The sequence below is a fragment of the Stenella coeruleoalba genome (genome assembly GCF_951394435.1).
Source record: "Stenella coeruleoalba genome assembly, chromosome: 16".
Classification (NCBI taxonomy): Eukaryota; Metazoa; Chordata; class Mammalia; order Artiodactyla; family Delphinidae; genus Stenella; species Stenella coeruleoalba.
This window is the reverse complement of record NC_137162.1, coordinates 36,346,788-36,475,711: the sequence shown is the minus strand read 5'-3', so window position 1 is coordinate 36,475,711 and position 128,924 is coordinate 36,346,788. Positions and strand designations below refer to the sequence as shown.

The following is a 128,924-nucleotide window of genomic DNA, read 5'->3' as shown; positions in this document are numbered from 1 at the left end:
TTGTTACACCTAAATATTCAAACATAAAGTTTTCAAATTCCTACATAATTTAAGCTGAGTAGTTTAGGAAGCACTTTACATCAGAAATGCAAATAGAAGATTTAGCAATGCAGTATCTCCAAGGACATATTCTCTCCAGCTTGGTTCCCAGGCATGGTGAGGAAAGCCTGAGCCAGGTGGCTCAGACCCAGGTAGGGCAGAAGTACTGGTTTGGGGACAGAAAGTCCTCCACCTGCTTCCTTTCTCTCATCATCGTCAGGCTGGTGCCCTGGATCAGTTACACCCTGCATGTGGTAGAGAGGAAGCCAGGAGGCATCTCACAGGTGTATGGGGGCGGGGGGGGGGCGGTTTCAGAGGTGAAATTTTGAGGCGTGAGCTATCATGTGCTCCAGCAGGGAAGTTGAACAGATAATATTTGGAAGAGAGGGAGGGAGGAGAGTGCCACAAGGCACTCTCTCCCTCTGTTCATTTTTTTATTTACTAATCATTTATTAAGCATGTACTATATTGTAGGCAGTAAAACAAATGCAGGGAGTACAAAGCCAAAATAAATGTCTTCGTTGTCCTCTAGGGGCTTACAATTCAGAGAGAGAGGGAGTGGAAAGTCAATGTTCTCCATCATAAGAATAACCTAGGGAGCTTTTTCCTTTTAAACTTTCTGTTGAAAATAACACACATACAGAAATGTACACATACCCTAAGGGTAAAGCTCAGTGAATTTTGCACAAATGAACACCCTGTGTAGCCAGCACCTGATCAACAAGCAGGACATGACCAGTAACCTAGGAGAATTTTTAAGAGCCAGTTTTGGGCCGAGGTTCATAGACCTTCAGTAGGTTTGGAGCACAGGAGTCTGCATGGTGATGATGGTGATGATGATGATAAATATTTTTTAAATTAAAGAAACAAAACAGTAACTTTTTTCAAAACAGGATTAAAAAAAAAAATGCAGATGGTCCTTCCTTGGAGCAACAATGAATGAAACAAAGTATGTCACCAATGCCATGGAAGGGAATTCCAGAGGACTCCAGAGAGTGAGCAATGATGGAATAGGAAGACAGAGGAGGAAGATGGTGCTGAGATGGATGTTAAGACATGCTTCAGAGAGGAAATGACCCGTAAACTGAATTTTGAACAATAATGGGATTTCATCATGGAAGGTGGAGGGAATTCCATTCAGAACTGAGGGAGTGGAGACTCTGCAGGTGTTTTGAAACCATCTGGCATGTTTGGGAACCTGCCAGGAGTTCAACAAGGCTGAAACACAACCTACGAAGGGGGGAGGTAAGTGATGGACAAAAAGGTTAGATGGGGTCCAAATCTCAGATGGCTTTCTGCACCATAGGAAACAATTTGGACTTTATCCTGAAGGCCATGAGAAACCATTAAAGAGTTTTAGGTTGTGGAAAAACTACTAGATTTGCATCCTGGGAGGACCTCTGGCAGCAGTCTGGAGAATAAAATAGGGGAGGAAGTTCCTAGCTGGAAAGCCTAGATAGAAGACTACTGGAAACAACCAGGAAAGAGGTGAGAAGGGACTGAGTGAAGGACACATCATTCAGAATGAGATCATCAGGTGGATTTAAAAATTATTTAAAGAATCTATAGGATTTAGTGGCGAATTGCAGGGTGAGGGAGAGGTAAGGCTAGGATAATTTCTGTGTTTCTAGTTTGGGCAACTGGGAATGTGGTGGTTTCAGCATGCAAGATAAAATACGCAGAAAAGGAGCAAAATCTTCTACCTATATTCTCTCTGGGTTTTATACTTTAAGAAGGGTGAGCCTTTAAAAATATAGATCTGATCATGACATTCTTGTACTTAAACTTACATTGATATGTGAGCCGTATCAATATTTGCCTATCTCAGTCTAACTCAACCCTTCCTCCCCTCCCCTCCCCCTTCCTTCCTTCCTCCCTTCCTTCCTTCCTTCCTTCCTCTCTCCCTCTCCTTCCCTCCCTCCCATAAAAAAAAGGGACATCAGCACTATTTTTCTATTACTCTAAATAAGACTTGTAATTTACTGTTATTTTTTGAAGACACAGATAAAACCTGTCCACCATGCCATCATTACACATCACTGTAGAAATTCTAGTTCCTTGCTAAAATGGAAATAAAGCCAAATTTGCCCAAGTTTCTACCCCTTAATAGCCACACAGATGACAGTATGAGCTCGGAGAAAGGGTACTCTTCAAGATATAGTTTAAAAAGAATTACTAGAACTTTAACTGCCAGAATTATATCGACCCAAAATGACTTCTTTTTTGCTTTCTTGCCTTTTTGCTATCGGTGTTGGTACCTTTCTTAGAGATTCGCATGGGGCATCTCACACAAGACACTATTTTCGAGGACAGTGCTACTCTCAATGACCCTGCTTCTCATGCTGCTTTCTTCAGGACCCTGGGGAGGAGCGCTGCTGCAGGCAGTCAGAGGCCACCAAAAGCAAACGCACGCTGCTCTGGTGAGTAACGTGCTGTGGGGAGATTCTGATGACCCCTGCATCAGAGCCTCCCTCTTTTCCTTTCTTCAGAATTGAGCAGCTACTACACAGCAGGCACCAAGCTAAGTACCAGGGGTACACTCTTAAGCAAAAACCAAGTCCCTGTCCTTATCTAGATTACAGAAAAGACAAGCCTTAAGCACATAATCACCGCAAGAGCAAAATAAGTGCATTCCGCGAAGTGCAAAAAAAAGGTAAGACTTGGGGCTTCCCTGGTGGCGCAGTGGTTGAGAGTCTGCCTGCCGATGCAGGGGACGCGGGTTCGTGCCCCGGTCCGGGAAGATCCCACGTGCCGCGGAGCGGATGGGCCCGTGAGCCATGGCCGCTGAGCCTGCGCGTCCGGAGCCTGTGCTCCGCAGCGGGAGAGGCCACAACAGTGAGAGGCCCGCGTACCGCAAAAAAAAAAAAAAAAAAAAAGGTAAGACTCCTGGTGCCATGAGGGCACACGCCAGGGGGACCTGGCCTAGTCTTAAACTTTAGTAGCTGAAATGATATTTAAGCTAAATTCTGAATATCGAATAGAAGTTAACTAAGGTGGGGGTGGAAGTGGAGGAGGTATTCTTACCATAAATATGGTAGGCACTTGCTGACTGACAGGATGAATTGACCCTGTCCCTCTCAATAGGGCAAATCAAAAGTAAGGAAGATTATTCACTGGAACAAACCATTGGAGAGGGTTCAGGCCAATCCCATTCTCTTTACTGTTTTTCTATATGGGTTGATGGAGCATTTTCTACTCGATACTGTTGTTGCCTATTTTAGTTTTTTGTTGTCGGTTTGTTTTTTTTGTTTTGTTTCTGGTCAACAGAGGTGGAAAATATATCATTAGCAGCTGCCACCACCAGTAATAACCGTGTGTACAGGACTGTAGCCCACCTCACATGAACCAACTTCCTGTCAGTCACTAATATTTTTTGAGCAGCTACCAATTATGATTTGGTGAAGGGAGGTGGAGTGTGGCTGCCTAGAAATTTGATAAGCTATAATCAGAGCGACCCCAAGTACTGGGCATAAGTTTAGGAATGGAGCTGGGTTTAGCAAAATGATAGTAGTCTTCTTATCTAACATTTATTGAGTTCTTACATGCCATACACTGTACTAAGCACACTATTAAGTGTCATCTTTTTTAATTAACACAGTAGTCACTTGAGTTGGGTACTGTTATTATCCTCATATTTTGAAGGAGAGAACTAGAGCTTAGGGAGGCTAACTTGCCCACTTTCACACAGCAGGAAATGTATAACAGACATTTGAAGTCAGGTCTGGGTGGCCCTAGAACCTGCACGTTTCATAACTCAGCCACAGTGCCTCCCAAAAGGTGGCATATCTCCGGTCACCTGCAGACTTTACGCCATGGTTGTGAACACCTGATACAGTATTCCACTGCCCACACAGCATTGCTCTTCACAACAATTACTGGGTCCCTTTATTTCTCACTGAAATGTTTTTGCAGTCTAGTATCTTAAACTTTTGTCTCCAAAAGAGCCTTTTTTCCCTTTTTATTTTTTAAATTATTTTTTAATTTTATTTATTTATTTATTTCTGGCTGCGTTGGGTCTTCGTTTGCTGCACGCGGGCTTTCTCTAGTTGTGGCGAGCGGGGGCTACTCTTCATTGCAGTGTGCATGCTTCTCATTGCGGTGGCTTCTCTTTGTTGCGGAGCGCAGGTTCTAGGCACGCAGGCTCAGCAGTTGCGGCACGTGGGCTCAGTAGTTGTGGCGCATGTGCTTAGTTGCTCCGCAGCATGTGGGATCTTCCTGGACCAGGGTTCGAACCTGTATCCCCTGCATTGGCAGGCAGATTCTTAACCACTGCACCACCAGGGAAGTCTGTCCCATTTTTTAAAATTAATTAATTAATTAAGTTTTGGCTGCATTGGGTCTTTGTTTCCCTTTTTTAAAAAAATGTCCTAGAGGGCTTCCCTGGTGGCCCAGTGGTTGGGAGTCCGCCTGCCGATGCAGGGGACACGGGTTCGTGCCCTGTTCCGGGAAGAACCCACATGCCGCGGAGCGGCTGGGCCCGTGGGCCATGGCCGCTGAGGCTGCACGTCCAGAGCCTGTGCTCCGCAGCGGGAGAGGCCACAACAGTGAGAGGCCCGCATACCGCAAAAAAAAAAAAAAAGTCCTAGCTATTACCATTCTCTATTTTATATACTTATTCAACTAATATTTTTTAATGATGCTACCATGTGTAATCCACTGTTCCCAGTTACAGTGATGAGCAAGGTAAAAAGTCCCTCCCACCATGGAGCACACCTTCCTCTGGGGAGGTGGGCAGGGGAAGTCAGAAAATAAACAATTAAATAAATAAATACAGACTGTGTTAAGTAACATAAAAATCAAATAAAATGATGTGAAAGAGAATTATTGGAAGAAAGGAACCAGTTTACATGGGGGTAGTTGAGGAATCCACATTGATACTGGTTCCTGAAGGTTGAGAGACTGAGGTGCGAAGTATCACGTAGAGAGATTTGGAAGAGCATTCCAGCATATGGAAGAGGAAAAAAAAAATGTGTACCTGTATCTGTATCTATATCCATATCCATATCTACATCTCTGGGTGTATGTGTGTGTGTGTATATGTATTCATCTCTTCGACACCAAAGTTCCAATATTTGGGGGGATGCTGGTGAAGAGGGGGTATGCACATTCCTTTGAGAATGATATCAGTGGAAGGGACAGGCTTTGATTAGGGTCCCAGCATTCAGGGCATTCAAATTTGTCTTATAGCTTCCCTGTTGTCTGGGCGAAGTCTCCTATGAATACTGAAGTTTCTTCAGCTGCAAGTGATAAAAGCCACTTTAACTCATTTCCTCATAAAATGAATTAGTGCAGGGAATTGGGTAAGTAAAAATCGCTGGAAAGTTTGAAGGAACAGCCTCTAGGCTGGGCTCCCAGTAATGAATCCCAGAATCCCACCACAGGATCAGCTTCCTAAGGGAACTTCTGTAAGGGAACTGCTACTTCTTGTACAACAGTAAACCAAGAAATCAGGGAGGGCTTCCCTGGTGGCCAGTGGTTGAGAGTCCGCCTGCCGATGCGGGGGACGCGGGTTCGTGCCCTGGTCTGGGAAGATCCCACATGCCACGGAGCGGCGGGGCCCGTGGGCCGTGGCCGCTAAGCCTGCGCGTCCAGAGCCTGTGCTCCGCAACGGGAGAGGCCACAACAGCGAGAGGCCTGCGTACCACAAAAAAAAAAAAAAAAGAAAGAAATCAGGGAGTCACTGCTCCTACCGCCGGGTCCAGGACTGACTGTCTCAGGCTGAATGGAAACCTACAAAATTCGTGTCCTGTATTCTGTCTCTCCAAATCCATGATTGTATTTTTGTTTTAATTAATTTACGATTTAAAAAAATTAACTTATTTTAAAAACCACTTTATTGAGCTATGACTGACATATAAAAAAACTGTATATATTTAATGTATACCACTTGATGAGTTTAGAGATAATTATATACCTGTGAAACCATCACCACAATTTTTCACCACAAGTTTTGGCATAAACTTACCCATCACTTCCAAAAGTTTCCTTTTGCCCTCTTTCCCTACTATTACATTATGATGATGATGATGATAAGAACACTTAACATGAGATCTACCATCTTAGCAAATTTGTAAGGACATGCTATTATTAAGTATAGGCATTACGTTGTACAGTAGATCTCAAAGACTTAGCTTGCATAACTGAAACTTTGTACCCTTTGACTAATACGTCCCCATTTTCCTCTCCCTCCAGCCCCTGGCAATCACGGTTCTACTCTCTGCTTCTATGAGTTTGAGTATTTTAGATTCCTCATGTAAGTGGTATCATGTAGTATTTGTCCTTCTGTGTCTGGTTTATTTCACTTTGCATAATGTCCTCTAGGTTCATCCATATGTTGCAAATGTCAGGATTTCCTCTTTTATAAAACCTGAATAATATTCCATTACATGTACATACCACATCTTTTTTTTATCCATTCATCCATTGATGGACATCTAGGTTGCTTCAATATCTTGGCTACAGTGAAGAATGTTGTAATTGACATGGGGGTGCAGATATCTCTTCAAGATCCTGAGATTAATTCCTCTATATATAATCCCAGAAGCGGGATTGTTGGATCATATGGTAGTTCTGTTTTTTAAGTTTTTGGAGAACCTCCATATTGTTTTCCGTAGTAGCTGTACTATTTAAATTTAAATAGTAACATGTGGCCACTAGCTACCGTATTGAGCAGCAATGTATACAGTGGGGATAACAGTGGTATCTACCTCATTTACTTATTTATTCAACAAATACTTATAGAGTATCTTCTGTGAGCGCCTACAGGTATTGTGCTAGGGAAAATATCATGAAGCTTACAACCAGTAAGGCAATCAGACCCATTTAACAGGTGAACAAATAAAATCACTACAGTTTACAGTTAGTAGTATAAAGGAAGTAAACAAGATAGATAGAGCCTTACAGAATAATAGGGGGTGCATTCTTTAGATGAGGCATGAGAGGAAACCTCTTTCAAGAGATGGTGTATGATCCACACTACCACTACCTTCCAGCTCAGCGTAACCACGTGACACAACTCTGGCCAGCGGGAACGAAGTGGAAATGAGCCAAAGGATGTTTCAGGAAAGATCTGGGTTTTTTTCATAGCAAAGGAGCTGGTGAACCAATTTGAGAACACTCCCAAAGGGCAAAGATGAGACAATTTGAGCATTAATAAGGATAATAACTGCAATGTATTGAAACTCATCAAATATGTTTAAATCCAAAAGTTCATAAAGACAACTTTTTTAAAAAGGCTGACTGGTTATCATTGGAGAACACTAGTGAATCAAGTCATTATTTTGAAAACTGGTAAACTAAGGAAAAGAATCAAGCATTTTATCTTTCCTTTATTTTCTGTACCCATTGAGTAACCTAATAATAAAGGCAGGAAGTTTCTCTTTATAGAAGTATTCCAGCTAATAAATGAAGAAGGAATGATATAATTAAAACATCACCATTTTATAACATAATTAATGGAGCTAGGCAGTCATCATCAAAAGCTGCTATTATCACAAAGAGAAACAATCAGACATTAGATGCTTTCAGATAGCAGAACATAACAAAAAACCTGAATCTAATCAAACCTGTAGTTCCAACTATGAACTTATAAGATATAGAAGACAGAGGACACCATCCGGATGCAATTAGGAAAATCCAGATTGTAGGAAACTGTACAAGGCAAATGACCTGGTTTCTTCAAAAAATAAATTGAGAGAAAACAAAAGAAAGGGGATCCTACAGATCAAAAGGGACTTCAAGGATATATCAATTGCAAGTAGCAGTCTTATTTGGATACTTTAAACTATAAAAAGTATGACTTTTATGGGACACTTGGAAATTTGAACACTGGATATTTGATGATATTCATGAACTGCTAATTTTTGTGTGATAATAGTATTGTGGTTTTGTTTAAAAAGGAAGAGTTTTATCTTTTAGAGATACATAGTGAAATATTTGGGGAAAATGATACAGTGTCTGGGATTTGCTTCAAAATAATAAGGGGAGAGGGGGAGTGTGTGCAGAGGGTATAGATGAAATATGACTGGCCACAGATTGATAATTATTGTAGTTGCATAATGGATCCATGGATGGGGAGTGTCTTCATATCATTCTCTTTGTTATGTTTGGAATTCTGCGTAATAAAAAGTTAAATCAGAAGTGGGCTTTGCTCCTTTACTCTCCTCTTATTTTGCCTTGAAGATAGAGTTAAGGCCTTAAGGTGTACCAGCCATCTGTGACCATGAGGCAGCAAGTATGAGGTCAGACATGAGAAGGACAATACATGAAGGATGGTAGAGCTGAAAGACAGAAAGAGGCTGAGTCCCTATAAGCTCATGGAGCTGTTGTGCCGGCCCTAGAATGCCTACTTCTGGAAATTTTGTTATAAGAGATAAACAAACCTCCACGTGTTTAAACCCCTCTTGGATTTGCGGGCAAGACCGTTCTTAGATCATACTGTTAAGATCCAAAATATGAAAAGCAGCAATCTAGGTGAAGAGCAAAGCAGAGGGCATCACAGTCAGAAGACCCTGGGATAGTGAAGAATTTGGAGCTCACAGAAGGCCTGTGTGACTACAGCATGATGAGGGAGAAGAAGAGTAGGGTAAGATGAGGTTGAAGGTGTAGACAAGGGCTTGAAGGCTTGAGGCACGGTAGTCTCCGGTAAGCACTTTGGATTATTCTAAGCATAATGGGAAACCCGTGACAGTTCTGAGGCAGACACGTGACAATAACTGATTTATTTATGTTTAGAAAGATAACTCTGGCCGCTACATAGGAAAGGACAAGGGCAGGGGCAAGTGGGAAAGCCTGGAGGCAGCCGTCCAGATGAAAGATGATGGCAGTCTGGCAGTAGAGATGGATAGAAGTGGGCAGTTTTGAGACTTATTTTGGAAGTAAAATCAACAGAAATTATTAAATAAATTTATGAAATTAGGGAAGGGGAAAAGTCAAGGGTGGCTCCTAGTTTTCTGGTTTTAGCAATAAAGTAGAATTGGACGAGGTAAACTTCATATGCCAGTTGGATATCCTAGTAGGTATGTCAATTAGGCAGTAGGGATGTGAGTATGGGGATGGTAAGAGAGGCCTGAACTATAGATATACATTTGGAAGCCATCAGCATAATATTGCATTTAAAGCTTGTGATGGATGAGATCACCTAGGGAAACAGTGTAGGTTCAGAAGAAAACAGGACCCAGGATCGAAACTTGAGAAATACTAACATTGACACCTGGAGCTGAGAAAGGAAAAAAGACTGAGGATGGAGACTCTCACAAAGGAGAAGGAAAACCAGGTGAAAATCTGGTTTGGTTCACCATAAGGTATCCCAGAAATTAAGAGCAGGGAATATTTCGTAGTCCAAGTGGGCCTCATGCTGCTGAGAAGTGAAATAAGAAGATAACAATAAAGGAGACACTGCTGTTGATAATAAGAAGGTCATTGGTGACCCTGACAGGAGCAATCTCAGAAGAGTGGTGGAGCTGGAATCCAAATCTGAGTGAGCTGAGGAGTAAATAGGTGGCGAAGGAGAGACGATGTGTGTAGAAACTTTCTTGAGAATCTGCCATAAAGGGAGCAGAGAAACAAGGCAGTAACTGGAGGGACTTTAGGTGTCAAGTTTTCAAAGACAAAGAGATACTGGAGCCTATCTGAATGCCGATAGAATGATCCATTGGTGAGAGTAAAAGGCGATGGGATTTAGAACACAAATGAAGGACTGGTCTTTAATGGGAGGAGGGGCACTTCCTCCTTGGTTGAAAGAGCAATGGAAAAGTAGATGCAGATGCAGGGAGAAGTCTAGATTTGGTGACTAAAAGATGACATAGTTTCCTTCTCTTTTATTGGTGGAATATGATGTGAAGTCATCAGCTTAAAGTGAGGGAAAGAGCGTCTGGGGAAGGTGTGAAGAGAGAGGAAGGGTATAAAATAGTGCAAATTCCCCTTACTTCTGAAACTGCCAGGCAGTATTTCTGAAATTGCCAGGCAGTGTTGAGAGACCTCTTGAGGATGGTGATGAGGGATTTAAAGTTATTTGTGAGATGCTCAGTAAATATAAGCTACCATTATTCTTAAATGCCAGTTAAGTAAGGCTCACTTAACCCTAATAACATACCTACAAAGTTAGGTGTTATTACCGTCATTTCAAAGAGAAAATTCAGTGTCCCCAAATTCATTAAGTTGTCCAGAATCATACACTGGTTTAGGCGGTGGAGTGGCATTTGAACCCAGACTGGGTACCCATAAAAGCCAGAGCCTCCCCCACCAAACCAGGTAAGCTGAGGTAGCATTGTCATATCTAGCTGCAGAGTGTCTGGAGCACCCTCTGCAAGTTGGAGGAACACCAGCTTTCACAGATCACGCCTGGTCCTCTGAGCTAAAGCAGTTGAAGAAAATTCTGCCAGGGTAAGTTTTCAGATGCCATCCCTGTTGCTGCTCTGCAGAGGTCACACATGACTTTGAATCAAAGTCAATGCCAGTAACGAGCTACTATATTTTTACACAGGAGCCAATTCAGCAGCTAGGGTAGGGATGGCACTTATTTTCACCCAGTGTTTCTCATTCAAATACCTGTTTCAGATTCCATGGTGGATAAAAAAAGGTTTCGTTTGTTTACTGGCATTAAATAGCATGTATTCTGCTCCTGATTTTGTGGATCTGGAATCAGGACAGGGCTCAGGGAAAATAGCTTGTCTATTTCATGATGACTAGATGGTTGGGATGATTCAACTGGGGACATATATCTGAGGCCTTAATTCTGATTGCAGTTTAGTTCCTCAGTTTTTCTCCCCATCGTGTCTGCTGGAGCTGAAATGTCCAGGATGACTTCCTCCCTTCCACGTCTGGCGCCTAGGTTGGGGTGGATGGAGCAGCCTGGGCTGGCTGGTCATCATTCTCTTTCCACATGATAAGTCTGCTGGGTGGCTTGGGCTTCCTCACAACATGGCAGTCTCAGGGTAGTCAGACTTATGTGGTGGCTGGCTTCAAAAATGTATATTCATGTTGTATATTCTATATTCATATTATAGAATAGTATAATAGTATTTTTATTGTTTTAATAGCCACTTTTGAGCTATTACAAATAATGCTGCTGTGAACATTTATGCACAAGTTTTTGTGTGGGTACCTATTGACATTTTTCTTTTTTTGGCTGGACCCGCGGCTTGCAGAATCTTAGTTCCCCAACCAGGAATTGAAACTTGGCCCTTGGCAGTGAAAGCGTGGAGTCCTAACCACTGGACTGCCAGGGAATTCCCTCATATTGAGTTTCAAAGTATAAAAATGCACAGGGGGATGAGGGATAATTTTGGGGGGCAGTGGATATATTCTATATCATGATCGTGGTAGTGGTTACATAACTGTATATATTGGTCAAAACTCATTAAATTGTACACTTAGATGTATTTGTATTCAAATTATATCTCAGTAAAGCCAACCCCCTAAATAAAGGATGGAACTGGAGGGGGACAGATTTGGAGGCGTATTAATATATATAATGTTTCAACAATATACCAATATCTTCACATACATTTTCTCAATAAAGCAAACAAAAACTATGATCATTTCAATAAGCCAGTGAGATAAGTAAGAAGATATTACTGTGTCCATTTTAGATATGAGGAATTTACACCTGCATAGTTTGGTTGTGTGGATTGTCCAATATCACAGAGCTGCCAATTGGCAGAGGCAGAATTTCTTCCACCATTTTTTACCTCTGAAGTTTTCAAATGCTTAATCAAATTTGCTTACAAAAATTGAGGGAGAAAGAAGCTACACCTGTACAGATTTCATATTTGGACACAGAATAAAGAAGTTCCCCCACATGCTGGGTCTTCCATGACCTAAAATAAAAAATGAAAAAAAGTGATGACTCAAATCACAACTAGAACAGGACCTCTGAAAAGCAAGAAATTTAAAAATATCCCACCTTTGATTACAACGCTCTTTTAAGTTGCTCTAACACTTGAGCTTTGATTTTATTGAGAATCGAATGTTCTGTATCTCTTCCTGCTCTTACCAGGTTCTGTGGGTCCTATGCTTACGTGCTCAGATCCTTTGCCTGCCGTACCTCTACCCTGCTGCTGGCTCCTGAAGGCCGGCTCTCTCAGCATCCAGGGGCAGCTGTCTTCCAGCTGGCTTAGTCAATGGGAGGCGCTGGTGAGAATGGCAGAGTTGTCTTCTCCTTCCCTTGCTGCCTTGGGAGGCATCTCCCCGAAGCTGCTGCCCCTCTTCTGAGTCTCCAGCAGGTATGGGACATGCCTGTCTTGACTTTTTCTTCTGCTGGGTGATCGTAACTCCTGGGATCTGATGATACCACCTTCTCGCTGCGTCTTGCCAGCCTAAGGATGGTGGTGGCTTCTTGCTGTTGCTAAAGTCTGTGCTGCCTCGCTGTCCTCTGATTAGCTTCGCTGCCTCTTCTTTCCTGTACCAACCCCCTCTTTTGAGGGATGTTTTACAATAGACCATCTGTGATATTGACTTAGGATTGGGCCTAGGACCATACCTGAAAATAGTTTTGTTCTTTTTTTTTGCGGTACGCAGGCCTCTCACTGCTGTGGCCTCTCCCGTTGCGGAGCACAGGCTCCGGACGCGCAGGCTCAGTGGCCATGGCTCATGGGCCCAGCCGCTCCACGGCATGTGGGATCTTCCCGGACCAGGGCACGATCCCGCATCCCCTGCATCGGTAGGCGGACTCTCAACCACTGCGCCACCAGGGAAGCCCCTGAAAATAGTTTTAACCACTTCCCTTGGCATCCATTTCTGGTCCACCCTTCAGGCATGTTTAGATATGACATTCATTATTCCATTATGGATGGGTATATTTGTGTCATCAATGCAACCCCCAGAAGATTAAAATTTATTTGTCATATCAGCTAGTCTGCAGTCATCCAACAGCTGAAATAATGTATTTAAAAGTTCTGGAATCTCCGAGGAAACCTTAAGCTGCCCATTGGTCATAATAACATTTAGCATGTTAAATTAGTACAGTGGAAATTTTATTAGTCAGCATACTTAATACTAGGTTCTGTAATAAATAAATCCAAAATCTCAGCGACTTAATACGATAAAAGTGTATTTGTTGTTCACAAAGAGTTCAATGTTGTCAGCTGGGGGTGTCTGCTCTGTGCAGTTAATTAGGAAACTCGTGTTGCCCTAGATGTTGACATCAGCTAGCAGAGGAGTGACAACAGAGAGGAATGTGGAGGTGTTTTAGGAACCAAGACTGGAAACAGCATACATCAACTTTGTCCACATCTCATTGGCCAGAACTCAGTCACGTGCCCCTCCACCCACCCACCCCAACTGCAGGAGAGCCTGAGAAATATAGTTTAAATTAATGCCTGGGAAGAAAAAGAAATGACCTTGGAAAACACATGGTCAGTCTCCGCCACTATTTTCCCTTTTGGTCAATAACTTTCCATTTCATCCTTCCTCCCACTTACAGAATAAACTCCTCTCCACCCAACCCGCTAGAACATTATCCGAAGTCACTGCTGAATCCAGATCAAAGCCCTGGGTGATGCTCAGTCAGCTCTATCTGGTTCACATGTGGTTCTTTTTGTTTGAGAAATTTGTAAAGTAAAAAGAGGAGTCATCTGCCCCCTGCTCCTTTCTCCTCCCCAAATATACACTGGTAAGCAGAGACAAGGAACTTCGGTGTCCCATACGGAAAGCGAAGAAATGAAAGACAGAAAGCCGACAGTGGTTCAAAGCGGTAGGTCAGGCACTGTGACATCTCCCTGACCAGGAAGCACTGGGAAATGTCTTTGACTGGACTCTGTTTCTCCTCTACGAGAGGCATTGTTTTGTCCATATTTTTCTGTGACCCCTGGTTCCACTCTTCAGGAATTCTCTTCGTTGTTCATTATCCTCTGTGGCAATATCTGAAGTGGGTGATAAGAGGGTAAATTATTTCCGGGACTATGCAGATTTTGGAGTCTGCTTCCTTCTCATGGAAAACTGGGAGTCCGAAGCTGGTTGTTGTTTCCTGCCTTAACTAGGCTTTGTCCCAGACTTCTGTTTTCTTTGGAAATACTATTTCCTCAGAAACCTAACAGGCTTCCCATTGATTTCCTTCTAGACAGTTCCTCTGCCACAAACTACAGCCCAAACACTTTCCTAGACATAGTTCTCAATATCCTTTCTGTCTTTGTTCCCTTATCCTCATGCCTCCCTCTTTTTACTGGCAGCCACCTTGATGCTATCAGGTTGAAAGGGAAAGCCACGTGTGACGTGGCTTGTGCCAAGAGGTCGTGGTGACTGAGCAGTCCTGTGTTGCTCACAGTTTTCTCACTCTTATTTTCTACTATTTGGGGTCTAGAAGTAGTCTACTTCAAGACCCCCAATTTATGTAATTTTCCTATTTTCTTTCATTTCTTGCTGCAAACTACCAAAACTTGCCAGTCACTTGTGGCCAAAATGCACTAACAGTTTGATTCCTTCCAACTGCTTCTCTTGGAGCCAGCAGTCTGTAAGCATATGGCCTTCCTCTCAAGAGAGAATTTTTGCCAAGTGTTTTGCCATGCACAGCATGGATTGCCACCTTTTCTGCCTCTGGGATCAGTTTCCTTTCTTCCCACAACTGGCACGCTAAGCCAGTGCCACTTATTTTAGGTTTTGGGTTTTTTTTTTAGGAGTACCCCACTTCGAGGTCCCATTCGTGGCTTTTGTTATAGTATTATTGCTAGTTGCATAAAAAGAACTTCCAAATCTCAATCTCAGTACCTTAAGACAGCAAACGCAATCAAATTCATTTCTCACTCCACAGTCCAGAGTAGGGGTGAGGGCGAGTGTGGAGAGAGGGAACTCTGCACCGTGCAGTCAGAGATGAGGCTCACAGAGGCTCTACCATCTTCAGTGCATGACTCGCAAAGGTGCTCTGAGTATGGATATCCAGCCAGCAGCTGGAAGAGGACAGAGAGCGTGGACGATCACATGGATGTTTTAGGAGTTAGGTCTATGAGAGGTGCATCACTCTGCACACATTTCATTTGTCAAAAGCCAATGATATTGCACAGGAGCTGAGTAGGTTACATAAGTGAGTTGAATGGGAACCAGGATGAATTCAGGAAGTGCATATTCTTTCTAAGTGGGTGGTAGCCATTCAACTCCAACTAATTACTGTCACGCGGGAATGCAGGGTTGCCAGATCTGATCTTTCTAGAGCAGCCAGAAATCCAGATTCCTATGTGAAGTCTTGTGATGTTTAAATGTTCGTGTGATAAGACAGTCCCTGAGATGATCTCCAATGATCTCGTGTAGTCACTTGTGTAGTCACAAGTGACTGTATGTCCTTGTGTAGTCACTTACACAACGTATATCACTGTGTCAGGGCTGGTCTGAGTGACCAATAAAATATGACGGGATTGATGATATGTGACCTGCTTCCAAGGTTAGGTCATAAAACATATGAAAGACTGTCTTGCTTTCTCTGGGATTACTCACACAAGGGGAGGTCAGCCACTGTGAAATGAGGACAGTCAAGCAGTCTGTGAAGAGGCCTACATGGGGTATAACTGAGGTCTCCCATCAACAGTCAGCACCATCATGCCAATCATGTGAGTAAGCCACCTTGAAAGTGAATCGTCCATCCCTAGTCAAGCCTTCAGATGATACAGCCCCAGCCAACATTACATCTGCAACTTCACAGGAGACCATGAGACAGAACCACCCAGCTAAGACACTGAGATAATAGACACTGAGATTATTGTGTTTTAAGCCACTATTTTTTTTTTTTATATTTTGTTGCTCAGCAATAGGTAACTGATAATGGTCATGGTCATAACTCACTTTAAAAAATTTTTAAAGTTAAACATTGTGTATAAAAAAATTTCCTTCTGCTGAATTCAGGCTACCAGTCTATAATATCTATAGAGAAGAAAGCAAGAAACAGTGGGCTTCCATTTTCTGATTCTTGCTTGCTTTGAACTGAACTTTTCAAGCATCATAAATCCAAGAGGAAAAATGATTTAATGAACTGCATTACTTTTGCCAGATTCAGAAGGACTTGTGTTCAAACATGACTCCACTACTTACTAGTTATGAGACCTTGGAAAATTTACTTAACCTCTTTTGGCTACAGTTTCCTTATTTGGAAAAGAGGAATAACAACAGGAGTACTTCTCAGGAAAAATTGTGAAATACTCTGAAATGAGTATAAAAAAAGATTAGTGGGTGTCCTATCTAGTTTATTCATCCAGATTATCTCTGCATTTCACTGTCTTTGAGTTATTTCACAACTTTATAATTTGTAGAAAACAGAGTAATGCAATTTTTTTTTTTTTTTTCGGTACGCGGGCCTCTCACTGCTGTGGCCTCTCCCGTTGCAGAGCACAGGCTCTGGACGCGCAGGCTCAGCGGCCATGGCTCACGGGCCCAGCCGCTCCGCGGTATGTGGGATCTTCCCGGACCAGGGCACGAACCCGTGTCCCCTGCATCGGCAGGCAGACTCTCAACCACTGCGCCACCAGGGAAGCCCTAATGCAAATGTTCTTATTCATAGAAATGCAAATTGTGTCTACTGGTATGCAACTGATTACTGTCCCATGGATAAAGATCAGTTTTACACCAATAAAGTAAGTTCATTTAAGCATTCCTGATGGCTTAATGTATTTGCTCTTTGGATTCTCATTTGGACTGGCTGTAACATCTTAGCTATTATATCATTAATTGATATGTTAAATAAAACCAGAAACATACGTTTATTTTATATTTGAATGTGAGTCATGATTCAACTTCAAAAAAATTTACCCTTTGACAGACATCAGAGTGCTGTTATGATGAATAAACAAATCAATGCATGTGAATCCCTTAGCACTGTGCCTGACACAGAGTGTTCAATAATAATTAGCTCATTTTATAATGCTAACGAAAAGTGTAGTGAAGAAGCAATGATGTGAGGTCACCAATTTAGATGAAACAAAGGTCCACTGGTCCACCTATTCACCCATTCCTGTTTTCCCAAAAGGATACTCAGAGAAAACAACTGTGCCAATCAACAAAACCGCAGTCAAAATGCTAACCAACACAGTAATTACACAACAAGACCTCTGAAAAACCATCTAACCTATCCTATCCTGATGAGAAAGATAATACTTACTTTGACAGTTGCTGGTAAGGCCTGCTAAAGTAACACACATGGAATGGGGTTACCGTGAATGAGCTGGAAGGGGTGTTAATATGAAAACAGATTTAGAAAGCACATGTCTGAGTGTTCTTTCAACTCTGTGCCTCCTGGTAAGTAACTGAAATGCCTTAAGTGGGCCAGGTATAAGGAACAGCTCTATCTATCAATTTTTGTTTTAGATAAAGATCAAATATTTAACAGAGAGAAAATTTTTTATTATAATGCCAACTAAAACTTGTCACTTGCCATCTGCCTCTGCAAGGATTAGGTCACCAGCCACTGCAGTCGTTGACCTGCTTACCCTGAAAGGAGTTCAGGGTGGAGATCAGAAATGAGGTACTCTGTGCTTCGGGAAAAACTGGCAGAACAGGTCTTCCCATAATTAGATATTTTCAGGATATTTTATGAGCCCGATTTCTTGCATCTCCTCACATCTAGAAAAGCACTAAAATCATTACCGGAGACATCCGCTCCTCGTGACCAGCAGCAACCTTCTCGTGACCAGCAGTAACCTTCTGCCAAAATATGTGCCTGGTTGCATGTATCCCTCTTCACCAAAATCACATACATATACTGACCTCTTTGGAGCAGTTCCTCAGAGCTATCTGAGAGGCTGTCTCCCAGGCTACAGTCTTCATTTTGCCCCCAATAAAACTTAACTCACGATTCTCATGTTGTGCATCTTTTTTTCAGTCGACATGAAGAAGAGAACAAACCTGATGATAACTGGAAACAGATACTCTGGCTTAGCATCAGAGAAGCAGTATGGAACGGAATGGTGTACTGGAGTAGGGGCAGCTCCAGTCAAATGGTAACACCCAGGAATTCAGGCCACGGTTTTGTAAGAGCAGCAAGAAATCTCAATTATTATGGGATATTTCTTAGCTCAAGCAATTAATTAAGCGTCCAAGCCAACGAATCAAAACACATCTACCATTTCTTTGTGACCTCTGACTTAGGCCATGATGTTTTGGATGTGCTCTGTGGGTGGCAACCGCTTGTTGGTGACACTCATCAGGAGTTGCTTATCACGGTTTGATGCCTTACTTACTGGCATGAGTAGAAGATGAAGTGTCAGCAGTCATGTTTGCTTATCAGACTGGGATTGCTGGTAGTCAACGAAGAGAATGAATAAGTAATATTTGTGGCTCTGCCGTCAGACATTGGACGTTTTGTTTTGCCCATCACACTTTGCTTTGTTCATCATACTGTGTGAATGGGGGAAGAAAGAGTTCTGGATATGTTCAGGAAGCTTTGTATTGTAGTAGAAAATAGATGCCTCTGGAGTCATATAGACGTAGATTTGAATCTCAGCTGCACTGCTTAAGAGCTAACTGACCGTGGATCATTTGCTTAACATCTCTGAGCTTCAGTTTCCTCATTTATGAAAAGAGAAGACCGGGTGCAGAAGGAACCAGGCTCCTTTAATCTTCCTGCCCTGCCATCTTTAGTATGTGGCTTTCTGTCCCTAGGTTGCAAGCTGGCTGTTGCATCTACAAGCATTCCTTCTGAATTCCAGGCAGGAAGAAGGGGGGAGAATGAAGGTTAAAAGGCACATGTCAGCTGTGTCTCTTTTATCAAAATTCAGCAGTTTTCCTTGAAGTCACCTCTAGCAGACTTTTGTTTACTGGCCATATTCGCCACCTCTGACCGCAAGGGAACTTGGGAAATAAATTTTTTTTAGCCCATAACATTTCCACTTACTCATACAGCAGAGTTGTTCTATGAATGGGAGATTGGCTCCTGGCTTAAAAAAACCCAGCAGTATCTGCTAAAGTGCTCAATAATCCTGGATATTATGTTTATAATACTTTTAATCTCAGCTAGTCTCTCTCCTTTGTCATTACATCCAAAGTGCTGGGCATATGGCACGCACGTGCACGCGTGTGTGTGTATATTCAGTGTGCTTTCTTGCTCATTTAACTGGTACACCAGAAGTATTTTCTTCCCACTGAGATTTAATAAAAGGCTAAAAATTTAAAAAAAAAGAAAGAAAGAAAAAAGAAAGGGCACTTTTTACGTAAGGAACTATGCCAAGAAAGTACCTTTGGGTTTTCTTTTTATTGAAGATTCTTACAATAACCAAAATCATTATGATAATAGCTAAAAATTTACTGAGCATTTATGGTGTGCCAGAGACTGTGCAAAGTTATTTCTATTCATTATAACCACCATAAAAACTCTATAAGGTAGACTGCTTAAAACCACACAGCTAATACACAGTGGAGCCAATATCTGAATGTGAATCTGTCTGATTCCAAACTGCTCTTTATCACCTGTCAGATTGCGAGATATTCCTCACCTACTTCTGGAGATTCTTTCCAATTTTATTCTAAAGCCCAAATCTTGGCCTCACATTTGGCCAATATCACAGTAATAATTGCTGTAGGTTAAGACTCATCAAATTAGTGGGACAAAGTTTGATGAGAAACAGGATATATGCATATTTAAAAAGCATCTCCACACGAGATACTTATTAATTATAAAGAGAATAACAGGGGCTTCCCTGGTGGCACAGTCATTGAGAATCCACCTGCCAATGCAGGGGACACAGCTTCGAGCCCTGGTCTGGGAAGATCCCACATGCCCCGGAGCAACTAAGCCCATGTGTCACAACTACTGAACCCACATGCCACAACTACTGACGCCTGCATGCCTAGAGCCCTTGCTCCACAAGAGAAGCCACCGCAACGAGAAGCCCACACACTGCAATGAAGAGTAGCCCCCGCTCGCCGCAACTAGAGAAAACCCGCGCACAGCAAGGAAGACCTGACACAACCAAAAATAAAATTTAAAAAAAAAGAGAGTAACAGTAACTTTACAGTGGTGAAATCAGGCTCACAACACCGTAGCCAAGTAATCAAAGTCAACGTCACTAGTAATGAGATACACCAACATCACATGACTCCTCAAATGACACCCTGAGAAGGACACAGCATCACTTCTGTAGTATTCTTTCCAAAAATGCATAAGCTAAATTTAATCATGAGGACCTCAGACACACCCAGCTTGAAGGATATTCTACAAAGTAACTGGCCAATATTCCCCCAAAGTATCAATGTCATGAAAGACAAAGAAAAGCTGAGGAACTGTCTTAGCCTGAAGAAGACAGAAAATATGACAACTAGATGCCATATATGATCCTGGATTGGATCAAGGACCATAAAAAATCATTAGTGTGACAACTAGGGAAATTTGAATAGATCTATATATCAGTTAATAGTATGGTATCCAAGTAAATTTTCTGTTTTTCATAATTGTACTATCATTACATAATTGTGTACATTTGGAAACTAGGTGAAGGATATATGATAACTGATTTTTGTTTCCTGGTGACTTTTTCTTGCATCTTTTTATAAGTCTGAAATTATTTTAAAATGACAAATTTAAAAAAACAAAACCCTTATCTATCCCAGTTCACCTGGTAAAGGTGTTTACTTATCAAAATTATGTCTGAACTACAAGTCAGTGGACTGCAAGTACATCTCCACCAGCTTTCTCATCTGCTCGGCATTCTGTGTTCTGTCTCTAAGAGGATGCCCTGCTCTATGTCCAGATGGTACCATGCTCAATGGTGCCAGATATAAGAGAGAACTATTTACACCCTAGATAGCATACATTTGTATATTCATTATGACAATTTTCTGGCAAATGAGAGAAAAATATTTTGTGCTAACACAATCAATATATTGTGACAGTTTACCATCATATGGAAGTAAAGTGTCTTGGGAAGGGCACTTTTTTTCTAATTCATAGTACGGGTTAGCAGTAGCCCTGCACTCCATTCCCTTCAAAGTCATCAGCAGGGTACAACCTCTCTTCTAGATTAGATCTAGTCATAGGCCATCTCCTGAAGGAGGGATATCCCCTTTCCTCATCTCTCCTTCAGCTACAAAATGGAACTTTCTCTTAGATTTTAAAATGTCCTGGGGTGTGACATCCCCAGGTTGGTGGTGGGAAGACTACACTGACCAGCCAACGTGTGAAGAGGAAATGCAGCAGGAGCAGTTAGACCTCAGAGTTGTAAGATGGATAGGTGATTCTCAAACTTTTCCCTAAAGGTTCCTGAATAGCAGAGAAGAGTTATATCAGGTAGGATGCTTTGGGCTGCAAGTAACAGAAAACCCAGTTCAGACTAGCTTACACTGTGAAGAAATTTATTAACAGGCAATCCAGAGCTCAAAAGGGCTCCAGGCCCAATGTCATAAGGGCTGCACTCCATTTCTTTGATATTCTCTTGGTTCAGTATTCCTTTGTGTATCAGTTTTGTCTCCAGACCAGAGTCCTCACTGTTAATAAATGGATTACAGGAACAAGTAGGGACACACATTTCTTTGTTCATGTTCTGTAGGAGAAAAAGACCTTTTACCCATTGTACCACAGAAACGTTTCCCTTCAGTCTGACTGGGCCAACTTAGGTCACATATCCACTCCTCTGCCAGTAACACTCCCCAAGAAAGAGCTGTGCCGTGAATGATTGAAGTCTGAGCTCCTAAAGCATGCAATGGCAAGGTTGTGGGATTCCCATGAGTGGTTTAGAGCAAGATATACTCCCAAAGCTGGGGATGAGGTTAAATTTCTTTGAGTAATGGGCCTTCTGAAGAAAGAATGGATACCCGAACAAAAATCAGGGCTTTGTCAGGGAAAGGAATGGGGACAATTGACATGGGGAAGTGAATTCCTGCCCCTTGTGAATCAAGAATGTTGGTCCAACATGACCTACAAATAGGATGTTTCTTTGTGTGTCTTCTTCCTTTTTAAATGGGTTATACCACTATGGAAAATAACAGGGAGGGTCCTCAAAATATTAAAAATAGAGTCATCAGATGATCCAGTGATCCCACTGGGATAGATATTTGGGTATATATCCAAAGAAGTTGAATGCAGGATCTCAAAGAGATATTTTCACACCCATGTTCATGACAGCACTATTCACAATAACCAAGAGGTAGAAGCAACACAAATGTACATCAATGGATGAATAGATAAACAAAATTTGGTTTATAGGAATATTATTATCCACCCATAAAAAGGAAGGAAATCCTATCTCAAGCTACAACATGGATGAACCTTGAGGACATTATGCTAAGTGAAATAAGCCAGTTGCAAAAAGACAAATATTGTATGAATCACAAAAGACCATCACATTGCAAATATTGTCTGCATCACAAAAGACCATCACATTGCAGGATGCAATGACATTTCACAAATGTTAATATTTTCTCTTCTACCACATTTCATTTAATTTAAAAAATCCTTTTCCTGCTTTATCTTAAAAATCATATACATTTCTTGTTCTATTCCATAATTCTGGACTGGGTTTATCTAGAATGAATCTCCTCTTCCAATTTTGTCAGAAATTGGTTACTTTAAGAAGGTATTTATCCTGTGGCATCCAGAAACCCCTGGCACTTAAGCCACATTTGAGAAGCAAGGTATGGAATCCAGAGGAATGGATTTTCTGGAAGACAATCCCTCTAGTTAAGTGAATTGTAATGCAGCCATATGATAGACTATTAGCCATGAAAAAGGCTTATGAAGAGTCTACTTTTCAAATGGGGGAAATACTTATTTTACAATAATAAGTAAAAAAGAAAAAAGAGAATGCAATGCCGACCATGACTATAAAAGAAAGAAGTTACAGTAACAATAGTGGGAATCTGAAACACATATATAGGAAGACACCCCAAAAGAAACCGATGTAAATGTTAACAGTGGTAGCCTTTGGCTGGTGTATCTTCAGGAGAGTTTTTCTTTGAACTTTCAATTTTCTTGTTTTTGTTTGTTTGTTTGTTCCATAATTTACAACACATCTAGAATGTTTAGTAAAGGAAAAGTGAACTGGGGTAAACACAAAAATTGTGGGTCCAAGGGTCTCACTTATGAAAACATAAACATTATAACCACTATTTTGGCTGTCAGAGGAATTATACCACCTCCCACCTCCCTGCTTTTTTATTTTTAATGTGTTTTTGACAGTTGAGGTCAATATAAAAATACCACTGTATACATAAAAATAAAGATAGATCCAAAATTAAGTTGTTCAGTTTTCTCTGTGATTTAACTCCTTGGCCATTTAACATTTTATATCTGAGTAATGACAAACTATTCCTATTAACATTGCAAGTAAATTAATTTAGAACAAAATTAAATTCTTCGTTGTTTGAAAAAGGATTAAAAGTCTTTCATCTAAAAATACGAAATTATTGTTCAAAGGGATATAATTTGAAAATCTGTAAGCACATTTATGTGTAAAAAAGTCATTTCCTTTTTTTTTTCTTTTTTTTGCTGTACGCGGGCCTCTCACTGTTGTGGCCTCTCCCGTTGTGGAGCATAGGTTCCGGACGCGCAGGCTCAGCGGCCATGGCTCACGGGCCCAGCCGCTCCGCGGCATGTGGGATCTTCCCAGACCAGGGCACGAAGCCGTGTCCCCTGCATCAGCAGGCAGACTCTCAACCACTGCGCCACCAAGGAAGCCCAAGTCACTTCCTTTTAACTCTCCCTTACATGACGCATGTACTAAAATCTGAGAAAGTGCCTGGGTTTGTTCCATTTAAATGCTTTTTAATAGTGTTGTCATTCTGTTTCTGGCAAGCAAAGCTTTACATAAGCCTAAAGATGCAGAAATTCTAAGATTAGAATAATTTAGCTTCTGTCCTTGGGACACACTGTTTGTCTAGTGTAAGATGATGGAATGTCCCTGCAGGTGAGTCAGCTCTCGGCTCGGACTACAGACTCTGCTAAGACACTAGTCCCTGGATCTCATCCACTCGTGATCTCCATCAATGTGGTTACAGGGCCACTCTGAGCTAGAATCTGCAGCTGCTGCTCTCCCCTGCCCAGGAGCACCTGCCCTGCAGCGACTGGAGCTTGGTCTACCCATGTGTGTCCTAGTCAGGTGGTGTTGGTCTGCCTCTTACTACTGCGGGCCTTTGGGTCAATCAGTGACTTAATTTTTGAGGCAGGAAAACTTACTGAGAATCAATTTTTCATATTCTCTATATCCTGTGCTCACCACTCCCTTTCTCAGCAAAAGACTCATGGTATTTCTTGCCTTGGGGTTTTTTTTGCACAAGGAAAGCAGATATTTCCATGGAGCACTTTTTGTTTTGTTAAAGTTCAAACTCTGCTAGAGTCTTCTACACATTCTTTCTTTTTTAAAAAAAATATTTATTTATTTATTTGGTTGTGTTGGGTCTTAGTTTTGGCAAGTGGGCTCCTTAGTTGTGGCTCGAGGACTCCTTAATTGTGGCATGCCAACTCTTAGTTGTGGCATGCATGTGGGATCGAGTTCCCTGACCAGGGATTGAACCTGGGCCCCGGCATTGGGAATGCAGAGTCTTATTAACCACTGTGCCACCAGGGAAGTCCCCTACGGATTCTTAGAAGGAGAAAGGGAGACTCTTCGAGGGCAGCAAGAAGGAAAAGACAAACACACCTGTCAAAATGGGGGTCTGTGGGTGGGAGGATTCCTAAGATCTGAGTAGCCTCGGTGCAGTGGCCGGAGGAGGAAGCTAGTGCTCAGAGAGGATGGCTGTGAGGTGGGATGTACCTTGACCTGCCCCAACCCCTCGAAGATCCTCGACATCGCAAGTCACACAGAAGCCATGGAGTGGCTCACTCCAGAGGAAACTTTTCTAGTACAGAAAATGGGGATCCAGCAGATATACATGCAGTTGGAAGAGAGGGGACAGGACAGGCCCTCTCCATGCGTTAGCACACTGGGCAAGAACCAGAATCCCGAGTCAGGTCCCTGAATGGCTGAGATGTCATTTCCTGCCATTCTAGTGGAGTCATGCTAGGAGTTAGTTTTAATTAAATTTAAGAAAATAAAATAACTGGACATTTCTTACTCATTTGAGTTTGTGTATATTCCTGCTATGTCTGTCTGAGCTCCTATTTCTTCATCACATCCTGGAGATCAAACACTTGCCTCATAGCATCACTGTAAGGATCAAGCCAGGTTAACATGTGAGGGCCTGGGAGAGTGCCTGGGTATATTTAGTAGGTGCTCAACTGCTGTTGATTCTCTAAAAAAATTTTTTTCCTTCTCTCCAAGATGGGACTGCCAGAATGAATGGCAGAAGTTGGTATGGGGACCTACGGAAGGCCTTGGGCTAGGGAAGGTAGAGGGGCAATGTTTTTAACAGTAATAATAGTGATAGTTACTTTTTTTTTTTTTTGTCTATTAATTGGGGACTTTTTTTTACTGAGGTATAAGTTGATTTACAATATTATACGTTTCAGGTATACAGTACAGTGATTCATAGTTTTTAAAGATTATACTCCATTTATAGTTATTATAAAATATTGGCTATAGTTCCTGTGCTGTACAATATATCCTTGTAGCTTATTTATTTTATACACAGTAGTTTGTATCTCTTACTCCTCTACCCCTGTCTTGTCCCTCTCCCCTTCCCTCTCCTCACTGGTAACCACTAGTTTTTTCCTTATATATGTGAGTCTGTTTCTTTTTTGTTATATTCACTAGTTTGTTTCATTTTTCAGATTCCACATATAAGTGATATCATACAGTATTTGTCTTTCTCTGTCTGACTTATTTCACTAACCTAATACCCTCTAGGCTCATCCACGTGGTTGCAAATGGCAAAATTTCATTCTTTTTTATGGCTGAGTAGTATTCCATTCCATCCGCACAGCACACCTTCTTTATCCATAATGATAGCGAGTATTTATTAAGAACCTATAATGGGCCAGGCATTCCTGGACTATAAATCTTGTCAATGGTTTTTCATCTGTTCTGCAGAGCTCTAAGATTCCATAGACTCTTAGAATCTTAGATTCCACAGAATCTTAGGGTTGGATTCCATTCCAACCCCAAGTTCCTGAGGGTCTCAGGAACTGCAGTGAAGAGCCAAAGGGAGACCAATGAGTTCACATGCAGGGCTGCTTCCTCTACTTCAACTAGATCAGTTTTGCTTTTACCCGTTTAATATGTTGATCCTCTACATGAGATCTTGTTTGAAAAGTAGTATGTCTCTTAAAAATGTTGGAAAACTTCTACAGAGATATTGGATCAATATGGCAATATTAACAAACACATGTTCAACCAGCCTTCCTCCCCTGATCTAAACCCTAAAACTAACCTAAAAGAGATATATATATAGATATAGATATAGATATAGATATATAGATATATATAGATATAGATATAGATATTTGGAGGTCATGTTGACTTACAAGATGAATTACTCTAAATGGATCAAAAATTCTGCAGAAATTGCTGAAAGACAGAAAGTAGAACTGGGATAACACTGAAGGAGGGATCCACCGCCCAACACTAAAGAAGAGGGCACCTGTAAGTTGTGAGTCAGGCTTCAGTACTGCTCCAAGCTTGGGGAAAGCGAATACAGGGACGGGAGGCAGTCCCAAACGAACATTCAGTGTGATTTTGGTAGCATTACAGCAGTAGGAACAATCAGGCAGTTCTTCTTCTCCTTCCACCTGTGCTATGCAGCAAACAGCAAAGGCAATTCCAATGGGACCCCCTGGGCATTATAAGCAGGATAGTAACCAAGAGGTGTGTGTACCCCAAAAGAAAGTGGGAGTTCCCGTGCCCAGAAGACGAGCTACTGATCCACTCAGTCTGGTAGCATGTCCTGCCTCTCCCCTATAACCACAGGAAGCAGAAACATTGAACAGATAAGCACTCAGACATACAGGAAAGGCTAAGAGACAATTGAAAATGCAAACAGAAGGATAACCGAGAATCACCAAACATTTGAAGAAAAACAAAGAGGAGTCCCAGAAGGAAAGAATGGAGGGAACGGAGAAGAGGAAATATTCAAAAAACAACAGAATAAAACAGCTCATTGTCAATGAAAGATATGACACCTCCAATGAAAGGCCCCATGGGCGCTGCTTAGAATGAATAGAAAAACAAACAAACCCCAGATCACGACTAGACACTTGATGGTAACATTTCAGAAAAGCTCCATTAGTAACTTGCTTTTCTGTTTCTAGTCAGTCTCCTAAAATTTGGTCACTTTATTGGACAAAGAAATTTTTTTGGTATTGTGTGCCAAGATGATTTGAGTTGGAATATTTTTTAGCAAAGGAACCTGATACTCTTGGTTGACTGACACAGCCAGTAGTTGAGCCCCATGCTGGATAGTATGAAGATGTGGCAAGAGGAGGCTGGATAGGCTAAATTTATAGTCATTGAATATAGATGTTTCTTTTTGTCCCAAATGATCTGTTTGGTACTTAATCTGCCTAGTTACTTATTGCCCCACAATGAGTAATCAGAACAAATGAAATAAAACAACCCATTTCGGATCTGTCCCAAACACTCCTACAAATATCCCCTAAATATCCACTCATTTGAATGGTTTTTTTTTTAACATCTCCACAAATTGTACATCCCAACTGTGACTCAGAATTATTGTTAATCAAGTTCAGAATTAAAAACGTATTTTAGACATTCTACTGAAATATTTCCTTCAACTTAGAAATAATTCATTAGAATTTTGAATGCCTTTTAAGTGTTTGTGGTTTGGGCCCTATATCATGTGTGATTTTACGAGTTCTTTTTGGAGAGCCAGCTTTTCTCCCTCATTCTTCTCATCCTCTCATCATATTTGTTCAGATCTTCATTGAACATCTAATATGAACTGAAGATGGTTGATTCAGTCCCAAGTCTTTCGTCTTTTTCCATTAGGTGCAAGAGCAGTCCTTAGGACTGAGGAGTTTACAAAAATAAGTAAAGCACAGTTCCTGTAAACCCAGAAGTGTTTAAAATCTAGTAAATAAATGTGAGAAATGTATAAAAGTCAATGAGGATTCTCTCCCTCAGGAGAGGAGATCATATTTGTTATGATCTAGGCCATGGTCATGTTATTTTTCTACATGGGTCTCTCCTGTAAGATTGTAATAAGAACTACCATTTACTGGTACCTTCTGTACCCAAGAGAAGCTGGCATTTGATGACCTAGACGGGTGGGATGGGGGGAGGAGTGGGAGGGAGGTCCAAGAGGGAAGGGGTTTATGTATACATAGAGCTGATTTACTTCGCTGTACAGCAGTAACTAACACAACACTGTAAAGCAACTATACTCCAATAACAAAAAAAAAAAAAGAAAGAAGCATCAGACTCAGAAAGGTCCGTTGACCTTGTCCAGTGTCACAAACTTCTAAGTGACAGAGCCTGGAATTGACCTGTCTACTTGACAATAAAGCCCTATTTATTTTTCCCCCAGCTTAAACATACTCTTTCCTCTGTCTTGAGCATACATTCTATGTTCCCACCTCTCCCTTTACTATGGTCCATTCTCCTACTTTAGAAAAGAAAGGCATACGCTCACTTATCTGGAATCTTCTTATGGTGCATTGTCCCAAGATGTAAAAATCTCCTGGTTACCTAAGAAAGGGACAATTCAAATGACTGGGGAAGCCTCCTTGAATAATTAATCAAAGCACATAAAAAAACTGCCCAATGCCTGTCTTCCTTATACATATTTCTGATAAGAGCAAAATGTTGCTTTAGAACCAGGGTATTTGGGCTGATGTTGGGATATTCTGAATTAAATCAGAATGGGTAGTGGGGGTGACTGTACTTCTGCCCTTTTTGGACTGCAATCAAAGAATGCAATGCCCTTGAAAATTCTATGAGAGCAAAGCAAACACAGCTGAAAAAACTTTTTAAAGGAAAGCAATTCTTTTCAGATATTTCAAAAATACTCATCCTGGCCCTTGTCCTTAGCTAGAAAGGAAAGCACCTTCAGATAGCCTATGAACGGTGGTGGTAGCGATGCCGATTATTTTTCAGTGTAACTGGATTTTTTTAGGAATACTAAATTTTTAAAGATACTGATTAACACCCACAGGTAAGATTTTTACAAGATTTTTCTCAGATTAGTTGTATATCATCCAATAAGGGAGCTAAACCCTATTTTATCAAATCTAGATCATGAGATATTTATTCTGATTATAGTACATTCCCATTTTATTTCATCTTCTGAATTATTTACTTTTTACTATCTCCTAATAACAACATGTGAATTTGCTAGCTGCTGGACCAATTAGTTATTAGCTATGTGACAGGGATGGGCTATGTGCTCATCAGCTGGGCTTCTTCTTCCTGAGTGTGCAGGAAAACCACATTTCCCTTTCTCCCCTGCAGTTAGATTGAGGCCACATGCCTGGGTTCCTATCACAGGAACATGAGCAGAAGTAATGGACACCACTTTCCAGGCCTCGTTATAAACTCCCCCAGCACCATTATTCAAGCTCTCTCTTTCCCTTCTTCTGGGCCCATGGAGTTCAATATTGCAGATTACCAGATGAAAGGAACCAAGCCGCTATTTTGAAGACAGCTGCCCCGGAGTCACCCTACTTTCACTGGGGCTATGAAATGAATGACAAATAAAACAGTGTGGGGCTTCCCTGGTGGTGCAGTGGTTAAGAATCTGCCTGCCAGTACAGGGGACACGGGTTCGAGCCCTGGTCCAGGAAGATCCCACATGCCACAGAGCAACTAAGCCCGTGCTCCACAACTACTGAGCCTGCGCTCTAGAGCACGTGACCACAACTACTGAGCCCGCATGCCACAACTACTGAAGCCCGTGTGCCTAGAGCCCATGCTCTGCAACAAGAGAAGCCACCGCAATGAGAAGCCCGCGCACCGCAGTGAAGGGTAGCCCCCGCTCACCACAACTAGAGAAAGCCTGCGAGCAGCAGCAAAAATAAAATAGATAAATTTATTAAAAAAAAAATTAAGAAAAAAAACAGTGTGGAGTTTTTTTTACAGCAGCTAGCTTTAATTACCCTGATTAATATAAACAGTGTATACTTTTATTAAGCATTTCAGATTTTGAATCATGTATTGTACATTTCCTAAAGAATATCATACCTGCTCTCATAGGTCCTGATTCATGCATAACTTCTACTCTTAGCTGGGTACTACATTGTATTACTGCAGATTAAGTAATGAAAAATGTATTACTTTGTTTCAATGAACTAATGTAAAATTAATTATATGAGAGTTGTATCATTTTAATCTTGATTGCTTTTAGAAATATATTGTACAACATGGATTCTATAACTTCTCAGTGTTTTTGATACTATTGCTTAAATGAAATATTAACACATCTGAACTGAAAAATAAAATAAGACTTTTTTTTGACAGAAAATAAGTCGGATTTTAGTGAGTAGCTTGCAAATGAGGACTGGCTTTGTCAATTAGGTCATATGGCTTTGTCATTTGTGGTCTGGTTGACCACAGGATAGGACCACTTTCCATGCATTCAATGAAGGAAAGCTTTAAGTTTTGACACAACTATATTTAAAACATGTGATAAGTTTGTAAAAAATACTGTATAAATGTATAAATTTGCAGGTCCCTTTACTGTATAAATTTGCAGGCCCCTTTACGTCTCTAATATTCTATAACTCTGTGACTAAAGACTCAGAAATATTCTTTTAGATGACTGAAAAAAAAAGTATCCAAATATGCATTTCCTCTTTTTCCCCTTTCTCATTTCCCTTCTTCCCTCCCAATATCACTAAGGCTCTGTTGGCAAAGAGCAAAGATTGTATGTTTTGAGGGATTTACTAAAATTGGTCTCATTATGTATCAATTAATTACAGTAATTCATTGGCTTCCCTCAACCAAAAAATAATCAAACTATTCATGACATCATTATTCTCTCTAGTAATTGAAATCTGAAAAGCATATAATAAAGATAATATTTTCTAAAATAAAAAGATGACATTGGCACGATCCTGCTTCCTCCTTCTGAGGAAGCTAGAATCTTGAAATAGCTCATCAGAAACAGAAGTCTTTAGAATACAAAAGTTGACCAGAAAGGCTATAATTGTTGTTAAAAAATATGTATGTGAGGTCCACTAGCACCGCCTTGTGCTATTTATAAAACAATGCAAGATATGATGTATAAATAGTACTATTTTGGTTTTAAATATTTCCATTTTGGTAACAGAATGTTGTGGTTTTTCATATTTGCAGTGAGAAAAGGTCCTGAAATATTAATGCTGTGTTTTTCTTTCTTGCCCCACACTTCCGTGTAGTTACATGTATCCATGTTGACTTGTGGACAACTGAGATTGTTAGATCATGGATTCAAAGAGAAAGAGACATTTAATATTCAATTGACTGACTTCCACAAAAGGGCAGAGTGGGGAGGGAGCCCATGTGAGATGGTTGCTGACCAACCCTGGAGAGCTATGTGGAAGGGAGGCCAGTGACTGCAGCCCATCCCCACCATTCAAGTGAGCATGCCTCTTTGTGTAGAAGAGCCACAGGTGCTACTGTCATCACTGTCAGGTCATCACAGCACCTGCGCTGGCCTCTTAGCTCATCCAGGTGAAGGATGTCCACCTGTGTCCTACGACTTTGGTAGCCGCCCACGTGAACTGCTGTCTGTTAATTTTACCCTTGTTAACAGGACACAAAACATCTTTTCAAAATAGTGTGAGATCCTTCACCACCAGAGGACATTGAAAATGAAGAAGAAAGAGAAGCCACAGTTTTGGCACTTGGAAGAGTCTGGACTGGGAAACCCACCTCTGGTGTATGTGTGTGTGTATATATATTTACATGTATATATTTATATTGGAGAAGTATTAGGGTCTTAAGACTAAATGAGATGGCATATAGGAAAATGCATAGTACTAATTCATCTATACATCCAATTAATAAAATTTTATTGAATACCTAATGATATTTATTGAGCACCTACTATGTGCCATGCACTGTCCTAGGTACTAGGGACATAGTAAACAAGATGGATGAGGTCTCTGTCTCATAAGCTTGCACTGTGGTGGGGGAAGACATAGTGTAAACAGATAAATAAGGTAATTTCAGTTATTGTAAGTGTCATGAAGAAAGTAAAAGAGGCCAACTGGATTGAAAGTGACTGGTTGGAGGGTGAAGGGAGCAACTGCAGAGAGGGTGGGCAAAGACAGCCTCTTTGGGGAGGGTAACATTGAATAATGAGGTGGACTTAGTCATGCAGAGACATTTGGAAGGAACAGACAGAGGGAACAGAAAGTGCAGAAGCTCTCAGGCACATAGTAGTTTAGCATGTTTTAGAAAGATGGCAAAAGATGCAGACTCAGGAGTGGGGACCCTCCTTCACTAAGATGATGGGGTCTTACAGCTGACACAGAGTAAGTGCTTAATAAAGAAATGTGTCTTTGCTCTGACACATTACATTAGAAAATGTTTACTACAAATTTAAAAAAAGTTTATAACGAAAAGCTTCCCCTGCCCACAACTCCAGCCCTGCTTCCCAGAAGCAATCACCCTTATAATTTACTTTTGGTTCTTTTGACATATCTTTGAATATAGCATGCTCCTAATGTTATCTCTTCATGTATCAATTATAGATATTATCTATTTACTTCCTACAATGACAGAGAAGCATTTAGCCAAGAGAATTATGGTTATTTTTCTGCCTCTACTGGTTACCTTTGCACCTATAAATAATAAACTTCTATGTCTTGTCCTTCATATCTTGACTCCCAGATCATGAGACTGAGATATTATAGACCTAATTCTTTCTGCTGCTTCTCTTCCTCCACTTTTCCCTGCATGTCTCTGCTGGGCACAGCCTCCTATGCCCTATAAACTTTAGTAGTTCAACTCTTTTTAGCAGTTATATAGGGCTCTTCATGCTCTAGGTCCCACCTACTTTTTTCATCTCCTGACATTATCCACTTTCGCTATACTCACAGTTTTACAGAACTATGTACTTACAGTTTTTGTAAACTTTTGTGTGCTCTTGTCTTTTTTCTCATTGCCTCATACGTTTTCATCGCCGGGAAGGGCTTCCCTCTGCAATTCACTGGCAAATCCCATTCATTCATTTTAGCCTACATGCCACTTTATGACATCTTCCTTGCTGGATGCCATTTATTAATTAAATACAAAAAATATTTATCCAATGGCTGTTATAGGCAAGGCACTGTTCTAGGTGTCAGGGCTATAGTGGTCCTAGACAGACATTCATGAGCTTGCATTCCAGTGACTTAATAAGCAGACGATGAAAATAACCACCATAATGAAACACACGATGCGTCAGGACTTTACTAAATAACTCACAAATGCTATTTTAATCCTCACACCTTTATGGGACTTTAAGAAGTTAAATGTCTTTCCTGAGGTCACTTCCTGTAAGTGGCTGAGCTTATATTCAAACTCAGATCTGCCTAACTTCAGAGGTGTCACTCTTAAATCATACTCATTCTGCAGCTATTACTCCTTGTACACTTCTACCATAACATGACATCTGTCATACTGTTTTGAAACTGTGCATGGCGTTCCCCATATAAACCACAGGACATAAAAGAATTACTTGTGTCACTATTTTTCCGATTTTCTCAGGATGGTACAGAAGTAATACCGTTCTAGAGACACAGGAGTGAAATTAATGCATTACATACAGTGGGTGCCTTAGGGATTAACTCTTGAAATCTCAGACTGAGAAAGGCTTGCTCTAAACTGAAGACGTCTTAAGGGTAGAGATACCTGCTGCATAATGGGTGCTCGACAAATGTTCATTGAACCTGTTATTCAAATCTTTGTAATCAATACATATCAAGTTTTGGGATTGTAAAACTATGTTTGTCCTGCGTTTGAAGGTGGCTTTGCAGCAGGAGCTAGGCACTCAGTCTTTTTAATAGAATTCCAAGGGTGTTCAGTCCAAACTTTAAGAGGCAGTAGAATGCAGTGGTTAATTGCACAGACTCTACAGCCAAACTACCCAGATTCCAATTCCAATTCCGTTGTTTACTGTTTATACAACAAATTATTAGTTAACATGTGCCAGCCACTTTTATAAGTACTTTACAAACATTACCTGAACTAAACCTAACACCTCCACGTGGCAGATACCTTTACTATTCCTCAATAGTGCCATGTCTCAGTTTTCTCCTCAGTTAAATGCAGGATACTAATAACAAAATATAGGGTATGTAGGATTGAATGAGTGTAAAGTGCTTAGAATAGCATCTGGCACATAAAAAGTTAGCTATTACTACCAGTAGACGCTGTGACCATCGGCTTGACATAACTTAACAATTTTTTCATCTTATGCTAATGTTCACTTCAAGGGAATTATTTGGAATGGGGACTAAATCTTAAGCATCTCCCAGTCAAGCTGGCTCTATGTTTCTAAGGGAAAACCCAGTGGCTGGTGCTGAAATGGAAAACGTAGGAAAAAAGTACCTCTGAAATCCGTCCAGTCTTCTGCATTTGCTCAGGCATCTCCCAAGTCCAAATTATTGTCACCTCTTGCTGGGATGCCTGCAATAGCCTCCTAGCTGGTTCAACGGCATTCTCCTTGGCTGCCTCTATTCTCTGCTCCAGATTAACCTTTTCAAAACACAGAGGCAAATTGTATTGTATGGTGCGCACGCTTACAACAGTCCATTGATTTCTCATTGTTCTTAGAATAAGGACCCAAATCAGTAACTGAGCTGACTAAGTCTTGTGGGATCTAGCCTTGGCCCTCTCCGTGGTATCTACCCACCCCAGGCACGTCAGCCTTCATTCACTGTTCAGCAAATATTTATTTGATCACCATGCATTTATGGAGTCATTGAGGATACATCGGTGACAGAGAGAAACAGTTTTTGTACTCATAGAACTTACCTTTAGGAGGTGGGAGAACAACAATGGCAACAAAAACCAGACATATAATAATTATTATAAAAAATATAATAATTGCTGGTTGTAAAAAGCAGGAAAATGGAATTGAGCCCGCAAATAAAAAGAGGGTCATTTGAGATAAGATGGACAGAAAATCTTCTCTAAGCAGGTAACATTATATAGATGAGATGTAAAGGAGGAAGAGAAGTGAGCCACACGATGAATGGGGAGGAGAGAATTCAGGTGGACAGAACCCATGCAAAGTTCACATATGCTGGAAACAGCCTGGGGTGTTTGCAGTACCCAGAGTAGATCAACTCACTGCACAAAGGTAAGAAAGTGGGGAGTGAGATTGGCTGGCGCCTGGTCCTGTAGGGCCTGGTAGGCCATTGTAAAGAATTAGGAAGTTTTTTCCCTCTTCTTTTTATTTTAGAAAAGCTCCAAGCTGTTTTGAAAAGTTGAAAGAGTGGCACAATGTACATCGTTACACCCTTTATTTAGATCCACAAATTATTAACTTTTTGCCACATTTGCTTTTTTGGTTCTATTTTCTCTGTTCTTTTGTTCTCCCTAACATCTTTCTATTTTGTTTTTGTTTTATTTTTTCCCCAAATCTTCTGAAGGTAAGTAGTTGCAGACACTGTGACACTTTGCTGCTAAATACTGAAGCAAACATATTCCCAAAACAAAGACATGCTTCTACATAGTCACAAATTATCACACGTCCAAAATTTAATACTGATTCAGTATCATCTACGTTGTAGTCCATATTTGTATTTCCACAATTGTCCACAAATTGGTTTTTGCAGTTACTTTTTTTTTTTTTTTTTTTGCGGTACACGGGCCTCTCATTGTTGCGGCCCCTCCCGCTGCGGAGCACAGGCTCCGGATGCGCAGGCTCAGCGGCCATGGCTCACGGGCGCAGCTGCTCCGCAGCATGTGGGATCTTCCCGGACCGGGGCACAAACCCATGTCCCCTGCATCGGCAGGCGGACTCTCAACCACTGCGCCACCAGGGAAGCCCTGCAGTTACTTTTTAAAAGATCTATGAACCAATCAAGATTCATGAATTTCATTTAGCAACACCTCTCTCCTGACTAAAGCAATCCACCACCTTTTGATTTTCTCTTTCCCGAACACTGACATTTTTGAAGAGCCTGGGTCTGTTGTCTTGTAAGATGCTCTACCTTCTGATTGTTTCCTCGTGATTAGATTCAGGTTAAACATTGCTGGCACAAACAGTACCAGGTGATAGACAGTCCCATTACTGGTGATGTTGTTTCCTCACTGGATTAAGGTATGTCTCATAAATAAATCTCTACATTGTAAAGTTACCTTTTCCCCTAATTAAGAGTTAATCTCTAGGGTGATTCTTTGAGATAGTGTTAATATCCTGCTCCCCAACAACCTTTTAGCCAAGGGTTTAGCATCCTTTATCCATTGTTTTAGTATTCTTTGATAAGCTTTATCTATGTCAATTTTTACAATGGGAGTTGCAATATGGGGAATATTTTATTATTCTTTTTGCATTCATTAACTGGCATTCTTGTGTAAAGAAGAGATTTTCATTGTTAGTCCTTTTCTCCCCCATCCACCCCGCTAACGAAGAGGACTTAAAAAATTAAACCTGGGCTTCCCTGGTGGCACAGTGGTTGAGAGTCCGCCTTCCGATGCAGGGGACACGGGTTCGTGCCCCGGTCCAGGAAGATCCCACATGCCACGGAGCGGCTGGGCCCGTGAGCCATGGCCACTGAGCCTGCGCGTCTGGAGCCCGTGCTCCGCAACGGGAGAGGCCACAACAGTGAGATGCCCACGTACCGCAAAAAAAAAAAAAAAAAATTAAACCTGTTTTAATCTATTACCATCATTATTCTTATTCTTTTTGAGGTTCAAATTGTTCCAAGCATGGTTAGTGGAAGCCCCTTTAGGCCAGATCCAGTGTCCTTTTGGAATGACCCTATTAATCTCTAAGGACTTCTTTGCTTTCTGACAAGAATGTTTTAGGCTCACTTTATAATTTCCCTGCTCCAGTCCTGGAATCAGCCTTTTCTCCAAGGAGTACTGGTTCCTTTTAGTGATAAGTGGTATTTAGAAACCATTTGTGTGGCTTGGTCCTAGGGGTGCTCATTGTTACTGGGGTGCCAGGGCTTCCAGACCTTCAGGCCCTCTCAGTGGACCCAATTAAGATAAAATAATAATAATAATAATGTCATTCTACTACCAACTCAAATCCATCATCCTGGGGTTCTTCCTTACTTTCTATCATACCATATTTGTTATTTCCCTTCTCCCACAGTGAGAACCCTGGTACCAAACAACATGAATATATTTACTCCTTTGCTTTTTCCTATAACACATGTATAATAGATTCAAGATTACTAAACCAATACCACTTTAAACATCAAACCTACTAAACCAAGTTATTGATGTCTTTACATTTCTTTTGCTCTTACATTGGATCCCACAACTCCTAACTCCAGTATATAGAGTACTACACTCAAGTTAATTGAAGAAGTTCTTTTTCTCTGTGTGGCTATGCTGACAATTTGATATACAGGTAAGTTCATCTCTTTCTTTGTGTTAAATTTTAGGGCTTGCTTTTATTTCCATTGTTTTAGATTTAATTTTTTGAAAAGGCAAAACTCTTTTTTTTAAATTTATTTTATTTATTTTTGACTGCATTGGGTCTTCGTTGCTGCACGTGGGCTTTCTCTAGTTGCGGTGAGCAGGTGCTACTCTTCGTTGCAGTGCTCGGGCTTCTCACTGCAGTGGCTTCTCTTGTTTTGGAGCACAGGGTCTAGACACACGGGCTTCAGTAGTTGTGGCACATGGGCTCAGTAGTTGTGGCTTGTGGGCTCTAGAAAGCAGGCTCAGTAGTTGTGGTGCATGAGCTTAGCTGCTTTGCGGCATGTGGGATCTTCCCGGACCAGGGATCGAACCCATGTCCCCTGCATTGGCAGGTGGATTCTTAACCACCACGCCACCAGGGAAGTCCTCTTTTTTTAAAAAAGAAATTTATTCAGAGAGCCACACTCCTATCACTAATCCTTGCAAAATATTCCCATCTCCTATAGATAACCATTTTCAACTAATTTTCTGTTTTATAGTTTTTGTATTTCTATCTTCAAAGATAGGCCAAAAATGGGTGTGTGGTATACATACATGTAAGTATGTAGACTCTCATTTCTCCTTCTTGCTTACACAAAAGTTAGCATACTTTGTATATTCTTTTGCACTTTTTCTTCACTGAACCATATAAATATTATTTTATTCTAAAAATGCATTGAAGGGCTTTAAGCTAGGGACTGACATGATCATTTCCATTTTAAGATTGGTTTCGTTGCCCTATAAAGAATGGAGAACAGGACCTGAAGCAGGTAGACAGATGGGAGGCTGCAGTGGTCAGAGCAATGAAAAGGGAAAGGAGTATTTATTTCACTTATAACACAAAAGTACAACAGATACATTTATGAGCTAGATGAGAGTGGTGAGGGAAAAGGAGGACTCAAAAATGATTCTTTCTCATGAGTAACTGGGTAGATACATGGTGGTGTCGTTTACTGAGACAGAGATTTGGGAGGAGAGGCTTTAAGTTTTGGAATGAAAAATCAAGGTCCCATACTGAATACGTTAAGTTAGAGATGTCTGTTATACATCCAAGTGGAGATGATAAGTGGATAATGAGATATTTGCTTTTGGTTGAAGTTCAGAGGAGAGGTCTGGGGAGGATAAGGAATTTAGGAGTTATCAGTATAAAGATATTTAAATCCATGGGAGTTGATGAGTTTGCCAAGAGGAATACTGCAGAGGAGAGAAAAAGGTGGGAGAGAGGGGAAGCTCAAAACCAAGCTCTGAGGATTCCCATAATTTAGAGTTTAGGCAGAAGAGACAGAAAAGAAGACTAAGCTGGGCAGCTGGTAAGGTTAAGAGTAAACAAGGAGAAAATGACCTTTTGCTGATCCAGAGGCCAAGTGAAGTTTCAAGGCTGAAACATTTAACTGTGTGGATGAAACAAACTGTGTGGAATGCTTCTGGGAGCTAGAATAAAATAAGACAGAGAATCCATTGGATTTTGTATAGTATTTATCCTGCCCCTGTGCCTGGTATTACATTCCTTATGCCTGGAGTGCTTACTCGTCTCTTTTTTTTTTTTTTTTTTTTTTTTTGCGGTACGCAGGCCTCTCACTGCTGTGGCTCCTCCCGCTGCGGAGCACAGGCTCCGGACGCACAGGCTCAGCGGCCATGGCTCACGGGGCCAGCCGCTCCGCGGCATGTGGGATCCTCCCGGACCGGGGCACGAACCCGCGTCTCCAGCATCGGCAGGTGGACTCTCAACCACTGCGCCACCAGGGAAGCCCTCCTCTCTTTTTTAAACCTAGTTAACGCCGAATGACCCTTGGAGATCCAGATCAAACATTATTTGTTCAGGTTCCCCTGTGACATAGTCTTTCAGCTCTAAACATTTCTTTCAAACCACTCAGTACAGTTGTAATTTCTCAATTATTTGTCTTTGCAATTTTTTCTCAATTATTAGAATATAAGCTCCTGGAAGGTTAGGGTCTGTTTTGCTAGCTCTCCTCCACTGTTTCAACTGACTCCTAGCCTAGTGTTTGGCACATAGAAAGTTTTCAATAAATATCTACTGAACATAAATAAATGTAGCACCTGGAGCTGGAAATCAGTAACAGCTAGCAAAAGCAATAAAGGCATTATGAGGTACGGCAGGAAGGGCAGATTTAGGGGTAGAAGTGCCTGAAGGAGAAATGGAGACTTTGACACAGCGGCCCCTAAAGACTTTGTTCCAGCCGGAACAGTAAAGCACAGTTTTATTCTATCTTCCCTCCTTTCTTCCCTTTCACACCTACTTTCTCTGTTCATTTTTACTCCTGGTCCTGCATCCTCTTCTCTACTCCAAACTAGCTCACCACAAATATGATTTTTTTGTGGATAAAGAAGGCAAACTGAATAAGGAGGCAGTGGGAAGTTAGAGAAGGAAGGGGGAGGTTATGGGAAATATAAATATAGAATAAAGGAAGACAGTAAGCTCATCAAACCAGGTACTATTCTACAAATGCTACTAACCAAGTAAAAGGGTCAAAAATAAGATCACATGTGAGAGGGTGGGTCTTGAAGTCATTCAGCTGAGTTTAAAATCCCAGTTCCACCATTAATAGCTGTATGCCTTTGAGCAAATTACTTAATCATATGAACTCAGTTTCCTCGAAACCTATAAAAGGGGCATAATAACAGTACCTACCTCACAGGGTTGTTCTCAGGATCAGTACGACAATCAGTTTTAAATGCTTAGCACCATGACTGGCACAAGGTAAAGGCTCAATTAACGTTAGCAGTTACTTTTCTTTAAAATGAAGTACAGCAGGGAGAGATGGCCTAAGTAGTAAATACTTGTCATATGACTGTAATAACACCGCATCAAAAGAAGAGGATCACTATAAAAGAAGCAGATAAGATGTACTGGCACTTACATTTCGGGCACAGCAAAGACCTTGCCTATGCATGGAAGATAGAATGTCACAGTACAGCGCCTCACGCCGGTAGTTGCATTATATTTTCAGAATGGCAAAAACAAAAAGAGAAAGAATGCTTTTGAAAATCTTTTCTGGGAAAAATGTATCTCGTCCACGAGGGCCGCTGTGGACGACAGGTAGGCTCATGCAGCGAAGGAAGTGACCCTCGGAGTGCGGGCAGCGCTCATTCTAAGTGACTCTCCCGATGCGGAGCCTATTCCGGCCCGCAAGGACAAGGCCTGCCATTCGTTGGCTGGTCCCTAGTGTAGTCGCGGGGCTAAGTGTGGCAGCTACCTCACCTCGGGGCCTCCGCCACGTCTTTATTGTCTCCAGGATGGAATCCGAGATCCGCGCCGCCGCCAACAGAGGGTGGTACCCACCGCAGCCCCGAGGCAGCGCCCTACCTAGCCCGGCAAGCAGAGCCCCAGGGAAACTCCGCCCACTGGCCGCTCACCAGGCCGCTTCCGCCCATTGGTCGCCCGGCATTCCGAGCCCCGCCCCCAAATTTGAAAGCTTGTCCCGGGAGCGGGTGGGAGGGAAGCCCACAGCTCTAGCCGGCTGCGCTCCGGGGCGTCGTTCCGGAAGCTCCGCCCACTCCCAGCGTTCCGTTTGAATTTGAAAACGAAAATAACTCGGCGCTGCTCCCAGGTTGGGCCGGCGGGGCAACGTTTGCAGGTGAGGGTACGCGGAAGGAGGTGGGGGACTGCTCACCTACCAGGTGAGGTGAGGAAAGGTCTCAGGCAGTGTGAGCACCTTCCGACGGGGCTCGGGACATCCCTGAGGTTACTCTCAGGAGCTGGGTTGCGGAGCAATGAAGACGCCTGGGCCACCGGGTGCGCTTCTGTGGGGGGTTGAGCCGTTGTACTCGTGTTAAGGTTTAAATCTGGTCTCCGCCGCTTATTGGCTGTGTGACGCAAGGCAACGTCTTTAATCTTTCTGGGCCAGTTTCCTCATCTGTAAGAGGGGGTAATAATAGAACCTACCTCTTCGGGCTCTTATGAAGATAAAATGATAATATGTAAACCTGTTAGAAAGTGCCGGTGTATAGTAGGCACTAAGTATTTGCAATCATTAATATTTTTATTATTGTTGCTGCTGTTAGTGTTGAGGATCAGGCGTCCATTGCCAAATCTGGTGTCCTGAATCCCTAAGGTGAGCAGTTTGCTCGGCAAGTGACGTGCTGTTATTTGGAAGGGATGGGGGCCCTGTGGTGGCCGTCTGTGCAGTTATTAACAGGCTGCTGCCGGTGCCCAGGGCTCGCCCTTCTTGGGCTTTGCAGTGCTAAGCGGAAGGGGGTGTGTGTGACGAGCGCAGTGAGTGCTGTCATCGCCCAGTTTGGGAGGTTTCCCCCATCTCGTTCTACTTTTTGGCTCAGTGATTCCTGCCTGGTGCAGTTCTTTAATATTCCTTACTGATGGACTAATTGACAAAAGGTCATGCCTTATAGGTTAGCTTGTTTTTAATCCCCAAGATGATCAAACTCAGGTTTGTTTTTCTTCTTAAAACAAGGTAGCATGTTCACCCCGAAGCAGCATAACAGTGTGTACTTTTTATTAGATATCCAAGACCTGAGACTTCAGCTTGCAAAATAATATAAAGGACTCATCAGTTGTGAAGACTTTTTTTGAGACTATATTTTGTGGATGACATTCAGAAACGTCATTCAGTAGCAGATTTTATTTTTCATCAGTCTTCAACCATGAAATCTCACTGGAGAGAAGATAAAAGATGCTGTTTCTCAGTCGTGGGAACAGCCTTCCTAAATGAGAAATGAGGTCTTGAACCTTGCTGTTGCTAAAGATAATATCAGAAAAGAGTAAGACCAATTTTTTTTTTTTTTTTTTGCAGAGAGGATTTTATTTATTATTATTAAGCCACTATACAGGGAGTTTTTATCACTACATAAATCTCTGAATTTGTTGTAGGGGATACAGAGTAGTATAAGACAAGGTCCTTGCCCTCAAGAAGTTTCTAGTCTAGTTAGGGAGGCCACACATAAGTAGAAGTTAACTAAAAGTACAGGAAGTGATAGTACATCTCATTAATTTTATAATTGTTAAGAGGAAGTTTATTCATTGAAAACTGAACATATGAGCACGTACAAACTACTGTAACCTTACTTTTTTAAGGAGGTACAATATTCTTTTTAACTTAGTAATTTCATAAAAAATTTATCAATATGTTTTTTTTTAACCAAAAATTAATTGAAAGCAAAGATTAAAGCTTACCTTCCAGTTTCTTGGGCATTTCTATGAAATTTGAGTTATGAAATGTCAAGCCAGTACTTTCATATTTTTGCACACTTTCCTCCCATATTCTAGATCAGTGTTTATTTTTTATTCTATCAGATACTTTTTTTCTTAATTTTCACCCATAAATTGCATATTGGAAATACTCTATCAAACTGCATTTAAGTAATTTTCTCATTTTGATTACATCACTGATTATACAATAAAAAAAGCAATAAAGATATTAAACTTACTTAATTGTATGATTGGTGATCTTGTAGTTTGCTGGGTTTTGTTGAAGGTAAATGTGTAATTTCTTTAACTCTTTTTGCAATTTAGGAAAAACAAAACCAAAAACAGCCCTGTTGTATTGAATTTGGGGGTTTCAGGACTGATCAAGGAAAAAGATACACCGCAAGGTGGCAGTAACGTATGAGGAGCTTTACTGGGGTAGCACTTTGACAGGCACTTTGCGTGCTTGGCAAGTTGCCCACAGCATGAGACTTTCCAGAGACTAGAGTGAAGGGCCAGTCACCTAGAAGGGGAAGAGGGGAATTGGGGAGGGGTGGGGGTAATAGGAGAGGGAGCTCTCTGTAAGTGATATATTGCTCAGCAGTACAGTAGGGAGTCACTATGTCAGAGACCTCCAAAGGGTAGCAGTGGCTTGGGGTCTTATAGTCCTGGCTTTTATCTGTGGCTAGCAGATGGTTGGGTGCAGTTTCATGGGATGTGGGAACCAGTTGGGCTCTAAATGGCTAAAAATGAGCTTATTTTGGCTATATGTAAAGCAAACAGATGTGTAAAAATTTGAGTTTGACACCTCAGTGGGTTTTTTTTTTTTTTTTTTTTTTTTTTTTTGCAGTACGTGGGCCTCTCACTGTTGTGGCCTCTCTCTTCCCGGACCGGGGCACGAACCCGTGTCCCCTGCATCAGCAGGTGGACTTTCAACCACTGCGTCACCAGGAAAGCCCCTCAGTGGGTTTTTGAACGAATGATCTTGGCCTGCTGTGAAGAAGTAAACAATGCAGGGCCAGTATACAGGGGCCATCTTTGGCTTATTTATTTAACCCCCATGGTTGCCCATTACTAACTACCTTCTTGAACCAGGAACTCTAGTGGGCAGTCACTGTTCTGAATATTTCATAATATTCAAAGAATAGAGTGCTCTCTCCATTTCTCCCTGGTATTGTTCGCCTAGTAGATTTTCAGTAAATATTTTAATGTTAATATTTTATCAGTGAAGATTACCCCTAAGTTTACCTTTAAATTTAGTGACTTGATGTTTAATTTAGTTGTAATAGTTTACTGATGCATTATTCCATGTTCGCCTTAATTTTTAAGACCTGTGATGTATCAGGTACTGTTTTGAATATGTTCACATACGTTATTTCACTTTTTACTTGCATTATGTGGAAGAATTCAGTTGAAAGTAATTGTCCAGATTACCGACTCCTAATTGCTAAAACATTACAAAGTCTGTAAGTAACATTCTTCAGAAGACACTAAATAACTAAAATAACACAAGGTTATAATTTACTCCGCCCTTACTGTTTGATTTCTGAGAGGATTTCAGGCAGAGTCTGAGTGTTTTATACTCTCTTATTTTATGGGTTACCTTTACTCATGAAATCTCTTTGGCTGAATCTCCCCATAGGTTGCAGCACATGAATAGTAGTGGTAGGCTGTATCCAGTATTATTTGATTTAAAATCTGTAAATAATTGTCTTTTTTCCTTTCCATGGGTCATCATGTTATAGATGAAATAGTCTAAAGTTTTCCTTTTGGAAATGTAGTTACATGGCAAGAAGTAGTGGGCTGGACTCACAGACTTTATAAACTATGGATATATGATTTATTAAGGTTATCTAAGGAAGTTACTGTTATTCTTGCAGAATGGAATCTAATGTAAATCAAGATGGGGTGCCTAGACCATCTTATGTTTTCAGTGCTGACCCAGTTGCGAGGCCTTCGGAAATAAATTTTGATGGCATTAAGCTTGACCTCTCTCGTGAATTTTCCTTAGTTGCTTCAAACACTGAGGTAAGTACAAGAAAAGTATTATGTTGATTATCATGATTGAGAGCAAATGGGCACACACACACACACACACACACACACACACACACACTTGTGGACAGGTACAACTAGAGCAGAGCTTTCCAAACTTTGTAGGTTTAAGGCAAACTTCTATCTCAGCAATTTTTTCATGGTGCCCTAAATACATAACAGTTCCTTTTCACGTAGTAGGTGCAGACATCTTAATGACTATTTATGCCCTGACTTAGTAGCCATTTGAGAAAAAAATAACTTATGAAGTTTTTAAATATTAGTTTTCAATAACCACGGTTACTTACTAATGGGCAATGTGTGCATTTGGGGTGCTGCACAACTTCTCAAGCTTTGGAATCAGATTAGACACTGCCACCTGCATTTCCTGTTCTTCATTGTTTTGGGGTCGTACTTGCTTTCTATCACAACCACCACTGGAAAATCCAGCTTCACTAAGATATGACATCATCAAAAGAAATAGTGTGATCTAAGGTTGAAACTGAACTTCTTCAAGCTAATAGTTCGTGGTGTTCAACATGTGTCAAGTACTGCTGTGGTTCCCTCAGAAATGTAAAATATTCCACTATGCCCCTAGGAACTGCAGGCCTTAGTTTAAAAAATAATGCAGATTAAAAAAAATTAACTTAGTAGTGTTTAAGAAATAAGTCTTTCTACTACTCTACCTACTGTCACTATGTTTGCTGTGTTTATAGACTTTTTCTTATACATTTACTTTCAATCCATTTATATTCTATTTATTACAGATTAGATTAGTAATTTCGATGCCTTAGAGAGATGGACTAACCCATTTTATAAAGAAAGATGGAGGGGGAAAGAGGAGTATAGGGAACATATATAAAAGGATAATAATTATTTAATACCCATCATGTGCTAGGCTCTTCTACTTTAGCTCATTTAATCATAGATAAAGAAGAGAGGAAGGGATAAATGCCTCTTGGTGTATAAATGGAATTATACATTACTAGACTTTTGTGTGTGCCTTCCTTCACATAATACAAGGGTTGGTAAATAATGGCCTGGTTTTATAGTTCCTGTTTTTGTATTGCTTACAAGCTAAGAATGGTTTTTATATTTTTAAATGGTTGAAGAAAAAAAATCAAAAGAAAAATCACGTTTCATGACGTAAAAATCAAATATCACGAGTCATATTCATTGGTTTACTTATTTTCTAGGTCTGCTTTCGCAACAGAGTGGCAGAGTTGAGTAGTTGTGACAGTCTGTAGACCCTGTAGAGCCTAAAAATATTAAGTGTTTTTTCTTTACACACAAAAAATTTGCTGATCCCTACTTAGCATGTTGTTTTTGAGATCCATCACGCATCATGTGTCAGTAATTTGTTACTTTTTATTGCTGAATAGTAGTTCGTTGTGCAGATATGCCACATATCCATTTACAGTTTGATGGACATAAGAGTGATTTCCATTTTGGGGCCATTATAAATAATGCTTCTCTGAATGTTTATGTGCAAGCCTCTCTGTGAACTTATGTTTTGTTTTCATTTCTCTTGGGTCGATACTTAGGAGTAATTGTGGGTCACATGGTAAGTGCATATTTAACTTCATAAGAAAACTGAAACTGTTTTCCAAAGTGACTGTACCAGCACCAGCAATGTATGCAGGTTCCAGTTCTTGCACCTCTTTGCCAACACTTGGTAATTTTATGAGTGTGTAGTAGTACCTTGTTGTGGTTCTAGTCTGCATTTCCCGAAATGAGCACTTTTTCAAGTATTTCTTGGCTCTTCCTATACCTTCTCTTGTAAAATGTCTCTTCAAATAATTTCCCTACTTAAAAAAATTAGGTTGTTTGTCTTATTACTGATTTGTGAGAGTTCTTCATGCATTGTAGATACATATCCTTTATCAGATCAATAGTGTCTTGATTAATAGAGGTTTTTAATTTTAAAGAAGTCTAATTTAACTTTTTTTTCTTTTACGGTGATTTCTTTTGTAAGTCCTAAGAAATCTTTGCCCAAGGTGGTGAAGGTTTTTTAAAACATTTCCTTCTAGAAATGGTTAGAGCTTTTGTTTTAATGGTTATATTTGTTATCCATCTTGAATTAGTTTTTATGTATAGTTGATGTAGGGATACAGGTTGATTGGTTTGTTGATTTTTTTTTTAACCTCCATTTATCTAGTTACTTTAACATTATGTGTTGAAAAGACTTTCTTTTCCCCATTAAATTGTTTTGATGTCTTTATTGATAATCAAATGGCTGGGTATCTATGTGTGGATCTATTTCTGGATTATTCTCTTTCATTGACCTATTTGCTTATCCTTATGCCTATACTTCACTGTCTATTTCTGTAGGTTTATAATAATACGTGAAATCAGATAGTATGAATTCTCTAGATTTGCTTCTCTTTTTTAAGAATATTTTGCCTTTTCTAGGTTCTTTGTAAATATATTCATAAATTTTAGAATTGACTTACCAGTTTCAACAAAACAGCCTACTGGGATTTTTGACTGGGATTGCATTGAATCTAGAATCAATTTGGAGAGAATTGCTATTTTAATAATATTGGAGAGTTTTAATTCATGATTGTGGTATATTTCTCAATTTATTTAGGTCTCTAAGGTTTTAGCAATGCTTTATACTTCTTTTGTTGAAGGCCCGCGTAGGGGCCTTCAATATCTTTTGTTAAATATATTCTTAAGCATTTCATGGCATTTGATGCTATTGTAAATTATATTTTTAACAGCTTTATTGAAGTAAAATTAAGATACAATAAGCTGTACATATTTGAAGTATAGTCTTTGACAAGTTTTGACATAATGCATATGCTTGTGAGAATGTCACTACAGTCAAGAATAGTGAATATTTCCATTACTCCTGAAAGTTTCTTTGTGCCTCCTTGTAATCCCTCCCTCCCATCACACCTCCAAGTAATGGCTGATCAAACATTAGTTTGTACTTCTAGAGCTTTATAGAAATGTCATAAAGTATGTACTCTTTTCTTACTAAGCATAATTATTTTGAGTTTTATGCATGTTGTGTGTATCAATAGGTAATTCCTTTTTATTGTCCATTGTTTAGATATGCCACAATTCATTTATCCGTTTATCCGTTCACTTGCTGAGGGACATTTGTGTTTATAGTTTCTGGCTATTACAAAGCTTCTAGGAACTTTTGTGTACAAATCTTTATATGGACATATATTTCCTTTATTTTTTTCCCCTTGGATAAATACCTAGGATTGGAATGGCTGGATCATTTTTAAGAAACTACCAAACTTTTCCCAAGTGATAATAGCATTTTATATTCTCAGCAGCAGTGTAGGAGAGTTGAGTTTCTCCACATCTTCACCAACACTTGGTGTCGTCAATCTATTTATTTATTTATTTGTTTTTAAACAGACTATTTTTTAGAACAGTTTTATGTTTACAACAAAAATGAGCAGAAGGTACAGTGATTTTCCATATACCCTCGACCCCCATATAGCTTCCCTCATTATTAACATCTCCTACCAAAGTGGTGCATTTGTTACAACTGATGAATCTACTCTTGACACATGATAATCACCCAGAGTCCTTGCTGTATAGTTACATTGTGGTTCACTCTTGGTGTTGTACATTCTGTAGGTCTGAACAAACGTGATGACAGGTAGCCATCATTATGGTATCATACAGTGTATTTTCACTGCCCTAAAATTCATGTGTTTCACCTGTTTGTCTCTCCCCCACCCCCAGTAACCACTGATCTTTTAACTGTCTCCAAATTGTCGCCTTTTCCAGAGTATCATATAGCTGGGATTATACAGTAGCTATTTCAGATTGGCTTCTTTCAGTTAGCAATAGGCACCTAACGTCTTGTCGTGGCATCCTCCATGTCTTGTCATGGCTTGATGGTTCATTTGCTTTATTTCTAAACTATATTCCATTGTATGGATGTACTGTATCCATTGTATGGATATTTTTATGTATTGGTATCAGATAGATATTTGCATTTACCTTATGTCTAAAGATGTTGAATATGTTTTCATGTGGTCATTCATTCACCTATTGAAGGGCATCTTGGTTGCTTCCACGTTTTGGGAACTGTGAATAAAGTTGTTATGAGCATTCATGTGCAGATTTTGTGTGGATGTTAAGTTTTCAGTTCCTTTGGTTAAGTACCAAGGAACGTGATTGCTGGAGTGTATGGTACCAATATGTTTAATTTTGTAAGAAATTGCCTAACTATCTTCCAAAATGGGTGTAACATTTTGCATTCCCACCAGCAGTGAATGAGAGTTCTTGTTGATGCATATCCTCAACAGCATTTGGTGTTGTCAGTGTTCAGATTTTGGCCATTCTGATAGGTGGGTAGTGATACCTCTTTTTAATTTGCATTTTCCTGATGACATACAGTGTGGAACATCTTTTTATATGCTATTTTTCCTCTGTATATCTTATTTGGCAAGGTGTCTGGTAAGGTCTTTGGCCCATTTTAATCAGTTTGTATTCTTACTGTTGAATTTTAAGAGTTCTTTGTATATTTTGGTAATAGTCCTTTATTTGATGTATATTTTTGCACATATTTTCTCCCAGTCTTTTCATTCTCTTTACTGTGTCTTTCACAAAGCAGAAAACTTTAATTTTAACGAAGCCCAACTTATCAATTATTCCTTTCATAGATCATTTCTTTGGCATTGAATCACAAGTCATTGCCAAAGCCAAGGTCATCCAGATATTTTAAGTTATTTTTGTGAAAGGTGTAAAGTCTATGTCTAGGTTAATTTTTTTGCATATGGATGTCCAGTTGTTCCAGCACCATTTGTTGAAGAGACTGTCTGCTCCATTGTATTGCCTTTGCTTCTTTGTCAAACATCAGTTGTCTGTATTCATGTGGATCTATTCCTAGGCTCTCTTCTGTTCCATTGCTTCTGTTCTTTTGCCGGTGCTACACTATCTTGATTACTGTAGCTTTATAACATGTCTTGAAGTTGGGTATTGTCGGTCCTCCAACTTTATTCTTTCAGTTTTATGCTGGCTACTACGGGTCATCTTTTTATTTTTAGTCATTCTAATAGGTGTGTATTGGTATCAAATTGATATTTGCATTTACCTAATGTCTAAAGATGTTGAATATGTTTTCATGTGGTTATTTGCCTTTTGTATATCTTTGGAGAAATGTCAATTTAAATCTTTTGCCCATTAAATAAAATTGGATTGTTTTCTTATTGACTCTTAAGTGTTCTTTATGTTTTCCAGATACATCTATCTATCAGATATGTCCTTTGCAAACATTTCCTCTATGGCTTGTCTTTTCATCCCTTAAGTGTTTTTGGAAGAGAAGTTTTTAATTTTGATGAAGTCCATTTTACCAGTTTGTTCTGTTACTATTGTGCTGTTTGTGGCGTATCTAAGAAATCTTTACCTAACTCAAGGCCACAAAGATTTTCTTCTGTGTTTTCTTTCAGAAGTTTTACAGTTTTAATTTTATATTTAGGTCTATGATCCATTTGGAATCAATTTTTTGTATAATGTGAGGTATATATTCAAATTCCTATTTTTTATTGCATATAGATATCCAGTTGTTCTAGCACAATTTATTGAAAAAACTATCCTTTCTGTACTGTATTTCCTTTGCACCTTTGTCATAAATTAAATGCCCTTGTATGTGGAGGTTTATTTTTGAATACTCTATGTATTCTGTTTCATTGATCTTTTTGTCTGGCTGCCAGTACCCCACTGTTTTGATTACTGTAGCTTTAAAATAAGTGTTGAAATCAGGTGGTAGTGTTAGCCTACCAAATTTCTTCTTTTTCAGAGTTGTTTTGACTGTCCTAGGTACTTTGTATTTCTCTGTGAGTTTTTAAATGAGCTTTTAAATTTCTTCCAAAAAAAAAAAAAAAAGCCTCCTGTGGTTTTGATTGCAATTCCATTGAATCTGTAGATCAGTTTTGGAAGAATTGACATATTAACAACATTGAGTCTACCAAATAATGAACAAGGTGTATCTCCATTTATTTTGGTCTCCTTTACTTTCTCTGAGCACTGTTTTTTAGTTTTCAGTATATAGGTGTTTCATATCTTTTGTAAGATTTTTCTCTAAGTAGTTCATAATTTTTGAGGTTATCCTAAATGGTATCGCTCTTTAAAATCAACTTCTATTTCTTGCCAGCATGTAGAAAAACAATTGATTTTTGCATTTTGATCTCCTATTATGCTACGTTGCTAAACTCATTTAATCGTTCTAGTAACTTTTTTGAAGATGTCAGATTTCTGTATGTTCATGTTGTCTGTGAATAAAGATGATTTTATTTCTACCTTGCCATTCTGGATGCTTTTCCTTTTTTTTCCTTTTCCTCCTCCTCTTCCCTTTCTCTCTCTTCCCCCGCCCTTCCTCCTCTTCCTCCACCTCCTTTCACCTGATTACATTGGCTAAAACCTCTAGAACCTCTAGTACCGTGTTGAATAGAAGTGAGAGCAGAAATCCCTGGGTTGTTACTCATCTTGCTACTCATCTTTGATTCAGTCTTTCATCATTAAGTATGATGTTAACTATAGGTATCTTATAAATGCTCTTTATCAGGCTAAGGAAGTTCCCTTCTATTCCAGTTTGCTAAGAATTCTTATTATGAATGGATGTTGAATTCATATATCACATTCAAGTCATCATTCAAATGCACTTTTTTGCATCTATTAGAGATAAAAGTTTCTTCTCATTCTTTTAATGTTTTTATGTACCCTAATTGATTTTTGAATGCTAAACTGACCTTGCTTTTCCGGGATAAACCATTTTTTGTTAGGATGTACTATCCTGTTTTACATATTAGCTAATATTTTTGTTAGGGGATTTTTGCCTCTTTTTTATTCTGGCAGAGAACTTTTATCCAGAATATATTTAAAACAATTACACGTTAATAAAAAGAAAACAAACAGTCTAATAAAAATGGACAAAAGATTTGAACAGACACTTCACAAAAGAAGATATTCGTAGGGTCAATATGCACCTGAAAAGGTGCTCAACATCATTAGTCAAAAGGGAAAGGCATAAATTAAAACCACAATCAGATACCACCCTCACACCCACTAGAATGGCTATAATGAAGAAGACTGGCCACACCACCCATTGGTGAGCATGCAGAGCAACTAGAATGTTCATCCATTGCTTGTAGGAATAGAAGATGGTACAACCACTTTGGAGAACATTTTACCTCTACTTTTTTTTTTTTTTTTTTTTTTTTCCGGTACGCAGGCGTCTCACTGCTGTGGCCTCTCCCGTTGCGGAGCACAGGCTCTGGACGCGCAGGCTCAGCGGCCATGGCTCACGGGCCCAGCCGCTCCGCAGCATGTGGGATCCTCCCGGACCGGGGCACGAACCCGTGTCCCCTGCTTTGGCAGGCGGTCTCTCAACCACTGCACCACCAGGGAAGCCCATGCCTCTATCTTAATTAAGGATATTGTTTTGTAATTTTTTTCTGAGGGTATCTTTGTCAGGTTGTGGTGACCAGGTTATGGCAAACTCAAAATTCGTTGAAAAGTGCTCTCTCTTCCTTTATTTTCTTAAAGAGTTTGTCTTTAATTTGTGTGATTATATCCTTAAATGTTTGAGAGAATTTACCAATGAATTACCAGGGTTTGGAGTTTTTTTGTGGGATTATTTTGTTTGAATGTAAATTTAATTTCTTTAATAGATACAGGGTTATTCAAATCGTCTAGTTCTTGTGTCTTGTTTGCTGAGTTGTGTTTTTCAAGTCATTGTTTCCTTTTTTAAAAAAAAAAATTAAAACATTTAAAATTATTTTTTAAAAAATGAACTAAGCTCATTTCTTCCTCAAAGGAAGCAGTAAAGAGAATGCCATACAGCAAAAAAAATTCTAAGTGTGTGATGCAATTGAGCATTTGGGTTAATAGACTATTCTGGTTACTTGTGATTTATTCTACATTTCTGTGTTTTAGTGACTTAGAGCCTTGTTATTTGTATTGGTTTTAAAGGTTAGGATCTTATGGCAAAGAAGCATATTGTAAACTTCAAGTATAAATATAGAAGACAGAGGAAATTGAGTCTTTTGTGGTATTTTTGTTTTTTTAAAAACAGATTTATTTTTCTTTAAACATATAAAGTGGTTAAAAACAGAAGAGTCACTGTTTGCTTAGAGGTTTTGTATAATCTCAGATTGTTTTATAGCAATCAACCACTTTAAAGAAAGATGATCTCTGAAAAGCCATATTTTTTATTTTTAAAATATTTTCTCCTTTTAAGGCAAACAGTTTGGAATCCAAAGATTATCTCCAGGTTTGTCTTCGAGTAAGACCATTGACACAGTCAGAAAAAGAACATGAGTCTGAGGTTTGTGTTGAATTTAATATGTTTTACTTCCATTAAATGGGCAAAATACCATTGTTTTAATTTACTTATTGTTAGTTTTTATTTATTTATTTGTGTTCTAGGGCTGTGTGTATATTCTGGATTCACAGACCATTGTGCTGAAGGATCCTCAAAGTATCCTTGGTCGATTAAGTGAGAAAAGCTCTGGGCAGATGGCACAGACATTCAGTTTTTCCAAGGTAGGTACCCATGTGAAATGGAAGATTTTTCTTTTCAGGAAAAGAAACTTGGCTTAGGCTAAATTGCTACCTAATTATATATAATGAACTATATACAGCTTGTGCTCATGAAACTTAGATCTTAGGTACTGGTATTTTTTTCTCAATGGTAGGACTCAAATTTCAGGTGTGTAAATATATAATTGGAAGTGAGAAAATCTTTGTAGAGTTCTTGCAATCTTTTTTTGGTGGAGGGAAGTATCCTTTTCAAAATCTAGATGAAAAGTTATTGGTTGGGGGCTTCCCTGGTGGCGCAGTGGTTGAGAATCTGCCTGCCAATGCAGGGGACACGGGTTCGAGCTCTGGTCTGGGAGGATCCCACTTTGCCGCGGAGCAGCTGGGCCCGTGAGCCACAACTACTGAGCCTGCGTGTCTGGAGCCTGTGCTCCGCGACAAGAGAGGAAGTGACAGTGAAAGGCCCGTGCACCGCGATGAAGAGTGGCCCCCGCTTGCCACAACTGGAGAAAGCCCTCGCATAGAAACAAAGATCCAACACAGCCAAAAAAAAAAAAGAGTTATTGGTTGGGTCAGATTTCTATCTTGAAAGCTTTTTGAAAGTAGTTAAACTAGCAGGTGTATTTGTGGGAATTGGGAATATGGCAACTTTTAAGAATGAATCTTGTAGGACAAATCTTTTAAATATTAAAAACATGAAAGGGTAGAACTCATTGTGGATATTAACTTGAACATTCTAAAAAGATTTTTTTAAAAAAATGCTTGTTTAGGTTTTTGGCCCAGAAACTACACAGAAGGAATTCTTCCAGGGTTGCATTCTACAGCCAGTTAAAGACCTCTTGAAAGGACAAAGTCGGCTGATTTTTACTTATGGGCTAACCAATTCAGGAAAAACTTACACATTTCAAGGTAAATAGTTTTATTTTTGCTAGAAAAGAAGAAAGAGGCACTAATAATGTACTCATTTTCATAATACTTCTTATAGTTATGTTTCCATTGCCTAGCATATTTGCTCCATTTTTAATAGTAATAGCATATTGAATGTGTATTGCCAATGGCTTTTAATTCAGATCGACTACTTTACCCATATGTAGAGAATTACATGATGATAAAAACTCAGAAGGGGGCTTCCCTGGTGGTGCAGTGGTTAAGAATCCGCCTGCCAACGCAGGGGACACGGGTTCGAGCCCTGGTCTGGGAAGATCCCACATGCCACGAAGCAGCTAAGCCTGTGCGCCACAACTACTGAGGCTGCGCTCTAGAGCCCGTGAGCCACAACTACTGAGCCTGTGTGCCACAACTACGGAAGCCCACGCACCTAGAGCCCATGCTCTGCAGCAAGAGAAGCCACTGCAATGAGAAGCCCATGCACCACAACGAAGAGTAGCCCCCGCTTGTTGCAACTAGAGAAAGCCCGTGTGTAGCAACGAAGACCTGACGCAACCAAAAATAAATAATTAATTAAAAAAAAACCCTTAGAAAAAGGATTGATGTGACATAGGGAATTAAGCATGGATAACCAGGGAAACACTTTATATTTTATTTTACTTTTATACTTTGTGATAATGAATGATAGCCAATCTTAAAGCCTGATCTGAATGTAAAATTTCAGGTTTTGCATCAGAATAATAGTTGATAAAATGTCAATTATACAGTTAAGACCAAAATGATGGAAAACCAAGTAATCCTTCAACTTCTCTCACTCTTGTCTCAGCTTTTTACTCTTGCCTGTTAGTGGTATAAGAGGAGACTTGGTAGTTCAAGAATGTTTTTTTCTAAGAGAGTATAAAACAAAAATTCTTTTCATAGGCACAGAAGAAAATATTGGCATTCTACCTCGAACTTTGAATGTATTATTTGATAGTCTTCAGGAAAGACTGTGTACAAAGATGACCCTTAAACCACATAGGTCCAGAGAATACTTACGTTTATCACCAGACCAAGAGAAAGAAGAAGTAGCTAGCAAAAGTGCATTGCTTCGACAAATTAAAGAGGTATGGGAGTATTTTAGTATGTAAAATATACATAATCCTGACCTTTTAGTAGCTCTTTAGTTTGTTTCAGCCTATATTGGACTGTTTTGTGGTGCTTGTGGCTATTGTCTTTTCTTTTTGAGAAAAGTATTAAAAGCTTTTTTGAAGTCATCTCTTCTTATTTCATACTGTACAAACAGCAGAAATGTTTAAACAATACAAATGTAAATGGTTCTTAAATCTTTTTTGGTTGCTGTAGAAACAGCAACTTTCTATATAATGATTTTTAAAAATTCTTTTTTTTAATTGTAAAAGTAATATGTATACACAAAAGCTAAACAAGAGAATGTGAAAAATAAAAGTGAAAATTTCCTATAATTCCATTCCTGAAGAGAAAACCAATATTAGCAGATATGAACATATCCTTTTTGATCTTTTTCTCTCTGTACACACAAAAAAATCTATGTACAGAGCTTTCTGTATGTATCTATATATACACACAGAAACATAGTCATATATAGTTGCATATATCTTCATATCTTTTTCTCTATATGTACGATATGGTCTTTTTTTTTTTTTTTTTTGCGGTACGCAGGCCTCTCACTGTCATGGCCTCTCCCGTTGCGGAGCACAGGCTCCAGACGCATAGGCCCAGCGGCCATGGCTCACGGGCCCAGCTGTTCTGCGGCATGTGGGATCCTCCTGGACCGGGGCACGAACCTGCGTCCGCTGCATCGGCAGGCGGACTCTCAACCACTGCGCCACCAGGGAAGCCCTGGTCTTTTTTTTTTTTTTAACAAAAATGAGATTTTATTATACAGACATTCTGTAACTTGCTCTTTCATTTAACATGTCGTAAATCTTTTACTACCTTAATTCATGTGTCTTATCTGTTAGGTTATGTTTTTTCCTCTTTTCTTTCTTCTTTTTAATAGTTTTTTATTTAATAAATTTTTTTTTATAAAGTATACTTGTCTATTTATTCCTTCTTTGCCTTGTGGATTTTGTGTTATGCTTTCAGACATTTATTTTATCTATTTAAAATTGTTAAAAACTATTAACAGTCTTTATAAATATATTCAAAACACTGATGGGGATTTTCTTCTTAAAGTAATTTAGAAATCAGTGTTTCAAGGTAATAAAATATTGTTGCTCAGTGGAGAGCAAAGTTCAGAATCCATGATTATGGTCTCTGCAAGTAAAATTGTGAGTATTTTAACAAAATTTATGGAGATTGGTGGATAATTGCATGGATAATTCATAGAGGAAATTAAAGTCATTAATAATGAGAAAAACTTCCCCTAACAAGTTACCTGGTTAAAACAAAATGTTATTTTGCCTATGAAATTATTAAAATTTTAAAAACTTGAGATATGCACTTTTTTTAAAAGTTCTTTTTATTGAGATATAGTCGATGTACAATATTATAGAAGTTTCAGGTGTATGATGTGAAATACACACTTTCACTTTCATATATTGATTGTAAAATGTGTCTCTCCAAAGCAATTTGGCAATACTATACTAAGAGTGAGAACTTTAAAATAAGTTCATATTTTCATCCACCAATTCAGATTTAGGTATATGACCTAAGGGAACAATTAAATTACAGAAGAAAAAAATAATATATTAAGATGTTTATCTTAGTATTATTTAGTTAAGTCATTTCACATCACATCTCTTCAGTTAGGCAGCCACCAAATGTTTACAAATAATTTTTAATTATAGAGAGAAAAAGCTTACAATGGAATAAGTGTAGGGAAAAATATAGAAGGGAATATATTGAAATTTTACTAGTAATTGCCTCTGAGTGGCAGTGATTATATATGATGATATTCTTTTTAATATTTTCTGTGGTTTCCCAAATTTCCTATTATTAGGATGTATTATTTCACTAGGAAGGAAATTAATAGAGGTCGTTGAATTGAGTAGATGAAAGGCAGGTGGCTTACTTGGATAGGTAATTAATAAGCTGGTTATTTAATCTTAACTAACAATGTTTTTTAACTTTTTAAAAAAAATCTTTTTCAGGTTGCTATGCATAATGACAGTTATGATACTCTTTATGGTAAGGTTTCCTTTCTCATTTACTTTTAAAATGTTGATTATTTGAAAAGCTTTTAATTTTTGGATCACTTCTGGTGATTTAATTTCTTTAATAAACAGTAATACTTGGAAAATGGTACATAACTATATGAAATATCATATAGTCATTGTAAAGTTTTATTTTGACTTAATAAATAAGTCCCTTTCACTGGTTAACTTTCATGTTGTTTCGAGAGAGACACTATTTTTCCTTTGTCCTTTATGTTTAATTTTTACGTAAAATTATTTGTACATTTATTAGCGTATTTGCAGAAAAGAAAAGAAAGATAAGCGGATTTTGGTTAATACAAATATTTATATCTGCTTTGGTCCAAAAAGTTTTTAACATTGCTGGTCAAAAGATTAAGGATACTTAGTTTTTCAAGTCCAGGAGTCTTGATCTATCCTATTGTCTCATTTAATTTTGTGATTATCTTTTTTATTTTCTGTAGGAAGTTTAACAAACTCTTTGAATATCCCAGAGTTTGAAGAGTCTGTGAGAGACTGTGAACACGCGAGCTTGAATATGGATAATAATATAAAATTTTCTGTGTGGGTTTCTTTCTTTGAGATTTACAATGAATGTATTTATGATTTATTTGTTCCTGTCTCATCTAAATTCCAAAAGAGAAAGATGCTACGCCTTTCCCAAGATGTAAAGGGCTATTCTTTTATAAAAGGTATACTAGTGAGTATTTTTTACTTTATTGCTCTGAAATTCCTTTCTAGGCTTTGTTATAGGAGAGCAGACTGGAAATTGAAAATTTTTATACTAATTATTTTTTATTTTTTAATCTATTTATTTTTGGCCGCATTGGGTCTTCGTTGCTGTGCACGGGCTTTCTCTAGTTGTGGCGAGCAGGGGCTGCTCTTCGTTGCAGTGCACGGGTTTCTCATTGTGGTGGCTTCTCTTGTTGCAGAGCACGGGCTCTAGGCACGTGGGCTTCTGTAGTTGTGGCACACGGGCTCAGTAGTTGTGGCTCGTGGGCTCTAGAGCACAGGCTCAGTAGTTGTGGTGCTCGGGCTTAGTTGCTCTGTGGCATGTGGTATCTTCCCGGACCAGGGCTCGAACCCGTATCCCCTGCGTTGGCAGGCGGATTCTTAACCACTTCACCACCAGGGAGGTCCTGTATCCTGATTATTAACATCAAGATAATAGTTTGTGCTTTGAAAGTATGTTTTGGTATGTTAATTAAACTTGAAGGTGAAGGGGTCTAGTTTAATGTTGTATTTGCTAGAGTATTATTGATTGGATTTTAGGGGATGGGAAAAGCTGTGTGTGTAGGTATTCACATTATTCTGCTGCTTTGTAACGGTATTCAAACTTCAGAGCCATGTATCAGTAAATGTTCTGTTCCATAGTGCTGTTTTTCCAACCTTTTAAAAATCACTACCCCACAGTAGGAAATACATATTAATAACATCATGATCCTGTACCTGCATATGTATATATATACATATATACAATTGAAAAGTTTCATTAATTATACTTACCCTTACTACAAGGAATGCACTTTGTTGTTTTCTATATTGTACTTCATTTTTACAATACGCTAGTTGTGACTCAATAAATTTGACTTCGTGACTCACAAATGAATTGCAGTCTATAATGTCTCATAGCTAGGTAATTTTCTAGGTTTAATCTGTAATGTATTTTGTCTTTTTTTTTTTTCTGGATGTCTAATTCTAAGGAATCTTACCTATTTTTAATTTTCCCTTTGGCAGATTCTGTTGAAGAACATTTACTTTCTGTGTTTGTACTACTTAAGTACTGGAAAATCATTATAATATCCTCTTCTTGCATACTTCTTTTTTTATATTTATTTATTTATTTATTTGGCTGCATTGGGTCTTAGTTGTGGCATGCGGGATCTTCATTGCAGCGCGTGGGCCTCTCTCTAGTTGTGGCGTGTGGGCTCTAGAGTGTGCGGGCTTAGTTGCCCCATGGCGTGTGGGATCTGAGTCCCCCGACCAGAGATCGAAACCACGTCCCCTGCATTGGAAGGCGGATTCTTAACCACTACACCACCAGGGAAGTCCCTTATGTAATTCTTTTCTAATGGAGTATGGAATAGCTGAGTTGACTATACCTAGGGCGTGTTATTAAAAGAAAGATTTTATTATATGTCTTTGGGAAAGAGATTACATATCTTCAAAGAGATTACATTGTACTGCAAATGCTGTGTTTTTATAAATTGATATGTGTCCTCTTTATTTTTTAAAGATCTACAGTGGGTTCAAGTATCTGATTCCAAAGAAGCATATAGACTTTTAAAACTAGGAATAAAGCACCAGAGTGTTGCTTTCACAAAACTGAACAATGCTTCCAGTAGAAGGTAAGGAGTAAACCCTGTGGTGTAAGCCTGAGGTGTGCTAATTTAAACACAACTAATTTAAGATTAAAGTGGACAGTAGGTTCTCTGATATATTAAATGAATTCATAGGCATAAAAACATTCTGTAAACTGAAGAGCACTAAACACATAAGATTATCAGGACTGTTTCTTGTTCTAACGTAAGATTTACTAATTTACACTCAGTCTGAGGTATTTTTACTCTTTCTGTATGTGAATATCTAAGCTCAGTGTTTTAGTTACCTGTAACGGTGGACTTTTCTCTGTGTTTTTCCTACTTACCCCATGAACACAGACACTGTATGCATACTGAGTTGGGCCAAAATCTCAAAGGGCTAAGGAAGGATTTTTTTTAATGTTTATGATATATGATACATGATATACATATCATGTATCATATATGATATGTGATATACATATCATATATGTATGATACATGTTTTTGCATAGCTAAAGAAAAAGGAAGGATGTTTTTGATGGAAGGGATTGGTGGATGAGAGACAAAAGAAAATAAGTTTAAGTTTAAGTTTATACGTAAAACAGGTTTTCTCTTAAGGGGGAAAGAACCCTGTCCCCCATGTGTGGAGTGAAGGTAATAGATAATCCAGATAAGCCTGTATTTAGGCCAGATGTATACTTTGCTTTAGGTATATATTCAAAGTAGATTAGCTGTAAATAATACCATTTTAACTAGTAATATCTCTGCAAGCAAATTGAGACTTTATTATAAATGATTTCATTAATAGAAATAAGAAGAGGAATAGGTTTGAAGGATTTGGGGCTAAGTGCAAGAAAGATAAGATACTTGGTTTTAGGTAGTTGGGTGGTATGTAGGTGATAGTGGAGCACTGAATTGAAATATCTGACAGCTAGTTGGAGAATGCAGCGCTGGAGCTATGGCTAGTATTAGGATATAAATAGATGTTGATTTAGATGCTTGTCTCCTATTTAGAATGCAGAAATTAAAAGTGAACGATAAAAAAAAAAAAAAAAAAAAAAAAGTGAACGATAATATTTGATCTTTCTTTACTTCTTTTAGTCACAGCGTATTCACTATTAGAGTATTACAGATTGAAGAATCGGAAATGCCTCGTGTAATGCGAGTCAGTGAGTAAGTTGAGCATTCTTTAAATTGTAATTATTCTGAATTGTTTTGTTTTGAAGAATTTTTTAGTTTTTTTTTTTTTTTTTTTTTTTTAGATTGTCTTTATGTGATCTTGCTGGTTCAGAACGAAGCATGAAGACACAGAATGAAGGTGAAAGGTTAAGAGAGACTGGGAACATCAACACTTCTTTATTGACCCTGGGAAAGTGTATCAATGTTTTGAAGAACAGTGAAAAGTCAAAGTAAGAGTTGCTGAACATGTTATTAGCATATTAAGTATTACAATATTTAGACCCTTCAGCTTTGCTGGTTTTAGAAAGTTCTCTTGTTTTTCACTTCTTATGACTATATATGGATTGTAATTAAAATTACTTAGAAATCTTGGATAAAAAAAATGATAGAAATAAAAAAAAATGTCAGTCAATGCCAGTGGCTCATCAAGTAAACACAATATTTTCCATAGCAAATATATATCAACAGACATCTTGGATAGTAAGCTTCTGATGATGCTGGTTTAGCATCTAAAACCACGTTATTCTTATTAATGCATTCTGTTTTTCTAGATGTGGTAGATTTCTGCATTAATTATGAATCAGCCTGTACCATTTCTAGTTAAGGTGTATATATTGCGTAATTGGCCTACACTAGAAAACACAACCCAATTCAATGTGACTTTCTTTACATTTTGCCTAGTATTAGAATTACTATTATAACTAGTAGTAGTATTTAAAGAAAACAACATGAATAAACAGAAAATGATTATTATGGGTGGAACTAATTATTAACCTAGAATTTAAGTCCATGATAGCTATATTATTTCTTTGTAAAATTTATCAGCATCCTGACTTCATGAGATATGTTTTAACTTACAGTTTTTTGAAAAATTTTTCCGTAGATTTCAACAGCATGTGCCTTTCCGGGAAAGTAAACTGACCCACTATTTTCAAAGTTTTTTCAACGGTAAAGGGAAAATATGTATGATTGTCAACATCAGCCAATGTTTTCTTGCCTACGATGAGACACTCAATGTGTTGAAGTTCTCAGCCATTGCACAAAAAGTAAATATAATTAAATTTCTGCACAATTTATTAAGCTTCTTATCATTAGAGTATTAATTATTTTTTCTCGGAGTAGTTAACACAGTTTGCACTAGCTCTAAACCTAGAAAATAACTGAAAATTTAAAATGTAATACTTGATCAAGTAGTAGGACATAGGAAAAATATTGAAAGTAACCCCTGCTTAAGAGTAAAATGACCTCAGTAATAAACTTACCCATTACAAATTTCGAGTAATTCTTGCAGCAAATTGTCAGCTCTGCTGTCCATCTGGTTCATTTAGTGGCTAATCAGGAACCCCCCTGCTAGGAATAGTATTGATACTAAGAACTTAACCCAGGAAAGTAAATTTATCTAGAGTATCCATGTGTAATTAGCTTTTTTCTTATCAAATATTTATTTAAGGATGCTAATTCCTTCTTGCATGTTTGTTTGCATTGTTTTTATTTTTTAATTCTCAAGTTGTCATTTGACTTAAATTTATAAAATTTTTGTTTTGTGTGGACAGTTCTTGCCTTTTCTGTTTTAAAAGTTACATTGAATATCTTAACAGGTTTGTGTTCCAGACACTTTAAATTCCTCTCAAGAGAAATCATTTGGACCTGCCAAATCTTCTCAAGATGTATCACTAGATATTAATAGTTCAGATAATAAAATACTAAATGAAAAGAGATCCACAATTTCATGGGAAAATAGTCTAGAAGACGTGGTGGAAGATGAAGATTTGGTTGAGGATCTAGAAAAAGCTGAAGAAAAGCAAAATGTGGAAAGTGAATTTACTGATGAAGATCTAGATAAAACATTAGAGGATGATAAGGCTTTCAGTAGCCATGAGGAGAAGAGAGTATGTATTAAGAACTCATACTTCTAAAGTTGGCTTATTTATTATTCTGAAGTTAGGGTTAATAATTCTTAAGGCTGTTTCTCTCATTTTTTTAACAATACACTAATTTTTTCTTTCATCTTCATGTTTTGAAAATTTTCACATCCACAGAAAGAATAATACAATGAATACACATTTGCACTTCACCTGAATTTGCCAGTTGTTAACATTTTATCGTATTTACTTTAATTCTTTCTGTGAGTGTGTGAATACACATCTTTTTGGTGTATCATTTGAAAACAAGATGCAGACATAATGACACCTTACAAATAACTACTTCAGCATGTTTCCCAAGAACGTGGACATTTTCCTCATGATCAAAAGACCATTTTCATACCTAAGCAATTTCACATTGATACAATAACGTAATGTTTTATCGTCCATATTGAGATTTATCCAGTGGTCAGTATTTCCTTTATAGCCACTTTGTTATTGATCTACAACCAAAGTTAATACATTGCTTTTGATGATCATGTTTCTTTAGTTAATCTCTAATCTAGTGTAGATGTTTTTGAAAAATTGTGGTGAGTTGTCTTGTAGAGTATCTCCAGTCTGGATCTGTCTTATTACTTCCTGATTCAGGTTTAACACTTTAGATAAGCCTATTATATAGGTGAAGTTGTGAATTTCCCATTACATCACATCAGGAGGCAGCTGATGTCTGATTTCCCCATTTTTGGTGATGCTAAATTTTGCTCATTTGGCTAAGGTTTTGTGTTTAGATCTCTCTTCATTGTAAAAGCGTATCATCTGTGAAGATGCTTTGACACCATGTGAATATCTTGTTCCCCACTATCCTTTCACCCAGTGATTTTAGCATACTCCACCAAACTTTTACTTTGCAGTCTTAAGTACAATTGTGCAAAATGTCTGCCCAGTACTGATTATCCTATTTATTCAAAAACAAAAATTATTTGGTTGTCTTGTATTTATGGTAAACAAATAAGATTTAATGGTGGTTCTTTTTTTTTTAATTAATTAATTTATTTTTGGCTGCGTTTTGTCTTGGTTGCTGCACGCGGGCTTTCTTTAATTGCGGCGAGCGGGGGCTACTCTTAGTTGTGGTGTGTGGGCTTATTGCCGTAGCTTCTCTTGTTGTGGAGCATGGACTCTAGGCGCGCGGGCTCAGTAGTTATGGCTCACAGGCTCTAGAGCACAGGCTCAGTAGTTGTGGCTTACGGGCTTCGTTGCTCCGTGGCATGTGGGCTCTTCCCGGATCCGGGCTTGAACCGGTGTCCCCTGCCTTGGCAGGCAGATTCTTAACCACTGCACCACCAGGGAAGCCCAGTGCTGCGCAGTTCTTTTATCCTCTGTCCAAATACAATTCACACATATATTTAAGTTGTTATTAATCCTGAAATGTAGATCATGTCCACAGTACCAGTTCCCCTCATTAACTGGTCATAACTATTACATATGTATACATGGAGTATTCTTACCAGCGTCACAGGAACACTAGTAATCCTGTGCTCATGGATGTGCTTCAGTGGTATTGCCACATCTGACATCATAGTACTCTTTTGGACTGTAGAAGTCTAAGTAGATGGATGATGTATTGAGTTAAGTACTCTCATTTTAATAGTTTATTTCAGTGTCCCTGAAAGCTATAGTTGTGCCTGTGTTGTTTGGAAATGAAAATGAAAGCTTCAGATGCCACTATTCTCAGTTAATCTGGTTACTATGTGATTGGACCTTGTTTACCTTGGATCTCTGTAATGTAGTACTTCCTTCAGTGACAAAATGAGCCATTAATAGTCCTATTTTAGGTTTTATTGATCTTCTCAAAACTGAAGTTTATATAGAATATCCATTAAACTTAAAATGTTAGTAGAATTTCAGAATTTATTAGGGAAAAATAGTGTAGTTTATAAAGGATTATATAGTGTAAATGCATATCTTATAATGTTGACTAGGTACTTTATTTTTATTTATTTATTTATTTTATGACTAGGTACTTTAAAATTAAAATTTAATCGAGGTTTTTTCCTAATATTTTAAAAAATGATTATAGACTTTGCATGCTTTACATTATTAGCATTTTAATTAGAGGATTGTATTAAAGATCATTATGAAATATATTGATATTAGCATATTTACACTTACAATTCATTTAATTAGGCTAACCAACCAGAATTTTTTTCACCGAAAACTTTGTCAGATGCTAACAATGATAGAAAACTAATTGTTGTTGAGAATTATTGAAAGAAACCAATTTTCCAAGGTTTCCCACATTCATGCAGATTTCTCTAAGTCTCCCACATTTCTTCTTCAGTAGTTATCATTTATTATTTTAAACAGTGGGAAAGTCTGTGGTTATTCAAAATTATAAAAGTATTATATAATCTTGGTGGAATCTAGAAAAAGAAAAAGAGGAAAATAATTAAATATAAATCTCTCTCTAATCTACTGCTCACATTAGTAGGTTTTTACTATACATTATAATATTGTAACCTAATTTTCTTCACTTAAAAATAAATTGTGAAAAGTATGAATTATAAATATGTCATCATAATTCATTACAGTAGTTTACTGTATGATGGTACCATAGTTGAACCCATCTCTTTGACTGTTGAGCTGGGTTTCACTTTTTCTTTATTTACATACAACCACTCACTGTTGCAAAAAACACAGTGACCATTCTTACAGCCAAAACGCTGGGTCCTATTATATAATTAATTCCTCAGTATAAGTTCTTAGAAGCAGAATTTCAAAGTCAGGATATCTATAGAAATATTTTCAAATACAAAATCGAAAAACTGAAAGATCTGTGACTTTGAGAGAGTTTATTAATTTATTATTGAGAAACTTTAATCAAAAACCTTGAAAAAGAATATTAGGCTTTTTTCTTGAATGCTATAATTTATTACATATCTATACTGGCTATGATGTCAAGTTGTAATTGCCTTATTGTTCATTGTCTGTATTACATGATTAATTATGTATGTGCTTTCAAAGACAGAGTTGTTGCTGACATTTGAATAGTTATAAAAGCCCAATAGGATAAGTTTAAAAATTTATTTTATTATTTATTTATTTATTTTTGGCTGTGTTGGGTCTTTGTTGCTGTGCGCGGGCTTTCTCTAGTTGTGGCGTGGGCTTCTCATTGCGGTGGCTTCACTTGTTGCAGAGCACGGGCTCTAGGCGCACGGCCTCAGTAGTTGTGGCTCGCGGGCTCTAGAGCGCAGGCTCAGTAGTTGTGGCTCACGTGCTCTAGAGTGCAGGCTCAGAAGTTGTGGCACATGGGCTTAGTTGTTCTGTGCCATGTGGGATCTTCCCGGACCAGGGCTCGAACCCGTGCCCCCAGCATTGGCAGGCGGATTCTTAACCACTGCACCACCAGGGAAGTCCCCAATAGGTTAAGTTATGTAACATTCTCTTTGTCATTTTGGAACGTGTTTGGGGGTTCTTAGTAACTACTCCATATAATACTTCAACTTTATATTTTGACAGACTAATTTTAAACTCAAACTTAAGCATGTACCACAGACCTGGTCTTTACTTTCTCCACCTAAGAAATGTGGATGCTGCTACCAAGCTTACAGAGGGTTGTGTGGATTAAATGAAATAAAATATGAACTCCCCAGAGTAGTTTCTGGTAGATAATAGATGCTCAAATTTTATTTTCTCTTCTTTCTTTGTGTAGCTAGACAGTGAGACATTTGAATTACTGTATATCTGTTTCTAAAACGTGGAGAGGCGTGCTTGATTTTTCAGATTAGTGAATCTCTGCAAATACACAATTTTCAGTGAAAATATCATCTCTAATAAAAGGGTGCATAATTACAATCTAAATGGAAAAAGTTTTATTTTTGAACACTTGGACAGTCTTTCTCTTGGAATATATTTGTTTTTTTAATTAGAATTTTAATATTTATATTTTAGAAACTTTTGGATTTAATAGAAGACTTGAAAAAAAAACTAATAAATGAAAGAAAAGAAAAGTTAACATTGGAATTTAAAATCCGTGAAGAAGTTACACAGGAGTTTACTCAGTATTTGGCTCAACGGGAAGCTGACTTTAAGTAAGTTTTTTCGTTCATGTCCTGGTAAAAATTGAGAATTTTATTTACTTGTTTAAATTTTTTTTTTTTTGGCTTTTTATTTTATATTAGGTGACTTCTGAATTCTGACCTTCATGCAGGCTTGAAAATAGCTGTTACTAATCCCCATGGTGATTGTGAATTATACATGAATGATTATTTAAACTGACTTTTAATTTATAATGTACCTAATCTTAGAAATTTAAAATAAAAGCACAAAGTAGTGCTTTTTCTGTTTCTTAATGGGATTAATTTCTGTTATGAAGGGAAACTCTCCTTCAGGAACGAGAGATATTAGAAGAAAATGCTGAATGTCGTTTGGCTATCTTCAAGGATTTGATTGGTAAATGTGACACTCAAGAAGAACCAAACAATGAAGATCATGCCGTGAAAGCTGAAACTGAAGTATGTTAACTGAAATATTAAATCCATGAGGTTTAGGTACCAGGATTTAGTATACCACATCAATGATGAGAAATATTAATATACTTTAGAATTAAAACAAAAAACTTAATATGTAGCTTTATTATAACTAAGCATGCTTTGTTAAGAATGTAAGCACAAATAGTTTAAATATAGCTATTGAACTTATAAAAATATATATCTGTTACATTTATATCTCAGTCTGGTGTTGATTAAGTCATTGTGTTGATTGTAGGTAGATACCTTTTTGTCTGATTATGGGATACCCCTCTCAGATTTGTCTTAAACTTAAAGAATTTTAAATGGCTGAGAGACCTAAAGGGTCATTTAGTTCTGTTCTGATTAAAACAAAAATATTTATATATAGAAAGATCACTCTTGCTTGGCTGACTGACCATTCCCTACTGTTGAGGAAACATTCTTTCCTGCTGCTCCTACTGAAGCTGAAATTAATCTCATCTTTTTGGAAAGTTTGTTTTTGTTTTCCTTTGCTTTTTAATTACTCAGTTCAGGGGGTCTGGGATGGTGATGTCCAGGCTCTTGCTTTCAAACCATCATTATGTGTCCCTGACATAGTTTGGGATTTGGTCTGAATTATGAAACTGGAAATTTGTTTCCTGCGCTAGCCGAACAAAGCCTTTGAAGGCTCATTATATAACTGAAAGTATACCTGAAACATTATTCCTCCATAAAAACAATGTCATAAACTATGATAAGTCATTAAAGAACAATTACAATTACCTAGTTCAGGTATAACTGAAAGTATACCTGAAACATTATTCCTCCATAAAAACAATGTCATAAACTATGATAAGTCATTACAGAACAATTACAATTACCTAGTTCAGGTATAACTGAAAGTATACCTGAATCATTATTCCTCCATAAAAACAATGTCATAAACTATGATAAGTCATTACAGAACAATTACAATTACCTAGTTCAGGTATAACTGAAAGTATACCTGAAACATTATTCCTCCATAAAAACAATGTCATAAACTATGATAAGTCATTACAGAACAATTACAATTACCTAGTTCAGGTATGCTTTCAGTTATATAATGAGCCTTCAAAGGCTTTGTTCGGCTAGCGCAGGAAACAAATTTCCAGTTTCATAATTCAGACCAAATCCCAAACTATGTCAGGGACACATAATGTTTCATGTTCCATAGAACAGAAAGTGAGTAATGGAGCACAACTTTTTCATAATTGGAGGTAGTTCTATATAATCTATTTAAAAATTTTAAAGTTGTGAATTTTTTTGCTGTTTATTTTTAAAACTATCTCAATCAGATGATACCACACTGAAATAGTGAAAGCCACTGTTAACATTAGGTATGTGGATTTTGCTATTTTTAGGAAGGACAGAATTATGTAGGAATTGAAGATATTATTGGTTCTCTTCAAGATGATGTCACTGATATTAAGAAACAGGCTGAAATTGCTCACTTATGTATTGCATCTCTTGCTGACCCCCAGGAAGCTATTGCTTGTTTAGAATTAAAGTTTAATCAAGTTAAAGCTGAATTAGCTAAAACCAAAGAAGAATTAACCAAAACCCAGGAAGAGTTAAAAAAGAGAGAAAGTGGTAAGTGGATGTATTTTACCCCTATGTAGATGTTATAAATTCATAAAAAAACAGTTGGTAAGTATGAGATTTATGCAGCTTATTTACCAAGTGGCCAGAAAATGATGGCGGTAATGTATTTAATATTTTACCATTTGTATGAGTTTATAGTAACTTACTAGTACAAATATTTTTTTGCTTTTCTTTACTTTTAGACCAATGTTACTAGAAAACAGGCTTCTCAAAAAACACCAAAAACTAAGTACAGCTTTATCAGCAAATTAAGAAATCTCATAGGAAATTGTATAGCTGTAAATTTTGTCTATATATATGTATTATATATTTACTTAAATATAAATATATTTATATAAATATAAATATATATATGTATATATGTGTGTGTGTGTGTGTATATATATATATATATATATATATATATATGGTTTGTCACATCTGAGTTTCAAGTGTTAGATGAAATACTCTGCCCTTTTCTGTGTGAAACAAGATGGGTGGAAAATAACAGGTAAGTGATGTCTCATTCTGAAGTGTATCAGAAAGGTACCAGCTAATTCTTTTCTGACATTATACCAGAAATTTTTTACTATTGAGCATACGTGTTTTATTTTTACCCTAAGTTTTGAAAGTGGCTTTTTCAGAAACATTACTCTCTGGTGGTAGAATTTGTAGCTAAGTGCTTGTGTGCTTCTAGTGCTGTGAAAATCCTTTTTCCTGAGTATAACAATAAAGCGTCTACTATAGCAGCTTATGTTTCATGATTATTCAGTGATATATTTTTTTAGGTGCTTAGATATTCATTTTTAATATTCTTATTTTTTCAGAATCAGAAATTAATTTAAATTCATTGGTTCAAGAGCTTGAGAAGTCTATTAAGGTAATACTTTTAAGTTTTATTTTGTCTTGATAAGGAAATTAATAATTAAGTAAAATAAGCAGCATGAATTATGACTAGGTATGTCTATTTTAAAAATAAAGTAATAAATGAATGTGATAAAAAAAATTGATGAGCATAAGTGCCTTCACCCTCATACCTCTTTCCAAAGATGGCCTCTGGAAAGTTTCTTTAGTCTTTCCAGAAAAGGTGTGTGTGTGTGTGTGTGTGTGTGTGTGTGTGTGTGTGTGTGTATGTATATATATATATATATATGAAGCAAACACACTTTCAAAAAAATTTGTACAAATGGGATTGTAGTTCTGTGTCTTGCTTTCTTCCCTTAGAAGACATCTTAGAGATAATTGTATGGCAGCCCATACAGATCTATGTCATTCTTTCACTAGGTTTATTGTGTTGGTTAGATATATTTAAGTGGTGTTTATTTTGTCTGAAGTTACTGAGTGTTCTAAAATTTAGGATATGGCCTGAGCAGTGTGCAGCATTGGAATCCTGAAAATCTCTAGCACTTTGTACCTTCAGATCAGATAATTACTCTAAATGGTTGTAGATGAATTTGACATTGATAGATATAAATATGAAATTGCAGGTATACATAGAGGTGAAGTGAATTTAAAATTCTAAACTTAATATTTTTCCTGACCTTCTCTTAACTTACATTTGTCCTTCTAAAGAACTGAATATTTTAAGATATGATCAGATATAAATAATTCAAGATCTTGGTATCTAATACCCAGTACTTAAAAAGGTAACCAAAATAATGTACTTAGTACAAGACATTACGGTTATTGTTTACACAATTCGTGATCTTTTCCTTTTCCTTTATTTTTTCTAGTTACAAAAATAGCTGCTAGTTGTAAAAATTCAGCTATATTAAACTATGTAAAGTAGAAAGTACAGTAGTACCCCATAATGTCTCTCCTACATCAAAACCAAAACAAAACCAACTTGGCTGGTAGCTCTTTGAGACTTTTATATATATCCATTTTTATAGAACATTTACTATGAACTCTTAAGTTCTTTACATATATTTACTTGTTTAAATCTCAGAACAATCTTATGATGTAGATACTGTTATTTTTTATTTTTATGGAGGTGTCAAATAACTTGCCTAGGGTTAAGAGAACTTAACCTCATGGTGTTGATTAACTGTTGATCTAGGGTCACTGTTCCAAAGGTTGTTTTGAAAGCAGACTCTTAATGATTAAAAGTTTGTTTTGCATGGTTCTTTAGCATCCTTCCTACCAAGCATACCCTAGGCAGAAAACATTCCTTTGAATAACTGAGATTTGTGGAGGATGGATTTTCTTGGTGAAGATTGTATAATTTGAAGGAGGAAAAAAATGACTAGGTGATTATGATAAGTCTGAGAGTGGAAGAGGAGACAACTTGAAATTGTCATGGTCTGTTTGAAAACTCAAAGTTTGTCAGAGGTCTGATCCCTCTACCCCAGGATTTTGTCATTTATCAGCGACACCAAGGGACTAATTGTGAAAAAGCATGTAGGTTGTTCTTCATGATATCCTTTGTTTAGGGATATCTAAAAGGACTTTGCTTTTTTTTTTTTTTGTAATAATGCATTACTTTTTGACTTAAAGTCATTTTATCTATGTCTCTTAAGAACATTTGCTGATTTTACGATGTAAAATGATGTTTTGTTTTCTCATATAGTTTTTTTTCCCCCCAAAAATGGATTGCTACCAGTATGTAGGGATTTAATTAATCTCTGCTTTTAAAAAAATCTCTGCCTTTACCATACTTTTAATTACTTTATAAACATACACTTAACTGCTAAGGTTTCACCCTTCCTCTTTCTGGGTACCTTTTCTTCTGCTGTCCTATTAGGGAGGCATAGTCTTTGCCTTAAAAAATAAAAATCTAAATGGCTTTTATCATCTAGATAAACTAGGAACTCATTTTTTTTTGGTTTTTTTTGTTTGTTTGTTTCCACCTGCAGAAGGATTCACATTTATTGGTTCAAATACAGTACCTAACATTTGCTAAACATGCATTTCACACTACTTGGTCACATCTCCACAGGTAGTCAATGCACAGAAGAGGGTCCATCCTTTGCCAGATGGTAGGGTGGGAGGTAGCAGAGGGACTGTGTAGCAGAGCTTGCCAGCTATCATTTGGTCATGAAAGGTGGATGGAGCCAGGTTGGTGGGCAGCCCTTGTCCAGCCCACTGGGGACAAGGGCCCAGAGACATCCTGTTTGCTCGACTCATATACAGGACCGTGGGTAGAGGTGGGCCTCGGGTAGGCAGCCCAGGGGTAGGCTCACGGATGCATGTTGCCACCGGGGCTCTGAAGGTGGTGTCATGGGAGGTGGTGCTAGGAGTTCACTTTTAAAGCAGTGTGTAGACTGTGTATCTTTGATATACATAAGCTAGAAGCTAAGGCTAGAACCTTTTCTGTGACTTGTGAACAAACTAACAAAGACATTGTTACTTTGAGAAGCTTTGGTTGTAAAACAATTGATGAGTTTCTCCAGTTACTCAAGATTACTCAAGATTTTAAGTAAAAGTACCTATAAGAAACAATTTTGTCATAGTGTTTTCATATTTTTCTTTTCAAAGCACATTTTGTTTATGACTTAGGGTAAGTGTTTTAGGGTTCTGTGGTTATCTGCAAATAAGTCTCTAACCCACCTGATTCCCTTAGAAAATCTAAAGATGAATTTGTTTTTAGTATCGGGGTGAAACTACACACTTAACAAGTTTTTTTTTGTCCTTAGTGAATGTACAAGTTAGTTAATATTGCTCACTTCCTAGAGCCATTGGTTATTTTAGGGTGAGATTTAAGAAATGACTTAGAAAATGTTTCAATAAACTTGAAAATAAAATTTTTATGATACAGTATTGAATCATAATTTATATAGTTCTTAAATGTATTATAGCTTTCTATATGTGAACTAATTTTAATTTATTTTACTTTAGGACAATGCTGGTACATCTACTTTAATAATAAACAATAAATTGGTTTGTAATGAGATGATTGAAATGTCTAAGGACAGCAAAACTAAAACCTATTCAGGAAGAAAAAGATTAAATGAAATTGAACTTCAACAAGATGAACCACCAGCAAAGAAAGGTACTCTTCAGCTGCTAGCAGGAGGCTTTTAAGAAAGCTGACTCCTAAACCAGGAAACAGAAGGGCTGTAAAGAGAAGGAAATTTACTTATCTAAGGAAAAAAAACTGAGAAAATATAAATGTCCCGAAGTTTTACACTAACATGTTATAAACTGTCTGGAGGATGGGTATATTTAAAGCTGCCTTTATTTTAATAAGTATGTTTTTAGATATTGTGCTTTTATCACTTTAACATGGCAATAATTCTTTTACTTCTGTGCCTGTAGTAGTTAAAAGTCATCACTTTCATCTTCATGATTAGAGTACATTTTCTGCCAAAATTTCTCCACATTGTTTCATTTGAAGAAAAAGCCATTTGACAGTAAGACTTTGAGCTAAACATTACTAAAGACAAATGTGGTCAAGTTTTGTTTTCTATGAAATTACTAAAAAAAAGTGGGCACATGCTTCTCTATACTATACACCCCTGGTTATATGGAAGAACATGGCAGCTTTCACCTTGTCTCTAAGCTATTCATTCTGTCTTTTGGAAAACTTTTACAGTCTGATACAGGGAGGGAGGCCTTTCTAAGAGAAGGTGCATTAGCTTTAGAAACCTAATTAGCAGAAAGAGAAAAACAAATCTCGTATATTAACGCATATATGCGGAATCTGAAAAAATTGCTAGAGACGATCTTATTTACAAAGCAGAAATAGAAACAGAGACGCAGAGAACAAACATATGGATACCAAGGGGGAAGGGGTGTGTGGGATGAATTGGGAGATTGGGATTGACATATATACACTACTGATACTATATATATAAAACACATAACTAATGAGAACCTACTGTATAGCACAGGGAACTCTACTCAGTGCTCTGTGGTGACCTAAATGAGAAGGAAATCCAAAAAAGAGGGGATATATGTATACATATAGCTGATTCACTTTGCTGTACAGTATAAACTAACACAATATTGTAAAGCAACTACACCCCAATAAAATTTTTTTAAAAGATGGATTTAGAATGTTATTAATATTTATGAGTAATAATATATTATGAATTATGAGCCAAAAAAACCCCAAAGAAACCTAATTAGCTGCTTCACCTTGAGAAAAATGGATAAATTAAGTCTTTCTTTGGTCATGAGTAAAATAAGTTAAATATACCTGCCTCCTGAGGTTGTTAAGAATAAAAACAATTGGGTAATACAACAATATAATAAACACCTCATAGAACCTCAGTAAAATTAATGTTTTCAAAAGTAGATAACTTAAAGGATAATATAGCACTAGATATATTAATCCAATAAAATGTGAGCTAATAGACTGAGACTAATATGCATGGTCACCTTCTGTTATCATTGAAGGAGTGGTACCTTAGCTACAGGGAGTATAGCCTTGTTATGATTTCCATAGCACTGTTCCTCTAGTTTTTCACCTTGATCGGTGCCACAGAGTAGTTGAGAATATAGGGTAGTTGAGAATGCAGGAACAGTAGATCACTAGGAAGTGGAAGTGAAAGTTGGCAGAAGCGAGTGATCTACGTGGTATGACTAATCCTAAGGGTAACCCATTCATGAAGAAGGTGATTGTATAATAACTCTAGTTGTTAGTGACAAATAATTTGGATATGGGTAGATTTAAGTAAGTTTAGGTAACATAAAGTATTTTTTTTCCTCCTTAAATTCGTAACCACTGTGGCTATTTCTCAATTATTTGTTGTTAGAGACTAAAGGGACTACATAAAGGATCATAAAATTGTAGCTATAGCCCCCCTTCTTCCCCTCTACCTGCTACTAAAAAATCTCCAGAACAAAATATGTGACTCCTATAAATACTAGGATAGGATTAGGGGGTTGATAGTTTTACTGAATGTATGTTTTCTGTTCTTAAAGGGAATGCAAAGCCATTTCCCTATGAAAGTGAATTTACTTGTTTGAGGTCCCTGTATCTGTACTTTGGGAAGCTGATAACCATGTAAACGGTTCAAGAAATAAGCCTTCAGAATAGTGATAAAGGAGACAAACCAGAGATATGCTACAATCTGCTTACCTGTAACTTTTCAACCAGAACTAATTTTTGTAGCAAAATATAGGTAAGCAGTATATGTATAGGTTGAATGTGATAGAAATATTGAATTAAAGTAATTATCTTTCTATTTATGTTTACTTTTTATGTTAACCTATATTAGGTTTATATACAGTAAAACCTATTTCATCTTTATTGCTAGACTAATGCTTTAATTTCTCACTGACAAGGCTGTTCTGAATATGTTCTATGAATCTTTTGATATAAAACATAAAAATTTCTGAAAGAATAATATGAATATCTGAACAAGAAAATCAGGTGCAAAACAAATTATCTGAAGTACCTTATGTAATTATCCTAGTTATTTTTTTAAAAATAAATTTATTTATTTATTTTTGGCTGCATTGGGTCTTTGTCGCTGTGCGCATGCTTTCTCTAGTTGTGGTGCGTGGGCTTCTCGTTGCGGTGGCTTCTCTTGTTGCGGAGCACAGGGTCTAGGCACGTAGGCTTCAGTAGTTGTGGCACACGGGCTTAATTGCTCCGCGGCATGTGGGATCTTCCTGGACCAGGGCTTGAACCTGTGTCTCCTGCATTGGCAGGCGGATTCTTAACCACTGCACCACCAGGGAAGTCCTATCCTAGTTATTGAAATATAGTAAAATTAAGAGAACAACATTACTTGATCACAAAAGCTTTATTGCACTTACTGTAATTCACTTCAGGGTTTAGGGACTATATCCATATAGTATGCATGACTCAAATCTCTTCTCAGGATATTCAGGATTTATTTGTGAGCTCTGAATTTCTGATTGTTGTCATTTTTAACTTGCTTAGATCCCATCTTTCTCTCCTGATAAAGGGTTCAGACATCTTTATAACTTGTCTTCTTAAAGGGCAAAAGGATTAGTCATTTCCACTGATGAAGTCATAGGTGAGAAAATTACATCATAAGTTCAGAATTACTTAAATGGAAAGTAGAACAGAGGTATGAATCAGTGGAAAAGCCAGTTATTCCACTTTGGGATGACTTGCCACAGCTTTGTAAGATGTTAGGAGACAGTCTGATAAAAATAATGCACTGGTTGAACATTATTTTTAAAAATTCATAAGAGTAAATGGGCAAGTTTGTTGTAACGTAAATAGGGGTAAATCTCTAAGTCTCCAGAGTAGATGGAATCCTTTGAATAAACTGAAGGAACTAAATTAGGAAAATGTAAGTACAAACATAGGAAAATCATCAAAAATAAACTCAACAGCTTTTCAGAAAGCAGGCTATAGAGCAGGGGTAATGCCATGTTTTTCCTGTCCTTTTTGAGGCAGAAGAGACAAGGTAAGTTATAGGTAGTAAAACCTTGTCCAATGAGCTTTTAAAGTTAGTCTGTTAAAGAGATCTTGGAATCCTGTTATGATATTACATAATTACTGCTGCCCAAGAGCATTTAAACAATCCGGTGAAGGAAAAGAATATGGATTGTATTTGAAAAATGGAAACTTACAAATAAAACTTGCTTTCACATGTACACTACTGAATGTAAAACTGGATAAATTCTTGGATGGAGTAGGGAGGTGAGATTTCCAAATTATATAGTGATTTTTGGGGTGAGGGGATACTCTCACTGGGGACATCAGTATCTTGAGAGGACTGGGATTTTTTTCTCAGCCTTATGGAGGTACAGTTGACCAATAATTTTGTAATATATTTAAAATGTTTAACATGATTTGATATACATTGTGAAAAGTTTCCCACCTTATCACCATTAATTAATACATCTGTCACCTCACTTATTCACCTATTTTCCCCCTCTTTTTTCTTTTTTGGTGAGAACAGTTAAGTTATACTCTCTAGGCAAATTTCAGTTATACAGTACAATGTTATCAATTATAGTCACTGTATTATACTTAGATCCTATGACCTTATTCATCTTAAACTGAAAAATTATACCCTTTTACAAGCCTCTCCCTATTTCCATCACCCCTCATCCCCTGACAACCACCGTTCTACTCTCTGTTTCTATGAGTTGGATCTTTTTTTCTCCTCGTATTGATACCATACAATATTTTTCTTTCTCTGTGTGGCTTATTTCACTTATTTCACATAATGCCCTCCAGGTTCATCCATGTCATTGCAAATGGCAGGATTTCCTTCTTATTTAGGCTGAATAATAATATTCCATTGTATACATATTTATTCCACATTTAAAAAAATCCATACGTCCATCCACGGACACTTAGGTTGTTTCCATGTCCTGGCTATTGTAAAAAATGTTGCAATGAACATAGAGCATGAACTTGCATGAACTTTGAGATAGTAATTTCATTTCCTTTGGATATATACTCAGAAGTGGGATTGTTAGCTCATAAGATAGTTCTATATTTAATTTTTTGAGGAACCTTTATACTGTTTTTCTAGTGGTTGTACTACTTTATATTCCCATCAACTGTGTGCAGATTCCCTTCTCCCCTCATCCTTGCCAGCATTTGTTATCTCTTTTTGATAATAGACAGCCTAACAAGTGTTAAGTGATATCTCACTGTAGTTTTGATTTGCATTTCCCTAATGATTAGTGATGTTGAACACCTTTTCCTGTACCTGTTGACTATTTGTATGTCTTCTTTGGAAAAGTGTCTGTTTAGTTCCTCTGCCCATTTTTAAATTGGATTGTTTGGTTTTTTGGCTGTTGAGTTGTATGAGTTCCCTATATATATACCCCTTGTCAGATAGACGGTTTGCAAATATTTTCTCCCATTCCACGGGTTGCCTTTTCATTTTGTTGACTGATTGATTTGCTGTGTAGAAGCTTTTTAGTTTGATATAGTTTCACTTATTTATTTTTTGCTTTTGATGCTCAAGCTTTTGGTGTAATATCTAAAACCTGTTGCATAGTCCAGTGTCAAGGAGCTTTTACCCTATGTTTTCTTCTAGGAGTTTTATGGTTTCAGGTGCTATGTTTTAAGTCCTTCATCCATTTTGAGTTAATTTTTATAAGTGGAGTAAGATAGGAGTTCAATTTCATTCTTTTGCATGTGGATATCCAGTTTTCCCAACACAATATTGAAGAGACTGTCCTTTTCCATTGAGTATTCTTGGCTTTCTTGTTAAATAAGTTGGGCATATGTGTGTGGGTTTAATTTTGGGCTTTTGAAACTATTTCATTGGTCTATGAATCTGGTTTTATGCCAGTACCATACTGTTTTGATTACTGTAGCTTTATAGTATAGTTGAAATTAGAAAGTGTAATGCCTCCAACCTTGTTCTTTCTCAAGATTGCTTTTGCTATTCGGGTCTTTTGTGGTTCCATGTGAATTTTTAGATTGCTGTTCTATTTCTGTGAAAAATGCCATTGGAAATTTGATAGGTATTGAATTGAACTTGTAGATTACTTTGGGTAATATGGACATTTTAACAATATTAATTCTTCTAATCCATGAACATGGAATATCTTTCCTTATTTTGTATGTCTTTTTTCATTCTCTTTCACCAGTGTTTTATAGTTTTCAGTGTAGAGGTTTTCACCACCTTGGTTAAAGTTATTCCTAAATATTTTATTCTTTTTTATGCTATTGTAAATAGGTTTTCTTTTCTTATTTTCTCTTTCTGATAGTTTGTTATTAGTGTACAGTTTTTTGTTTTGTATAGTGTTTCTTGTATATTGATTTTGTATCTTCCAACTTTAGTGAATTTCTGTATTCTAAAGGTTTTCTGGTGGAGTCTTTAGGATTTTCTATAATATAAAATTCTGTCATCTGTAAACAGACAGTTTTACTTCTTCCTTGCCAATCTGGATACAGTTTGTTTCTTTTTCTTGCCTGATTCTGTGGCTCAGATTTCCAGTACTAATGTTAAATAGAAATGGTGAGAGTGGACGTACTTGTTTTGTTCTTGATCTTAGAGGAAAAGCTTTCAGGTTTTCATGGTTGAGGATGACATTAGCTGTGGGTTTGTCATATATGGCTTTCATTATGTTGAGGTATGTTCCCTCTCCAGTCTGTTGAGAGTTTTTATCATGAAGGATGTTGAATTTTGTTAAATACTCTTTCTGCAGCTAGTGAAGTGATCATATGATTTTTATTCTTCATTTTATTAATAGAGTATATCACATTTACTGATTTGCATATATTGAACTATCCTTGCATCTCTGGGATAAATCCCCCTTGATCATGATGTATGATCCTTTTAATGTGCTGTTGAATTCGATTTGCTGATATTTTGTTGAGGATGTTTCCATCTATGTTCATCAGTGATATTGACCTGTAATTTTCTTTTTTCTAGTGTCCTTGTCTAACTTTTTTATTTGGGTAATACTGGGAGAGAGCTGTGATTTTAATTTATCAAATGGGTTCATACGATTAAAAATCTTGTACAGTCACTTAAGTTTTTTCCCCCGCATTATATAATAGTATCTGAAAGACCTTTCATAAATGCTTGTGCTTTTTCTTTATTTTTCTCACAATGTCAACTGTGATTAGCATATAGGAAGATAGAAACCTATTTGTATGTAGGATAGTAGATTTAATTTTAAATATCTTTTCATGATCTTGAAAATGCCTTCTTAATTGAACAGATTCGTTACATAGGGTACTATTATCTCTCATCTAGGCTGCATGAGAGCCTCCACAGACAGGAGGAAAAACTTAAGGGCTTGTATGTCATTACTATGTGATATTTGACATTTATCTCTTATGGAACAGTTACATGTAGGGCTGCCATATAGGGGCTTAGTAATGAAGCAAACTGATATGTTTAGATCCCAAATGTTATTACACGGGTGACTATCAAGGTCTTCCAGAAATTTAGAAAAATAGATTCCTGGAGTAGTGTGCGTGTACCCTCAAAGTGTTTGCGTGTACAATACATTCCAGATTTATCAAGTCAGTATGTTTGGTATTTGTTCTCAGGAATCTATATTATAAGCTCTTTTGCCAATTCTCTAAAACTAGAGAACCACTGTTATAAAAAAGGTGCTGTAAAGAGAACAGCTTAAAATTTAAAACAAAATTGCACTAAAGTAACCAAGTTAATATAACTGAGGCATGTTAGATTATAAATTTGCACATATCTAGAACCAGAATAGTTTACTGATGACAAAAGTTATGTTTTTCTGATATAATGATACGTCTTAGAGATAGAAAAGGAGAACATAAGCTATGTAGCTAAATTTCAGAAATAATTCATTTACGGGGATCTCCATGGTGGTCCAGTGGGTAAGACTGCAGTCCCAATGCAGGGGGCCTGGGTTCAATCCCTGGTCAGTGAACTAGATCCTGCATGCATGCTGCAACTAAGAAGCCCCACATGCCGCAACTAAGAAGCCTGCATGCTGCAAATAAGACCTGGCACAGCCAAAACAAATAAATAAATATTTTTAAAAGTTCATTTAGGATTATTGTTCATGTATATAAAGATGCATTAGACACAGAGAGTCTGCTGTCAGGAAGTTTGGAATCTAGTAAATGAGAGTGACAAGTAAACATATTATTTCAGTATAATCTAATGTGCTCAGATGCATAGTATAATATGGTGGCACACACTAAAAAGAAAACTATAAAATACACTTTTTAAAGATTCATTGGACAGTTACCAACTGAAAGTAACAGGTTTCTTAGTGAGGAGAATTTCAATCCATCTCTCCCTTATAACTGTCTTCTGCTCTTATGGATTTCATATTATATCTGAGGCCTTTAAGCATGAGGAATTCGATTCTCAACATGCTTAGTGAGACTACCAAATAAAAATATAGGTAAAATTGACAGATAAGTGGCCAGTGGGGGAGTGAGTGAAGGTCAAAGGACATGTTGAGTTGATTATATCAGTACAGTTATTGTGTAGAAAATTCATAAAAATTGTATTAGAGTTGTGTATATAAAGTTCACACATATAAACATCAAACCTTGAAGTGAAATAGAACAGGAAAAAAATTTAAAAACCAAAGCATCAGATTCTTATATGTTTTGAAGTAATTTTCCTAGGATATGAGACACTCATCAGATCAGTTATTTTATCAATGGACATTGTATGAGACATAAAAAGATAAATTTGTGTATCTGGAGAATTGAGAATTATGTTTCAAGAGTTAATCATGTATTCTGTGAGAAAAATTTGAACATAGTTTATACTGGACAGTTGTGTGAGATGAGTTAATTTGTCAAATATTAAGAATTAAGTTTTAGCTAATAGTGCATCTTCTCTGGACATAGTTTAATCTATACCAACTATGTTCTTGTACTTATATAACATTTACAGAATGCTTTAACATACATTATATATTAACTCATTTGGCCCTCTTAACACTATCCTGTAGTAAGTAGGACAGGTAGAAATATCCTTATTTTAGAAATGTAGATATTAAGCCTGGAAAAGACAAACTTTTATTTATTTTTAATTAGCTGAACTCTTCTGTACAGATTTTCAGTTTCTAATAATATCTAACTATATCCCAAGCACAGTGTTCTAAGCTCATTGATTATCTTGATCTTCACAGTAACTCTGAGATAGGTGGTATTATTGCTATTATTTTCCATTTTCCATTTGAGGAAGCAGCCATGGGGTCAAGCAGTTTATTGACAGTTATGCAGCTAGTGAAGGGTAGGGCTACATTAGACTTGGCATAAATTTAACCATTTTTCTCCTAATTTTACCTGTGAAAGTATCAGGTACTCAGTTTGCAAATCACTAATTTAGTAGATCTACAGTATAATTGTACTTTAAGACTGTTCTTTAGTCTGCCTTAGGGTATAATTCCCTACCTTCTATCTCATAGTAATAATAAGGATTTGTAGTAGACAATTTAAATAACATAAAAGCTATAAAAAGAAAGTAGAAGTAACTAGTAATCCCACTCAGAAGTAGTTACCAGGATTTTCTTGCACATCCTTTGCTAACTTTTTCTGCTGTGACTTAATGGAACTACAATTTTTACGTAAATTGGTGTATGCTATGTATGTTTTGCAACCTGATTTTTCTTTTTTACTCAATAGCTTATTTCTGTTTTTCATTAAAAGCGTGCTTTCATATGTTTCCTATGTTTGAATATTGGCTTATATGGTAACTTTTTGATTTTTATTAAGGTTTGCTAGATTAATAATAATTTTTTTTTATTTTTAAAGGACCTACACATGTTAGTCCAGCCATCACTGAAAACCAAAAGAAAAGTGAAGAAATGCAAGAGAGCATTTCAGAAGATGAGGAAAACATTAGAGTTTTACAAGAAAATAATGAAGAGCTGAAAACACGTTTACTCATTGTTGAGAATGAACTTAAAAATGAAAAGGAAGAAAAAGCAGAATTAAATAAACAGATTGTCAGTTTGCAGCAGGAACTCTCTTCTTCTGAAAAAAAGAGTTGTAGTTTTAGTGTAGAGGTCCAACAAATTCAGTCGAATTATGACAATGCGATTTCTGAATTACATGTGCAGAGAGGTATAAATCAAGAACAGGAGGAGAGGATCATGAAATTGTCAAAGGAGATAGAAACTGCTAGAAGAAACATCACAAATAATGTTTCACAAATAAAATTAATGCAAGCAAAAATAGATGAATTGCGTACACTTGATTCAGTTTCTGAGATCTCAGACATAGATTTACTCAATCTCAGGGATCTGTCACATGGTTCTCAAGAGGATAATTTGCCAAATACACAGTTACATCTTTTGGATAATGATTATTTGATAAGTAAGCAAGTTAAAGAAAATGGTATTCAAGAACTTGGTAGGGAAAGGTCTTTCCACTCTACTGTTGAAGCCATTTGGGAAGAATGTAAGGAGATTGTAAAGAGTTCCTCCAAAAAAAGACATCAGATCCAGGAACTGGAAGAACAAATTGAAAAATTACAGGCAGAAGTAAAAGACTGTAAAGATGCAAACAATAGACTAAAAACGGAGGAGAGGGAGAATAAAGATCTACTAAAAGAAAAAGAAAGTCTTATACAGCAGCTGAAGGAAGAATTGCGAGAAAAAACTGTTGGTCTTGATATTCAAGTACAGCATGTAGTTGAAGGAAAGAGAGCACTTTCAGAACTTACTCAAGATGTTACTTGCTATAAGGTGAAAATAAAGGAACTTGAAGCAATGTTAGAAACTCAGAAAGATGAATGTAGCCGTTCAGCCAAGTTAGAACAAGAAATTATGGAAAAGGAATCTATCATTTTAAAGCAAGAAAGAAATCTGAAGGAATTTCAAGCAAATCTTCAAGATTCTATCAAAAACGCCAAAGATTTAAGTGAAAGGGAAGTCAAATTGAAAGAAGAAATCACAAAATTAACAAACAATTTGCAAGATGCAAAGCATTCACTTCAATTAAAGGAAGAAGAAAAAGAAACAAACTGGCAAGAAACAGAAAAGTAAGCTAAAAGTTATTAAAATGTTTGAAAATATGGAAAGCATTTATTCACTTTTCTGTGTAGCTTTTAAAGAATCTGGGTGGGCATATCTTAATCTGGTTAAGTATAACATGTATGATGACTGAAGAGCTTCAATTTTGTTTATATAAACCTTTGGAACCAAAAGTTATATGCAAAGATCTGTTTATAAAATCTCCTGAAATCCTCCTTGAAAGATTTCTTCATGGTTTGGACATTCCAAATTTGTGAAAAGATCTAATTTTGTATATTATTAGTAGCTCATGCATATGATTCTAAGTGATTAGTGATATGTCACTATAGATAAGTGATTTTTTTTTTTAGGTTGAAAGAGGAGCTCTCTGCAAGTGCTGCTCTTAGCCAGAATCTGAAAGCAGATCTTCAGAAGAAGGAAGAAGACTATGCTGAGCTGAAAGAGAAACTGGCAGATGCCAAAAAGCAGATTGAGCAAGTACAGAAAGAGGTAGGTTATTTGAAAAAGTGTGTGGCCAATTTAAATGATAAAGATTGTTTCCCTTATATATCAAGTTTAGACACTAAGTTTAGTATTGACCAGAACATTTGTCAACTCCATAATTTTTCTTAAATGGTGAGAAAAGTTATTTCACAAAAGAAAATTTAGTCAGATTAAACAAACTGAAGGATGTCTAATATTAACAAAAATATGTGCCTTAGGTAAGATTAGAACGTTTTTTTTTTTCTTTTAAGGGCTGCTAAGTTCAAGTCCCCCCAGAAAAGTAAATAGCAAACTTTTGTTTGCAGATAGTATTTAGGAGAGTATGTAGTGCAATTGTAACAAGTTTTTATTATAATTTGATTTAAAAATAGGAAATATAATCACATGATTCCAAATTTAAAATATATGAAAATATGTGTAGTGAGGGAAAAAATGGCCTCCCAGCCATCAAGTTTCCCTCCAAGGTGTCAGATGTTACCAACTATTTTTTTTCTCTTCACTTCTCCCTCCTCCCTCTGTTTTTCCTTCCTTCTCTTCCTATAAAAAATGGAAACATCCTATAAACACTATGTGAACCTTGGTTTTCTTCTCTCAATATTTCCATCTCAGGATATAAAGAGTCTCCAAATGAGCTTTTTTTCTTTTTTATGACTGAACATTTATTTACCATTAATCAGCCCCGTATTGTTGGACAATTAAGGTAATTTCCAGTCTTCAGTTAATCATGCAGTGATGCCATTTTGAACATTTGCAAGTCTTCCTCTGGTATAAATTGCTAAAAGTGGAATTTATGGGTCACCAGTTTGTACATTTGTAATTTTGATATTTATTATGCTTTTTAGAGATTATGCTAGTTTACTCACCAGAACTAATGTATGAGAACAAGAGAGTATTTTTATCTATACTCTTATCCACAAAGTAGTATTTTATCTTTTTTTTGTTGTTTGTTTTTTTGTGGTACGCGGGCCTCTCACCGCCGCGGCCTCTCCCGTCGCGGAGCACAGGCTCTGGACGCGCAGGCTCAGCGGCCATGGCGCACGGGCCCAGCCGCTCCGCGGCACGTGGGATCTTCCCGGACCGGGGCACGAACCCGTGTTCCCTGCATCAGCAGGCGGACTCTCAAGCACTGCACCACCAGGGAAGCCCCTATCATTTTTTTTTTTTTTTGATATTTGCTAATTTGACATGTAAATCGTGTATCTCAACTATAATTCTAACTTGCATATCTCTAATTATGAGTGAACATTTTTTGGTTTAAAATTCATTTGTATTTTTTTTTCCTGTGGTCTGTATATTCATATTCTTTGTATTTTAGTTTGGGTTATTGTTTTTCTTTTTATTATTGCTTTGTGGGAGCTTGTTACATACTTAGGAAATTAACTTTTTTTTTTTTTAATTTAAGGGTGATTTATTTTACTTAAGGGTGGCAGTGGGAATAGTCATAGATTTCTAATACAAACCAAATACAAAAATCAAACAACCATAAGCATAATGAAAATCTAAATATGAAAAGCTAATCTTTTAGGAGAAAAATAAGGAGACTATCTTTTTGTTTGTTTGTTTGTTTTTTGCCAGTGGTAATGGATATGTAAGGATATTGACAACAACATTGGAATAGCAGAGGAATTGAAAATGCTATACATTGATCAATGGGAAACTAGCTAAATTAATTATATTGCATATACACAATAAAATACCATGAAGAAAGCAAACACATATATAGTCTTTGGTTGAACCATAGACCATTCTAAGTGCTCTACATTACATATACTATCTCACATAATTTCCCAACAATACTACTACTATCCTATTTTACATATGAGACAAGAAGTTAAGTAACATGCCCAAGATGACACATATATATATATTTTTTTTTCTACGTCATAATATTGACATTCAGTCCAGTAATCCTCCACTGTAGCAGCTCCTTTACTTTGCAGTGAAAATTGATTTGTATATTTTCTGGAAATTAACTTTTGAAGGATATTAGTTATAGATATCCCCCTATCTCTCCCCCACATTGCCGTTTTTCTTCATTTTGATTATGTTCTTTTTTTTGCCTTGGAGCAACTTATTTTTCTTTTATGACTGTTGGATTTTGAATCATAATTAGACTTTTTTAAAAAGCTGAAGTAATTTTAAATATTTTTCATTACCTTGAGTTAGTTACAAAAGAATACTTAAATGTGTAAGGTCTGAAGAATATTGATACAACAAATGCTTGTGGGTCTCATCGATTTTCTGTTTCCTACCCCCACTGAGGTTACCGTAATGAATGTTTTGTGTTTATCTTTTTTTAATCTTTTAAAAATATAAGTTAAATCATATTTGTTTTTTTATCTCTAAACATTATGTCGTGTTCTGAGCATTTTCACATCATATTCCTGACATTTATGTATGGTTATAATTAATCACTTTCACTGCTGTGTAATACTCCATGTGTGACTATACAGTTTAGTTATCTATTCTATAGTTATCTATTCTATTGTATTTAGTTATACAATTTTTGATTAATGGAAGAAAAATCCAAAAAATACCACCATAGATAAAATGCAAAAATATATGTTGTTTCTGATAATTATACACAGAAAGTTTCCAGGCCACACAACAAGTATTTCAAAGTGGACTAGATTAGAAATGTAAGACAGTAAAAACGACCTAAACTGTAACTAGGCATCGGAAAATGTTTAGTCAGATCAGCAAGTTAAAAATCATAATTTGGAAAAGCACTTGTTTGTCATTCAGAAGCCTGAATTGTTTGCTTTCTAGGAATGAAATTTTGGCCAGGGCAGCCTTTGCTTCTCCCTTCATTGGATATAAATTACCTACCTTTGGATCTAGTGTAGATTCTGAACTTGTAAAATAAATTTCGAACGACATTTCGGTTTTAACACCTCAGGATCAAGACTAGAGTTTCTATAGGTGGTAGACAGGCTTGAAAGCTTTATAAATTCTGGGCAAATGACAGGTAAATGGATTAAATTACTCCAAAATATAAACTGCAGTCCTAGCCCTATGCACCTTATTGCCTTTTGTTAGGTTCCTTTCACTTAGCTAAGTAGTCCAGAGGGAACTTTGGATTTACATTCCTATTATCAGTCCACATATTGTTCATAGTATCCTCAACAAAACAAATAAGGAAATAACCATTAGGCTGTATTTAAGCCTTCATACATTTTCCTCATTTCTATCAAATGTAATGTATGAGCAAGGCCTGTGTAGTTTGATTTTGAATTACTGATTGTGAGATCTGGTCTGCCTCTCTTGACTTTACTACAGGATAGGCTAGAACACCATTCCTTTGTCTTTTCTGATCTATTTAAAAAAAATTTTTTTTTTTTTTGGCTGTGTTGGGTCTTCATTGCTGCACACGGGCTTTCTCTCTAGTTGTGGTGAGCGGGGGCTACTGTTCGTTGCGGTACGTGGGCTTCTCATTGCAGTGGCTTCTCTTGTTGCAGAGCTCGGGCTCTAGGCACGCGGGCTCAGTAGTTGTGGCTCACGGGCTCTAGAGCACAGGCTCAGTAGTTGTGGCACACGGGCTTAGTTGTTCTGCAGCATGTGGGATCTTCCCGGACCAGGGATCGAACCCATGTCCCCTGCATTGGCAGGCTTATTCTTAACCACTGCACCACCAGGGACGTCCTCTTAAAATGTTTTTTTGTTTTAGATTGTTGTAATATAGGTTGTTTATTTCTGTTAAGTGATATCCTGGCTGAAGATTCTTGGAGTATAGAAACTTCCTGGTTTAAGATACTATTTCTGAATACCATGATGATCAGTAAGCATTATCAAACATGGTATAATTGACTTGTGTTCATATGGAGCTAGTTACTCAGTTCTTTAAAAATGGCTTCTTTTTCCAATTAAAAACTTCATTATAATACATTATTAGGAAATTTTTTTAAAATTAATTTATGTATTTTTGGCTACGTTGGGTCTTCCTTGCTGCACGCAGGCTTTCTCTAGTTGTGGCGAGCAGGGGCTACTCTCTGTTGCAGTGCACGGGCTTCTCATTGCGGTGGCTTCTCTTGTTGCAGAGCATGGGCTCTAGGCACGCAGGCTTCAGGAGCTGTGGCTCACGGGCTCAGGAGTCATGGCTCGCGGGCTCTAGAGCGCAAAGTGGCACATGGGCTTAGTTGCTCCACGGCATGTGGGATCTTCCTGGACCAGGGCTCGAACCTGTGTCCCCTGCATTGGCAGGCGGCTTCTTAACCACTGAACCACCAGGGAAGCCCAGGAAATATTTTTTAAGAAATGAAGGTAAAAGTGAAAGTCTTCTCCCCAGTCTCATTTCTCTCTTCTTAAATATGACCACTCTTGACAGTCAATCCTTCTGTGTTCTTTTAGATCTTTTTATATGCATTTTACATAATAAATATATGTAAATAGTGCTTGTATGGTTTTATTTTTATAAATGGGATCAACTATATATAAATAATTGCTTTAAAAATATATTATAATTTTAAGATTTTTTATAGCAGAATTTAGGTATCTCTTTTTAAGTAATGTTTTATTGTATAGATGACTATTTAACATTCCTCTAAGAGTGGGTATTAATAGTGTTTTCTGTTTTTCAAAATAAACAATGTATGATGTCAATGCTAATAATAATAGGAGCTTAGTCTGGATTGGTTGTTCTGAGTTTACATGTATCATCTCATTTAATTTTCACACAAATATTAGGGATAGGCATTTTTTTATCTTCCATTTTATGACTAAGGAAGTAGGCATTGAGAGAGAACTTGTCCAAGTTCACTTGGACAATGTTAATGTTAGAGCCAGTAAATGTTAGAGCCAGTAAATGTTAGAGCCAGTAAATGTTAGAGCCAGTTTGGAAACTGAAGCAGTCCTTATGTGCATCTTGGTGCAACACGTAGTTTCTGTACTTTATTGGCAGACAGTTTATATCTGTAAAATTGATGAAGATGGTGTTTATTACTGGAAGTCCCATATTTTTGAACAAAATAAGCCAATAAAAATAAATATTATTAATGTATGATTATAAAAGGAATATATATTTATTGTAGTAAATTTGGAATATACAAAAAGCCTAAAAAGAAGTGTAAAAATCACCTGAAACCAAACCCCTCAGAACTACTATTATTTTATTATTATTTATTTTTATTATTTTATTGTAAAAAGCTTGGAGATACCATGCTTTTTATGAAGGGGAACTTTGTTCAATTAACTTCCTTCAGTTTTTGAGATCTCTAGGATTGGTATCATGGAAATTGGACTAAAGGTGTACATAGATTACCTGCTATCTCTCCTCCCGTCCCCTTCCCTTTTCCCTCCTCTCTCCTCCTCTCCTCTAAGATTTGCATACTAATTCATAGTGCTTTTTTATTTCTTTAATAGGTTTATAGAATTAAATTACCAGTAATACCAAAAATCAATTGACCTTCACTTGCATGGGTACCTTTTGATCTTGTAATTGTTCCATTTTCATTCTCTATGTGCCATTATTAGCTTTTGAAGTATTTCTTATATTACTGGATCACATTACTTAATAGATCTTGGAAATCTGAGCCAGTGTTTTTCCCCTAGAGTATCTCTATTGATTTTTCCATGATAATGATTTTGCTGTTGCATGCAAGAGTCTATGTTGTTTCTTTTTTGAGAGCACTTACAGGGTTTGAGAGTCTTAAAATATTGTAAAAAGCAAATGGCCTCTTCATATGTATCTCCCTTGGAGTATCAGGAAATTTTCTGATAATCTGAAGCCATATCATCAAGAAATTTTCTGATAATTTGAAGCCATATCAGGTATGTTAGAATCTGTAATTTTTCTCATGTGATTTAAAGGACATGAATCTTTGAACGAGTGGCCATGAATCTTAAACAAAAAGCAATTAGTATTTCTAGAAATATTTAATTTGATTTATTACTTTGTAGGTATCTGTAATGCGTGATGAGGAGAAATTGTTGAGGATTAAAATTAATGAACTGGAGAAAAAGAAAAACCAGTGTTCTCAGGAAATAGATATGAAACAGCGAACCATTCAGCAACTTAAGGTAACAGTTTTGTTTTTAAAGGTGATTTTAGTAGATTCTGTTGGTATATTTTAGTGTTTAATTAAATGTATCAGTTCTTTTTTTTTTTTTTATGTAAGAAATGGATAGTTTTATTTGAGCCAATCTGAGGATTATAACCTGGGAGACAGTCTTTCAGAAAGCTCTTAAGACTGTTCTACCCATTAGAGGTCAAAGCAGGGTTTACATACCTTTTGAGACAAAGGGTTATACATCAAATGGTATATTGTTGACAGTTTACACAATCCAGATCTGCAGTACAAAGGGAGTAGTGGGTAGTCATGGCCCCTTTCACCATAAGCAGGAAGGTTATCTCCTAAAGCATTATCTTGCTGGCACCAGGAGAAAATAGCTCTTTACAATCCAGCAGGCATTCCTGTGTCTTCTAAGGAAGGGTTAATGCAGATGCATAATGCACACTAAAGTGGGGTAGGGGGTGGGCACAGACAGAACTTTATATTTGAAAAAAAAATTTTTCTTTTTTTCCTTATCCTGCCTTAAAAATGTTTTGTTTTGTCACAACTTAGTGAGAACTCTCAGGTGGTAAACCCAGCCCAGTTGTCTGGTCAGGGTGCGCAGCACTGCTGGGGTTGCAGCAGAGGTGCGTTTGCATTTGCGGTCAGGGAAGGGTCCTGGAGCCCCAGCTCTGCCAGGGTCAGGGTTAGCTGGGGAGCCCTGCCCGCAGTGCCCGAGTTCGAGGCCTCCCCACCCACCCTGGATTTCGGTATCCTGGGCACCATCTGGACAGCAGGTGGCTGCAAAGTGTGGGCTGCGGCTCCCAAGCACCACACCCTCTCCTCGGTGGAGCCAACTCCGCAAACCCCTGCTTCTGGGTCTCAGACCAACCCTTTCTCCATCTGTCACTGCAGTAGGACGTCCCAAGGTTTAGGGAGATTTCCAGTCCTTGGGAGCAGGGTTTCGGGGGGACCGTCTCCTAGTCTGCCTGCATGTTCCCCTACACCCACAGAACAAGAGTCATGGTGTTTTCAGGAGACTTTTTGGAAGCCTTTAGGAAAATAAGCTGTTAAAAAAATCCTAGGGACTTAAGGATCCAGTAAGATCCCACATGCTGTGGAGCAGCAGAGCCCGTGCTCCACAACAGGAGAAGCCACCGCAATGAGAAGCCCGCGCACCGCAAGGAAGAGTAGCCCCCCGCTCGCCACAACTAGAGAAAGCCTGCGCGCAGCAACGAAGACCCAATGCAACCAAAAATAAATAAATTTGTTAGTTAAAAAAAAAATCCTACTTTCAGGAAGACAATTATTTCACGATTCCAACACCTTAGGGGACTTTGGGGAACAGCTATGAGTACTTGGTGATAACAGATGATTTCAGTGTCAACCCAAAGGTATGGTGAGGTTTCAAAACAGATTGAAAACCTGTTACAGTGCACCCCTATGTAGCCAGACACCATCTATTGATAAGTTCTTTCCATCACTGCCCGAGCACCTCCGTGGTTCTCTGTCTGTTTCCGTCCCCTTCCTTCCACCTCCGTCGCTCTCCGTCTGTTTCCCTCCCCGTCTGTCCACCTCTGTCGTTCTTCGTCTTTTTCCGTCCCCGTCCGTCCCTCAGTCCACCTCCTTCGTTCTCCGTCTGTTTCCGTCTCTGTCCATCCACGTCCGTAGTTCTCCATTGTTTTCCTCCTTCATTCTTTGTCTCTTCACCGTCTTTCCATCTCCAGCTGATTTCATAATAGTATTCAGAGATTTCCAGGTTCTGTAATGATTATTCTAAAACTTATAAAATGAGAAGATATTGCTGAAGTTAGATGAAAGAAGGAGTGAAGGTTGGATTACCTGGCAGGTTAAAACTAGAATTGAAGGATTTCCAGTGCCCAGAAATTAACTTTGCGTCCTTTTCAAACCTCCCAGCTACTTTTTACTTGTATGGCATGTGGGGATTCTATTTTTTCTGCATTTTGAGATTACTGTTAAGGAATTTATTTATGGTTTTCTTTGTCCCTCCCACATTAAATACATAGTAAACTTTCATTTCTCTCTCTTTATGCTTTTTGTGTTGTGTAAGAGAACATACATGCTAGCTTGAAATGTTGAGTGAAGAAGAGGATTTGGCATTTTTGGGGTAGATTAAAGGTTTAAAGTTAGGGGGTTTTGTTTTGTTTTTTCTTATTACCACTCTCACCCTGCCCTTTTCTCTGAGGTGAAACAAACTTGGGAGCTGGAGACTATTAGTCAGCCTTCTAGGAGACAGATTTCAAACTTAATATTAAGCCCTGTTTTCAAGTCCCACTATTAAATAATGGGGTGTAGTTAAGTTACATTTGCATTTAATTCATATTCTTTTATTTTGCAGGAGCAGTTAAGTAATCAGAAAGTGGAAGAATCTATACAGCAGTATGAGAGAGTGTGCAAAGGTCAGAAACAAACCTCTACTTCCAGTACTAAAATGACTGCAAAATAAGTAGTTAAAATAACAACTGGTTTAATATTTTCCTTTGAAAATTGTAAAGTTAAAGAAGGGTAACATAAGATGTAACTTTATTAAAAGAGAAAAGCATTGATTCTAAAGAGTAACTTACCACCATAAAGTTTATCCTTGGAGAAGTAAAACATTAAGAAATATTCAGTCAGGGCTTCCCTGGTGGCGCAGTGGTTGAGAGTCTGCCTGCCGATGCAGGGGACACAGGTTTGTGCCCCGGTCTGGGAGGATCCCACCTGCCGCGGAGCGGCTGGGCCCTTGGGCCATGGCCGCTGAGCCTGCGCGTCCAGAGCCTGTGCTCCACAACGGGAGAGGCCACAACAGTGAGAGGCCTGCATACCGCAAAAAAAAAGAAATACTCAGTCAAAGCAACATTGATTTCTAGATAATGGCCAGTATTTTGTGAAAAATAAAATTAAAGTTATATAGGTCACAATGAATGGAATGGATTTCTAGTCAAAATAATATAAAGGTTATACTTCAAATAAAATATCTTTAAAATTAAAAAATATTTTAAAAATGTTTTTAAAAACTAATACTTTAGATTGAAATTGTATGTGCTAAATTTTTTTTATCAATTTGGATTGTTTTTTTATTTGAAATATTACAAAATTATCTTTGTAGATGATATGTACATATTTCTGTTCATAAAATTATGCAGATTCCTCTCCTTCCCATCAGTCACCCCTTAACTTCTTAGTTGTGTGAGTAGTAGAGCTGGGATTTGAACCCATGTCTGTTTCAGTCTTAAGTTCCAGACTGTCTTCACTAATTCATGCCATTTGTACTTGGCCAACTAAAGAGCAGGTGTAAGACAACAAGATTATTACTTATTTGGATGACTTGGACTTTTGTGGGGTTCACTTACATCAGTAACTTCGATGTGAAAATATATCTCTGCACACAGTCCTATTTTCTCCTACCTTTTTAGGCCACTGTCCTCTAATATCTCCTATTTCTGTAATCTTTTTGGAGTTTCCCTTTACTTTGGCTGCTTTGTCATTGTTGGTAGATGTGAATAGATACTCTGAAAAGCATTCTTTGGACCAGGATATAGTTTTTATCGTATTTTAATTTTTTCTTTCTTTGCCAGATATTGAGACGTGTGGCATAGGCCCATTTTGAGTACTTTTAATCTTCCATCTTCTCCATGCTCTTTAAACTTTCACCCAGATCACTTGTAACCTACATATTTTCAAATCTTTTAGCTTTTTGCAATCTTTCCTTTATTTTTTAATTATTTTGAATTATTGTCTATTCTCTTTCATTTTCATTTTTTAAGTAGTATTTATTGTGTATGAGCATATTTTTGCTAAACATAAAGGTAAGGCGTAGCTTGCCCCCTTTTGAAACTCTTACCTCGGCTTTTGTGATCTATTCTTAGGGTTACTGCCTTTCTCTCAGAATGAGCCTCAGCCACTTTGACAAATTTCCTGATTAAGCCATCATCATTTTTTTTCTTTGTATTTTCTCTCTTGAGAGTTCATTCACTCTTGTGATTTTAAGTATGTATGAGACATTCTCTGACAAAAAAAAAAAAAGTGCATTTTTAGCTCTTGAGGCTTTCCCTGGCTTCTACATTTCTATTTAAATACTGAATGCCATTCACTTAGCTATCTTATTAATTTTTTAAAATGGAGATATACATACCATAAAATTTACCCTTTAAAAGCGTACAGTATGGTGGATTTTAGTAAATTCACAAGCTCGTACAACCACTACCACTATCTAATTCCAGAACATTTTCATCACCCTAGAAAGAAACCCTGCACCCATTAGCAATCACTCCGCATTCACACTTCTGAGATAACCCCAATCTCTGCCTCTGTCTTAACATGGACATCTTCCCTCTGAATGTGTCTGTGTCTTCACTCTATCTGTCTCTGTCCAAATTTCCCTCTTATAAGGACACCAGTCATATTGGATTTAGGGCCTACTCTATCCAGTATGACCTTATTCTTAACTTGATTACATTTGCAAAGCCTCTGTTTCCAAGTAAGGTCATATTCACAGGGAGTAACAATCAACATATCTTCTAATCTACTCTCCAGTAATATGACCCCTTTTATTAACAAAAAATTTTTTTGGTTATTTCAGACATTATTTTTTGTTACAGACATTAACATGAATATATTTGTATAAAAGTCTTTGGGCACACATGTAAATATATTTGTATGGGAAATTCCTAGCAGTGTAATTGTTGGCCCACATGTTGTGTTTAAAATTTTGATGAATATTGCTGAACTGCTCCCCAAAGTCATTATACCAGTTTATATTTTCAATAATAGTGTATAGAGTGCCCATTTCCGCACATTTTTGCCAGTATTAGGTGTTATCACACTTTGAACTTACAGCCAGTGTGATAAGTGAAACAAGGTATCATCACATGGTCTCAATCTTTTGTACTTGTGTACGTCTGGTATACTGGTATTCTAAAGTACATTTGAACTATCACTGAGTATTTTTTTTTGTTTTTGGCCACGCCGGGCGGCTTGCGGGATCTTAGTTCCCCAACCAGGGATCGAACCTGGGGCCCTGGCAGTGAGAGTGCCGTGTCCTAACCACTGGACCGCCAGGGATTTCCCAGTCACTGAGTATTTCTAATGCAGAGTTTTACATGACATTTGTGTGTCATTTCTTTGTATAGCTTTCAGTGATCCTCTCCGCTGAATGTTAAACACTTGATTGCTTGTTCATTTGCCAGGCGTTTATTTAGCTATGATAGTTCATAGATATCTTTAGATAGCTTTGATGAGATATCTCATTCCTGTCTTCATATTGCTTTATTTTCTGTTTTATTTGTTGCATATTTCTGGATTCTTTCCTGAGATAAAATGTAAGTTATTGGAGGCAGTGACTGATTTAAGAATGCTCTTGTTTCTTTTACTGTTCCTACCTTTCAAATAATAGGTGGATAGCCACTAGCGAAGTTAACATTGGTGTCCTGGGGCCTTACTGATTGCTATCTAGATACTTCAACTCCTTCTTTTGAGCCCTCCAATTTAGAGCAATAGATAGGGTGTAAAAGGAACAGATTCTTTGAATAAAATTATAATTAATTGTATAATCTGAATATATTTGCAAATCATGCTTTTTGAAAGAAAAAGTTTTAGATAGAATACCAGTACTCCTTCAATCCTAAAGAGGAATTCTGTTTCATTAGCTCTCCTGGCAGCTTACATCACTGAACAGAAAGACTGAAAATTACTCGTTAAAATTTTTTCTCACTGTTTTAAGCTTACTTTATATTAAGCGTTTTTAAGGGAGCCATCTTTTGATATTTGTGTCATTTTTTTGTCACTTTTAGTGCCCTAGTTTGAGCCATGCATTTATAGATTCATCACCTCTGACATTCATAGCAATCTTGGTAAGAGGTGTCAGAAGTGAGCCCTGCTACTATGTGTCTATCACCAGAGACGATAAACCAATCTCTCCTCCTTATCTCTTTCTATCAGGCAGGATTAGAATAGAATTGTTTATAAGCCATTATTGTAGTCAGTTTTCAAGGGCCAGAAACAGTTTTGGTAAGGTTATAATAGTACAGTTATTCCTGATGAGTTGGTTTTAAGAACACTAGGAGTAAATATTTGGCTTTGAAAATTTTTCTAGAAAAAATAATTACTTGAGATTTAAATTTGGGATTGAGAATTTATTGTTTTTAGGAGGTAAAAGTTTTAGTTTTGGTTTGAGAATATTAACACTAGAAGTAAGTGTTTTGACAAATAATGTTTTTTCTAAATCCCAAGATCTGTGTTATTCGTGCGGGCACACCTCAGAGATGTTTCATGTTCGGTTCCGGACCACCACAATAAAGTGCAGGTCATAGTGAAATAAGTCGCACAATTTTTTTTTTGGTTTTCCAGTGCATAAAAGTTATGTTCACACTATATTGTGGTCTGTTAAGTGTGCAATAGTATTATGTCTAAAAAAACAGTGCTCATACCTAATGAAAACATACTTTATTGCTAAAAAATGCTAACCATCACCTGAGCCTTCAGGGAGTTGTAATCTTTTTGCTGGTGGAGGGAGGGCCTGGCCTCGATGCTGAAGGCTGCTGGCTGATCAGGGCGGTGGCGGCTGAAGGTTGGGGTGGCTGCGGCAGTTTCTTAAAGTAAGACAACGAGGAGATTTGCCGCATCAGTTGACTCTTCCTTTCGTGAACAGTTTCTCTGTAGCGTGCACTGCTTTATAGCATTTTACCCACAGTAGAATTTCTTTCAAAATTGGAGGCAGGCCTCTCAGACTCTGCCACTGCTTCATCAACTCAGTTTATGCTATATTCTGAATCCTTTGTTGTCATTTCAACAGTCTTCACCAGGAGTAGATTCCGTCTCAAGAAACCACTTTCCTTGTTCATCCATAAGAAGGAACTCGTCATCTGTTCAGGTTTTGTCATGAAGTTCCAGCAGTTCAGTCACATCTTCTGGATAACTTGCTGCAGCTTCTACATTAGCACTTGGCTGCTTCACCTTGCACTTTATGTTTTGAAGACAGCTTCTTTCCTTAAACCTCGTGAATTAACCTCTGCTAGCTTGAAACTTTTCTTCTGCAGCTTCCTTACCTCTCTCAGCCTTCGCAGAATTGGAGAGAATTAGGGCCTTGCTCTAGATTGGGCTGTGGCTTAAGGGGATGTTGTGGTTGGTTTTGATCTTCTCTCTAGACCACTGAAACTTTCTCCATATCAGCAATAAGTCTGTTTTGCTTTCTTATCATTTGAGTATTCACTAGAGTAGCACTTTAAAGTCTCTTCAGGAGCTTTACTTTGCATTCACAACTTGGCTGTTTGGTGCAAGAGGGCTAGCTTTTGGCCAGTGAGGCTTTTGACATGCCTTCCTTACTAAACTTAGCTTAATCCTTTCATTTCTAGCTTTTGATTTAAAGTGAGAGACATGTGACTCCTCCTTTCACTTGAATGCTTAGAGGTCACTGTAGTGTTACTAATTAGACTAATTTCAGTATTGTTGTATCTCAGGGAACAGGGAGGCCCGAGGAGAGGGAGAGACGGGGCACAGCTAGTCATTGGAGCAGTCACAGCACACACAGTGTTTATGGATTAAGCTTGCTGTCTTACATGGGTGTAGTTCATAGTGTCCCAAAACAATCACAGGAGTAACGTAAAGATCAGTGTCATAGATCGCTGTAACAAATACAACAATAATGAAACAGTTTGAATTATTGCAAGAATTACTAAAATGTGATACAGAGGCAGGAAGTGAGCAAATGCTGTTAGAAAATGGCACTGATAGACTTGCTTAATGCAGGGTTGCCACAAACCTTCAATTTGTAAAAAACACAGTATATGTGAAGCACAATAAAGCGAAGTACAGTAAAATAATAGTTTTTATTATTTTTATTAATAGTTTAATTATATTGAAAATTGTTAGTTTTATCTGAAAAGATTCCTTTTCCATCCATTTATTCTTGCATTCATCCAAGCATCCATCTGTACATCAGTTATTTAGTTGATCCTTCATATATGCCAGTACTGTTCTAGACATTGAAAATATAGCAGTGAACAGGACAAAGTTTCTATTTGGAACTCATATTCTATTATAGTTAATAAAAGTGTATTTTAATTTTAGAAGAACTCAAAGGAAAAATTGGATATCTAGATGTAGATGTTAGTAATTTCTAAAATGTTCTTTCCAAATTTTTAGATCTAAGCGTTAAAGAGAAAATAATTGAAGACATGCGAATGACCCTAGAAGAACAAGAACAAACTCAAGTAGAACAGGATCAAGTGCTTGAGGCTAAATTAAAGGAAACTGAAAGACTGGCCACAGGTGAAACAAGATTGCTTAAATATCTCAAAGCATACTTTCATTTTCTTTATTTTCCTAGATTTCTTTCCTTTTTAAACATAGTTTAGTGTTTATAATAATTCATAATGAAAAAGTATTTGGTGTGTTTTTGGAACATCCTGTCGCTTGTCGTTTTTCATTATGAAAATTGTTGTACCTAAGTCAGAGAAGGAATAAGGACACTTTCATAATAACTGGATGATAGCTTGCAGTGTTCCCCAGATGTTAAGAATAAACTTTCAACGGAGTTTCACCTCTGTATAGCAACTGGTATCATCTTATATGTTTATCTCAATAAATACTCTGACTGTATCCTTCAGAACACCATCAGCCGGTTGTTTTTGTTTTTAATTTTTGAGAACATGAAGTTTCCTGTATATTGGCATGCATTTATACTGTATAGTCAGAACACTATTCAATGGGTTATTGAGAGGTTTTTGTAGTTCTTCTTTAAGAATTTGGTAAGCTCTTAGAAGGGTCTCGGTTCTATCTTGGTCTGTGTACTTCTGCTTCTGGGCTCTGCTGATTCTTGTCTGTATCCCATGCCACATGTAGCTCTATGTGGTATAACTTTTGCATGTACTTTAAAAATAATTTTATGTTTTCAAATCAGAATTGGAAAAATGGAAGGAAAAATGCAAAGATTTGGAAACCAAAAGCAATCAAAGGTCAAATAAAGAACTTGAGGATAACACAGATGTACTTAATATAAAGCTCAGTAAGCTTCAAGATGAGTTACAGGTATGATTTTTATCTGTATATGTAATTGTATCTTTATATATATGCATTATATTTCTCATAAAAGGATAATTTAGTAAATATTTTATAATTAATTTAGATATGGCTGAACCAATAGCTGGGAAATGTTAATATATAATTTTTCAGTATACACTCAAGTGACACAGGGAAGAAATTCCCAAGATACAAGCTGCTAAGTAAGTGCCAATGAAAGTGCAGTGGTTGGGTCTTCAGTTTTACATATTTAATTTTTAAATCATCACTTCTTATGTCTTTGTACCTATTTTCTACGCTTTAAACTTCTAACTCATCAAATACTGCTGTGGAGAAGATGACTATTAGGAAAATTATTTTGATTATTGTAAATTTAATTATTAAGCTGGAAAAGAATAGAGTTGAATGTCTGAACACTGGAATACATTTGAAACTATACTGCTACAGAGAAGATATTCTGTTTTGTGTTTATATGTTTTTCCATGTTTAGCTTTCACATACTATGTGTAGAATACAACATATGGGGGAAATATTTTTTTAATGGGACTTAAAAATACTACGTAAAATTTTGTACATTTTATTTATTAGAAGTTGCAATCCAACTGTAGTTTTGGGATTGAAGAAAACATAACTGATTTTGAAAAGACTGCATCTAAATTATTTTCTTAAATTCAGGCTGTATATAATCAGATACTGAACAAATACAAAAGAAATCAGTTACTTTCTTTTGTAACTATTAATTATATACTTTAGAATTTACCCTTTCCATTCCATTAATTATGAAAAAAAATAACATTAATTACATTGAGAATGTTCATATTAAGGAATACCAGTATGTTCTACATTGTTCTAAAATAATGTGATCACATATCTTAGATAATAAACGGGATTTTTAAATACATAGCTTTTAATGTGGTATTACTGTTTTTGTTTCAAATGAAGTTTTACTTGAATGTATAAATTAGACATTTTTGAACCCAAAGGATCTATGGAAACCTCTTTGAAATTTACTGATCAACTATATTTTCTGTCCAGCTGTTCCTTAAACTAATAAATGTTTGCCCTGTTGCACAAGTTATTCTTTATTTGGCATCCTGTATACCCAGGAAAATTTTATTTTTGGAACCATACAATTAGAAATGACTACCGTAAGTCAATTTTTTTTTTTTAATCTGGCATTTAAGAAGGCTTGGTTCTCTGTAACTCTTTCAGAAATTTCAATTGTGTCTTCTTCTTAAGCTCACTGATGATGGAAAGTCCTCAAATGCACTTTATAGCAAAATCAAGTTTATAAACGAAATGACTATTTAGGAAAGCAAACCAACAATGTTCTTTTGATAATCTGAAATAAACTCAAATCTTGTCATTATTTAAAGAAAAACACTTGTTTTTAACTTTTTGAAGAGGTGAAATGAAAAGTGCTGGATTACATGGAAATGTTGTAAATACAGATTTATTAATTGCTTTTGAAGCATATGATAGTTACTTATGCTATGTATACATATAGGAATCTGAACAGAAATATAAAGCTGATAGAAAAAAATGGTTAGAAGAAAAAATGATGCTTCTCACTCAAGCAAAAGAAGCTGAGAATCTACGAAACAAAGAGATGAAAAAATATGCTGAAGGCAGAGAGCATTGTTTGAAGCAACAAAACGAAATGGTTGGTAACAATTATACTTTTTCTTCTATGTATTTCGCCTGCTTTCTTTGGTTTCTTAAATTTTTCCCTGGGATTCTTATATTCTTATCAGTATCTACATGGTTGCGTGGTTTTGTTTTTTGTCTTTTTTTCAAAGGCAGTTTGTCTGTTTGTAAGATGACTTTTCTAGCCCATTTTATCTTGAAGTTCTTATTGTTGGGGAAATAATTATATCTCAATATTTAGATTCAGAACTTAAAAATCTCTTCTTTTGACTGCCACAGGGTTATCCCTACTGTATTGTAAAACATTTACATTTTGAACTGTAGATTCTACTAACATGGTGTTTATATTTTACCTCAAAAGCTCATTTTATCAGGTCTTTTTTTTAAAGTCAACTAAACAGTTTCTAGAAGACTATAGGTAGAAATAACGTTCAGTTTTACATTGACTGGCTCTAGTTCTTAAGTGATTCTATCTTAGCTTGTCTTTTTTCCTCCTATTTAAATCGACAACTTAGTCTGTTTGACACTCAATCAGAAAAAAGAAGTTTAAAGTCATCATTGATCCGAGGAAAGCTGTTGAGTAATACATTAACATTATTTTTAAATGAAAAACTAGTTCTCTATTTACAGTAATAGTAACGTGGCAGTATCACATTGTCATCTATTGGCATTTCCTTTGTTAATGACAGAATTTTACTTATAGCAGCTAAACTTTCCTGTACAAACAGGAATGTTAATTTTCAATAAGTTAGGGATGATTTTTTCCAATGATTTTTAAAATTTTTTTATCTTTTTATTTTGAAATCATTTTATTTCCAGAAAAGTTGCAAAACTAGTACAGGGAATTTCTGTATACCTATCACCCAACTTCTGATGTTAGATCTTACATAACAACAGTACAGTGATCAAAACCAACAAATCAATATTATTATAGTACTGTTAGCTAACTTATGGACCTTACTAGAATTTCACCAGCTTTCCCACTGTTTTTTTCTGGATATAGGATCTAATCTAGGATACTACGTTCCATTTAGTTGTTGTGTTTCCTTAGAGTCTTGACTCTCTTTGTCATGTGACAAGTTATGTGAGACTAATACTTGTCATTACTACAGCAATGAGATGGCAATATATTTCACTTCATGTGCGAACTCCACATGACTGGAGGTACCTTCAGGAAGTGTTGGGTTGAGCAAGATTGTAATGCTGCATTTATCTTAACAGGAAATGTTGCTGCTGGTTCTCTTTCTGTCCACAGCCCATCCAACCTTCCTGGACAGTATTAAGAGGCAAGAAGTGAAATCAAAGCTCTTGGCTGTCATAGTCAGTCACTCTACCTCCAACCCAGGAATGGGCCTACTTTCTTTTCCTAATCAGTAGTCCCTCTAGCAGCAATGCCAGCAAGTAAACCTCCTTTGAGTTTTTAATCCTAGAGAAAGCTAGCTTTCTCCTTTCTCCCATATATTTCTTTACAATCGTACCTAGGATATGTGTCTATGATATTTAAGAAATAAATTGTTGATGTTTTTTAAAGCTTTTAAAATTGTAACATACATAACACAGTAAGTAAACAAAACAAACATATAGTTCAGTGAATTATTATTATAAAGCCAGCCCCCACTTAACTACCACCGAGTTTAAAAAATGGAACCCTCTTCTGAATGGTAATAACTGTTCTATCTTTTAATGTTAAACTTTAGTTTTGCTCATTTATGAATTTTATATAAATGAAAACATAAAAATATATAGAATGCATTTCTTGTGTCTGGTTTCTTTCACTCAGTATTATGTTTGTGAGGATCATTTATACTATTGCAGGTAACTGGAGTTAGTCTGTTTTCACTGCTGAATATTTCAGTGTATAAGTATACCTCAGTCTATTCAATTTAAAGTTGAATATATGTGGATTGTTTCCTGTTTGGGGCTGTTAATGCGTAAGATCTCCTGTTAACATTTTTATATATTTCCCTTAGTGCACATGTGTATACATTTCTATTGCCTGTATAGCCAAGAATAGAATTGCTAGTTGATAGGGTAAACGTATGTGGAACTCTAGTAGAATGCCAGACTGATTTTCAAAATAGTTGTATCCATTTATACTCCAACTAGTATTGTTGGATGTTTAGTTTATTGGCTCTGCCTATCCAAGTCCCCTTGCTTATCTTCTATTGGAGTACCTTTTTTTTTTTTATAGAAGTTCCTTATACTTTTATACTTTCTGGATAGGAGCGTGTTGCAGTTACCTTCTTTCAATCTCTGGTTTACTTTTTACTCTCCTGTTGCCTTGTTAGAACAGAAATTCTTAGGTATTGTAATTCATTTTCCCAATCTTTTCCTTTATGAACCTCAAGGGCATTTCTTACATTATTCCTGAAAAGTTGGGGGTTTTACCTTCCATATTTAGACCCTAGAAGTAATTTTTGTGTTGGAGTGAGACGGGGTAAAAGCGGTTGTTGTCACTGTAAATGTGTATTAATGATCGACCTGGTAGTACATGTTGAAGAAACTGTTTCTTTTTTACTGCTCTGCATCTTTTGTCATAAATCAGTTCTCCAAGCGTTAACTTTCATATATTGTGTGAGATTAAAATTAAGGTATTTTTCTTTTTTTCCATTTGGCTATTCAGTTGTTCCATCACTCTTTGTTGAAAAGATTGTCCTTTCCTCCATTGAAATTCTTTGGCATTTTTATAGAGTATCAATTGACCATAACATTTGTGGACCCTATCCTCTGCTTTCTAATGTCTGTCTATCCTTACGCCAATATCACGGTCTTGATTATTATTATTATAGTAGTCTTGAAATGATGTAGTGTGATTGCTCCTACTTTTTTTCTTTTTTTTTTTTTTTTTTGTGGTACGCGGGACTCTCACTGTTATGGCCTCTCCCGTTGCGGAGCACAGGCTCCGGACGCACAGGCTCAGCGGCCATGGCTCACGGGCCCAGCAGCTCTGCGGCATGTGGGAACTTCCCAGACTGGGGCACGAACCCGTGTCCCTTGCATCGGCAGGCGGACTCTCAACCACTGCGCCACCAGGGAAGCCCGTTCCTACTTTGTTCTTCATTTTCAACATAATTTTGACTGTTATGTCATTTGCATTTTCATATTATTTTTAGAGTCAGCTTTTTCATTTCTGTCAACACACACACACACACACACACACACACACGTACACGTGCGTGTGCGCTTGCTTGAATTTTGAAGTTGCTTTGACTCTAGATCTTTTGAGGGAGACCTGGCATCTTAACAATATTGAATCTTTTGATCCTTGAACACAGATTCTCTCTTTGTTTATTTAAGTGTTCTTTTATTTCTTTCAGCAATGTTTTGTAGTTTGTCATGTTTAGGTCTTGCACGTATTTTCTTTAATTTACCACTAACTATTTCATGATTTTTGAACCCAGTGAAAATGGTATTTTTAATTTTCATTTCTCTATTGTTTGTTGCTATTAGTTTTGTCATTTGTTTTATTGTAATTTTACCATCTCATTTCTCAAATATTGGGGGAAATGGTAGAATTAGTTTAAAAGCTGTAATTTTTTTATTGAAAGAAGTGCCCAATGTGAACATTTAAGATATATGAAGGCATTATGTGTTTGGCTTTATAAGTAAATATTTTATCGAGACTTGACTACATAATTTGTTATATATCCTGTTCACAGTTGTATTTATTGTGTTATTTAGAAATTCAGAAATTTCTTAGATTCATAATTTTGCAAGGTTTATTTTAACATTTTGTCCATATTCTGTTTAGGAAATGCTTCAAGCACAGTTGGCTGAGAAAGATGGTAACCTCCAACAGTGGCGGGAAGAACGTGATCAGCTGGTTGCAGCTTTAGAAATACAGCTGAAAGCACTGATCTCCAGTAATATACAGAAAGATAATGAAATTGAACAATTAAAAAAGATCACATCAGAAACTTCTAAAACAGTCAGTAGAATCATGTTCTTTCTATGCCTTTTTAAATTAAACATAGGAAGTATTCAAAATTATTTAATTGATTAACTTTTAAAGAATAAAAATGTAAGTAGATCAGTGGGGAATCATAGTTTGAAAAAATTATTTGGATAGGGGCTTCCCTGGTGGCGCAGTGGTTGAGAGTCCGCATGCCGATGCAGGGGACGTGGGTTCGTGCCCCGGTCTGGGAAGATCCCACATGCCGCAGAGCGGCTGGGCCTGTGAGCCGTGGCCGCTGAGCCTGCGCGTCCGGAGCCTGTGCTCCGCAATGGGAGAGGCCACAGCAGTGAGAGGCCTGCGTACCGCAAAAAAAATAAATAAATAAAAATAAATTATTTGGATATTGGTCATGAATTTTGAGTTTTCAGAGTTTATCATTATGGTTGACTCATCAATGACTAATTGAGAAATAGTACTTTCTCCAATATTTTGGTCATATCTCTTAGATAGAATAATTAGAAAATAAACAACTGATGATTTAGTCCCTAATCTGCCTTTAAAATGTGGAAATATGACTCAGCCTGAATGCTTGGTGATATTTAAATACTTGAACCCATCCTAAATTTATGATAAAGATACAAATTGTTTTTGAAAATAAGCATAATGGTGAGGAGATGTGAGTCATTCAGGAGCTACTTTTTTTTTCCCCCTTCTGGCTGCACCACATGGCTTGCAGGGATCTTAGTTCCCCAACCAGGGATTGAACCCAGGCCCTAGCAGTGAGAGCACCGAGTCCTAACCACTGGACCACCAGGGAATTCCCAGGAGCTACTTTTGTAATATTACATTGGGGCTAGGAACCCTAGGTAGAGAAAGTATTGCATTTCACAGATAGCTATTTCCCAGGTAAATTGAATCAGGGTACATCTGAAGCTAGTCTTTTCAGAGTAAATAATCTGCATTTGAAAATCTGCTGTTCCGCAGCCTTCAGACAATAATAAAATTAAATATGTTTGTGTGTATATGTCTCTTACATCAAAAGACTTCATGATTCTAAGAGAAAAACTGCTCAAAACAGAGATATTAGCATGTGGTATAAATTGCACAGAATAGAAAGTTAGAAAAACTAGGTATCAACTGCTGTCAGTGTGGTTTTGGGACCTTTAGGAAAATTACTTAACATTTCCAAACTTTAAAACAGAGATGATAATGTCTTTCTAATAGAATTGTGAAAATTAATCGAGAGCATTTGTAAAACAATTAGCACAGTTATTACCACAGTGGAAATCAGTACATGCTAGTTGCTTTCCCCATTATGAATGCAATAGCATCTTTTTTATTTGACAGTTATGGGTAGGTGACATAAGAGATGTATTTGACTTTTGATTTTGATGGTAGTGATTAGAAGGTGCACGTTGGAATTTATCAAGTTTAAAAATGTATTCTGATTTTTTTTATAGATCCCTTAAGTAGGGTTTAGGAATAGAGCATACCCTATGACTGATTAAGTGAGATGAAGAGTGTACAGCAAGGAAAGGTTTAGTTATCAGTATGGTCTTTTCTACTCGAATGCTATAGTTGCATTCCTAAGACATCTCTAGTTTTTCAAAATTGTGTTATCAAAGTGATTTTGGGGGTTCAAGCTCCAACTCAGTATAGACAGTGGTCATGTTATTTAATTTCTCTCTATTTCTTCATCTGGAAAGTAGGAATAACAATTCTTGCCAAATCTCAGAGTGGCAGTGAAAGTAAAATGAGAGAATATATGTAAAACACCTTGGAAGTTGAAAGTAATCTTTCAAATTTCTCTTTAGATCAGATTCAGAAGAGGCTGGAAAGTTGCCCAGCCTTTCCTAACTCTCTGAGGATGAAAGAGAAGAAGAAGGAGAGTTAGTTGGTCATTGAAGAAGTCTTTAATTACTTCCACTATTTAATTCACCCAAATCTTGATATTATATTCTTTAGGTGAAGTATTTTAATGTATATTCGGTTACGGTGGCTTGTTGCTTTAATATTTCCTTACTAGGAAAAACAGACCATGGATATCCAGCCCAGACATATGAGTTCAATGGATCCTGGCAGGGTTGAAACTGAACCTCAGTCAACAAGTTTTGGCAGGGTTGAAACTGAACCTCAGTCAACAAGTTTTGAAATTTCCAGGGATGAAGTAGAAGTGAGTATTTGATAACACAGTCCACTTTTTAACCCTCTTTACCAATGACCATTAATTACTAAATAATACTTGCAAGTATAATTTAATCAGTTGTTGTAGGTATCTTGCTATACAGTTAGCTGTGTGTGCTCTTGGCTATGGAAAGGAAAACTGAAGGCTTTTGAGGGGAGATGCAATTCTTTTGGGGAAATTTGGTCCCCAAATGGTATTAATTTCCTCTCAAAATGATACTGATCTCAAACAGATCTTTGATTATAAACAAATTTGATGGTCAGAAATAGGAAATCCCGCAAAAGATAAAATATGGATGACTATTTTCCCTCATAAGCAGTCCATTTAATAAGCATTCTATTAAATAGCATTTTTTGGAAATTTTACCCATTTTATAACTTTATCACCAAATCCCAATAACCTCACAATGAGTTTCCTTAGTTTGAAGTGGGCTTAGGGTTCTGTGACTTGCATTGGATAACGTAGTTTCTCAGATTGCCTATGAAATAGATAGAAATTCTATGTCACTTGTTGAAAATAAAATTACTTTTTAAATATTTATTTTAAAAACACATTTATTGGGAGCATTCATTGTTGGGAACCTTGCACCGAGGATAAAGACATAAGTAAGATATGATCGCCATCCTCAAGGAATAAGAAGTCTAATAAGACAGGTATTTAATGACTATCTTGTTTCACCTTATGGACTAAGTGTTATAAAGAGAGTGCTAAGAAGGAACACTGATGAGGAGGATATGATGAATTTTGCCTGAGTGGTTGTGGACGTGGATTAGAAAAAGTAACATCGTACTGGGTCTTGAAGGTGAATAGAAGTTTACCAAGCAGAGAATGGGAAGAGAAAGGCATTTTGATCTGGGGAAATAACACAAGCCATTCCTTACAAGGCTTCAGAAGAATCATGTGACTTCCACCACATGCTATCAGTCATGGAAGCCATTAAGGCCAGCCCCAATTCAAGGAAGGGGAATGAGACTCTGTCTCTCAGTGGGAAGAACAGTAAAGAATTTACAGAAAACTTCAGTTTACCATAACTAGGGTGCTTATTAAAAATCATTGACTCTTTCTTTGGAGAGTTCTGATTTAGTAAGTTTGTGGTAGGGTCCAAGAATCTTTTAAACAATTTCTCTAGATAATTCTTACGATGACACAGGTTTGGGAAATACTGATCTCTAAGTTTCTCTCAATTTTAACATACCATGTATAAACCTGGAGAAAGTAGATGATAACTCAGTCTTTCTGTCCTTGCTGTAGCAAATTTGATCAAGCAAACTTTTTATCTTTTCCAATTTATTGTTTTTAATAGGTAATTGAGACAGTTAATTTTTGGCAATTTAGAAATTCATATTCTGCAAATAAGATTTGTTTTCCTTTTAAATTCTGTTGTAGGATGGATCTGTAGTCCTTGACTCTTGTGAAGTGTCAACAGAAAATAATCAAAGTACTCGATTTCCAAAACCTGAGTTAGAGATTCAATTTACACCTTTACAGCCAAACAAAATGGCAGTGAAACACCTGGGTTGTACCTCACCAGTGACGGTTAAGATTCCCAAGGCCCGGAAGAGGAAGAGTAATGAAATGGAGGAGGTAAATACTTAACTATTAAGTGAATTAAACAAGTAAACCTTATTATTATTAAGCTCAGTGATAATATATAGTTAAACTCTGTTACATTGCCCTCCTATTCATAAGCACTGCTATTAGAGACCAGAATCATAGTTTATGGTATATTTAATACTGTTTTAAGAATATTACTGTGGTGAATAGTCCTCAAACAAAAAGCTTATAGATTTTAAAATATATAGATTATTCCTTCTTTTAGTGAAGCTATGACAGGTCAAATGGTGGTGAATTTTACTAGCGAGCTATTTCAGTATACCGGTCCTGTTCAAACTCAGTCACTTTCCCTCCAATGGAAGAGAAAAGGGGTTGATAAAAGGAATTAGAGAAACTGAAACGACTAACTTGCTTGAATATAATCTTTGTCATTTAACTAAAATCTTAGGTCTCTATGATCATAGTTGGTTTCAGAAGAGAAATTCTTCTTCTATGAGCCAGTATTAAAATTTGGGTCTCAATTTAGTGGTAGGCCAAGAACTATTTACTTCTCTCTGCCGCAGCTTTCTGATCGTGGGGTTACCAAACCTTCTATCATATTCTAGCCAGTCACATAAACTTTCCGATCCTCACTTCCCTCCTTTCGGAAATAAAGAATTAGATATAATATATTTAAAATGTTGTGCTTTTATTCCACATGTGGTAGATACATAATAAATGGCAATATTTATGTTAACAGAAATATTTATGTTTAAAACTATAATTATAAACTCTCTGGCACAATAACTTTTTTCCAACTTGTCTTTTTCACGCCTTTAAAGAGTAGTATGTTTTCAAGTTGGTGGAAGAGCAGAAATAATATTAACCATACTCCTGAGGCTCTCTGTCAGGTAATACGTTTGCTGAGTGAATATTATTTAGCATATTTCCTTCTACACATAGAACACCTTTAGCGATTGTTTTGGAGCGCCTTAGTTAACTTTTATTCTATATTTATTTAATTTATATTTAGTACACTTTAGATACCATTAAGACACAGTTGACCCTTGAACGACATGAGGGTTAGGTGCCAGCCGCAGCGCAGAAAAATCTTGTGTAACTTACAGTCGGCCCTCAGTATGTGAGGTTCCTCATCCGTGGATTCAACCAACTACAGATCATGTAGGGATGTAGCATTTACTAACTATTGAAAACAATCAGTGTATAAGCAGACTCATGCATTTCAAACCTGTTTTGTTCAAGGGCCAACTGTACTAAGTAGTTTAATTTCATCATCTTTGTTAACATGGTGACTAACATCTATGTTGACTTGATTCATTTTTTTCAAAGGAAAAGGAAAAATCGGTTGTATACTCAGAGGGTTAAGATAAAGTTATTTTATTCATTTTACTGCCGGCATATACTCCCAGTTTCAGAATAGATACACAGATTGTTGTAGGGTAAACCATGTAGAAACTTAAAAGTTTTAACTGATTTTGCTAGCTCTTTACTGCTGTAATAAACTGAGTGTTGTAAAGTCCTCAGGAAAATAATTTATGCAGTGCTATATTCTAATCTAGTGAAGACTCCAAAGAGCTCTTTATTGAACACTACAAGTATGATGGAGTTACAATCTTTCTTCCTTTGCTTCCCCTGATTACCATCTTTCCTCTTTTACAAAATCTTCTTGTGATTCTTAAGACTTTACTGGGTAACTTGAATTCTGAGGTTCAGTCATGATCTCTCTGCTTCTGTTCTTGCCTTTTTTTTTTCCTTTTATGCTTATAATCTTTAGTACGACTAATATTTGCACAAGTTCAGTTCAGTTAATGTACTACAAAAGACTTTGTCTTAAGATTAAGTGGGGAAAAGAAGAGTGAGAGGTCATGCCTTTTTAGTAGCAAAAACAGATTGTATTTCTTAACTTTCACGTTTTACCTGTGCTTATACTGCAGAGTTTTGTTTTGTTTTCAGTGTCACTAAGTATCAATGAGAGGTTATGCTCAGCATGATTTGGGAGTTGGGAAAGGTGTAGATAAATATATTGCTATGTTGTATTGTCAAGATGGGGTTCAAATAAAAGCTGTTATCCCTTCATTTAACTAATGTAATTTCATCATGATGCATGTGAAAAATTCATACCTTCAATCATTTTGTGATAAAAACATGTATTGCATCATCATGCTGTGTGCTTAAACTTACGTATGTTATATATGAGTAATATTTCAATGAAGTTGGCAAAAAACATTGTACCTTCAGTCAGGGTTTCTCAACTTCAGCGTGATTGACATTTTCAGCCAGATATTTCTTTGTTTAGGAGAGTTCAATGCCCTGTACATTTTAAGGGGTTTTTAGCAGTATTCCTGGCCTCTACCCACTAGTTTCCATTAAACCTTCCCCTTATCCCCAGCAGTGACAACCAAAAATATCTTCAGACAATGCCTATGTCCCCTGGCGTCAGAATTGCCCCTGGTTAAGAACCATTTTCTTGTTTTGTTGTTGTTTGTTTGTTTGTTAGTTTGCTTTTGTTCTTTTTTTTCCTCCCCTGGAGTCTAGAGAGAGAAAGAAAACACTGTCAAGAAATTAATCAGTGCTGAAATTCATTATTTTTAGGACTTTGTGAATTTTGAAAATAAGAAGAATGCTACACCCAGAACTAATTTGAAGTCCCCTGTTTCTGAGCATAGAAATTCTTCTGTCAAAAAGGAACAAAAGGTTTGTCTTCTAATTTGTCCAAAATTGACCATTTTCATAACTTACATTTATAAAGTAGAAGATGAAAATAAAAATGTCAAATTTGATTAGTAATAATTATTCAGAAGTTGGGTTTTGTCCAGTTATAACTTATTTGTCTTTCGTCTTCTATTCATCTAATTCAGCTCTGAATATATAACCTTTGGCATTTGGCAAGTAGCAGGTACCCCTTGATGTGTTCACCTCTGACTTATCATTCTATCACACTCATTCTCTGGCCCTTTCATCCCTCTCCTTATATTCTTTTTTTTGTGTGTGTGGTACGCGGGCCTCTCACTGTTGTGGCCTCTCCTGTTGTGGAGCACAGGCTCAGTGGCCATGGCCCAGGGGTCCAGCTGCTCCACGGCACGTGGGATCTTCCCAGACCGGAGCACGAACCCGTGTCCCCTGCATCGGCAGGCAGACTCTCAACCACTGCACCACCAGGGAAGCCCCCCTCTCCTTATATTCTTAATCTCAAGTTCCCTGCCTGAGAATTCATAACCTGTGCCTGACCTCTTTAATTCAACTATGGCTGTAACTGTTTCCTTCTAACATTCCTCATCAACAATAACAAGAAGTGTTTGTTTATTAGGTTTCCACACGCCCATCATCTAAGAAAACTTATTCTTTACGGAGTCAGGCATCCACAATTAGTGTAAACGTGCCTGCTAAGAAAAAAGAAGGAACGCTACAGAAATTTGGAGATTTCTTACAACATTCTCCAACTATTCTTCAATCAAAAGGTTTGCCGAATATTAATTAAATGACCTTTTACGTTAGATATATGGTGTTTTCTAATATCTGATTGGTGTATAAACTCAACAACAGTGACTATTATATTTCCAGTAGACAGTGTCTCATGTTAGGTATTTAGGGAGGAAACATGAAAGGATGATATGCCTTGGTGTTCACTGGGTAATGGAAGAGAAAGATCTGTATTTAAGTAATTAATTGATGCAGAGAAGGCTGCTTAATGTAATAGTTGTAGAGATACAAGGAAAGTGCATGGTAGTATTGGAGGAAGAGAGCTGTTTGTTTGGGGGCTATGGGAAGATTTTATAGAAGAGATGGGATTTAACCTGGGTGTTGAAATGTTGGAAGATTATACCTCCTAGAGATAACCACTGTTAGTATTATGGTATATTTTCTCCTACTGTTTTTTTCTCTGCATGTAAAAACATTACCTAATTATATATATCAAAAGCATATATTTCTATAAATATGTATTGAGTTTAGTTGCTTAATGCTTTTTTCTTTATAATATAATGTAGACATACTAATACTTTTGTATTGATATGTGCTAAGATATATATTCTCTCTATACACGTATACATAAATATATATTTATATACACATCTACCAGAGGGAACAGTTGTAACACAAATAGAGTACCAGGAAAGTGTAGGGAATGTGCAGGCAATTACAGGTAGCAATATGCATCTGGCATCTAGAATGTGGAGAGATTATTGGGAGGAAGGGGGCACGAAGGAGTGAGTTTTCATTAGAGTACCTGAATGGTAGCAATAGGGTAAATTGGAGACTGGAGGTGGGGAGAATGAGGAGGGGAAAGGACTGAAAGCAGGGACAGCTGAATTTAGTCAGATTGGTTGTGTAAAAATACTTTCTGTAAAAACTTAACCGCAGAGCTTCCCAAACTTTCTTGGTTCACAGCGCCCTTAATGTCTCAGTAATTTTTTTCATTGTGTCCATGCACTCAAAGAAACACCTAATAGTTCCATCCGTTAATACTTAAGGCCAAACAATCACTGAAAATTCAGCTCCTGAAAATCCAGGTTGCCAAAATATGTAATCATCAGAAGGAAGGCAATGTGATATCTTTTTGAAACTGAACTACCCTGAGTTACAGAGTGTCACTGTTTTCCTCAAAAATTTAAAATATTCGGAGCTGCTCTCGTGAATTTGCTGCAGCATGTCTTGGTACACAGTTTGGGAACTTCAGACTTAGACCCATTTGTATATATTTTTCAAAAAATATATACATTCTTTGAAAGGTATAGTTTGTATAAGCATAGAAAATATCTGGAGAGACAAACAGCAAACTGTTAAATGTCTAAATTTGGAGAGGTGGGACTTGTTATTTTAGATGCTTCTGTATTTTATTTAAATTATGTTGACCGTTGCTTATATATTAAAAAGAAATATGTTTTCAAGGAGAGGGAGGTACCCACCTGGTAATGACTCCCTTGTCCTTAACAGCTTCCCTACCTATATACCCGGTGTGGAATTCTTAAAAACTTATTTCTAGTAATATAAAGTATCCCTGTTGGGGATTGTAACTGCAATACATGTCTGTTGTTGATCACTTGGAAATAAAGGGAGAGAAGAAGAAAACAGAGATCAGTGCTTAAAATTCTGCTGCTCTGATAACTACTGTTAATCCATTACTCAGTAACGCTGGTTTCCCAGTTTATCCCTTTTGTCTGTCTCTTATCCATTCAGTACATGGAAGCCAGAGTGATCTTTTCAAAGTGCAGAATGAATTATTTAAACTATATAACTTTTTGTTTTCTTATTATCTTTTCCAGTAGACTATAAGCTCTACAAGTGCAAAATGTCTGTCTAGTTTACATCCTCAGCTCTTAGTATAGTGGTTGGCACACAGTAGTGAGGAATTTCGAAGCTCCAGGCCAAAATCCTATGTGTGATTTGTTTCAGGCTGACCTTAGGCAATTACAAAGGTTTTACCTGTTAGGTCTCATGAGGGAAAGCTACCGTCCCCACATCAAACTTGATACACAGCCAATGCGTCCTAGTCTGTGAAGGGAGTTAGTCAAGGACTCAGGTCTCTTGCCAGCCATACTCTTACACATATCTGCATTCCTAGCCTAGGTGCCTTCATTTGTATCCTATTAATTGGGAGCCTTCAGTAGAGAACGTCCTCAGGCATCTCTGCCAAAGACGTTATGACGGGGAAGTGGAGGGAAACTTGAAGACACTTTTCTCCACTCTGACTCTACTTTTCCGCTCCTAGCCCTCCCCACTGGTCTCCAGCACCAAGGTCCATAAAACTGCAAGTGCAAGAGCCTTTTGTTTAGGGCTTACTTGGCAATAAGATCACCCCAACTTCTGTGCTGATCCACCTGACCCAGACTGTGCATTATTCCACGGGGGAATGTAGAAGGGCGGTGGGAGTTGGCGCTTTCTCAGGTTTAGCCTCTTATTCAACTGCAGTTAAGTGGTTAAAGGCTTTAACTTTCATTTTGACTTGTCTTAATTAGCCACTCTGACATCTGGCAGCTCAGCTCTCAGGCTCAGCTCAGCCCTTGACAAGTAGACCTCAGTTCAGCATGTTTCCTTAAATGTGTTTTCTATTTAAAAAAATATATAGTTGATATCATATGTACATGGATTTTCTATCCAGAAGTTTTCCCAAATGGAAGTATGTTTTCTGTTAAAATCAATATGTGTCTATTAAAAAAAAAGCATATGTACAAAGTAAGAAATTTTAAAATTCCTATTCAACTTACCAGAAGCAATCAGCTGTTAACAATTTGCTTTCTTTTACTCTGTGTGTGCATGTGCACGCGTTTGTTAACTAGAAGTAAAGGGCTCACAAGTTACTTTCACTTAATATTCATTGTGGACGTCTTTACGTGTGAGTACTGAACTAGCTCTACCACCTTATTGTTCTTAGTGATGCATGGTCCACTATATACGTATCCTGATCTTTTCCTTAATGTAGTATAAACCTCTTCCAAGTCATTAAAGATGCCTGAGTTTTACTGGTTGTACTATAATTTACCAAACCTTTTCAATATGTTGAACATTAGTGAAGTGATATTTTATTTATTTGCCCTTTTATTTTTGCTGTTGATCATTAATTTGTGTGTTTATTAGGCATTTAATTCTTTTTTCTTTGTGAGTTTTCTATTCGTGTCCTTTTACCATTTATAAATTGCAGTGCTTTTCTTTTTAATATGGTTCTTTATTAAGGATTTCAAATATTTGCAGTTAGAAAATTATTTCAAGATTTAACTAATGTATTTTTTTCATAGCAAAGAAGATAATTGAAACAATAAGCTCTTCAAAGCTCTCAAATGTAGAAGTAAGTAAAGAAAATGTGTCTCGACCAAAACGGGCCAAACGGAAATTATACACAAATGAAATTTCATCTCCTATTGATATATCTGGCCAAGTGGTAAGCTACTATTTAAGTTTTCTTAAAAGTAAAACTGTTTATGTTCTTCTTAATTCTGAAGTATTCATAACAATTTGAATTATATAATGGTTTGAACTTTTATTCTGTAGACCATATCTCTTAAAACACGCTTTAAATGTACTTTTGGTACTGGATGTGTTAAATTTATAGTAATTGAATATAAACGCTGCATTAATGTATACAAGTGTCACATGCATCTGCATTTATAAACTCATAAGAGCAATTTTAATTCCATCAATAGAATTATCACTATTTAATAATTTATTGGCTTCTAACATCTGTTTTTCTTATTATCTTTATCACAAGAGTTGTACAAATCTGGCCCTAAGTCTGCCTGCTAAAAATATAGAATTGACATTCAGTCATTTCCTCCCACTTTCCCTCTAAGGCTTCCAGGTTTTCTTAAGAAAAGACTATATAGATTGTCACCCTGACTTTATGACTCATTCTCCTTACTTAGAACAGGCTGTTCTGTTACAGGGAAAGTTCTAATTTTCTGTCATTTTTGCATCTGCCTAGTGGATGGAAGTGAAGGTAGAAAAGGAATTAAAGAAAAAGCCTTCAACAGAAAATGGCCAAGAAAAATCGGGAGAGACCTTTTGCAACAGTAGCTATCAGATATAAGATAGACACTTGAAGCAAGTAGTAAAGAATTAGGATCATTAGGTCATGCTTTTGGAAGTACTGTTCCCTTGGTTACTTTTCTCCATCTGTCTGATAAGTACATAATTTTCTCCCTTGGCTGAAGTTATTTCTTTTCTTAGTTGCAAAATAATGCTGTTTCTACTTTCTAAGTTATATACTTGTTACTGCAAAAAATCATTTCCTAAAAATTATTTGAGGCACTTGTCTCCAAATATTTTAGTAATTATTTCAAGCTATGAATTCAGTAAAAGTGTGGATTATTTTAATTCCAGAATTAGGTAGTGTTGAAAGAATCTTTTATAAAATCTACTACCTTAGACATGCTTTTTTATAGAAGATTGTATATCTGCAGTCCAGGAGGACAGAAAGTACTGTCATGGAACGTGAACATAGCTTATTAATTGTAAGCAAAATTTCATTTTTATTTTTATTTATAAAAAATTATGAAATTGTTAATTTCAGATTTTTATGGACCATAAAGTGAAAGAAAGTGATCATCAGATTCTCAAACGACGACTTCGAACCAAAACAGTCAAATAAATCACTTATGGAGAATGTTTTAATATAAAATTTATATTCATAATCATTATAACTTGCATCCTGACCTTTTAAAGATAATTGTATATACTATGATGCATCAAATCCCTTTGTGTGTACATTGCTATTTTATAATAGTGTAATTTTAATTCAATAAAGAAAATAAGTCAACAGTAAGTTTGCTTGTCTACTTTTCTAAGGCTTTTAAATAATAGCTTCTTTTCAAACTGTATGTATTTTCCTGTTATCCCAGGCGTGGGACCAGTGAGGAACCTAGGAAAGATACTGTTATTTTTTGTTTGTTTTTCTATACATAGATATCACAGGTCAGATATTTGGTTTACTTATATTTAACAGTGTTTTAGGAATTGCTTTTACTGTATCTGTTAGGAAATACAGGTAATTTTACATATCTGTTTGGATTATAGCTGAGATTCAGGGAGTAAGTGTGTACAAGTCTTCTAGTTGCTAAAATATGTATGCACATAATTTAGAAAAGATCTCAGGCCTTTAATTAGAATGTCTTTTATTTTTAAATAATTGAATAGAGTTGGTTTTCTGATTTTTCCAGGACACAGAAGATTAGACGCAAAAAGTTAGAAGGGAAGAGGCGATAACATCTAGAGGCCAAAAAATTATACTGTTATCTAGGGAAGATAGAATTTTAGACCTGGAGAGACCTTAGAAATACACTTTCCTCATTTTATAGATGAGAAAACCGAGACCCATAAAATTTACTTTTTCAAGTTCACACAACTAACGTATATTAAGCTTTGGTTTAAAAAAATACCAATAAGGAACAAAAAACAAAGCAGAGGCCTCAAGAATTGTTGCCAACTGGGGCTTTTTAAGAGCACACATTTATGCATCTGAAACCTTTAAGGTTTCATTGGATTTTAGCATTGTTTACTATAATCATGTCCCTGAGACAGGAGTAAAAGTTATCTTTGGTGTCTTGTTTAGGAGACACTTATATGTGTTTGGGGAAATTTTCCATCAAAATAGTTAATTTAAAACTGAAACCTCTTTAAGCATGAACATGTTTTTATTATGCTACATGGTTTCATGCTAATATATATTTATATACACACACACACACACACACACGTGTATATATATAATTGATCCTCATTATTCACAGATTACATGATTACAAATTTGCTTATTTGGTAAAATTTATTTGTCATCCCCAAATCAGTACCTAGGCACTTTTGTAGTCATTCTCAGACATCCCCAGAGTGGCAAAAAATTTTAGTCACCCAACATGCACGTTCCCAGCTAAGGCTGAACAAGATTACACTGGCTTCTTGTTTCAGCTCTCATACTGTAAATGAGTGTCTACATCCCAGAATGTAGACTGAAATCAAGCCTCAACAACATCTGCAGAGGAGACAGTTTGACAATTGGAAGGGCTTGAGAAATACCTTGGGCTTTCCACATGCTTATACTAACAAAGCATAACACCAAGTCTGCATAAGTTGAAAGCAATCAGTAATCAAAATGCCTACTGGAACAAAAATCAACCCTTCAGAGGAAGATATAGCACAGATTCTCTTTCACATATCTTTTATAATGTGTGACATACCAGTCAAAAATTAGTATATATGGAAAGAAACAGGAAAATGAGTCCTATGGTAAAGAAAAAAACATGAAAATAAATCTTGACATGGCACAACTGTTGAATTTTGCAGAAACTTTCAAGCAGCTGTTGTGCGCATGTTCAGATTTAAAGGAAATGCTATCTCAATGAGTAAGGCAAAGGGAATCTCAGCAGAGAGATGGAAAGAATAGAGAAAACAAGTGGAATTTTTAAAACAAAAATAACTGATGTAAACAATCTGGATAGATTTAACAGCAGATTAGAGGTGTCAGAAGAAAGTATCAGTGAACGTGAAAACAGATCAATTAAAATTGTCCAATCTGAGGATAAGGGAGATTGGAGAAAGAACAGAGCCTGAGGGTCCTATGGAATAATATCACATGGATTAACAGGTGTAATTGGAGATCCAGAAGGCTAAAAGAATGAAAATAGGGCAGAAAAATATACTTGAAGAAATAACAGCCAAACATTTTACAACTTTTATGAGGAAACATTGGCTTTGAAGCACTGTAAACTCCAATTAAGCTAAATCCAAAGAATAGTACACCTGGGAAAATCAGAGTCAAACTACTAAAAACCAACAATAAAGAGAAAACTCTGATAGGAAAAACCAGCAAAGTCTTGAGAAATACAACAGGGTGCAGATAAGCCGCCGACCTGGAGAAAATATTGGAGTATGTACAGGCAGAGCACGTATATATAAAAATATATTAAAAACTCTTAAAATTGTAGTGAGAACACAACCAACTCAACAAAAATCTGGTAAAAGACTTGAATAGGTGCTCCACTAAAGAAGATACAGGCAGTGATCAGTATACTGTATGTATATTGTATATTGTCACTGTACATATGAAAAGATACTCAAGGTTATTGGTTATCATGGGAAGGCAAATTAAAGCCACAAGTAGAAGTAAAACTGCAGTTGAGAGAAGGAAGATCAGTGATTGCCTTGAGGCTGCGGTCAAGAGATGGGATCCGAGGACATGAGGAAACTTCTTGGGGAAATGGCTATATTCTATGCCTTGATTGTTTTGTATTCTGTATGCAATTTCTAAACATAAAATTGTCTTTGAGGGCTTCCCTGGTGGCGCAGTGGTTGAGAGTCTGCCTGCCGATGCAGGGGACGCAGGTTCGTGCCCTGGTCCGGGAAGATCCCACATGCCGCGGAGCGGCTGGGCCCGTGAGCCATGGCCGCTGAGCCTGCGCGTCCGGAGCCTGTGCTCCGCAACGGGAGAGGCCACAACAGTGAGAGGCCCGCGTACCGCAAAAAAAAAAAAAAATAAATAAATAAAATTGTCTTTGAAATGAATGAATTTTATTGTATGAAACTTTACCTCAGTAGAAGGATTTTGGCTTCTAGCATGATATTTAAAAGAAAATTTTTTTTTCCCTGTAGAGTAACTGCACTCGTTCTTTATTGTGGCAAGAGATCATACTTTGGAAAATGTTTTGGAGGCATATTTTGACAAAAGAACTGTAAGGTATGGTGACTTAAAAGTAATAGAATTATAATTGAAGCATTTTATTAAAGCTCACTTTAGAATACAGGTATTAATAATTCCACTTGATGAAGTGGTTGATAGCAGCTTTGGGCGACAGTTTGAAAATCTGTAGCTGGAATTCAAAATGGAATATAAGACAAGTGTAAGCTGAATTAATTCTAAATGCCTTAGGGGAGATCATTAGAGGAATCTTGTGAAGCCTTTTGTAAAGGAAATAATAAGTGTTAATACTTAGGGTAATCACGTTCTAATTTATGTGTTTTATAAGTTTAATTTTTTTCTTATGTAAAGTTATACCTGATTTGTGATTACAAGTCAGGTTAGCAAATGCTTATCAAAAGCTGATGATAAATACTATTTAAAAGCATAACAGAAGAAAGCTAGATGTTGTATATCTAAAAATGGAAAGAGGATGTATACTGCTGAGTTCTCCTTTGGTTACAGTTTTTTTCGTCTTCAGTAGCATTCAAGAGAAATAAAGACTTTATATTAAAGTTAACGGAACAACTTCAAAGAAAATTAGTAAAATATTATTGGTAGTATGTTAAACAAGCCTGTTACATTTTGTCCCTATGGCTTTCAGAGGTTTGTTCATCACTTGATCCAATTATACCAGTTTTTGCAAAGTCGTAGTCCAATATTCTGAATATTCTCACTGATCTGAGTCTCGAATCTCAAACAGAAGGAGGAACCCACGAACGTGATGTTCTGATTACTATAATCCACCATACCAAATTGTGCTTCACTTCCCAGCTGCCCAGCTTCCCTAATCTTGGTCGTCTTCACTACTTTGGAGCAAGATGAAAGTACTGTACTTTACATATTTGATCTCCGCCTACAACCATCACTGCAGATGTAATTGCTATGATTGCAGTTTGGTCAAGATGGGCATTTTCCTGCCCCTCCACATATTTGGTAAAGCATAGTAGCTATCAGTATATCTGCTTTGGCTAAATCCCAAAGAATGACCAGACTGGGCACTAGACTGGAATTTTACTGGCTAATTTGAATCTTCAAAGCTTTTCATTTATTATAGATGACTAGCAGCTTTGAACCAATATCTGAACTCTGTCTCAGTGTCACACACACAGTCAAGTCCCTAGTTTCCCCAAATATGGAACTAATTAAGGAACTACTATGTATAAAATAGGTAACTAATAAGAACTTACTGTATAGTACAGGGAACTCAATACTCTGTAATGCCTATATGGGAAAAGAATCTAAAAAAGAGTGGGCATATGTATAACTGATGCACTGCTGCTGTACAGCAGAAACTAACACAACATTGTAAATCAACTATACTCCAATAAAAATTTTAAAAATTAAAATCAGTAAGAAAATATCTATATTTCCCCCCCCCCCAAATAAAAAGGAAACTTAGGCTTTGCTTAGACCTGTTTCATGGCCAAGTAGGCTAAACTTTCATAAATGGGAGGCTTCATTGTGGCTTTTTGAACCTAAGGCTTGAGCTAGCAGAGACTAGTATAATTAATAGTTAGCTAAAAATTTGGTCTTTGGTTCTAAAACTCACTTTTTATTTTCTCTGATTATACCTTCCATGTGCATCAAGAACATAAGTTTATGTAAAATAGCAGATGGGCCTCGTGGTATGGACTTGGCATGACTAGGTTCTATATACAATCTAAATTGAGAGATACACTTTCTGTGCAATGTGTGCACCAATTCAGCAATATGATGACCGATGGCTAGTCCCACCAAACTAGTGCAGTTAGGCCAGTAGTCTAGCAGGGTGTGCTTCAAGAATACGATTTATATATTAACACTTAGCCCCCCTGTATTATCATTCTGTTTATCATTTGTTTTGGGACACTGCTTGTCCTTAGAAGACCATTTTAAAACTTATTTAGCAACGAATAACCATGAATAATCATTTACAACACCCAAATGATGTTCTTGAGATAAAATATGCACATGGATTAGTGGTAAAAGTTAAAACTAGTTTTTGAAAATTTTAATAGAAAACAAATGAGAGATTTAAAATATTCTCTCAGATAACACATTAAGTGGAAATTTGAAGACAAGATACATATCGTTGACCAGTGATCCAGTAGACCAGGGATCGATTTAGTAGACCACAGCCATGCCCTTCACTTATATATCTATAGTTATATTCATACTATAGTGACAGAGTGGAGTGGCTGTGACACCATGTGGTCTGCAAACCCTAAAATTTTTACCATTTGGCCCTACACAGAAAAAGTTTGTTGGCTCTTGTAGTAGACAGTCCAACATACCTAATGCCAGTTGGCAACTGGTACACATCCAGTAAGGTGCCAAACATGTTTGTTCATCATAAATAAGAGGAAGAGCCTAAAAGTGTTTAGTATTATTTTTTAAAGTAAATTTTGATTAAAATTTTAATAGATTTAATAACATCTGTAAATGATTTGTGAAGCATTACTTTTTGAGGAACATAGTTTGGAAGGACTGCCCGAGGTCCTTGTTACTTAAAGTGCAGTCAATGGCCCGGCAGCCTGGGAATCCCTTGGAAGCTTGCTAGAAATACAGAAGCTTGGGCTCCACCCTAGACTCCTGGAAAAAAGCTGCCTTTTTAAACAGGATCTCCAGGTAAGTCATGTACAGTAAAGTTTGAGGAGCACTGCCAGTTACATCTCATCAATTAAAACTCTTCCACTGGGCTTCCCTGGTGGCACAGTGGTTGAGAGTCTGCCTGCTAATGCAGGGGACATGGGTTCGAGCCCTGGTCTGGGAAGATCCCGCAGGCCGCAGAGCGACTGGGCCTGTGAGCCACAACTACTGAGCCTGCGCGTCTGGAGCCTGTGCTCCGCAACGGGAGAGGCCGCGATAGTGAGAGGCCGGCGCACCGCGATGAAGAGTGGCCCCCGTTTGCCACAACTAGAGAAAGCCCTCGTACAGAAATAAAAAGCCAAGCATTTGAAGCCCTTTAAAAAAAACAAAACCAAAAAAATTCCTCCACTTAAGGAGAAAAGCACAAGGAAGACTCGATTCTTAACTATTTTTTAATATCCTGGTTTTTTTAAATCTTTAAAAATTTGAAGTACACAAAACTGTATACAGCTCAATGAATTATCACAAAGTGAATACATCTATCTAATGAAAACTCAAAGCAAAAATTCTATCATTACTCTCTTTCCCCGTCCCAGGCATGACATCTCCCTATTACTGAAAGGTATGCAAGAGAGAGGAGATATGGGGATATATGTATAGCTGATTCACTTTGTTATAAAGCAGAAACTAATACAACACTGTAAAGCAATTAAACTCCAATAAAGATGTTAAAAAAAAAAAGGTAAAGGTAACCAACTATCTTTTTTTCTGGCCGTGCCACTAGGCATACAGGATCTTAGTTCCCCAACCAGGGATCCTCGAACCCAGACCCCCTGCAGTGGAAGTGAGGACTCTTAGCCGCTGGACCACCAGGGAAGTCCCAACTATCTTAATTTCTAACAGCATAGAATTCAAAAAAATATGCATTTGTTCTGTCTGACACCATTTGTGCTAAATTACACTTGTCACATTTATCCATGTTTTCCTTTATAGTTTTTTCACTTTTATTGCTATGTGGTATTCCATTATATATCACAATTTATCCATTCTACAATTGACGGACATTTAGTTTTCTAGTTTCTTGTTATTTACAAATAATGCTGCCATAAACATGCATATCTATGGGGTGTACCTGGAATTGAAATTGCTAAGTCATAGGATATATTTGTATGTTCAACTTTAGAAGATACTACCAGTTTCCCAAAATGTTTGTAGAAAAGTACATTATCACTAGCAGGGTATGAGAGCTGCAGTCACTCACAATCGCTTAGTATTGTATGGTTTTATTTTGCATTTCTTTGATTACTAATGAGGTTGAGATCTTTTCATATATTTTTTGACTATCTCCTTTTATTAAGTCCTTTGCCCATTTTTAAATTATGTTGTCAGTTTTTTCCTTATTTATTTTTAGGAATTCTGTATCTTCTAGATATGAGCTCTTTTGTCATTTACATGTGTTGCAAATGTTTTTTCTCACTCTTTTAATGATACATATTTTGTATAATTTTTAAGTAGTACTTAGTGAGAGAGTTGATCAGAACCATCTAGTCCAGTATTGCCAGAAATAGAACTGGTCTCCTTTGTAATAACTAAATTTTGTACCAATAATGCATATATTATGATGAAAACAGCCATTATCAGTGGGAATTAGTTTGAGAAGATTTTAAAAAGACAGCAACCAGTTTCAATCTATATATCTTCATTTGAAATCTTCTAGGATATGTAAAAAGGAATAAATAAGATGTAGCTTCCATGTTACATGTGTAAGAACGTCTATAGTTGTATATATGCCTTTTTAAAAAAAGAAATTTATTTGTTTTTGGCTGCGTTGGGTCTTCGTTGCTGTGCACGGGCTTTTTCTAGTTGTGGCGAGCGGGGGCTACTCTTCGTTGTGGTGCACGGGCTTCTCATTGTGGTGGCTCCTCTTCGTTGTGGAGCACAGGCTGTAGGCGCACGGGCTTCAGTAGTTGTGGCACGGGGCCTCAGTAGTTGTGACTCACGGGCTCTAGAGTGCAGGCTCAGTAGTTGTGGTGCACGGGCTTAGTTGCTCCATGGCATGTGGGATCTTTCTGGACCAGGGCTCAAACCCGTGTTCCCTGCATTGGCAGGCGGCTTCTTAACCACTGCGCCACCAGGGAAGTTCAGATTTAAATTTCTCATATTCTTAACAAGTCCTTGGTGATTTCCCCTCTAGAAATTGTAAAAGGGCCTTTGGAAGATTATAGAATTTGCATACATAGATTCTCTTTTTCCTTTGTGGCAATCTTAGAGGAGGAATGAATGTCCAGTATTCATCATTGATTTAGAGCTTCTTTTAACTCAGTGGTTCTTAACCCTAACTGCACATTAAAATTACCTACGTATCTTTTAGAAAAAATACTGATGGCTGGGTCCTATTCCAGACCTGATTGAATTGGTCTGGGATGGGGCCTGGGTATTGGGATTATTGCAACCCTGGTGATCCTAAAGTGTAGCCGGGCCTGAGAACTACGGCTGATGTTGCAAAGATAAGTTTGTTCACCAGAGGGAGACAAAGCACTTCTTTAGGAAAAAGCCCCCACATAAACAAAACCCATTCTCTGACTTCACAGCTGCATCAACTCCAATTTATGTAATGTGGCAAGCAGGGCAAAAATGTGGGAAGATAGGTAAAATTATCTTTGGTACTGTTGCTTGCCATACAAAGAAGTTCTATCACTGAGGAAAATTCCAGGAACTAATTTTAAAAGTAATGTGGCTAAAAATATATCTTATTCACCCAATTACCTGGACTAGCATCTAGAAATATTTTCAATCCTTTCCTACCTCACTTTGATAAAATAGGCTATATGATAGAAGAGGGTAATATTGTTCATATAAAGTGGGAAATTTTGACATAAGATTACTCCAAGAATCTTGCAAATAGAAATCAACATCAGCAAAAATAAATTAGCTTAAGATATGCTTGCAAGGTTTTAGGAAATATGCAGATATAATAATGTGACTTAGAAATATTTTTAAGTCTACAAGCACTTGATTGGCATCTCCCAATTTTCATTTCTCCCATCGCATGCCTACTTCCATCATAGAAGCCATAAAAGCTACAAACTTGATCTCTGTCCTCTTGTAGCTGGAAATGGTCAATGAGATGGAGGTGAAAATCACTGGGGAGGGCTTCCCTTCATGAATAAAATGACAAAGAAGTTTCTTTTCTCTCTTTTCCTCAACTCATTTTCTCCATCTTCTTGGGGACGTTAAACTTGGAGGTGGAGCAACCATCCCCGTCTAAGAGATGACAAGTGTGAGGATAAAGCCAGTATTGCTAAGGATGGCAGAGGGTACAGGCAGCAGGAGCCTGGGTCATCGGTCCTGGGCAGCTACTATGCTAGTGAGGGACTGCCTGTCTCTGAACTTGTTAGGGGGAAAAGGGCTTCCTGTTATTTGCATATAAATTCAGTCCTAACTGACCCATCACTGAAAACTTATACAGTGGTACATAAACATAAATATATTTATTGTATTGACCTTGGGTATTATCCTTTCTAGTTACTGTTTTTTTAAACTCAAGTTAAAGAAGCCCTGTGGGCTTTAGACAAAGCCAGGAATTTAGAAGCCCAACTTCCTTTTTCAGTTGTTATTTCTGAAAAGCATATATATTTCTTAAAAAGCATAAAAATTATAAATACCAGGCAATTTACCAAGCATTCCTGCCCCAGCCACCTCTTCTGAACCAAAATACATAGTTTGACGTATCACCTGGCTATAGGGTGAATATTTTTAATAGGATGGTGCTCAAAAATCCAGGAGGTCTGGTCACCTTAACTGACATAGCCTGTGATTTCTTAGGGTCCAAACTAGGTCAAAGCACACAGACCCCTGCTGTGGCCAAAAACACAGTCAACTGACTAGAAACAATAAACCAAGTAGTAATAGACCAACAGGACATCAAGACAGGCTGAATCTGATATTAAAGGTAGATGTCAAAAAAAGGTATCTAATTTGAAAAAGAACTGGGAAAGAGTAAGATGTCTACATTTTGATTAAGCAGAGTGGCAGGACTTCCCTGGTGGTGCAGTGGTTAAGAATCCGCCCGCCAGTGCAGGGGACACAAGTTCAAGCCCTGGTCCGGGAAGATCCCACATGTCGCGGAGCAACTAAGCCCATGAGCCACAACTACTGAGCCCGTGTGCTGCAACTACTGAAGCCTGTGCACCTAGAGCCCGTGCTCTGCAACAAGAGAAGCCACTGCAATGACAAGCCCACACGCTGCAACGAAGAGTAGCCCCCACTCTCCACCACTAGAGAAAGCCCACGTGCAAAAATAAAGACCCAATGCAGTCAAAAATAAAATTAAAATAAATTAAAATAAATAAAATTAAATAAATTAAAAAATATAAATTAAAAACAAAGAAAGCAGAGTGGCAATTTGCTATTTGATACTATTGCTATTTGCAATTAAATTATTTTAATTTATTAAAATAATTTATATTTTAATAAATTAAAATAAATAAAATTAAATAAATTAAAAAATATAAATTAAAAACAAAGAAAGCAGAGTGGCAATTTGCTATTTGATACTATTGCTATTTTCAATTAAATTATTTTAATTTATTAAAATAATTTATATTTTAATAAATTAAAATAAATAAAATTAAATAAATTAAAAAATATAAATTAAAAACAAAGAAAGCAGAGTGGCAATTTGCTATTTGATGGCTGGAATATTCAAGATAATTGCTTTTCTATGGTCCAATGTGGGAGGATTTCATGGAAGAGGCTTTCCTGGAAATCGGGGGTCGTTCAAAGAATTTGGGAGAACCGAGTTGCAAAAAGGTGGGAAGATATTATAGGCATATGATGTCTCCTTGGAAAGGTCATAAAGGTTGGGCCCTCCCTGGATCACAGCACAGAGCCATGTCCCCTGGAGCTGCCACATGCTCCCTCTGTGAGCCGTCCAGGGGACAGTGACAGTGTACTTCCAGAAGACAAATGCAAAGGTAATTGACTAAGAAGTAGGAGGAAGGAAATCCCTTTCAATGTTGAACTTCATCAGGTCTGCTCCTGATGCCCTTCTCACTTTTAGGCTTTTATTGTATGTGGGTATCTCTCAAGTCTTTATCTCCAAACCTAATCTCCCTGAGTTTCAAACTCATTTCTAGCTGCTTCCTGGTTATCTACACCTGGAGTTTTGCAGTCATTTCAGATTCACGGTGTCCAAAAAGGAACTCATTAAAAGTGTCTTTTTTCCTGTATATTCTCTCTCATTCTGTATTTTTTGGGAACTATTTATTTAGCCTTATTAAAGTATAATTGACCAAGTTCTAAGATATTTAAAGTATACAACGCGATGATTTGATATATGTATACATTGTGAAAGGATTCCTCCCACCAAGTTAATGAACACATGTTTCATCTCCCATGTTTACCATTTTTTTTTTGGATGAGAACATTTAAGTTCTACTCTCTTAGAAAATTTCAGTTATACAATAGTATTGTCAACTATAGCCACCATGTTATACATTAGGTCCTTAGACCTAGTTTTTCTTATAACTGAAGGTTTGTACTCTCTTATCAACTTCTCCCTATTTTCCCTACCCCCCCAGCCTGATAACAACTTTTCTATTGTCTCTTTCTAGGAGTTTAGACTCCGCCCCCTTTTTTTAAATATACCACACATGCAATACCATGCAGTATTCAGTATTTGTCTTTCTCTTTGACAACTATTTATTGAGTGCTGATTATGTACCACTCACTTAGCTACTGCTGGTGGTACAAGGATGAGCAAAACCAAGACATGATTCTACCCCACTGTGTTTTCAGTCTGGAGGGGCAGACTGCTACTAAGCAAATGAGCACACAAATGAGTACATATCTCAATCTGTGATGACAAAGGAATGGACACCAGAGGGTATCTGAGAGTCAACAGGGGGACTGCTGTCTAATCAGGCAGAATATTACCCACCTGGTCACCAGGGCGTCATCCTCTCCTTTCCCGCTCTTACCATTTACATAAAACCAACCACCGCATCTTGCCTATTTGACCTCCGAAATATTTCTCAAGCCCATCTCCTCTTGCCCTTCCTCATTACCCTAGCTGAGACTGTCTCCATCTTCGATGTGGACCGGGCATGACTCCTTGAGGCCAGTCTTCGTACATTTTCTCCCTTGCCCTTCATCCCATCCTGCATCCCTTTCTATACTGCCTCCAGACAGCTTTACCCAAAACCTATACCTGACCGTGTCACTTCCCTGCCTAAAGCTTTCCTAGTGGTTTTCTATTTTATGTTATAAAGTCAGGTCAGATTTTTAACCTTGTCATTTTTTCTCATCTTGAACTTTACGCTTGAGCAACACCAAACTACTCCTAGTTCCTTGAGCACACTGGCATTTCATGCCTCTGTGCCTTTGATCATGCTGTCCTGTCCCTGTGGTTGCAACTCACCCTCTCACCTTTGCCTAACTTCCAGTTTGCTTCTATCTCACGTCCCTTCTCTCCTCATAGTGGTTCATGCTTCTTTACCCTCATTACAGCACTCAGGATCTACATTATATTTCCCGTTTACCTCCCTTTCTAAAATGTGGGCATGTCAAGGGTGGGGGTGTCTTACTTTACCTCTCTCTGTCTAGCAGCATGCTTGGTAAATGCCATATGTGATGGAGCTCAATATGGGATGGAACCAGAGTGAAAAGATATTTGTTTACCCGGAAAGAAATGTACTGATAATTTGATGCCCAAGACAAGGAAGCAACTGATGATTTATGGTTTGAGTGTTTAGCTGACCCTCAAAGTCAGCAACACAGATATTACAGCTCCCTTACACAAACACATGTTCTCATCAGTCCCAAATGGGCACATCTGCTGGATCCACTGAATTGTGAACATGTGGAGGGCATTATCTTTAAGGTAACACTGAGCAGTTGTGCCTTTCACTTTCGACAGGAAAGCCTTCATCCACCCTAATGAAGGTCAGGATTGTTGGGGTAATGGCTGCTCCATCCGTAATAGCACACGGAGAGTATGATTTACGAGCTGGGTTTTTATTGTTCAAACTGGGAATTAAAGCATAGTTTCTCAGCAAATACCATATGATATCACTTACATGTGGAATCTAAAACATGACACAAATGAACTCATCTACCAAACAGAAACAGATTCACAGACGTAGAAAACAGACTTGTGGTTGCCAAGGGGGCGGGGGGTGGGTGCGGGATAGATTGGGAGTTTGGGATGAGCAGATGAAAACTATTATAGACAGAAAGGATAAACAAGGTCCTACTGTATAGCACAGGGAACTATATTCAATATCCTGATAAGCCATAATGGAAAAGAATGTGAAAAAGAATATACCTATAACTGAATCACTTTGCTGTACAGCAGAAATTAACACAATGTAAATCAACTACACTTCAATAAAATAAATTTTTAAAAAAGAGTCGTCTCTTGATAGTGATACACTGAAAACCTTGGTGCGTAGCAGCTTCAAAGATGAAGCATTTATGGACCCTGGTGTTTGGATAGCTGGACAAGTGCAGCTGT

General features: G+C 37.2%; 1 protein-coding gene across 6 annotated transcripts; it reads left to right on the top strand.

Moving 5' to 3' along the window:
* The first annotated feature begins 40,700 nt into the window (after window positions 1–40,700).
* On the top strand, window positions 40,701–115,922 carry KIF20B (kinesin family member 20B). Of its 6 annotated transcripts, XM_079900541.1 has the most exons (33): window positions 40,701–40,975; window positions 43,391–43,543; window positions 44,421–44,568; window positions 52,787–52,873; window positions 52,975–53,091; window positions 53,856–53,994; window positions 54,895–55,079; window positions 57,087–57,123; window positions 57,593–57,820; window positions 59,365–59,476; window positions 60,533–60,604; window positions 60,694–60,840; window positions 61,494–61,656; window positions 62,209–62,499; window positions 66,421–66,560; window positions 66,845–66,983; window positions 68,363–68,591; window positions 69,410–69,462; window positions 72,420–72,573; window positions 81,688–82,918; window positions 83,261–83,399; window positions 89,289–89,408; window positions 91,740–91,800; window positions 97,523–97,648; window positions 98,280–98,407; window positions 99,906–100,061; window positions 103,797–103,973; window positions 105,967–106,113; window positions 107,512–107,709; window positions 110,272–110,373; window positions 110,987–111,137; window positions 114,411–114,553; window positions 115,682–115,922. In XM_079900541.1, the coding sequence occupies exons 3-33, from the start codon at window positions 44,422–44,424 to the stop codon at window positions 115,757–115,759; spliced, it is 5,397 nt and encodes a 1,798-aa protein (XP_079756667.1). In that variant the 5' UTR covers window positions 40,701–40,975; window positions 43,391–43,543; window position 44,421; the 3' UTR covers window positions 115,760–115,922. The 6 variants fall into 6 exon arrangements, with proteins under 6 accessions (XP_079756667.1, XP_079756669.1, XP_079756670.1 ...); XM_079900543.1 differs by lacking the exon at window positions 43,391–43,543; XM_079900544.1 differs by lacking the exon at window positions 40,701–40,975 and having other exon boundaries at window positions 43,042–43,543; window positions 68,483–68,591.
* The last annotated feature ends 13,002 nt before the right edge of the window (window positions 115,923–128,924 follow it).

What these genes read in the sequence shown, in the direction of transcription:
- KIF20B (XM_079900543.1), top strand. Translation starts at nt 44,422, where the DNA reads ATGGAATCTAATGTAAATCAAGATGGGGTGCCTAGACCATCTTATGTT. An exon ending in GTAGCCATGAGGAGAAGAGA is followed by an intron (nt 62,500 to 66,420) that starts GTATGTATTAAG and finishes TTTATATTTTAG; the next exon opens with AAACTTTTGGATTTAATAGA. An exon ending in CATCAGAAACTTCTAAAACA is followed by an intron (nt 103,974 to 105,966) that starts GTCAGTAGAATC and finishes TTTCCTTACTAG; the next exon opens with GAAAAACAGACCATGGATAT.